The 121,896-nt window shown below is 49.3% G+C and overlaps 1 protein-coding gene across 3 annotated transcripts; it reads left to right on the forward strand.

Moving 5' to 3' along the window:
• The first annotated feature begins 36,913 nt into the window (after positions 1 to 36,913).
• Positions 36,914 to 121,624, forward strand: GDPD4 (glycerophosphodiester phosphodiesterase domain containing 4). 3 transcript variants are annotated; one of them, XM_054015807.1, is made up of 16 exons: positions 36,914 to 36,983; positions 68,654 to 68,873; positions 71,881 to 71,984; positions 75,855 to 75,948; positions 83,792 to 83,851; positions 86,108 to 86,206; positions 89,523 to 89,616; positions 101,516 to 101,661; positions 102,700 to 102,782; positions 104,693 to 104,843; positions 105,478 to 105,699; positions 107,471 to 107,628; positions 111,885 to 112,032; positions 114,133 to 114,215; positions 117,036 to 117,118; positions 121,032 to 121,624. In XM_054015807.1, exons 2-16 carry the CDS (start codon positions 68,691 to 68,693, stop codon positions 121,061 to 121,063), a joined length of 1,740 nt encoding a protein of 579 aa, XP_053871782.1. In that variant the 5' UTR covers positions 36,914 to 36,983; positions 68,654 to 68,690; the 3' UTR covers positions 121,064 to 121,624. The 3 variants fall into 3 exon arrangements, with proteins under 3 accessions (XP_053871782.1, XP_053871783.1, XP_053871784.1); XM_054015808.1 differs by having other exon boundaries at positions 68,665 to 68,873; XM_054015809.1 differs by lacking the exons at positions 36,914 to 36,983; positions 71,881 to 71,984 and having other exon boundaries at positions 68,676 to 68,873.
• The last annotated feature ends 272 nt before the right edge of the window (positions 121,625 to 121,896 follow it).

Below are 121,896 nucleotides of genomic sequence, written 5' to 3' on the forward strand. Positions count from 1 at the left end.
GATTTAGACTGAGCTGGATGAGCAAGCATCTCAGAGGGGTCATTAAGAAAAAACAGGAAGCGTACAGGGAGTGGAAGAGGGGGGGGGATCAGCAAAGAAACCTACCTTATTGAGGTCAGAGCATGTAGAGATGGAGTGAGAAAAGCCAAAAGCCGAGTAGAGTTGGACCTTGTGAGGGGAATTAAAACCAATAGTAAGAGCTTTTATAGCCATATAAATAGGAAGAAAACAAAGAAAGAAGAAGTGGGACCGCTTAAGAATGTAGATGGAGTGGAGATTAAGGATAATCTAGGCATGGCACAATATCTAAATGAAGATTTTGCATCGGTATTAATGAGGCTAATGAAAGGCTGAGGAATAGTAGAAGCGAGACGGATGGGAATAAAGGAGTGGGGATTGACATTACCGTATCCGAGGTAGAAGCCAAACTCGAACAGTTTAACGGGACTAAATCGGGCGGACCGGATGATCTTCATCCGAGAATATTAAAAGAACTGGCACGGGAAATTGTAAGCCCGTTAGCGATAATTTTTAATGAATCCATAAACTCGGGGGTGGTACCGTTTGACTGGAGAATAGCTAATGTGGTTCCTATTTTCAAGAAGGGGAAAAAAGTGACCCGGGTAACTACAGGCCGGTTAGTCTAACATCTGTAATATGCAAGGTCTTGGAAAACATTTTGAAGGAGAAAGTAGTTAAGGACCTTGAGGTCAATGCCAATTGGGACAAATTACAACACGGTTTTACGAAAGGTAGATCGTGCCAACCAACCTGATCTCCTTCTTTGAGAAAGTAACAGATTTTTTAGATAAAGGAAATGCGGTGGATCTAATATACCTCGATTTCAGTAAAGCGTTTGATACGGTACCGCATGAGGAATTATTGGTTAAATTGGAAAAGATGGGGATCGATATGAAAATCCATAGGTGGATAAGGAACTGGTTAAAGGGGAGACTGCAGCGGGTCATACTAAAAGATGAACTGTCAGGTTGGAGGGAGGTTACCAGTGGAGTTCCTCAAGGTTCGGTTTTGGGTCCGATTTTATTTAATCTATTCATTACTGACCTCGGAACCAAATGTAGGAGTGGGCTGATAAAGTTTGCGGATGACACAAAGTTGGGACGTATTGCCAATTCGGAGAAGGATCGGGATATCCCCCAGGGAGATTTGGATGACCTTGTAAACTGGACTAATAGTAATAAGATGAAATTTAATAGTGAGAAGTGTAAGGTTATGCATTTAGGGATAACTAACAAGAATTTTAGTTATAATCTGGGGACGCATCAGTTGGCTGTAACGCATTAGAGGAGAAGGACCTCGGAGTCCTGGTTGATCGCAGGATGACTATGAGTCGGCAATGTGACGTGGCCGTGAAAAAAGCTAATGCGGTCTTGGGATGCATTAGGCGAGGTATTTCTAGTAGGGATAAAGAGGTGCTGGTTCCATTATACAAGGCACTGGTGAGACCTCATTTGGAGTACTGTGTGCAGTTCTGGTCTCCCATGTTTAAAAAGGATGAAATCAAACTGGAACGGGTACAGAGAAGGGCCACTAGGATGATCCGAGGAATGGAAAATCTGCCGTATGAAAGGAGACTCGAGGAGCTAGGTCTGTTTACCTTAACCAAAAGAAGGCTGAGGGGGGATATGATTGCTCTCTTTAAATACCAGGGAGGGAGAGGAATTATTTCAGCTCAGTACTAATGTGGACACTAGAACTAATGGATATAAACTGGCCGTCTGGAAGTTTAGGCTTGAAATTAGACGACAGTTTCTAACCATCAGAGGGGTGAAGTTTTGGAACAGCCTTTCAAGGGAAATAGTGGGGGCGAAAGACCTCTCTGGCTTTAAGATTAAGCTTGATAAGTTTATGGAAGGGATGGTTTGATGGGATACAGTGATTTTAGTCAATAGGTCAATAAAAATGTCAATGATGGGATATTAAAAGTTACTACAGAGAACTTTTCCAGGCGGTCTGGCTAGAGAATCTTGCCCGCATGCTCGGGGTTCAGCTGATGGCCATATTTGGGGTTGGGAAGGAATTTTCCTCCAGGGTAGATTGGCAGAGGCCCTGGAGGTTTTTCGCCTTCCTCCGCAGCATGGGGCAGGGGTCGCTTGCTGGAGGATTCTCAGCGACTTGAAGTCTTTAAATAATGATTTGGGGAGTTCAACAGCTAAGTCAAGGGAGAGAATTCTTCCAGGAGTGGGTGGGTCAGGTTTTGTGGCCCGCATCATGTGGGAGGTCAGACTAGATGATCATAATGGTCCTTTCTGACCTTAGAGTCTATGAGTCTATGAGATCTCCCTCACTGCCCAGCACCCCCCAACAGGCCCCCACTGCCTAGCACCCCAAAACACACAAACCTCCCCCACTGCCCAGCGCCCTCCACACCCTCACAGCCCAGCACCCCCCGCAAACCTCCCAGACACTCACTCCACCACACCCTTCCCCCTTCCCTGGCCGCATTCACCAGCCCTGCTGGGAGGTCTCTGGCTCCTAGGGTGAGAGCGGCAAGGGGAGTCTCCAGTGGTGAGCGGGAGCCGGTTCGCGGGAACCGGTTGTTAAATTTAGAAGCCCTTTTAGAACCAGTTGTCCTGCGCGGGACCGGTTCTAAAAGGGCTTCTAAATTTAACAACCGGTAAGTTGAAGTGACCAGGACCGTAGCTCGGGGGGAGCAGAGGGAGCGGCCGTTCCCCCTGAGCACATTATCCAAAAGTGGTGCCTTAGTAACCGACCCCATGGGTGCTCCAGCTCTCCGCCCCGCTCCCCGGCCCCAGCTCACCTCCGCTCCGCCTCTGGACACTCCACCCCGCTTCTCCACCCCCCCGCTTCCCGCGAATCAGCTGTTCGCGCGGGAAGCCTGGGAGGGCAGAGAAGCAAGCGGCGGCTTCGTGCTCAAGCCCAGGGAGGCGGAGACGGAGCGGAGGTGAGCTGGGGTGGGGGGAGCCGTCTGTGCCACAGCAGGTAACCTGGGGGGAGGGGCGCGCAGGAGAACCGCTCCCCACCCCAGCTCACCTCAGCTCTGCCTCCCTGGGCCTGAGCACGAAGCCGCCGCTTGCTTTTCAGCCCTCCCAGACTTCCTGCACGAACAGCTGATTGGCGGGAAGTGGGAGGGCTGCAAGCTCAGACTGACCCGGTGCTCCAGGCACTGCGCAGTGGCAGCGTGGCCCGGCTCCAGCCGAGCGGCGCGGCTGTAGCGCCGCCACCCACCTCCAGGCAGCGCGGTAAGGGAGCAGGGAGGGGTGCTGGATAGAGGGCAGGGGAATTCAGGGGGGTGGTGGGAGGCTGGATAGGGGTCGGGGCAGTCAGATGGCAGGGAACAGGGAGATTGAATGGGGGCAAGGGTCCCGGGGGGCAGTCAGGAAAGAGCAGGGGTTGGATGGGGCGGTGGGAGGCAGTCAGGGACAGGGGTTCCAAGGGTGGTCAGGGGACAGGGAGAAGGGGTGGTTGAATGGGGAATCAGGAGAGGAGTTGGATGGGGCGGCGGAGGGCAGTCAGGGGACAGGGAAGGGGGTGGATGGGGCAGGGGACCCGGGGGGGGCATCAAGGAACGCATGGGGTTGGATGGGGCAGGAGTCCCAGGGGCGGGGAGTAGGCCAAAAAGCGCTCAGGACGGGGGCGGTGGCTGAGCCCTGTGTCCCGCTGGGGTGGATGGAGTGAGGGCTCCGTGCCCGTGTCCCGCTTGGGGCAGTGGGGAGGGGCAGCGGCGAGGGGCAGCAGCGCGCGCGGGCTCAGTGTCCTACTTGGGGCGGGGGGAGTTGAGGCGCAGCGGCAGCGCGCGAGGGCTCCATCCCCTTCTCCCGCATTGCTGGCTCCTGTCGGCGGGCAGGCACGCCACCAGGAGCTGCCCCAGGAAGCGCCGTGTAATAGGTCCGTGCCGGGTCTCAACCCTCCTGGGTGGGAGGGGAGCCACACCGACTCACTACTGCTGGAAGTAAACAGCCAGTTAGTTTAGAAGCTCTGGTCCTCCGGTGCAGGGGAGGAGCAAAACCGACAGCTAGCTCAGGGCTCAGGCCCTCAGACAGGGGCTGAGCAGGCGACCGTGAGTTCAGGGCTTAGGCCCGCTGGTGCAGGGGCTGAGCAGACAACAGTTAATTTAAGGCTCAGGCCCTCCGGTGCAGGGGCTGAGCCGACAACAGTTAGTTCGGGGCTCAGGCCCTCTGGTGCAGGGGCTGAGCTGACAACAGTTAATTTAAGGCTCAGGCCCTCTGGAGCAGGGGCTAAGCCGACAACAGTTAGTTCGGGGCTCAGGCCCTCTGGTGCAGGGGCTGAGCTGACAACAGTTAATTTAAGGCTCAGGCCCTCTGGAGCAGGGGCTGAGCCGACAACAGTTAGTTCGGGGCTCAGGCCGTCTGGTGCAGGGGCTAAGCCGACAACAGTTAGTTCGGGGCTCAGGCCTTCCGGTGCAGGGGCTGAGCCGACAACAGTTAGTTCGGGGCTCAGGCCTTCCGGTGCAGGGGCTGAGCCGACAACAGTTAGTTCGGGGCTCAGGCCCTCCGGTGCAGGGGCTGAGCTGACAACAGTTAATTTAAGGCTCAGGCCCTCTGGTGCAGGGGCTGAGCCGACAACAGTTAGTTCGGGGCTCAGGCCCTCCGGTGCAGGGGCTGAGCTGACAACAGTTAATTTAAGGCTCAGGCATTCTGGTGCAGGGGCTGAGCCGACAACAGTTAGTTCGGGGCTCAGGCCCTCCGGTGCAGGGGCTGAGCTGACAACAGTTAGTTCGGGGCTCAGGCCCTCTGGTGCAGGGGCTGAGCTGACAACAGTTAATTTAAGGCTCAGGCCCTCTGTTGCAGGGGCTGAGCCGACAACAGTTAGTTCGGGGCTCAGGCCCTCTGGTGCAGGGGCTGAGCTGACAACAGTTAATTTAAGGCTCAGGCCCTCTGGTGCAGGGGCTGAGCCGACAACAGTTAGTTCGGGGCTCAGGCCCTCTGGTGCAGGGGATGAGCCGACAACAGTTAGTTCGGAGCTCAGGCCCTCTGGTGCAGGGGCTGAGCTGACAACAGTTAATTTAAGGCTCAGGCATTCTGGTGCAGGGGCTGAGCCGACAACAGTTAGTTCGGGGCTCAGACCCTCCGGTGCAGGGGCTGAGCCGACAACAGTTAGTTTGGGGCTCAGGCCCTCCGGTGCAGGGGCTGAGCCGACAACAGTTAGTTTGGGGCTCAGGCCCTCTGGTGCAGGGGCTGAGCTGACAACAGTTAATTTAAGGCTCAGGCCCTCTGGAGCAGGGGCTGAGCCGACAACAGTTAGTTCGGGGCTCAGGCCGTCTGGTGCAGGGGCTAAGCCGACAACAGTTAGTTCGGGGCTCAGGCCTTCCGGTGCAGGGGCTGAGCCGACAACAGTTAGTTCGGGGCTCAAGCCCTCCGGTGCAGGGGCTGAGCCGACAACAGTTAGTTCGGGGCTCAGGCCCTCCGGTGCAGGGGCTGAGCTGACAACCGTTAGTTCGGGGCTCAGGCCCTCTGGTGCAGGGGCTGAGCTGACAACAGTTAATTTAAGGCTCAGGCCCTCTGGTGCAGGGGCTGAGCCGACAACAGTTAGTTCGGGGCTCAGGCCCTCTGGTGCAGGGGCTGAGCTGACAACAGTTAATTTAAGGCTCAGGCATTCTGGTGCAGGGGCTGAGCCGACAACAGTTAGTTCGGGGCTCAGACCCTCCGGTGCAGGGGCTGAGCCGACAACAGTTAGTTCGGGGCTCAGGCCCTTGGTGCAGGGGCTGAGCTGACAACAGTTAGTTCGGGGCTCAGGCCCTCTGGTGCAGGGGCTGAGCTGACAACAGTTAATTTAAGGCTCAGGCATTCTGGTGCAGGGGCTGAGCCGACAACAGTTAGTTCGGGGCTCAGGCCCTCTGGTGCAGGGGCTGACCTGACAACAGTTAATTTAAGGCTCAGGCCCTCTGGTGCAGGGGCTGAGCCGACAACAGTTAGTTCGAGGCTCAGGCCGTCTGGTGCAGGGGCTGAGCCGACAACAGTTAGTTCGGGGCTCAGGCCCTCCGGTGCAGGGGCTGAGCCGACAACAGTTAGTTTGGGGCTCAGGCCCTCTGGTGCAGGGGCTGAGCTGACAACAGTTAATTTAAGGCTCAGGCCCTCTGGAGCAGGGGCTGAGCCGACAACAGTTAGTTCGGGGCTCAGGCCGTCCGGTGCAGGGGCTGAGCTGACAACAGTTAGTTCGGGGCTCAGGCCCTCCGGTGCAGGGGCTGAGCCGACAACAGTTAGTTCGGGGCTCAGGCCCTCTGGTGCAGGGGCTGAGCTGACAACAGTTAGTTCGGGGCTCAGGCCCTCCGGTGCAGGGGCTGAGCCGACAACAGTTAGTTCAGTGCTCAGGCCCTCTGGTGCAGGGGCTGAGCTGACAACAGTTAGTTCGGGGCTCAGGCCCTCTGGTGCAGGGGCTGAGCTGACAACAGTTAATTTAAGGCTCAGGCCCTCCGGTGCAGGGGCTGAGCAGACAACAGTTAGGGAGCCCAGGCCCTGGATCAGGGCGGGCCACACACAGTTATAGCTCAGGCCCTTAGGTGCAGGGCTGAGCAAGCAAACAGTTAAGGTACGCCTAGGCTCCTACAGCCGAGCGTTAGGTGAGGGGGAAGCCTGCCATCCGTGAGCGGGGGTGGCAGGGGGGAATGCAGGCCCACTCACTCCACTGCGTTCCAGCCCGGGGCCCTAGCAGCGGTTACTACCGCTGCTGGTCAGTGGGGTATCCTCACCGAAACACACTGACATTGGCTCACATTCGTCTGCAGCCTGACCGGGGTCGGCTACCCCCGGGCTACTTCCAGGTTCCCCCTCAGGGCCTACCTCGCTCGTGGCACTGGGCCCGGGCCAGTCCACCTGCATGGGCTCCTCTTGGCCAGGGCTTGGTGGCAGGTCCGGCAGCTCCGCAGGGAAATCAGGCCAATTGCACTCGGGCGGCTCCTCCGGGTAGCAGCAGGGGCGGAGGGGTTCTGGTGCGGTCTCGCCTTCAGGGTTAGTGTGGGGGGGTTCCAAGGGTTCCTCCCAACGACGGGAGCGGACGGGCTCCGGCGGCTCCTCCTCGTAGCGGGCCCGGGGCAGCTCCGGCCAGTCAGGGTACTGTCCTCGGGCCTCGGAGGGCTCCTGGCCGCACATCTGCTTCCTGCAGTGGCTGGCGGCTGACTGAGCTCTGGTGGCCGGCCTTTATACTTCCTGTCCCGCCCCTTGACTTCCGGGGGGCGGGAACAGGCGGCGGTGGCTCCACCCACTCCGGTGCCTGCAAGGGTGCTCCCTCTTCTGGGCAGGAGGGGAGCCACACCGACTCACTACACGCCGCCACGCCAGCCTCGGGACTTTGTGTGCGTGGGGTTTAGAATCCCCCTGCGGGCCACACAGTGGGCCCCCACGGGCCGTATGTTGTGCAGGCCTGGTCTTGTGGCATACTCTCCACATGTCCTCTGAAAAGCATAAGACGCCATCTGCGGACAATGGCCCCAGTAGTCTGTAGACCGGAGCGACCATAAACATCTGCTTTACAAATGAAGTCGTTCCACTCTATGCCCAATATACAACGTTGGCATTTTATGTGGAAAGCCTCCAGCTTTGCCCACTATGAGTGGCGCAGTCCCAATGTTTCACAACCGTACAGCAGTACAGAGAGGATACAGCTCGATTAGATCCTGAATTTGGTTGTCGTGCCGAGATGATGTTGATTTCATATTCATTGTAAACGACCCAGGACAGAGGCTGCAATGCCGCACTCAGGCACCTAAATAAATGGCCTGACTTTTCTCAAATGCTGAATACCAAGAACTTCTCACTCGAATCTGCCGAAGCCGTGGCTGTTCAGCTCCTCTGAAAATGAATCCACTCGTTTAGATGCCTGAATATGAATGTTAGTGCCAGACTTTGGACAGTGACATAAGAAGATATTGGCCTGAGCCTATGCATGGACTCTTATCCTACAATCCAGCCCCTCAACAGATACATCCCAGCTTCTGACTGTGAGCCATTCAGCTACAATGGGGAGGCCTAGATGCTGTAAGTGAATTAACATGTAATGATAGATAGACAGATAGATAGATAGTATAAGCTATTCTTTCTACCATCTGCCGTAACGGATTTGCTCTGTAGAGCTTGCTGTCCCTGTTACTCATGGGTATTTATGTTCCAGAGCCCCACATGAGAGAGGGAAGGATTTCAGGCCCAAGGCCCAAGTGGGGCAGGAAGAAGCACACGCTCACCTCAGTTGCCTTCTTTGCTGAGGTAAGTTTTGTTGACTTGTTGAACTGAGATTGCAGAGCGTTGCTCAGTCCCATATTCTCACAACTGGCAGCGCCCCATATGTATGTCTGGGGCACCTTGCATCCTCATTTCTTGACCTGTAAGTGGGGTGGCCTGGGGTTTATGTAAAAGGCAGGGATTGTGTTGAAACCATAATCATCCAGATACTTCTGAGGAAATCCCTCTGGAACAGTGGAAATAGCGTAGCATTCGGCCATCAGTCCCTCGGTAATTTCCCAGATTGTGACTGAGTTTGATTTCCCGTGAGACGTCTTGAAAACTGCTCTCTTTGTTGAGAGGCTGAAGCTCTGAAAGTTCGCCCTGGAGAATGTAAGCATTGACAGGAGAGCCGTTGTGTTGATTCCCTAGGGTGCACTGTCGAGCACGCTGGCAGACAGACCCAGATCAGAAGGCCTGGACTTGGTACGTGAACGTAAGTAATATCCTTAGGTTAGTGCAGTGAGGAAGCAGAGGTCCCAGGATGTGGGTCAAGGAGATGGCAATGGGGACGCAGAGGCCTGTCATGGCAGCCAATGGGATCTAATTTGTACTGTGTGCTTTGGTCACCCACTGTGTGATGATCCTCTTCTGTAATGGGCGCCATCGGCCTGTTGTAATGGCTCCAACACCACCCTCCTCCCAGCCTCAGGAGAGGGAGGTGTTCCCAAGGGAGAGGGGGCATGGCTGCGGCATCCCCGAGGCTTCTCTGCTTTATGCTGGGGGCTGGCCCAGTGGCCAGATGGCCTCCAAGTTGGTGGGGGTGGCTCACAAAAGCGGCTTTCAGGCACATTCCCACGCAGCTGCCAGGATCTGCACTGAGCCTAGGATCTGCAGAACCATATCACAGGCTGGGCCTCAAGGCTGGGAGGTTGGCAGATGCTGCACTGAGCAGCAGAGTTACTCTGTATCCTGAGTCAGGAAGCTTTTCTGCTGCTTCGCTGATCAGAGGATCCTGGTAGTTAAATGAGGCAGGAAGATACACCTGGTTAATGCAAAGACACAGATGGAGCCCTGGAAGCCTGTATTTCCTGGTGTTTAGTCAAAGAAGATCAGGCCTGGGCAATATGACTTGACAGTCCTCAGCAAGGACTCATCAGAGAGACCCTCAGATGTAAAGAGGGAGGAGGTGAGGGATATTGGGTACAAACTCCCCAGATCCAGTTCCTTAGTCTGGGATCTGAGTGAGGGTGAGACCAGCCCGTCAGTCAAAGGAAATAGTGGACAGTGAGATGGTTATAGGCTAAGCCTAGAGACGCAGGAATGAGTCCAACCCCTCTTTGTTCAAGGTGGCCTGATCCAAACAAAGCTCACAGAAGTCAGTCTCTCTGTTGTCTTTAATGGGCTTTGGCCCAGGCCCATGGAGAAGAGAATGTGTTCTTTGAGCCCTACAAAGGACAGAGCAGAGACCATTTCCATCATTAATAGTGTGATGATTGAGCTGGAATAAAGCTAATCCAGGGTTCCCCTTTCTCTGCTGTTGCTAAACTTCTTTTTTCCTTGTTGATCCCCCAACACACGAACTGCTGGGCACCGCCAAAGTCCACAAAGAGGAGAAAAGAGGGAGGAGCAGCATCCGCCTGCTAAAATTCATGGCTGAGGACCGACCAAGTAACCTTTGACCCTGGCTAGCTCATTATGCGTTCCACAGGGGACCCTTACTACATAACAGTACAGTGATTGGCCAGCCCCAGGCTGGCAGGATAAACCCAGAGCACAGCAACCTCTGTCCTCATGGCTGAAATGGGCTAGTGCCACTAGACTGGGCCATGCCTCCTTCACCTCTATTACTCAGCAGTAAGGGTGTGAATCACAGCAAGGAGATCAAAGCTCTGTAGAGCTAGAGACAAGCTCTCTCCTCGCCACCTTTCATATGGCAATTCTCACCCCTCCCCCACCCCCACCCTCCCACACACACACACCCACACACACACATTTACAGAGGAGACTCTAGACAAAATACAGCAAAGGGCAAAATAACTGGTCCCTGGACTGTGCGAGGAGAGTTATGGGCACGGAGTGAGGGAGCTGATGGCAAGGGGAAGGCTCCGGGTGAGTGTGGTCCCGGTAATCAGCGAGCCTACGGGAGTTATTCACATTCTCAGGAGGCCAGGACAATTGCTTAAAACTAAGACAGGAAAGCTGGAGGCAAGACCACGTTAACCATGAAAGCAGCCTGTCGGTTTGTCTGGGACGGGGACAGTCCAGCTCGCAGCGTAGTTCTCCTACAGTCGCTCTGGACTGACTCTGGCTCTTGTCCCCACTGAGTCTCCCACCCCAGCCACCATGCGCACATGAGCCCAGGGCGATTCTGAGGAGACCCCTATTTTCTGAACAACGGCTTCAGGAAGGACCTGGCTGGCTGGGAAAGCGCAGAGCACTACAGAGCCGGCTGGGCCCTTCATGTTTTTCAGCCTGTCAGCATATTGGATTCAGACTAATTCTCAGGCTGAACTCTATTTAGAACAGGTACCTTTGTTCCTTCCTGCGCTAACGTCACTCCGCTTTGGGGGAGAATAAGGACAAAGGCCTATTAGAGATCTGTAGAAAGCCGATCTGGGAGACAGATTCTTCCACAGCTGCTACTGTGAGATTCTGACAGCTTCCTCTGAACCATCGGGTGCTGGCTGCTGTCAGAGATGGGGTCCTGGACTGGATGGAACTCAAGTTTTGATTCAGTCTGCTAATGCCTATAGCGAGTCCTTCACTAGTCAGTACCAGACGCCAAGAACCAGCTCCTCAGATGGTGGCAATGGAGCTCTGCAAATTCCCACCAGCTGAGGATCTCTAGCCCTACAGCATCAGTGACTCAGGACACTGGAGTGTGTTGGACGAGGCTTTGAAATGATCATGGCAGTGAGAGATGAGCTCAGACTGGAAACCCCAAACCCAGCACTGGTGGACTTGGGGACGCTGAGATCTGGATCCGGAGCCAGAGCTGAATGATGTGGCTTGGGGCAGTCGCTGATTACAATAACCCCTGGTGTGTAGCTGGGCTGTGTGCACTGCACACTGGGCTCCCAACTGCAGGATTTGACTAGTAGCCTTTAAAAAAAAAAGTTTTGAGGTGCAGAAGGACAAGGAAAAATGTGACACCCTGTCCCAGACCCTGAGCTATTTCTGTGCTACAGGGGTCCCTTTACGAACACAGCAGCCATCTCCATACAGCAGCTAACAAAAAAAAAAAGCTTCCATGATCCTTAAATCCTGACCCTGTCCCTCTTCCATCCTGCACTGGCCTTTACTACACAAAGGCCTTGTCTACACTTACGTCAGCACGTAGGGTGCGTGTAGCTACACGTGAAAGGCTGTGGTAGGGAGGGCAGCCAGGCTCAGCTTGGGGAGCTGCCGGTGCCGTTCCGCACTGCCTCCCCCCACCAGAGCCTTTCCCCACTGGAATCTTTCACTGCCGTGGGGAAAGGCTCTGGCAGCAGGGAAGGGGCAGGACTCTACCCTACTAAATATAGCAGCGTAGACTGGGGAGGCCCTGAATGGGCATGTAGGGTGCATAGCCATAGGGTTCAAGCGTCCCTTTACTTGCCTTAGCCAGGCCTCACCATCTACACTGCTGTTACACCCGTGCTAGCAGGGTCGAAATAGCCCCAAGTGTAGACCTACCCAAAGCAACCACCTCTGTTCCTGGAGTCCTACTTGATTGCGCTTGAAGAGGCTTGGGGATTGCAAAGGAAAGCAGGGTCCAAGTTAACACCCTAGCCCAGCAGGAGCCCTTCTGGTGGGAATTCGTCCGGGGCTCACTGCAAGGAAACAGTTCCCCCTTAGTTAGGACTTTGTATTGTTCTTCCAAAAAAGTAAGGCAGAAACTAGTCATGTAAGCCACTCACCACAGGGTGGCGCTGATGCTCTGCCTCCCCTACGTTTTTCTCCTCTTAGGTCCCTTTGCAGCGAATCAGATTATGTCCGGTCTCTGTGCCCATTGAAAGAAGAACAGGAGTACTTGTGGCACCTTAGAGACTAACAAATTTATTAGAGCATAAGCTTTCGTGGACTACAGCCCACTTCTTCGGATGCATATAGAATGTTCCATTCTATATGCATCCGAAGAAGTGGGCTGTAGTCCACGAAAGCTTATGCTCTAATAAATTTGTTAGTCTCTAAGGTGCCACAAGTACTCCTGTTCTTCTTTTTGCGGATACAGACTAACACGGCTGTTACTCTGAAACTTGTGCCCATTGATGCAGTCTGAGTAGCAGGACCCCTTCAACGCCACGGTGACATGGGCTGTTATGTGTTTGAATGATTAATCCTTCCTCTTCCTATTCCAGGCCAGAAGGGCTGAGGTGCTGTTTCCCGAGGAGCTGTTCCAGGACTAGCGAGGTAAGCACAGACACGGGCCGTGCACTACAGCTCTAGGTACACCCAGGAGCGCCGCCAGCGTTTTTGCCGCCCTTAGGTGGCGGAAGGTCCCGCCCCCGAAATGATGCCCCCGACAGGCGGCAGAAGGTCCTGTCCCCGAAATACCGACGACAACAGGGGCAGCCGAAGATCCGGCCGCCGCGGTTGCCGCCCCCCAAATGTTAGCGCCCAAAGCAACCACCTAGGTTGCCTAATAGGTTGTGCTGGCCCTGGGTACACCCCTGTAACCCTAGAGGGGCAGGAAACGTGGTCCTTTCCGGTGGAAACGATGGTTGCTTTAATATGAGTGTAGAGTGTTTAGATGCAAGCTGGATGGATAGAAACAGAGAGTTTGGAAAATCAATATGTAGCTTAAGATCATTGTTTTTACTGTGGTTTTTTTCCCCCCTCTGATAGGAGCCTTTCCAAGCATCACAGAAGGACGGGCCAGAGTTAACATGGCATCGAGTTGTTTGTTGCATAATAAAGCTGTTGCTGATTTCCAAGTGTGTGCGGCCAACTTTCCTCACTGTGCACTAGGCCGCGTGTAGCCATGTGACTGAGATGTCGGCCTTCTCTTTTCTGGGCACTGCACCTTTAATAGTAGAGGAATCTTGCTGGCTGCCAGCATCCTGTCTAGGGTTGCCAGGTGTCCGGTTTTCGACCGGAACACCCGCTCGAAAAGGGACCCTGGCGGCTCCGGTCAGCACTGCTGACTGGGCTGTCAAAAGTCCGGTTGGCGTGAGGCTGGCAGGCTCCCTACCTGGCTCCGCGCGTCTCCCCGCAAGCAGCGACATGTCCCTCGGCTCCTAGATGGAGGGACGGCCGCAGCCCCATGCACAGCCCCCACTCCGAGCGCTGGCTCCTCATCTCCCATTGCCTGGGAGCCGCGGCCAATGGGAGCTGCAGGGGTGGCACTTGAGGGTGGCGACAGCGTGCAGAGCTGCCTGACTGCGCCTCCGCCGAGGATCCAAGGGACATGTCGCCCTTTCCCTGGAACCAGCTGAGGTAAACACCACCCGGAGCCCGCACTCCAAAACCCCTCCTGCACCCCAACCCCCTGCCCCAGCTCTGAGCCCCCTCCTGCACCCAAGCTTGGGGATTGGTCCTGCTTTGAGCAGGGGGTTGGACTAGATTCCTCCTGAGGTCTCTTCCAACCCTGATATTCTATGACTCTATGATTCCCTCCCAGAGTCTGCACCCCATCCCCCCAACACCCCAACATCCTGCCCCACCCCAGAGCCCGCACTCCTAGCCGGAGCCCTCACCTCCCCCACCCCCGCATTCCAACTGCCTGCCCCAGCACTGAACCCCTTCCCCCACCCGTCATCCCCAGCCCCACCCCAGAGCCCACACCCCCAGCTGGACCCCTAACCTCCTCCCGCACCCCAACCCCCTGCCCCAGCCCTGAACCCCATCCCGCACCCAAACTCTTTTCTGAAACCCACGCCCCACCCCCCTGCCGCAACTTGGACCCCCCTCCTGCACTCCAAACTCCTCGTCACCAGCCCGGAGCCCACACCCCCAGCTGGAGCCCTCACCCTCAGACCCCAACCTCCTGCCCCAGCCTGGATCCACCTCCCACACCCTGAACCCCTCATTTCTGGCCCCAGTCCAGAACCTGCACCCCCACCCCAATGCCCATGTCCCCACCCACACCCCAAACCCCTGCCTCAGCCCAGACCCTTCCCACACTCCAAACCTCTCATCCCTGGCCCCACCCCAGAGCCCACACCCCCAGCCGAAGCCCTCACCCGCTCCCACTCCCCAACCACCTGCCCCAGCCCGGTGAAAATGAGGGAGTGGAGTGAGGGTGGGGGAGAGCGAGCGACAGAGGGTGGGGGCAATGGAGTGAGCGGGGGTGGGGCCTCGGAGACGGGGCGGGGCAGGGCCTCGGTGATGGGGTGGCAATGGAAGGGGCCTTGGAGAAGGGTTAGGGCAGGGGTGTTCAGTTTTGTGTGATTAGAAAGTCAGCAGCCCTAATGCTGACTTTTGGGGGCAGGGTGCAAAGCCGGGGGGCCTGCTGTAGTCTGATCAATGGCTGGAGTTCCAAGTGGTGCCTGTTGGCTCACAGTGGAGCAAGTTCAGCCTTTCCTTTCGAAAACTCAGCCAGGCATTTTGAAGGAGAATCTCAGCTTTCTTCTTCCTTTCTTTCAAGTGAGTCGCTGTAGATTTTATGGCTGTGGTAAATACTTGAAAATGTGAACTCCAAAGGCTCAAAAACCAGAGAGCAAATCATTTATTGATTTATTAACCTCATGATTTGGGGGACATGACATGATTTTTGAACATGGGGTGTTGGTGCTACTGCCTCTGTGTCTAATCCTTGGCAGAGGGAAAGGTACTTCCTCCTCGTGGGTTGCCAATTTAGGTTGGACGTATTCCTGAAGGTTTCATAACATGACATAATCCTTAATTAAAGATTAATCTTGAATTCATGGAGACACCAAGCCAATCCTGGAGGCTTGGCAACCCTACCTGCAGCACAAGCCGCCTTCTCTCAAGAAGAAACACCTACAAGCGACGTCCCCCAGCTCTACCCACTCTCTGTTTTCTTGCTCCATCTTATCATTCTGTCTTCATCACAAATCACCCTTTCCCCTGCCCTGTGGGTCATTCTATCTGTTCCTCTTCCTTGCCTGTCTCTCTCCCTCCATCTTTGTTCCTCGTTCTCTGGTCCCACCTGTTTCCTCCCTCCCTTGCTCTCTACCTCATCTTCTGCTTTGCCCACCCTTGATTAATCTCCTACCTTGAAATTTAGCCAGGAGAGTGGGGGTAACCCCCCAATTCTGGCAAAAAGTGGTGTGGGATCTTCAGCAACGACCCCTGATTAGGATCTCAGTTTTACGGCTCCTCCGGCAGGTGGTCCAGCAGCAGAGCGCCCCCTAGCCCCACTGGCTCAGTACTGACACAAAGGACCTCCAGCTCCTGCATTCCAAGCAGTGCAGGCTGGAAGATTCATAGTTGGCCAGGGGAAATCAGACCAAATCTGAGTGACATTTGATGAGGAGGTAAACAATCATGAGTTAAAAGGTCTTGCAAAAACAAATCCTCAGGTGCCCGCAGATGCTCCTACACATTGGCATTCTCTGACATCACGGTTGGAGCAGGCCATGAGGCTGTCACCTTTGGATCCGGGAAGTGATGCTGCTCTGTGCCTAGGCTCTGGTGTTTCCCCCAAGGAGAAGAGGGGGTATTCTCTCTCCTCTGGTTCCATGAAGAGGTCCCATAAAAACAATTGGGCTTGGAGAGATTCCTCCTCCGCTTCTCAGAGGTGTGCTGACCAGCACCGTACTCCTCCGGCACGCAGGATGGAGCAAGTCTGTCTAACCGCTTCCCGGTACTGTGCCGAGAGCAGCGAAAGCCCATATGGTTAACTCTGGTTGCGGCCATGGGATGTCCATTGAGTCCAGTGCAGACTGTCGCCAGACTGGCGACGTACCAGATGGCCTCAGACCTGCTTTGCCTCTCGGTCCTGGACTCTCCACTGCTTCCAGAGTGCTCTGGTGGCATGGCTTTTTCCACTTTATCCACCGTTGTGCCCTTGGCACCTTCTGGCTGTATCGCAGAGCTCGTGGGCTCATTGGCACCACAGGTTGCACTGCCTGGGCCTCAGACGGTGGAGTCGAGATGGACGCCAGGCCCAGCACCGGATGTCCCCTCGACGTTTGCCTCTTTCAACGCCATCGTTGTCTTGGCAGCAGACCCCTTCGTCCAGTTCAATACCACTCTTAGCCTTGGTACTGGTGCTTCTCCCAGTGAAGGGGTGGGAGTCTCTCTCATTTGGTACCACCAGTGCCTCGTTCCTCTTTGTCACCAATGCTGCCCCTGTACTGGGCTTTAGATGAGTCTATTTGCTTGTCCCATTGGGGCTGGCTCCGCCATTGTCCCCAGAGAACCTCCCAGGACTCCTCAAGAACGTGGGGGTCGTTCTCCCTGTCATCATTGGACAGGCGTCAGAAATCACCCTCGGATTGCCATTGGTACTAGGATTGGCATCTGTCCCGCAGTTGGGAGAGGGGCTCCTGGCCTTAGTGCCTACTGTTCACTAATCCCACCCCTACCTATTGTCACTGCACCTCAAGGATTGGCTCCTCTGTGGGTCTTGGGTCTAGAACAGGATTGTTCTCTTGCCATCAAGGCAGTACTGCTGAATAGCAGAAAACCCACCACCAGGAAACCTTACCTGCAGAAATGGAAGTGTTTCCAAATATGGTGCACTCCGTGCTCCGTATCTCCTGCTGAGTCTTCTCTCAGGCACATACTTGACTATCTGTTAAATCTGAAAACTCTGGGTTTGTCTCGGAGTTCTTTCAAGGCTCACCTCGCTGCTATTACAGCATGTGATTTGATTTTGACAAATAGGGAGGAACTGGTTGAGAATTTGAAAGTGGAAGGCAGCTTGGGTGAAAGTGATCATGAAATAGTAGAATTCATGATTCTAAGGAATGTTAGGAGGGAAAACAGCACCAAAAAAAAAAAATGGATTTCAAGAAAGCAGACTTCAGCAAACTCAGGGAGTTAGTACGTAAGATCCGATGGGAAGCAAGTCTAAGGGGAAAAACAGTTCAAGAGAGTTGGCAGTGTTTCAAAGAGACATTATTAAGGGCAGAAGAGCAAACTATCCCATTGCGTGGAAAGATAGGAAGTATGGTAAGAGACTACCCTGGCTTAACCAGGAGGTCTTCAATGATCTGAAACTCAAAAAAAGTCCTACTCTACTACTCTAAGGTGGTTGCATAACTGGATTGAGAACCATTCTCAGAGAGTAATCATCAGTGGTTCACAGTCATGCTGGAAGGGCATATCAAGTGGGGTACCACAGGGATCAGTTCTGTTCAATATCTTCATCAATGATTTAGATAATGGCATAGAGAGTACACTTATAAAGTTTGTGGACTATTCCAAGCTGGAAGGGGTTGCAAGTGCTTTGGAGGACAGGATTAAAATTCAAAATGATCTGGAGAAATGGTCTGAAGTAAATAGGATGAAATTCAATAAGGACAAATGCAAAATACTCCACTTAGAAAGGAACAATCAGTTGCACACATACAAAATGGGAAATGACTGCCTAGGAAGGAGTACTGCGGAAAGGGATCTGGGGGTCATAGTGGACCACAAGCTAAATATGAGTCAACAGTGTTGCAAAAAAAGCAAACATCATTCTGGGATGTATTGACAGGAATTGTAAGTGAGACATAAGAAGTAATTTTTCCACTTTACTCCATGCTGATTATACCTTAGCGGGAGTGTTGTGTCCAGTTCTGGGCGCCACCTTTCAGGAAAGATGTGGACAAATTGGAGAAAGCCTAGAGAAGAGCAACAAAAATTATTAAAGATCTAAAAGACATGACCTACGAGGGAAGATGGAAAAAATTGGGTTTGTTTAGTCTGGAGAAGAGAGAACCGAGAGTGGACATACGTTTTCAAGTACATAAAAGGTTGTTACAAGGAGGAGGGAGGTAAATTGTCCTTGTTAACCTCTGAGGATAGGACAAGAAGCAATGGGCTTAAATTGCAGCAAGGGCAGTTTAGGTTGGACATGAGGAAAAACTTCCTAACTGTCAGGGTGGTTAAACACTGAAATAAAAAGCACTGGAAAAATTACCCAGGATTGTTGTGGAATTTCCATCACTGGAGATTTTTCAGAACAGGTTAGACAAACATCTGTCAGGGATGGTCTAAATAATATTTAGTCCTGCCATGAGTGCAGGGGACTGGACTAGATGACCTCTTGAGGTCTCTGTGACGTTGTGCAGTCTATATGGTTTTATAAAAACATGATAATAAGTGAATATAATGTAACTGGGATAGTTTTAGAAAAATATGGTAAAAAGTGAATATAACGTAAATGGGATGTGCTTCATGCAAAAGGTCCCTTGTAAGGTATCATTACAAAGCTTATAATCTACTGAGTGTGATCATCCTATTTGTATAAATGTACCACTCTTGTATCTAAAACTAGAAATATAAAATATAACTCTGAGGGCCTATTGTAATTATGTAAAGTGTGGGCCATTAAGGATGGTTTGGAATCTTGATGACTCCCATTATCTGCAGATGGCTGTGTTTACCTGTGAGTCTTCCTGTATGTGTGTGTGCTGGCAAATGAGTAATGAAGTCTTGCAGTGACATGTGATCATGTCACCTGAACTGGAATCCATCTTTAACCTGGTGCTTTTCCAGTGAGGGGGGTGGAAACCCAGAGGGACAAAGGGTTCCCGCCTTATGCAAAAGATATATAAAGGGGTGGAAGAGAACAAAGGGGGGGAGGAGCCATCATGAAGAATCCCCTAGCTATCACCTGAGCTGCAACAAGAGCTGTACCAGGGGAAAGAATTGTGCCCAGGCCTGGAAGGTGTCCAGTCTGAGAAAAAACTTACTGAAGCATCTCTGAGGGTGAGATTATCTGTATTCAGTTTGATTAGGCATAGATTTGTGCATTTTATTTTATTTTACTTGGTGACTTACTTTGTTCTGTCTGTTACTACTTGGAACCACTTAAATCCTACTGTCTGTATTTAATAAAATCACTTTTTATTTAGTAATCTACTCAGAGTATGTATTAATACCTGGGGGAGCAAACAACTGTGCATATCTCTCTATCAGTGTTATAGAGGGCGAACAATGTATGAGTTTGCCCTGCATAAGCTTTATGCAGGGTAAAACGAATTTATCTGGGTTTAGACCCCATTGGGAGTTGGGCATCTGAGTGCTAAAGACAAGCACACTTCTGTGAGCTGTTTTCAGGTAAACTTGCAGCTTTGGGGCAAGTGATTCAGACCCTGGGTCTGTGTTGGGGCAGACGGGAGTGTGCTGGAGTCCTGAGCTGGCAGGGAAAACAGGAGCAGAGGTAGTCTTGGCACATCGGGTGGCAGCTACCAAGGGGGTTTCTGTGATCCAACCCTTCACAGTTTCTTCCAGGCCTCTGATTCTATGATTTCAGCCACCAGTTGGCAGATTCTCAGTTTTCAGACATCCTTCAACTGCAAGATTCCTTAAGGGTCCGGCTAACTTTGTTCCATCCAGTATGAGTGCCTATTCCTCCTTGGGACCTTAATTTATTGCTTAACTCCTTTAAAAACCCTCCTTTTGAACCCATGGGGACTTGTTTGTTTCTTCATTTGTCCTTCAAACTTATTCCTTATAGCTATCACCTCTGCCAGTAGGCTAGGGAAGCTTGGAGTTTGTATCACTGATCCACCATACACAGTTTTCTATCATGATAAGGAGACATTGCATCCCCATACTTGTTTCCTTCCTAAGGGGTCACCAGATTTCCACATCAACCAGGATATCCAGGAGCCGGTGTCTTACCCCGAACCTCACTCTTTGAGAGTAGAGGCCAGTCTTCATACCCAGGACGTGAGAAGAGCTCTGGACATCTACCTATATAGGACTAACCCTTCGGGGCTTCTCACAGATTCTCTCTCCTGCTGAGACAATGAAAGGTCACCTAGTTCCCACACAACAACTATCAAACCAGATTTCAGGTGACATTTTAGCATGTTACAAGTTTTCTGGGGTACATCCTCCCCTCCAACCCTGGTAACTGCTCACTCCACTAGGCTCAATCTACCTCAATAGCCCTACTTAGAAAGGTATCTGTCATGGACATTTGTAAATCCCACTTGGTCCTCTTCACGCACGTTTTCCCAATATCCTGCTGTGGTGCATGCTTCCCCAGCGAATGCGGACTGGGGCGAAGCTGTTCTCCAATCTGCACGGAGTCTGCCTCCTGAGCACCCTCCTCCATATTGAGATGCAGCTCTCCTGAAGTGGAGCCCTCAGAGGGACAATAACTCAAAGAAGACTTACCTTACCTGTCCAGTAACTGGAGTTCTTCAAGATGTTTTGTCCCGATGGATGTTCCACCACCCACCCTCCTTCCCCTGAGCTTCAGAGTCCTGGTGGGATTTGAGGTTGAGAAGGAACTGGAGCTGCAGTGGGTCAGCCCCTCCCTAGATCAGGGGTGGCCAACTAGTGGCTCCGGAGCCACAGGTGGCTCTTCTGAAGTTAATATGCGGCTCCTTGTATAGGCACTGACTCTGGGGCTGGAGCTACAGGCGCCAACTTTCCAATGTGCCGGAGGGTGCTCACTGCTCTGCCACAGGCCCTGCCCCCACTCTGCCCCCTCCAACCCCCTCCTCTGAGTCGGCCGTGCCCTCACTCCTCCTCCTCCTCCCCCCCCCGAGCCTCCTGCATGCCACAAAACTGCTGATCGGGAGGTGCAGGGAGGGAGGGGGAGGTGCTGATCGTCGGGGCTGCTGGTGGGCGGGAGGCGCTGAGAGCGGGGAGGAGGGAGCAGATGGGGGGCTGCTGACGTATTACTGTGGCTCTTTGGCAATGTCCATTGGTAAATTCTGGCCCCTTCTCAGGCTCAGGTTGGCCACCCCTGGGTTAGATGCTCTTGTACTACAGCCTGAGGAAATGTAGGGTGCAGGTGTGAACCCATGGGCAGTGCTGACAAAAATCTCTGGTCAAGAGTACATGGATGGACACAGCCTGAGATGGAACACCTCCAGGGACAAAACACCTTGAAGAACTCCAGCTACTGGTAAGTAACCTCTCCTCCTGCAATATTAATTCAGTGTCAGTAGATCATGCTGCAGAAAGCCCCAAACTTGCTTATTTTTTAAAGACTTTTATGATTGTCTGATCGTTTCTAATGCAAAAGGCTCCATCGATAAATGGCAACTTGTCGAACCAGGGTGGATATCTGAATTCTCTGATTTCAACTGCAAGCACAGGGGACATTTAAAGTGGTTTGTTGTTAAACCTCGCTGCCTTGTGTCTGAGATGTGAACTGGGGACACTGAGGGGTCCATGGCCAGTCAGCTGTGACACAAGGAATTGGGAAGTTGTGCCGCATAGCAACTAGATGCAGAAATCGCTGGGTGAGGTTCTCTGGCCTGTGTGGTGCAGGAGATCAGATTAAGAACATAAGAACTGCCGTACTGGGTCAGACCAAAGGTCCATCCAGCCCAGTATCCTGTCTTCCGACAGTGGCCAATGCCAGGTGCCCCAGAGGGAGTGAACCTAACAGGCAATGATCAAGTGATCTCTCTCCTGCCATCCATCTCCACCCTCTGACAAACAGAGGCTAGGGACACCATTCCTTACCCATCCTGGCTAATAGCCATTAATGGACTTAACCTCCATGAATTTATCCAATTCTCTTTTAAATGCTGTTATAGTCCTAGCCTTCACAACCTTCTCAGGTAAAGAGTTCCACAAGTTGACTGTGCACTGTGTGAAGAAGAACTTCCTTTTATTTGTTTTAAAGCTGCTGCCCATTAATTTCATTTGGTGGACCCTAGTTCTTATATTATGGGAACAAGTAAATAACTTTTCCTTATTCACTTTCCCCACATCACTCATGATTTTATATACCTCTATCATATCCCCCCTTAGTCTCCTCTTTTCCAAGCTGAAAAGTCCTAGCCTCTTCAATCTCTCCTCATATGGGACCCATTCCAACCCCCTCATCATTTTAGTTGCCCTTCTTTGAATCTTTTCTAATGCCAGTATATCTTTTTTGAGATGAGGAGGCCACATCTGTACGCAGTATTCAAGATGTGGGCGTACCATGGATTTATATAAGGGCAATAAGATATTCTCCGTCTTATTCTCTATCCCCTTTTTAATTATTCCTAACATCCTGTTTGCTTTTTTGACTGCCGCTGCACACTGCGTGGACGCCTTCAGAGAACTATCCACAATGACTTCAAGGTCTTTTTTCTGATTAGTTGTAGCTAAATTAGCCCCCATCATATTGTATGTATAGTTGGGGTTATTTTTCCCAATGTGCATTACTTTACATTTATCCATATTAAATTTCATTTGCCATTTTGTTGCCCAATCACTTAGTTTTGTGAGATCTTTTTGAAGTTCTTCAGTCTGCTTTGGTTTTAACTATCTTGAGCAGTTTAGTATCATCTGCAAACTTTGCCACCTCACTTTTTACCCCTTTCTCCAGATCATTTATGAATAAGTTGAATAGGATTGGTCCTAGGACTGACCCTTGGGGAACACCACTAGTTACCCCTCTCCATTCTGAAAATGTACCATTTATTCCTACGCTTTGTTCCCTGTCTTTTAACCAGTTCTCAATCCATGAAAGGATCTTCCCTCTTATCCCACGACAACTTAATTTATGTAAGAGCCTTTGGTGAGGGACCTTGTCAAAGGTTTTCTGGAAATCTAAGTATACTATGTCCACTGGATCCCCTTTGTCCATGTGTTTGTTGAACCCTTCAAAGAACTCTAATAGATTAGTAAGACACAATTTCCCTTTACAGAAACCATGTTGACTTTTGCCCAACAATTTATGTTCTTCTATGTGTCTGACAATTTTATTCTTTATAATTGTTTCAACTAATTTGCCTGGTACTGACGTTAGATTTACCGGTCTGTAATTGCCGGGATCACCTCAACAGCCCTTTTTAAATATTGGTGTTACATTAGCTATCTTCCAGTCATTGGGTACAGAAGCCGATTTAAAGGACAGGTTACAAACCATAGTTAGTAGTTCCGCAATTTCACATTTGAGTTCTTTCAGAACTCTTGGGTGAATGCCATCTGGTCCCAGTGACATGTTAATGTTAAGTTTATCAATTAATTCCAAAACCTCCTCTCGTGACACTTCAATCTGTGACAATTCCTCAGATTTGTCACCTACAAAAGCCAGCTCAGGTTTGGGAATCTCCCTAACATCCTCAGCTGTGAAGACTGAAGCAAAGAATTCATTTAGTTTCTCCGCCATGACTTTATTGTCTTTAAGCGCGCCTTTTGTATCTTGATCATCCAGGGGCCCCACTGGTTGTTTAGCAGGCTTCCTGCTTCTGATGTACTTAAAAAACATTTCATTATTACCTTTTGAGTTTTTGGCTAGCTGTTCTTCAAACTCCCTTTTTGGCTTTTCTTATTACATTTTTACACTTAATTGGGCAGTGTTTATGCGCCTTTCTATTTACCTCACTAGGATTGACTTCCACTTTTTAAAAGGAATCCAATGTGCGAGAACTGGTGACACTTTGGAGTTAAACTCCTGGGGATGTTGGGACCTGTCGAGGGTCTGAGTCACCCATTGTTACGACTGTGAATTAATGCGTTTGGAACTGTGCGTCAGCACGAGATGTAAATATGGCTCCGTGACAGATTCTCCATGGCCTGTCAAGTCTGGTATCTTGCCACAGGCAGCGCCCAATGCCTGACTCCCCACGATAATACATAATCCTGCATCTCACACTGTGCTAAGTGCATGGGGTCACTGTCTCCTGGTCAGACACAAACCTGGACTAAAATCCTTTAGCGCTGAAGGCTGAATTCCTGCGGTAAATACAGTGCAGCACTAGATGTTCCACATTAAGAGCATCGGGTGTGTGTAGACACCCAGTTTATGGCCTCATAAAGTCGAGGGCCAGATCCTCAGCTGGTGTAGATCAGCATAGTTCCATTGACATCAGTGGAGCTATGCTGACCTACACCAGCCAAGGTTTGGACCTGGCCCATAAAGTGAAGCAGGAAGGAAACTGGTCGTAGTGTTCGGTTTGTCTCCCTTTGGAAATGGTTTATGGGAGCATGTAGGTCATCAGGTGCTTCTCTCTCCAATATCAAATGAATTCGCTGATCTCTGCTCAGCAGATACAGAAAGCCCAGAGTAGCCTGTGCCCACAGTGTGTAATGGTGTTTAAGCAAGTCTACTCTAGGGTATCAGCCACTTCTCGCAGCCCTGCTGGAGCCAGTGAAAAGACCACAGTACAGGAGGCCTGGCGACAATGGTACGATGGGAAGAGAACAGGGTGTTTTTGGTTTGTTTGGTCACCCATTTAAATTAATTTCCTTCTCTCCACATTTTCAGGCCTCTTGACCTGGATGTCACTGCAGGAAACTTCTTGTGCTAAAGGTTCCCGTGCTGGCGATGCTCCGTGCCGCACCCCTTCCGAAGCTGCACGTGCCATCGTAGCAATTGGACAAAGAGCAGCAGGCACAAGCTGAACCTGGGAAAGGCAGCAGGGATGAAGCTAGAATGGCAGAAACACTTGGAGGTTCTTGCTGGAAGTGCTGGTTTTGCCCGGGGTCTGGGCGTGACTAACCACTCGCAAAAGGCAGCGAGAAGCTCACGGGCTTGCTGGATTTCTCACTGCTCCTGGGTGAATGTGCTGCATCACTGGCAAGAAATGCTTCTATCTTTGGCTGTCTGGAAACTGCTCTCTTCCCCTTCTGAAGGCCTTGGCCACCGAGAGCTCCATGTTCATCCCCTCCTGATCAGACTGCTGCAGTTGGCTCCCCCTTTGGATGAGCATGACCGCTACCCACGAGCTGAGATTAGCGTAGCACGCTGGAGCCTTCTAGTGCCTCACAGCTGGTGACACATGCTCTCCAAGCTCCGCTGGCCATCTGTTCCTTTCCAGATTTCAGTTTCGGTCCTAGTCCTGATCTACAAGGCACTTACTGGGCTGGGAGAAAGCTCCCTCGAAGACCATCTGTCCACCCAGGGCTGTCCAAGGCAGCAGCATTCAACAGGAACGTTTTGACTAAACTGGCCCAGGAGAAGACTCCTGGGGGCAGGAGGCAGGGCATTTTCTGCAGCCTGGCTCCCTTCGTGGGACACCATGTCAGTGGACACAGGACATCAAGGAGTCCAACCCTCACCATGTCTGGGTCTAAATGCAAGACAATCTCCCCCCCCCCCCCCCAAACTAGATAAGATGCTCTGATACCACTGTGATGGGCATGGTATGGAGTGTTCCAGGACCAGCCAGCAACTGGAGAGCCTGGAGATGAAGATAAAAGGCAAAAGGAAAGGAATATGGAAAGGTAAAAAGCACCTGCCCCTTAAACCTTGCACCTTGGGAACCAGGAGGCTGTGAGAGCACTTCACCCAGGGCACATTCAGTGCCACTGTTAATTGTTGTGTGGTGCTAAGATATACCACAGTGAGTAGTACATTAGATCTTTAAAAATGACATTTTAGTTCACAGAAAAGAGCTTGGTACATCCAGGAGCATTGTCCAAACTGTCTCTATTGGGCCAGCCTCATCCTTGGTGTGTCTCCCTGGACTTCAGGGGTGCAATACCCGGGATGAATGTGGCTTAGTGATTTCTCACTGACTTCCTCCTTGATGGCTGGTCTTTTCTGATGCACAATCCCATGTGGCTTTGCTTTTGTTTGCTTCTTTGGTCCTGTATCAGCATCAGTACAGCTGTTAGCACAGACCAGTTGATTATCGCTGTATGGTAAAAACGAAGGATCAAGCTATTTTTGTCTATTTTTTGCCTCTTTGATATATAAAGAGAGCCTGAAATGTGGCTTAATTTTCTTTCTTGTTTCTTTTAATTCTAGAAATATCAGGAATGGCAGGAGTGTTACAGAATCTGACTAAAGATCACAGTTCATCTAAGGCCAGAAGAGACCATTAGATCATCTAGTTTGACCTCCTATGTAACACCGGCTTGAGAGCTTCGTCCAGTGACTCCTCAGGCACAGTAATTCTGTTCAACTAAAGCCTATCTTCCAGAAAGGCCTCCAGCCTGGACCTCAGGATTTGCTTTCTTGTTACTTGTGCTGACACCCTACTAGCACAGTTGCCAACTTTCACATGGTAAATTAGCACCCTGACTTTCACAATAAGCCAAAAATCAAGCCAATCCCTAAGAACCCCAACACTCTGTGCCTAGATCTCCCCCGGCGTGCAGTCTGGGACTGTGGTGGGCCCGCTGTGCACCCCTGACTCTCTTCCCTCCTTGCCCCAGCTTGCCAGGAGCCGATCAAGAAAAAGAAGCAACAAGCTGCAAGCCAAACAAGCTACAAGCCAAAAATTAGCCAACAAGCAACTCACAAGCCAACAGGGTGCCCTTGTTGCCAAGAAGGCTAAAGGCATTTTGGGCTGTATAAGTAGGGGCATTGCCAGCAGATCGAGGGATGTGATCATTCCCCTCTATTCGGCATTAGTGAGGCCTCATCTGGAGTACTGTGTCCAGTTTTGGGCCCCACACTACAAGAAGGATGTGGAAAAATTGGAAAGAGTCCAGCGCAGGGCAACAAAAATGATTAGGGGGCTGGAGCACATGAGTTATGAGGAGAGGCTGAGGGAACTGGGATTGTTTAGTCTGCAGAAGAGAAGAATGGGGCGGGGATTTGATAGGTGCTTTCAACTACCTGAAAGGGGGTTCCAAAGAGGATGGATCTAGACTGTTCTCAGTGGTAGCAGATGACAACAAGGAGTAATGGTCTCAAGTTGCAGTGGGGGAGGTTTAGGTTGGATATTAGGAAATACTATTTCACTAGGAGGGTGGTGAAACACTGGAATGGGTTACCTAGGGAGGTGGTGGAATCTCCTTCCTTAAAGGTTTTTAAGGTCAGGCTTGACAAAGCCCTGGGTGGGATGATTTAGTTGAGGGTTGGTCCTGCTTTGAGCACGGGGTTGGACTAGATGACCTCCTGAGGTTCTTTCCAACCCTGATATTCTATGATTCTAAGCCAAAAACAAGCCCAATTTCTGCATCTTTTTTGCGGGTTTGGCATGTCTGCCTACTACTTCTCTACATGTCCAGAGAGCCTTCCAGGGTAGATAAGACCTGATTATCTTATTCATTTATTGGCCCTGTGCTTGCTACCTTTAAAAATTGAAGCTTACAAAACATACCTTCGTGACAGAGCAGTGGGATTTTTTTTAATGTATCCATTATAAGAATCCTGGGTTATTTCATACTATACTGTAACTAGGGCCAGATTAACCTTTTGTGGGCCCAGAGCCAAACATATTTGTGGGCCCCCATGGGGGTAATGGGGCCTGGTGTGGAGGGGCCGGTCGGGGCAATGGGGCACAGTATGGTGTGGGCAACCCGACTATGCCCAGCCCAGCACGAGGGCACTGTTTACAAACTGGCAGTCACCAGATGCACACTGGCCTGCCCAGCCCTGCGCTGCCTTTGGGGGCAGGCCTGCACTGCGTGCCACACCGTCCTCCCACCCAGCACCCCTAGACCTCTATGCCCAGTGCCCCCCAGACCTGCTATGCCCAGCGCTCCTCACCGAGACCCCCCACCACAACTGCACAGAGTCCTTCATACCACCACCCCCACCTACAGACCCCTATGGCCAGCGCACCCCTGCTGAAACCCCCCACAGACCCATATGCTCAGCACTCTCCTGTCCAGAGACCCCCCAAACTTCCTATATCCAGCACCCCAAAACACATAAACCTCCCCCACTGCCCAGCGCCTCCGACCCCTCACTGCCTAGTGCCCCCCACAGATCCCCTAGAGACCCACTCCCCAGTGCCCGACCCCCTGGCTGCACTAACCAGCCCCTCTGGGAGGTGACTGTGTCCGCTGGACTGTGCAGTGGCGAGCAGGACCTGCTTACTGGGAGCCATTCACACAGCAAGGCCTGGGCGCTGGACTGCCCCAGGCGAGGGGCCAGACCCAGTGTGAGGATGGGTTAGACGGCTCCGTAATGGGCCCATCCCAGTGTGGCCCAGTGCCATTGTAAACTGAGTGTAACAGTTTGAAAAGACAGTAAGTTGAATATGGTCAGTTAACTACTTGTCACAACTCTAGACAACTTGAAATAGCAACTGCACTATTGTTCTTTCAACTTCATAGTCTCTCTCTGAGCTCACATTTTCCAGCCATGTTTATATCCATTCTTCTTCGAGTGCTTGCTCATATCCATTCCATTAGGTGTGTGCGCGCCGCGTGCACGATCGTCGGAAGATTTTCTACCCTAGCAACACCGGAGGGTCGGCTGTGGAGCCCCCTAGAGTGGCGCCTTCATGGCGCTGAATATATACCCCAGCCGACCCGGCGCCCCCTCAGTTCCTTCTTACCGCCCCTGACGGTCGTTGGAACTGTGGAGCGCTGCTTAGCTGTTCTCCACTCTCCCTAGCTTAGTTTGTTGTATCACAGTTATAGTTATAGTTCTAGTGTTTATAGTTAAATAGTTAAATAGTTTAAAAGTTGTTCTAGTTGTTCTAAGTAGTTCAGGGGATTAAGGGGGTCGTCTCCCCCTTTCTCCCCCGGCCGCGGGGCCGGGCTCATGCCCAACGCTCCCGGCTTCAAGCAGTGCGCCTCCTGCGCTAAGCCTATGCCCACGAGCGACCCGCACGACTCCTGTCTGAAGTGCCTGGGAGAGTCCCATCAAACAGACAAGTGCAAGATCTGTAAGGCCTTCAGACCAAGGACCAAGAAGGAGCGGGACTTTCGGCTCCGGCAACTCCTGATGGAGGCGGCACTTAGTCCGGACGCTCCATCTACAAGTCAGGCCCCGGCACCTAGCACCTCGGTGCGCAGTGCCCCGGCGGCACCGGCTATGACGACCACGCGAGTGGCGTCAGACAAGCCTCCCCGGCACCGGACCTCGTCGGCACCGCAAGCAGTGCCTCGGCGCCGGTCATTATCCCCGGGGCATAAAAAAGCCCATAAGACGGGGACATCCGTGCCGAAGACGCCGGCTCCCCCAGTGCCGGGGGTAGAGCCGCGTCCGCCGGTGGAGCACCGGAAACAGGTGCCTCCAGCACCGTCGACTCCGGCGCCGAGGCCGTTGAGTCCGGTGCAGATAGCGTCTCCACCGAGACCGGCGGTGATACAGTGCCTCCCGTCGACTCCAGAGACCTTCGCGGCGGCGAGAGACTTAATAGCTCTCACGGAGCCGGCACCGCCTCAACCACCGGCACCGACTGCACCGTTGACTCGCCCGGTCCAGTCGAGGGGGAAACCTGCCTTGATGCGCCCTCCATCGCAAGGGCTGGAACCTCGGCACCGATCCAGGTCCCGAAGCAGGTCCCCACGCCGCTCGCAGTCCCGGCACCGAATATCGCCTCGGCACCGGTCGTACTCGCGGCCAAGATCTTCTTCGCGGCACCGCTCTACGTCTCGGCACCGCTATGATCGTCGGCACCGATCAACGTCGAGACGTAGTTCTCGGCACCGCTACGGTCGACGCTCGACGTCGAGAGGCCGCTCCCGGCACCGGGCATACTCCAGGTCCTCGTCGAGGTCCAGATCCGACTCCCGGCACCGACGAGGTCATCGGCACCGGTCGCGGTCCCGGCACCGATCGCCGGCACCGCGTAGAGATAGGTCATCTCCGGACCGGCACCGTGCGGCACCGCAGCCAATGGGAATCGTCTCGACGCTCTCGGCACCGCCGTGGCCATCGAGATCGGTGTCCCACTCCTCGGAGGACCTCTCGAGATCGGCATACCCCCCTCAGGGGCAAGCCGAGGAACAGGACTTGGGCCATTGGCAGGAGATGGCAGAGGACCATTCTCATGGCCCATCTCACTGGTCGTTTTGGACCCCGTGGGCGTACCATCAGGCGCAAGGGGCTCCAATTGCTTCGACCTCTCGCTCCGGTCACTCCATCAGAGGGGCCCCGGAGTCCACCATTTCTCGGCCTCCGCCAGGGGGCATGGAGGCTTCTGGGTCCGGACCACCTGACGCCCTGGACCCAGGCACAGGTGATGCTCCAGCCCAGGAACAGGGAGACCAGGACCAGCCCTTGGATCCTGTTCCACCGGAGGCATCTTCCTCTTCTTCTCCGGATGAGGCAGTGGCGGGCACATCGTGCACAGGCCCACCTCCAATAGATCTTCGGGCTCACCAGGATCTTCTGCGCAGGATGGCCCGTAACATGGACCTGCAGGCGGAGGAGATAGTGGAGGTGCACGACCCGATCGTGAATATCCTTGGAGCGGATGCCCCATCGAGGGTGGCGTTACCCCTGATCCGCACGATTCAAACGAATGCGGATACGATATGGCAAACTCCTGCCTCTATCCCACCCACAGCGAGAGGGGTGGAAAGGAAATACTTTGTCCCGTCTAAGGACTACGGGTACTTGTATACCCACCCCCAACCGTGTTCACTGGTGGTGGAATCAGTGAACGCACGAGAGCGCCACGGCCAGCAGGCTGCAGCGCCTAAATCAAAAGAGGCTAAGCGGCTCGATTTGTTTGGCCGTAAGGTTTACTCAGCCGGAGGGCTCCAACTTAGAGCGGCGAACCAACAGGCGCTACTGAGCCGCTACAATTTTAACTCCTGGAACTCTATGGGGAAGTTTAAGGAGTTGATTCCCCAGGAGTCCAGGGAAGAGTTTGGAGCCATGGTAGAGGAGGGCAAGAAGGTGGCTCGGACCTCCTTGCAGGCCTCCTTGGACATAGCAGACTCAGCTGCGAGGACCCTGGCTTCGGGTATCGCTATGCGCAGGATCTCCTGGCTTCAGGTTTCGGGTTTGCCTCCGGAGCTGCAGCAAACCCTACAGGATCTGCCCTTTGAGGGACATGGATTGTTCTCAGACAAGACGGACTCTCGCCTGCAGAGCCTCAAGGACTCGAGAACAATCATGCGCTCCCTGGGGATGCATGTTGTGGGCCCTCAGTGCAGACCATTTAGGCCGCAGCCTCAGCGCTTCTACCCCCCCCCGCCTCGTCAGAGACAAGACTCGGCCCGGAGGCGAGGGCGAGGTGGTAGGAGAAGATGGGCTGGCCCTCAACCCGGTCAGAACCAGGGGCCACCAAGACCACCTTCAGGTCCTAGACAGAACTTTTGAAGGTGCGGTCGAGGACGGCGCCCCAGTCATCCCCCAGGATCCAGCCCCCTCCTTTCAGGATCGTCTCTCCCACTTCCACCGCGCTTGGTCCCTTATAACTTCGGACTGTTGGGTCCTCCGCACGGTGGAGAGGGGATACGCTATCCAGTTTTCTTCTATCCCCCCCTCCCACCCCCCTTCCCCGTCCCTCTTCAGGGACCCTTCTCACGAGCAACTTCTTATACAGGAGGTTTCTACGCTCCTGGCCATGGGGGCCATAGAGGAGGTTCCGATAGAGTTAAGGGGCAGGGGATTTTATTCCCGTTACTTCCTGATCCCCAAGTCCAAAGGAGGTCTGTGGCCCATCTTGGACTTGCGCGGACTCAACAAATTCGTAGTAAAGTTGAAGTTCCGCATGGTCTCTTTGGGGGCCATTATCCCTTCCCTCGATCCTGGAGACTGGTTCGCCGCCCTCGACATGAAAGACGCATACTTTCACATCTCAATTTACCCACCTCACAGACGCTTCCTGCGATTCGTGGTAAACGCGGTGCACTACCAATTTGCAGTCCTTCCCTTCGGCCTATCCTCGGCCCCAAGAGTGTTCACGAAATGTATGGCTGTCGTGGCAGCGTACCTTCGTCGGCAAGGGATACAGGTGTTCCCGTACCTAGACGACTGGCTGGTACGCGGTCGCACCAAGGAGCAAGTTCAAGCTCACGTCCACATAATAGTGCACACATTCAACGAGTTGGGCATCCTACTCAACAAGGACAAATCCACTCTAGAACCTACCCAGAGAATAGAATTCATAGGCGCAGTTCTAGACTCCAGACGTGCACAAGCCATCCTGCCAGACAACCGATTTGGCACCATCACGAGCCTCATTCAAGGGCTCCAGGCGTTCCCAACTACCACGGTGAGGTCGTGCCTTACCCTGCTGGGTCACATGGCTTCCTGCACGTACGTAACCAGGCATGCCAAACTTCGGCTTCGCCCACTCCAGACCTGGGTGTCGTCAATATATCGACCACATCGGGACAGCCTGAACATGGTGGTCACGGTCCCGATCTCGGTCCTGACCTCCCTCACCTGGTGGCTAGATCACAATGTGGTCTGCGAGGGGATGCCATTTCACGCCCCACAACCCTCTCTGCACCTGGTCACAGACGCTTCATCTCTGGGTTGGGGCGCCCATCTCAACGAACACCATACCCAGGGCCTGTGGACTGCACCCCAGCTAGCCCTGCACATCAATGTTCGGGAACTGATGGCGGTACGCCTGGCGTGCCAGGCATTTCTCAACCTCCTACGTGGCCGATGTGTGTTAGTTCTCATCGACAACACCACGGCCATGTTTTACATCAACAAGCAAGGAGGAGCACGTTCGTCAATTCTATGCCAAGAGGCCATTCGCCTGTGGGACTTCTGCATCGCCCACTCAATCCATCTCACGGCATCGTTCCTCCCTGGAGTCCAGAACACTCTAGCGGACCGACTCAGCAGGTCCTTCCAGACGCACGAGTGGTCTATCCGTCCGGACATCATACATTCCATCTTCCAAAAGTGGGGGTTTCCCCAGATAGACCTGTTTGCATCTCGAGACAACAGGAAGTGCCACGTGTTCTGCTCCCTACAAGGTCGAGCTCCGGGCTCCCTCTCGGATGCGTTTCTCCTCCCCTGGAAAGACCACCTGTTTTATGCCTTCCCTCCGTTTCCTCTGGTCCACAAGGTACTGCTCAAATTGCGCAGAGACCAGGCACAGGTAATTCTGGTCGCTCCAGCGTGGCCGAGACAACATTGGTACACCACACTGTTGGAACTCTCGGTTCAGACACCGATCCCGCTTCCGTTGTGTCCGGATCTCATCTCTCAGGACCACGGCCGGCTGCGTCACCCCGACCTGCAATCACTCCACCTCACGGCGTGGCTGCTCCATGGTTCACCCAGGCAGAGCAGCAATGCTCGCACTCTGTCCAACAGATTCTGCTGAGCAGTAGGAAGCCCTCAACACGCACCACGTACCTGGCCAAGTGGAAGCGGTTCTCCTGTTGGTGCGAACAACGAGCCATGTCCCCGTTGCAGGCACCCATTCCTCTCATTTTGGAATATCTCCTCTCCCTAAAACAGCAGGGGTTGGCGATATCTTCAATTAGAGTTCACCTGGCCGCTATATCGGCCTTTCACCCAGGGGAACTCGCGTCCTCGGTATTCTCTAACCCGATGGTCGTTAGGTTCCTCAAGGGCTTAGACCGGATGTACCCACAACAACGTCAGCCCGTTCAGACGTGGGACCTCAACCTGGTTCTCTCCAAGCTCACAGGTCCTCCATTCGAGCCACTGGCCACCTGTTCACTTTTGTACCTATCCTGGAAGACAGCCTTCCTTGTAGCCATCACCTCAGCAAGGCGCGTTTCTGAACTCAGGGCGCTTACATCCGAGCCCCCTTATACAGTTTTCCATAAGGATAAAGTGCAGCTTCGTCCACATCCTGCCTTTCTCCCTAAGGTGGTTTCTCCTTTTCATATCAACCAGGACATCTTTCTCCCGGTCTTTCATCCCAAACCACATGCCACTCGTCAGGATCAACGTTTGCATTCCCTGGACGTACGAAGGGCCCTGGCCTTCTATATTGACCGCACAAAGCACTTTAGAAAGACGACGCAACTCTTTGTTGCAGTGGCCAACCGAATGAAAGGCTCACCGGTCTCCTCACAACGCCTATCCTCCTGGATTACGTCTTGCATCCGGACTTGCTATGACCTGGCAGGTGTCTCAGCACCGCACCTCACCGCTCACTCCACGAGGGCCCAGGCTTCCTCGACGGCTTTCCTGGCACAAGTTCCGATCCAGGACATTTGTAGAGCAGCGGTTTGGTCATCAGTCCACACATTTACAGCTCACTATGCACTAGTGCAGCAGTCCAGAGACGATGCTGCTTTCGGATCAGCGGTTTTGCACACAGCAATGTCTCACTCCGACCCCACCACCTAAGTTGGGCTTGGGAGTCACCTAATGGAATGGATATGAGCAAGCACTCGAAGAAGAAAAGACGGTTACTCACCGTTGTAACTGTTGTTCTTCGAGATGTGTTGCTCATATCCATTCCAAACCCGCCCCCCGTCCCCACTGTCGGAGTAGCCGGCAAGAAGGAACTGAGGGGGCGCCGGGTCGGCTGGGGTATATATTCAGCGCCATGAAGGCGCCACTCTAGGGGGCTCCACAGCCGACCCTCCGGTGTTGCTAGGGTAGAAAATCTTCCGACGATCGTGCACGCGGCGCGCACACACCTAATGGAATGGATATGAGCAACACATCTCGAAGAACAACAGTTACAACGGTGAGTAACCGTCTTTTTTCAGAGGTGAGACTTTAAAACAAGTGATGCTACTCAGATTCCATATGCAATTCCAAGCAATGACCATCGTCCCAAAATAGCTGTGTGTTCCAGCTAAAATCATTTTCAATAAAAGTACAGTTCAACAGACACTACAGGAATCCCCACAGTTATGTACTATTCTAAATCTAAAGGGAAACTCTGGTATCTTAGCAACCATTGCTGTGCTGTGAACAAATGCTACCTTTTTAATAGTACTACAGTTTACATTATCATCACTAGGTTTCAGAGTGAACACACAACTGAGATGAATGATGGCCGTTCAGCCCTTTCAGAATTACCATTTTAGTCTGGTATCAGAGGGGTAGCCGTGTTAGTCTGAATCTGTAAAAAGCAACAGAGGGTCCTGTGGCACCTTTGAGACTAACAGAAGTACTGGGAGCATAAGCTTTCGTGGGTAAGAACCTCACTTCTTCAGATGCAAGTATGGAGGGCCAAAGAGCTTGCATCTGAAGAAGTGAGGTTCTTACCCACGAAAGCTTAACCTCACTTCTTCAGATGCAAGTATGGAGGGCCAAAGAGCTTGCATCTGAAGAAGTGAGGTTCTTACCCACGAAAGCTTATGCTCCCAGTACTTCTGTTAGTCTCAAAGGTGCCACAGGACCCTCTGTTGCATTTTAGTCTGGAGACTACATCAGGTTGCATTTAGAACAGAGATGGGGAAACTACGGCCTGTGGGCCACATCCGGCCCATGGGACCGTCCTGCCTGGCCCCTGAGCTCCCGGCCAGGAAGGCTAGCCCCCAGCCCCTCCCCTGCTGTCCTCCCTCCCCCCCAGCCTCAGCTCGCCGCTCCATCAGCGCTCTTGCCTGCCACTTCTGCCAGGCAGCGCAGCAGCGTGGCTGGCTCTAGCCAGGCGGTGGGGCTGCGAGCTCCTGCTGCTCTGAGAGGCATGGTAAGGGGGCAGGGAGCGGGGGGTTGGATAAGGGGCAGGAGGTCCTGGGGGGGCAGTCAGGGGACAGGGAGCAGGGGACGGTTGGCTGGGGCGGAGGTTCTGGGGGAGCGGTCAGGGGACTGGGAACAGAGGGTTTGGATAGGTGTGGGAGTCCCGGGGGGCCTGTCAGGGGGCGGGGGTGTGGATAGGAGTCGGAGCAGTCAGGGGACAGGGAGAAAGGGGGGGTTGGATAGGGGGTGCGGTTCCAGGGGGTGGTTAGGGGCGGGGGTCCCGGGAGGGGGCGGTCAGTGGACAAAGAGCAGTGGGGGGTGGGTTGGATGGGTCAGAGGTTCTGAGGGGGGAAGTCAGGGAGCGGGAAGTGGGAGGATGGGGGCAGGGGCCAGGCTGTTTGGGGAGGCACAGCCTTCCCTACCCGGCCCTCCATACAGTTTCGCAACCCCAATGTGGCCCTCGGGCCAAAAAGTTTGCCCACCCCTGATTTAGAAGGTCTCCTTTGCAATCAGAAAGGGATAGCTTAACTTTTTTTTTTTTTTTTTTTTTTTTGAAACAGTGGAAGCTTAATTTCTGCAGATGCTGCTGGGTCCACAAGAAAGGTACATGCTCCCAGATTCCAACCCCCCCGCTTCCCCACCTTGTGTGGCTTGCTTTAGAGAGACTCTGTTCCAGCTCTGTAGAAGGAGAGGAGAAACCAATGTGTGTGACAACAAGGACAAGTACTGCACAATTAGTATTTCTAAAACAGAGCTCCAGGGCCAACAGGGTCAGATTGCCTTAGACTCTTGATTAGCCGTGGGCTGGCTGAGAGGAGGGGCTGGCGGACGCTGCATAGCCTTCTAGTCTGAGAACCTTTACAAGTGCCTGTCTCAAAGGCCATGGCAAATTCAAGCTCAAAAACTCATTGAGGGATACAAAATGCCAACACATAAACGTCTTTGTTTCTCTGACCCGTCCCTTGCCTCTTTCCAGACAAGGCCATTTGCTAATAGGATTTAGATATTAAAGCTGAAAACAATAAAAGTAATGCAAAATTCATGTTAAATTCTTGAAATCCGGTACAACGTATTCCTTCTTCAAGATTACAAAGAGGGGTCCAATTTGTCAGGAAATATTATTTTGTTGTTGTTGTTCTGAGTTTTTAAGATCAGCAGTGACGTCTCTTTCCCAAATCTTCTTTGGAATATTTTCTTTAGACCAAGGGCTTTCGATGGTTCCTTCTGTTAGCGCAGAATTTTAATACCAATCTTTTCGTGTGTTGTGTGGGCGTGTGTGGGGAGAGAAAAGACTCAAACTCAAATTTGGCTTCTCTTTCCCCTCCCTCTTCCCCCAGAGCCATATGGTTAGCAGCTGCCCACGTTGGATGATTTAGTATGATTATATTTTAATTTTCAGCCTTTGGATTGAATTGATTTAAGTCACCGATGGCAGAAGGCTCCTCCCACTGTGGGCAGGGCTCTCCATCAGCCTTTCTTTAATACTTTCGGAAATACTGTGGTGTCACTGTTCAGTTACAGGAGTGTGGCATGCAAAGGTCACAGCAATTCAAGGGAATCCGCAGAAGAAGATAACACATGGGTTTGAAGAAGAGGTAAGTTGGCTTGTTCCTTGTGGCTGTAAAGTTGCCGTCTTGCTTGATTAAATACATAGATCAATGCTCTTTCCTGTCTGCTTTATACTTGGAAGGGGGGAAATTTCCTTCTGATTTTTCCTTTACACTTTGAGTGCATTGGATGTGATCCGACAGCAAATGAGTGACCTGCCCCCTGCATGAATTGCAGAGAGAAACAATGCCTAGCAGAGCCAGAGAATGGAGGGAACCAGTGACAAAGCTTTCGCTAGAGGGTGAATGGATTATTTGAAAGCAGGGGGTTCTGTAAGGTCCTAAAGCAGCCCCAAACTGCCTTGTTGAAGTGAAAAGGACCTGTGCTTCGTAACAACCCCAGTCAGCTCCCTGGGTATGAGGCAGCCAAATTCTTCCCAACCTGTTGAGGATACAAAGGGGCATGGGAAAAAACTTAAGTGATGGGTGGATTGTATGATTCGGTTTGAGCGGGGGGTGATTGAGGGAAGGGAGTTGGTGGTGGAGCATTTATAATGCATTGGATAAAAGGCTGTTTCCATAGTAAAAAAGAAGCGGGGGGTGGGGGTAAGGAAAAGAAAAAGGGAAGGAGTCTTTCTATCAGCTTGCCCAGTGTGTGAGCAGAGAGGTTGATGGAGGAATAAATAATCCATGAAATATTAACATCCAGGAATAGGTGTAAATCCTCGTTCCTTATTTCTAAAAGCTGAAACTGACGTGGCATGGACTAGCGCAGTGTAACTTTCCCTACTGTGAATTTGTCTGCTCTGTGAGGTTTTGATGCAAAACTATTTCTTTTAAATGGATGTCTTTAAATGCATTGGGCCAAATTCTGCTCTGTTACGCAGGTGTAACTTTGTAGTAAGAAAGTCTTCAGTGGAGCTCCATCAGGTTTCCACCTGCTATAGCTGAGAACAGGATTCAGCCCCAGCTTTTGTTTGCTTCTTATTGTCTAACTAGGCAAACTTTCTTTGAAGGCATACATAAAATAAATACACCTCTATCCCGATATACCGCGACCCGATATAACATGAATTCTGATATAACGCGGTAAAGCAGCGCTCCGGGGAGGGGGGCTGTGCACTCCGGTGGCTCAAAGCAAGTTCGATATAACGCGGTTTCGCCCATAATGCGGTAAGATTTTTTGGCTCCCGAGGACAGCGTTATATCGCGGTAGAGGTGTATACGGAAACAAGTGAATTTCACTCCTGGCTAAGTATAGGGCCAGATCCTCGCTTCTAGAGATCGCTGATGCTCCACTGAAATCAAAGAAGCTATGCAGACTTCCACCAGCTGAGGATCCAGTATCTATCTGTATTTTTTGGCCATTCCTATTCTGTAGACTGAAAATTCACACTGTCATTTCTCCTGAATACAGTCCTATACACAAGGTGTAGGACACGCCAGGTGGGAAGGGAAGGGTAGAAGTGGAAGGAGGAAGAATGAATTTCCTATGTGGCTCAAAAATTTCTCAACCTGATTTTTCTTCAATAAAAAAATGCAGCTCCATCCAAATTGAAATAGTTCATGAAAACAGTTTGATTTTGACTGAATCTTTAACAAAAATGAAACAAACTCTTACTTTTTCAAATTTTTTCATCAAAAATTGAAATTGTATGTGAGGAAAATTAAAATGGTTTCATTTGAGATTTTTTTGTGGCAACATGATTGGATTTTTTTGGATCAACTCTGCAATTTCTTTATGCCAGATGTAAGGGCTTATTTACCTGGGATGCCTGGTTTCTAAATACATAGACAATAGAAGAAGCTCTCAGCCTCCAGCTACTTGAACTTCCCACATCTCTCTAGCAAAGGTATAAAGTTCAAAGGTCAGATGGGCTTTCATTGTCCTGTGTGGTGCAAGACTGTGCAAGGAATATCACACTTTACACGTGTCCCTGGGAGCTCCGTGCTGCTTGCGTGATTGAGATTTCACACAGGCATCAGCCTGTCTGGATCTCTCTGAGCTGTCAACTCTCCCGTTCCTTTCAAACTGCATCTTAAAATGGATTTTTTCTGCTTTACCTCAGCCTCTGAACATCTATCCCTGGGTTACTGCCGCTGTGACTGAGGGTTGGATCTCTGTTCTGTGCAAAGTCACAGTTGACAGGCTTTCTATATGTGCATGCCATAGCCCTGAGCCTCCTTCCACACTCCAAACACCTCATCCCCAGCCCCAGCCAGAGTCCTCACCCCCCCCACATCCCAATCACCTGCCCCAGCCCTGAGCCACCTCCCACACTCCAAACCCCTCAGCCCCAGCCCGAGCCATCACCTGAGCCACCTCCCACACCCCAAACCTCTTCCATAGCCCTGTGCCCCCTCCCACACCCCGAACTCCCCGGCCCCACCCTACATTAAACGTTTACTGTTCCCAGTCCATTTTCACATTATTTTAAATATATATATATCGGCTTACAAGGCGGGGGCGGGGACAGGACTTGGACCTGTTCTGACCACCACCAAAAATTATACAAACCTGCACCCATGAAAGTCGCACTTGGTACTGTAACGCCGTGCGAGCTGGGGAAAGACTGAAATGTGCCCTCATTGTAGTAGGCTCTGTCCCAGGGGCTCAGGAACAGGTTTCTAGGGGTCATGACCCTCCCCCCAAGCTTGATGGCTAGATGGTCGGGGGGTCCCAAAGCTTTTTTCAGTTGTGGCATAAGATCACAGTATGGAAAAGCCTGAGAGCTTGTGACCTGTGCAGACCTATGTGAGGACACGGCCGATGCCTCAAACAGCATTTGGTGACACCTTGTTTGCTGAGCCTTCTCCTCGGCAGCTCTTGCCAGCTAGAGTGGGATGCGGGTACCACCAGCCCTCACTGATTCTCCCTCCCCACTTTCCTATTGCAAAACGTTTGTGCTGACTCAGTTCAGAGCCCCTTTGACCATGAAACCAAGACATGCTAAATAATGAGATCCGCAGCTATAGATCGGCTCATCTGTAGTCCCAGTAAGGGATGTATAGCAAACTAAACTCCTCTTAGGAAGTGATCAAGCTGATTCTTTGGGCAGCGCATCTGGCTGCCTCTCAATGAGATCGTCTTGACATAGATGAATGAACTCAACCCTGTGATTCCATTGGGTGGAAGAATGGTCTTCTGGATGGGCCCTGGCTGGGGGAATAGGAATTCAGTTCCCAGCTCTGGCTGTGTGTGATCTCGGGCAAGTCACTCAGACTCTGTACCCGAGTTCCTCATCTCAGTAATGGGGTAACACTTGCTTTTCCCCAGCCTTTGTCTTGCCTAAGCCCCTGGGTGTCTTCAATCTCTCACTGGGTATGTCTACACTACCCGCCAGATTGGTGGGTAGCAATCGATCTATCGGGGATCGATTTATCTCGTGATAAATCGATTCCCGATCGCTGTCCCGTCAACTGCTGAACTCCAGCTCGGCGAGAGGCGGAAACAAAGTCGATGGGTGAGCGGCGGCCGTCGATCCCGCGCTGCGAGGACGTGAAGTAAGTGATTCTAGAACATAAGAACGGCTGTACTGGGTCAGACCAAAGGTCCATCTAGCCCAGTATCCTGTCTACTGACAGTGGCCAATGCCAGGTGCCCCAGAGGGAGTGAACCTAACAGGTAATGATCAAGTGATCTCTCTCCTGCCATCCATCTCCACCCTCTGACAAACAGAGGCTAGGGATACCATTCCTTACCCATCCTGGCAAATAGCCATTAATGGACTTAACCTACATGAATTTATCCAGGTCTCTTTTAAGTCTCTAAGTCGATCTAAGATACGTTGACTTCATGTACGCTATTCTTGTAGCTGAAGTTGCATATCTTAGATCGATCCCCCCCACCCCCCAGTGTAGACCAGGCCACTGTGTGTTTGTTCAGCGCCTAACACAGTGGAGCTCTGAGTACAGTTGTTCCTATCATCCAATAATAATAGGTGGAATAGTTATGGGCTTTTCAGCTTCCCTCAGAAGAATGTGTGATGGAGCATTATTCACTTATGTAATCAAGCAGCAACTTTAATCAGTAAATTTCCCTTGCAAACTCTCCAGCATTTCAGAAATAAAAGCCACTTTTATAAAAGGGGTAAAAAGTTGGCAGGAGCAATTTTTGGTTAAACCCCACTTATTTCTTACAATGCTCTCCATCCCGATTAACCTTTGCTCAATATTTCTTTTAATCGCGTCATGTCTTAAAATGGAAATTAAGCACTTTGACAAATGGCTGGAAGGGTTAGGTAGGGTCACTGTGGTGTTCACGTGAATACCTCTGGCTGTTCTGCTGAGAAGTTTCTTTCAAACTTTTTGAATGGGCAAGCCACATGCTGTACAGAGGACTCACATTGGTAGGACCAGCTCCTTCCCACCCGGCTCCAGCACCAACCCCTCCACAAACGCTCACCCTTGCAGCGCAACCAATGTCCAGCCTACGAATCCACCCCCCCTTTCATCTCACCCTATGTTGACCTAAATCTCAAAATCCTTTGCGGCTCTGTGGGATATGATGGGTTGTGGGACAACTTTTTGGCCATCCTGTGGTTTGTGGATTGAAAAAGGTGGGACCCACAGGCCTAACTCACCCAATAGGTCTCTTCCATCTGAATTTTATAATTCCTATGATCCCTTCATTCAACGTTCCACAGTGAATTCCAGGAGGCCTCCTTACCCTCTGCGCCACTGCAGGATGCTGTGGGCCTGCTGTTCCTTTCTTCAGTGGTGGAAGCACACTGCTGGCACAAAGTCTGTGCTAAATCAAGACCCTTGCTGTTTCCTGGGGCAGCCCCAAGGTGGAGGCTGGGGCCGGAGACAACTAAAAGTAGGCTGTATTAACTTTCATGGGGAATGTCCGCCATGCTGGTGGCAGGACAGTGCTCAGCCCTGCTCCATCCATGCTCTGCCCCTTCACTTATGTAGCCACCTCCTGGGGGGGTCTGGGGCTAGGGGCAGCTAGTGTCGCAGAGGTGGCTGAAGGGCGGGATCTGTATGTCGAAGGACCTCTGTGCATGGATCATTGGTGCAGGATCACACCCTATATTATCTCCATGCATGTGGGGGAAGAGATGTTCCTGATGACCTGGAATGAAGCGAACATTATGCCTACAGTTAGAAGGGATCCAGGGAGCCTCAGACCTGAAGGTGCCACAAGGATCAGGATTAAGAGAGAGTTGGTTTCTTTTCAGCAGCAGTGAGCTTAGCTACCGACTGCACGAGGTGGTGGTGAAATCCACTGACTCCAAACTCAAGAGTTGCACAACATTTTAGAAAGACTTGGCTGGACTAGGAACGTGGGTTTGTCAGCCAGAGGCTTACTCAGTGTAATAGATGGTAACAAATCTACATGCTCACATTCTACACATTAAACATGGATCAAAACAAGGAAGAAATGGGTTTGGAAGATAGAAATTGCCATTCTGGAGTTGGTCTGCACCCAAACTTGCATTGAAATAATACAAATCATCATTGTTTTTGTTATTGCAACACCTAGTCATGGAGCAGGACCCCCATTGCGCTCGGTGCTGTACGTGGCTGAACAAAAAGACAGTCCTAGCCCCACAGAGCTACCAGTGAGTTGTTTCGGGGCCAGACTGTATGTGGGCCTTCCCTTAGTTCAGAATCAAAGTGGCTAAATTCAATTTAGCACTAAAGTCAATCAACTTGAGCCATTTAAAGTCTGACAGAAGAGCATCCACACACACAGACTGGCATTGAAATATGCCTGTCATGAAGTGGGGGGAAGTCAGGGCCCTGCACCCCTCTTCCTGTGATTCACCGTGACTCTCAGCCAGCCACTAAAACAGAAGATTTATTAGATGACAGGAACACAGTCCCAAGCAGAGCGTGTAGGTACAAGGACCCCTCAGTTAAGTCCATCTGGGGGGTGGGGGGTTAGGGAGCTTAGACCCCAGCTTTGGGGTTCCCTGCATTTTACCACCCAGCCCAAGACTGAAAGCAAACCCCCCTCTAGCCATCTCTCTCTCCCTTCCCCCAGTTCCTCTACTCCCTTTGTCCAGTTTCCCGGGCAAAGGTGTCACCTGGCACCACCTTCTTCCTGGCTCAGGTTACAAACTCAGGTAACTCTCAAGTAAAATCATCCCCTGCTATCCCATCCCCAATGCAGACAGTCCCAGTAAAACTAGATGACATTGCCAGGTCAATCCGCCCTGCTCCCTACTGCATCACAATGCCATCTGGTTTAAGAAACAGATTCAGATAGATTAGTACAAATTTATGTATAGACTAGTCCAGTTAATCTCAGTTTGCGGTTTTGCTTATTTGCTAGGTAATCTGCGGTGATCTGTTTGCTATCACTTATAATCATTTTAAATCTACCTTTTGGAGTTAATAAACTTGCTTTTGTTTGGTCTTAAACCAGTGTGTGGAAATTATAACTTGGGGCAGAAAGCTGTTGCATATCTCTGCACTTTGAGGTTCGGGTGAACTTTCTGAGCTTATACTGTACGGTTCTCTGTGCAGCGCAAGATGGTATAATTTTGAGTTTACACTCCAGAATGGGGTGCTGCCTTAGGTACTGGGAGGTGCCTTAGCTGAGCCTTCCCATGCAGAGCTGATTTCAGCATGTGTGTGCGCTTGTAGCTGCGGCTGGGTGTGTCCCTACCTGTATGTGTGCAGGTGTGGGCCTGAGGGCCTGTCACAGCAGTACAATGTAAAGGGAGCCCAGGATGGTGGGCCAGGAGGGCTCAGTGGTACCCCAGTTCCAGGTGGCACCCCGGGGAGATCCTATCACAGACATATAATTAATCAGTCTTCACAAAGGAGGGTAAGTATCAGCCCCATTTTACCAATGGGGAAAATGAGGCAAAGAGGGGCAATGACTTGTCTAATGTCACCCAGCCGGGTAGGTGACAGAGCAGAGACTAGAACCTAGGTCTTCTGTCTTCCAAACTAGTGTCCTAACCACTGCCTCTCCGCCTCTTTTATCTAGAACTATTGTAAGGCAATTGTGTGCGCTCTATGTAAAAGAACGCTGGCATTTGATTTGGTCTAGTAGACGTTAAATATGAATTAATTAGGTTTCAGATTCTGAAAAATATAAACCCAGGTTTAGTGATGTGAAACTGGGCCAGCCTGGTGTACATTTTGATACTGTAGAGAACTTTGGGTAGGTAGAGAGTTTTTGATTCATGACACACACATGGAAAATGTGCCTTACTCCCCCCGTACTCGGCTAGATGGGCTGACACACTATGGCCATTCTTATGTTCTGATGTAATTGCACTGTAGTCTGTGGGCCTGATTCTGATTTCAGTTACAACCATCATACTCTAATCAAGTGGACCCACTCAAATTTTACCCCAGTGTAGCTGAGAGCAGAATCAGGCCCACAGAGTTCGGTGGGGCCACACCAAGGATGGATGTGGCCCATTGCCTATACCTGGCTGCTCTACAGCTGGTAATGGGTATAGCATCCCTAAAGCCCTCCTCCCAAGAGCAGCCCTACCTGTACCTGCTACGGTTTGATTGAGAGAGTCAGAATATGGGTCAGAATGATCAGAATCTACTGGTCAGGCAACCTCACTAATTAGCAAAACTAGTGTTCACGTGCCAGGATTTTCTCCTTATGTGTGTCTGTCTATCTAGCTAAGGTCCTGTTACCATACAGTATCTGAGCACCTCCCACTCTGTAATGGATTTCTCTTTAACATATTCACTGCTTGTCATTTTAATAGTGTGGCTCTGCCACTGGCCTGCTATGTGACCATGGGCATGTCACTTCTTCTCTTTGTGCCTCATTTTCTCCCTCTACAAAATGGGGTTAATGATACAGGCAGTGTCTGTACAGCGCTTTCACTCCTACAGGTGAAAAGCCCTATGTAGGAGTTAGGTGGTATTAGCCTCACAACACCCCGGTGAGGTAGGGACAGGCTGTATTCCTCCTTTTACAGGTTGGGATCTGAGGTGCAGCATAACTAAGTGACTTGCCCGAGGTCACACACAGTCTGTGGCAAAGCCAGGAACTAAACCCAGTTCTCCTAAGTCCCAGGCTAGTGCCCTAACTGCTGGACTATGCATTCTTGGTTCTGGAGGTAGGGGACCTGTCTCCCTTTAAGAGACTCTTTGGATTTTGGTGCCTCTGATCCTTCTTCAGACATTATTACAGGGGAGGCTTTCAAAACCATGAAGGGCAGTGAGGCACCGAACTCTCATTGAAAGTGAGTGAGGGTAAGCGGTTTAACTGCCCTTTGCGCCCTGGAAAATGTCTCCCCTCCCATATCCCAGTTGCTGCAGCACCACATGCGGTATTTACTCAATGAGTGACTAAATAACAGCACTACATTTGGGCTGGGGAGAGCTGTAGTATAAGTAGCCAGTGAGATGTTAAATTTAATTGTGAGGCTTCATCATATCATCCCAGATTCCCTCCTTATCAAGCATGTTATTAATGATCATTATTATTAAGGGTACAATTCTGTCATGGAGGTCAGAGGTTCCATGCAGGGGCGGCTCTAGGCACCAGCAAAGCAAGCACATGCTTGGGGGGGCCCATTTGCAGGGGCGGCAGGGATCCAGCATGGGAGCTGAGAACCAACAGGGGGCCCTGGGAGCTGTAGTTCCTTGGTTAGCTCCCTGCCTATAGAGCCAGCCCTGGAGCAGGGAAAGAACTACATTTCCCAGCATTCCCTCGGCCACTACCAACAGGAAAGGGGGAGGGAGTGAGATAGCTGAGACCTCATGTTGCAGCCTGCTGTGAATGGAGAGCTGCACTGTGAGTAGGGATACCATATTTTAACATTCAAAAAATAGGACACTCCACAGGGAGGGAGGGTAGCCCCACCCTGCCCCCATCCACTCCCTCCGACTGCCCCCCACAGAAACCCCAACCCATCCAACCCCCCTGCTCCCTGTCCCCTGATCACCCCCTCCCGGGACCCCTGCCCCAACTGCCCCCCAGGACCCCACCCCCTATCTAAGCCTCCCTTCTCCTTGTCCCCAAGTACCCCCTCCTGAGACCGCCCCAACTTCCCCCCAGGACCCCACCCCCTACCTGTCCCCTGACAAATCCCCGGGACTCCCATGCCTATCCAACCGCTGCCTGTCCCCTGACTGCCCCCCCAAACCTCTGACCCATCTAACCCCCCCCTTCTCCCTGCCCCTGAGTGCCCCCCCAACCTCCGCCCCATCCAACCCTCCAGCCCCCTTACCGTGCCACTCAGACCAGCATGTCTGGCTCCGCACAGCGGCAGACACACTGCTGCATACATGCTGCCGTGCTCCCCCGCGGAGCCACAGCTCCCCCCCAGCACCTGCCTTCCAGATTTGAACACCTCAAAATTCACCAGTGCTCAAGCTCAGTTTGGGCGGCTGTTACTTCATTTCTCCCAGATCAAATATACTGATCCACTGTAACTTGCTGTAGAAAAAGTAGGATAAAATTGAGCAAGAAATGCTTCCCAGTGGTTATTAGGACTGGAATTGCTATTTTCAACAGCCATTGCCTTTTTGTTTGTTTGTTTAAAAGGAAGACAGTGATATTGCATTGGCAAATTCCCCATAGAAAGAAAGAGTGGAACAAAAGAATAATAAAGGCACCTCAACTTTTCCTCATTTATGTAGGACAGTCTTATAATATGCATCCAGATATTCTCCAATCACACAAGCTGAAAATTGTTCCACTTTACTGCAGTTCTGTAACCATATGGGAACCAATCCTGTCTGTGTTCTGTGCACATCCAAAATTCCTGCTGAATGACCCGCCCTGGGAGCGAGTTACCAGTGACCCAGGGCTGCGGCGGAAGGAGGCTGCAGGGCGGGCGGGGCGGGGGGGAGAGAGAGCCCAGGGCTGGGTGGCAGGAGGTGTGTTTGTGGGGCAGTGGTGGGGAGGTAGGGGGGAGCTCAGAGCTGGGGCGGCAGGGTGTGTGTGTGGGGGAGAGCCCAGGGCTGGGGCGGCAGGGGGGTGCAGATGGGGGGGTGAGAGTCCAGGGCTGGGGCGGCAGGGGGGTGCGGCGAAGAGCCCAGGGCTGGGATGGGGGGGCAGCCAAAATTTTTTTTGCTTGGGGCGGCAAAAAACCTAGAGCTGGCCCTGGTTCCATGACTTTCTGGGATCTCCAGGACTACTTCTGGGGCAGGGCTTCAGCAGCTGTCAGCTCTGGGGCCACCAGAGCAGTGGACTGGGGCTGGAGCAAAAGCAGTCAGCCCCTGCCACAAGAGCAGTGGTGGGGATGGAGCAGCGCCTGCACTCAGCCCCGGGGCTGTCAGACCAGCAGTTGGGGTTGGGTCAACCCCCCTGGGGCTGGAGCAGTGGCGGTCAGCCCCTGTCAGTGCTCTGATTCTTTGGGTCCCGTCCCCCCCGCTCCCGGGAGTGGCTGGCTCACTACAAAAGCAATTTTCCCTCTCTTGGTATTGACACCCCCTCATCAATTATTGGGAGTGGACCACATCCACCCTGACTGAATTGGCCTTCAACACTGGGCCTCCACTTGTAAGGTAACTCCCTTCTCTTCATGTGCCAATATATATTTATGCCGGTTTCTGTAATTTTCACTCCATGCATCTGGAGAAGTGGGTTTTTTACTCACAAAAGCTTATGCCCAAATAAATCTGTTAGTCTTTAAGGTGCCACCGGACTCCTTGTTGTTTTTTCTGGATACAGACTAACACAGCTACCCCTCTGATATAAGACTCTCCTCATTGTGCTATCTGGATGCAGTTGTATAAAATCGGGTCTCTCAAAATACTACAAGAATTTGCCTTCCTCCCCTCCTAAAGCCAGGGAGCCCTAGCAGAGTGCGAGAGGAGGGGTGAGACAAATACAGAAGGGAGCTGCTCAGCAGTGTAGGAGTAGCAGGACATGCTGTGCTTTTGAGAGAGGCCAGCTGGCAGGGTCTTGCATGTTGTGAGAGGGGAGAGTGTCTTCAATCTGTCAGCGCCTGTCCTCGGTTCTCCCAGCTGGGAAGGACATGCCCAGCTCAGCCAGTGCAGGAGTTTAGACTGAAAAGACAATTGCACTTTGCTGCAGTCTGTGCCAAGTAAGTGCTGGGTGGCGCACGCGTATCAACTTTCTAATCAGGGTCGGTGACTTGGAGGTGGCTGAGGGCTCCTGGGCAATCCCCTGGGACGGTCCAGTGAAAGTGGCAGAGTCCTGGGATAGGGCAGCTGCCTCGGAGGGTTTCATTACAAGGAGAAGTTTGGAAAGTGACGTGACCAGGTGTGTGTTGCAAGCAGGTGCCTTTAACAAACAAACACAAAACATTGCTGGTTCATAGGACTGAACTGATCCTGAGTCTTAACCTGAGCCTTACACCAGGAAAGCCCAGATCTGTCTTTTATGGTGCAGTGCTCGTGTTCCCTTCTGTGTGATCTGTGAGAACAACATCCGTTCAACTGCACCAAAACAGCGCCTGTGTAATTGCTCTTTCTAGTTCACTTCCTCTCTTGCCTCCCCTGGCTTTTTTGCTGAACATTACCTGCTTCAGAAGTGGGCTGTAGTCCACGAAAGCTTATGCTCTAATAAATTTGTTAGTCTCTAAGGTGCCACAACTACTCCTGTTCTTATTACCTGCTTCAGTTTCCATGTTGCATTTTTGCATCAGACCATTCTGCAAAAACATTATTATATGAATTACCGCAGCATTTAGGAGTCCCAGTCATGGATCAGGGCTCCATTGTGCAAGGCACTGTACAGACACAGACCAAAGAAAGACAATTCTTGCCCTAAAGAAGTTATAATCTGTTATGTACATATACATCTCTATCTAAACAGACATAAGTTTAAAAATTCTTCAGAACCTTCTATACTAAAATGGGTCCTGTAGGTTTATCTTGCTGCATGATGTTCTGTGGAGATGACTTGGGAAGTCAAAATCCTATGTGCTCAATTATTTTTTTGATGTAAGAGTTTGGGGTTGCCCTCCTGTCCTCAGCCAAAATTTCCCTCACTGTTGTGCACCATAAGAACATAAGAACAGCTATACCGGGTCAGCCCAAAGGTCCTGACAGGGAACAAAGGGTAGGAATTAATGGTAAATTCTCAGACTGGAGAGGGGTAACTAGTGGTGTTCCCCAAGGGTCAGTCCTCAGACCGATCCTATTCAACTTATTCATAAACAATCTGGAGAAAGGGGTAAACAGTGAGGTGGCAAAGTTTGCAGATGATATTAAACTGCTCAAGATAGTTAAGACCAAAGCAGACTGTGAAGAACTTCAAAAAGATTTCACAAAACTAAGTGATTGGGCAACAAAATGGCAAATGAAATTTAATGTGGATAAATGTAAAGTAATGCACATTGGAAAAAATAACCCCAACTATACATACAATATGATGGGGGCTAATTTAGCTACAACAAGTCAGGAAAAAGATCTTGGAGTCATCGTGGATAGTTCTCTGAAAATGTCCACGCAGTGTGCAGAGGCGGTCAAAAAAGCAAACAGGATGTTAGGAATAATTAAAAAGGGGATAAAGAATAAGACTGAGAATATATGATTGCCCTTATATAAATCGATGGTACGCCCTTATCTCGAATACTGCGTATAGATGTGGTCTCCTCATCTCAAAAAAGATATACTGGCACTAGAAAAGGTTCAGAAAAGGGCAACTAAAATGATTAGGGGTTTGGAACGGGTCCCATATGAGGAGAGATTAAAGAGGCTAGGACTCTTCAGCTTGGAAAAGAGGAGACTAAGGGGGGATATGATAGAGGTATATAAAATCATGAGTGATGTGGAGAAAGTAGATAAGGAAAAGTTATTTACTTATTCCCATAATATAAGAACTAGGGGTCATCAAATGAAATTAATAGGCAGCAGGTTTAAAACAAATAAAAAGAAGTTCTTCTTCACGCAGTGCACAGTCAACTTGTGGAACTCCTTACCTGAGGAGGTTGTGAAGGCTGGGACTATAACAGAGTTTAAAAGAGAACTGGATAAATTCATGGTGGTTAAGTCCATTAATGGCTATTAGCCAGGATGGGTAAGGAATGGTGTCCCTAGCCTCTGTTCGTCAGAGGATGGAGATGGATGGCAGGAGAGAGATCACTTGATCATTGCCTGTTAGGTTCACTCCCTCTGGGGCACCTGGCATTGGCCACTGTCGGTAGACAGGATACTGGGCTGGATGGACCTTTGGTCTGACCCGGTACAGCCTTTCTTATGTTTGTTTATGTTCCATCTAGCCCAGCATCCTATCTTCCAACAGTGGCTAATGACAGGTGCCCCAGAGGGAATGAACAGAACAGGTAATCATCAAGTGATCCGTCCCCTGTTGCTCATTCCCAGCTTCTAGCAAATAGAGGCTAGGCACACCATCCCTGCCCATCCTGGCTAATAGCCATTGATGGACCTATCCTCCATGAATTTATCTAGTTCTTTTTTGACATTCCAAAGGGCACTGAGTCTGATTACGTAGTTCCTTCACCTTTGTTGTTGCCAGTAACGCTAGTGAATGGAAAGTGCCAATCACCTGTTAAGGTGCCTCTTGGAATCTTTAGGTTAGGAACATAATTTTTCATACATAGTATGAGTAGCCTGTGGAACTCATTGAAGCAAGACATCACTGAGGCCAAGAGCTTAGTAGGATTCCAAAGGGCACTAGGTATTGATCTGGATAATAAGAATATCCAGCGTTAGAAGAGTAGATTTTTATTAACAAATAAACCATGCTTTGGAAGGGCGATAAACCTTCATGTTTCAGGGATTAAGCCAACCTCTAACTATTAGGAGTTAGGAGGAAATTTCCCCTGAGATGGTAGGTTATCCCATAACTACCTTCTGTGGAGTTTTTGCACTTTCCTCTGTAGGCTCTAGTGGTGGCCACAGTTGGTGGTAGGACACTGGACCAGATGGACCTCGGGTCTAATCTGGTCTGGCAACTCCTATGTTCAAACAGAAATGATTGCATAGGAAAGTATCATCTTACATATGTGCAAGAACCATTCAGCTTCTCTATCTGGGTCTCATGGCCTTGCTCCTAAATTATGAGCCTTAATTTGTGTGCTGTAACTTTAGTCATATAAACCCATCAGGCAGTAGGCATTTACCTCAGTAAGAGAAAGGGAGACAGCCTTATGTTTGCTGAGCCTAAAATTGACCAAATCATTCCTATGGCTGTATAAAGTGCCATTCCCCAACTTAAAGTGCACAATATGAAATGGGCAGTTTATTAATAACTGGGTAAGAAAGTCTCTCAGGATTTTGTTCCTAATGTATCTAGGCACCATATTACATCTGGATCTGCTTCTGCATTCTGGGAGGATGAGGGTACAGGAAGCCATCATTTGGCTGCAAGCGTTGGATTGTGCAAGAGACAGTCTCTGTTAGAACAGCTGTCTGGACTTACTGGTGTGTCTGGTGAGCAGGGGCTCTGACAGAGGAATGCAGATGTAATGACTCTCCTGAATAGGTCACCTGTGGGGATCGAGCTCTGGATCTAAAAGCAAGAATTGCTACAGTTTTTACTAAAGAGTCAAGTCTATTAGTTTGGAGGTGGTGGCAAACAAACTTCTAAATGGGCCAGCCACTAGAGGGGGACAAAAACAAACACTGCCACAATGGATAACAGAGGGATGATAGGAGGCTTCATCTTTCCTACGAGTGGTGAAACACATGCTGCTGCTCATATTTCCCATGCCCCAAGGAGCAGCATGGCCAGCCCCTCCCAAAGAAGGTGATTGTCCTCTCCCATGACTCAAACTGGAGCTGGTCAACTGGGATCTGACAAATTCAAAATTTGGCAACTTTTAGCTTTGTGAATCATTTGCAAGCCAGTCCCCTCATTTGCAAAGGCTAGGCTGAGCGAACAAATGGCAGCCTATGGACTCTTCACAAACCATCCTATGTCGGTATTGGAGTGTCACCACTGAATATGTCTGTTTGACCATATCAGATTATTTCTTCATCATTTGATGATTCCTAGTTCTGTTCATTTCCTTTGGGGCACCTGGCATTGGCCACTGTCGGAAGACTGGACACTGGGCTAGATGGACCTTTGCTCTGAACCAGTATGACCGTTATTATGTTCTTATATTTGACCAAGATGGTCCAGCGTTTGGATGAGGTCAGCTCATGGATGAAGAACAGTTGGCTGAAGCTGAAACCAAGCATAACCGAGGTAATGCTGGTGGACAGAGGAAATGCCTTCTGAAGAGTTTGCAGCCCTGGAGCAGTCTTCCTTGGTTGAAGGTGCACACCCACAGTTGGTCAGTTCAAGCTGTAGGCTAGGAGTGTTCCTGGATTCCTTGCTGATGCTAAACTCTTGCATAGCAACATCCACCAGTAATGCTTTATACCATCTCCGGTTGGCTAGGAGACTCCATCACATCTTGGTCTCTCCTTATACACATGTTGGTCCCCCCTCTGGCCAATAGCAACACAATATACCTGGGCATGAAGCCATCAGCTGTTGGGGAAACTCCAACTAATACCTAACATTGTAGTGTGTCTCCTTAGCAACATGGTCTCCTGTGAGCACATCAAACCTGTCCTTCGCTCTCTATACCGGCTTCCCATAAAATATCAAGTGAAGTTCAAAAGAACTGTGTCCTTGTCTTCAAGTCGCTCAATGGCATGGGCTCCGGATATCTAAAAGATCAATTGAAGCTCCAGCATGAAGCCCACAGTTGACACTTTTGCTCCACTGGCACCACGGAACTCTTTAGAGTAAAGGCAAAACTCATCTATGCAAGAGACCGAGCGTTCTTATGGGCTGGACTGAGACTGTGGAATGAACTCCCCCAGGAACTAAAGACCAACCCAAACCTGACCACTTTCCACGCCTAGTACCAGACACTCATCTGTGACTTGCCTTCTCTAACATAAACACAGAGCAGCGTGTAAATTTATAAACCAAACCAAACCCACAACCCTACCAAACAAAACATTCCACTGCACAGGTAATTTTCCCCTGGCCAGAGGATGAGCAAAAGAATGACCACACGTGACAGATATTAGTCACTTAAGGCATGACTGGAAGGTGCTCAGAGCCTACGGTGATGAGGGTGATGTAAGAACTGAATAGAATAGAATAGAATAGAATAGAATAGAAAAGTTTCACAGCCTGCTTTCAACGGTTTGTGCACACAAAGGACTGGAATGCAATTGAATCAAACTGAAACCCTAGCACTTGTGAAAGTCTTAAAGCTAGTATTCAACCAGCTGTATTCAAAACAGTCATTTTGCCCTTAACATGCAGTGGGGGAAATGTATTCTAGCCACTTGACACTCTTTTGTAAACAGGATGATTTGTGCTTGTTTGTTGCCACACACAAGCTAAAAGCTTTTATGCACAATCTGCCTCAAACGCTTAGTGCATTGACCACTAATTATCCCCAACGAGCTTTCATTACTACCAACTACAGAGTGCTTTTGGAGGAGAAAATGGTCAATACGTTCTAATGATTATTATTAAATTAAGCTCCTGTAACCAATCTTACACTATGAGTCACTCTCATCAACAAGATAGGGAATAAATAATCCCTAAATATGAGTTCCCATTCAGAGAATTGCCTTACAGGAATGCAGAGCGGTTCTGAGCTGAATTACAGTAAATCATGAGGGTTTGGTTTTCTTGGAGGAATTACTTGTGGTTTGGCACAGTTTTGAACAGCTAGATCAGGAATATGGTCTGACACTAAAACACCGTTTTTACTGTGTATTCTTAAGGTTCAATTATGACTTCATTTTAATGTCCAGATCTCTTATACGGCTTTGAAAAAATGTTCTATCTTTAATGCTTAATACGAGAGTTAGTCAGGAAACGATTTATTTTCCTCAGATGAAAAGTAATATTTTTCATTTTTGTTGACTTTTTTGGTTTCATCAAAAGCAGAAAACCAAAAATTTATGGGTTAAAACATGCAAACAAAACATTGGATTTTGATTGCTGAAAACATGTTAATTCAGTTTGGAGGGTTTTGGTCAAAAGCTGGACGTTTTTGGTGAAAATGGGAATTTTTTTTGCAAACCAATGTTGTTTAATGAAAGATTTGTTTGGTCAGAAACATTTTGCCTCCTCCTCTCCCCAAATAAATAAATAAAAGCAGCCAGCTGTATCTAACTGGGGGGAAATGTGATTGGAAATGGTCCTGCATGCAACCTACCCAGAAAGGATGTTTCTGGAGACACAAGTTCTGTCAGCAGCAATACCACCCATCTGCTCACTCTTCCACTGCACATCAGAGGGTGGCAGAATCTGCCCAGCTCTGTACTGTGGAAAAGGTTCCCCCATCAAGCACTTCTTCTCCCAGTGAGGCATAATTCTGTCCTAACTCAGTTTTCAGAATGGAGAGTGGTAAATAGCATGTCCCTCAGGGATCTATACTGGGATCAGTCCTATTCAACATATTCATAACTGATCTGGAAAAAGGCATAAGCAGTGAGGTGGCAAAATTTGCAGATGATACAAAACTACTCAAGATAGTTAAGTCCCAGGCAGACTGTGAAGAGCTACAAAAGGATCTCTCAAAACTGGGTGACTGGGCAACAAAGTGGCAGATGAAATTCAATGTCGATAAATGCAAAGTAATACACATTGGAAAACATAATCCCAGCTATACATATAAAACGACGGGGTCTAAATTAGCTGTTATCACTCAAGAAAGAGATCTTGGAGTCATTGTGGATAGTGCTCTGAAAACATTCACTCAATGTGCAGCAGCAGTCAAAAAAGCTAACAGAATGTTGGGAATCGTTAAGAAAGGGATGGATAATAAGACAGAAGATATCATATTTCCTCTATATAAATCCATGGTACACCCACATCTAGAATACTGCGTGCAGATGTGGTTGCCACATCTCAAAAAAAGATATATATTGGAATTGGAAAAGGTTCAGAAAAGGGCAACAAAAATGATTAGGGGCATGGAAACGGCTGCCATATGAGGAACGATTAATGAGACTGTGACTTTTCAGCTTGGAAAAGAGACGACTAATGTGGGATATGATAGAGGTCTATAAAATCATGACTGGTGTGGAGAAAGTAAATAAGGAAGTGTTATTTATTCCTTCTCATAACACAAGAACTAGGTATCACCAAATGAAATTAATGGGCAGTAGGTTTAAAACAAACAAAAGGAAGTATTTCTTCAACCTGTGGAATTCATTGTCAGAGGATGTTGTGAAGGCCAAGACTATAACAGTATTCAAAAAAAGAACTAGATAAGTTCATGGAGGATAGGTCCATCAAAGGCTATTAGCTAGGATGGGCAAGGAAGGTGTCCCTAGCCTCTGTTTGCCAGAAGCTGGGAAAGGGTGACAGGGGATGGTCATCCTATTTACTTCAGATTATTTATCCAGTTTGTCCAGATCATTTTGAATTTTAATCCTATCCTCCAAACCACTTGCGACCCCTCCCAGCTTGGTATCATCCGCAAACTTTATAAGTGTATTCTCTATGCCATTATCTAAATCATTGATGAAGATATTGAACAGACACAGACCCAGAACTGATCCCTGCGAGACGCCGCTCGTTATGCCCTTCCAGCTTGACTGTGAACCATTGATAACTACTCTCTGGGAACGGTTTTCCAACCAGTTTTGCACCCACATTATAATAGCTCCATCTAGGATGCATTTCCCTAGTTTGTTTATGAGAAAGTCACGTGAGACAGTATCAAAAGCTTTACTAAAGTCAAGATATACCACGTCTACCACTTCACCCCTATCCACAAGGCTTGTTACCCTATCAAAGAAAGCTATTAGGTTGGTTTGACATGATTCGTTCTTGACAAATCTATGCTGTTACTTATCACCTTATTATCATCTAGATGTTTGCAAATTGATTCTTAATTATTTGCTCCATTATCTTTCCAGGTACAGAAGTTAAGCTGAATGGTCTGTAATTCCCTGGGTTGTCCTTATTTCCCTTTTTATAGATGTGCACTCTTTTTGCCCTTTTTCAGTCTTCTGGAATCTCTCCCGTCTTCATGACGTTTCAAAGATAATCGCTAATGGCTCAGATATCTCCTCAGTCAGCTCCTTGAGTATTCTAGGGTGCATTTCATCAGGTCCTGGTGACTTGAAGACATCTAATTTTTCTAAGTAATTTTAACTTGTTCTTTCCCTATTTTAGCCTCTGATCCTACCTCATTTTCACAGACATTCACTATGTTAGATGTCCAATCACCCACCAACTTCTTGGTGAAAACTGAAACAAAGAAGTCATTAATTACCTCTGCCATTTCCACATTTTCTGTTATTAACACCTCTCCCCCCCCATTGAGTAACGGGCCTACCCTGTCCTTGGTGTTCCTCTTGCTTCTAATGTATTTGTAGAATGTTTTCTTGTTACCTTTTATGCCTCTAGCTAGTTTGATCTTGTTTTGTGCCTTGGCCTTTCTAATTTTGTCCCTACATACTTGTGTTATTTGTTTATATTCATTCTTTGTAATATGATCTACTTTCCACTTTTTGTAGGACTGTTTTTTGTTTTTTAGATCATTGAAGATCTCCTGGTTAAGCCAGGGTGGTCTCTTTCCATACTTCCTATCTTTCCACGCAGTGCGATAGTTTGCTCTTGTGCCCTTAATAATGTGTCTGTATAATAATAATAATCCATCTGTCTGTCTCCATCCATTTTCTTATAGTGAGGCCCATAGCCATGTATTAGAGTACCACTTTCCTCTAAGCCCTCTTGGAAATGAGGCAGGTTGGTTGTACAGTCAGAGCAGGCAGTTCTGGGTTCTCTTTCTATCTCATGCCCAAATAAATCTGTTAAGTCTCTAAGGTGCTACCAGACTCCTTGTTGGTTTCCTATCTCTGTGTCAGGCTTCCTGTGTCCCCTTGGGCCAGGTGCTTAGGCCAAGATTTTTAAACCTGGGCATCTAAAGTTAAGCATCTCAGATCCAGCCAAATAAGTGGCCTGATTTTTCCGAGGTGCTGAGAGCACTCCCAGCTCCGAGTGACTCAGATCTGTTATTGTCTAACATCCAACACCATGGCCATGTGTACTGTGTAGGCATGTTAGTAATGGCTGAAAAAGCCATGCCAACCCACCTACCAAATGTTGTAGCATGTGTGTGTAGGGGCTGTGTGGAATGTGGGATGGGTAGGGTTGGAAGCCCTGGTAATAAAGCAGTCAGCACTCCTTTAACCCAATAACTGAATTCTGCCCTCATTTATACCCCTTCGACCCCATAAAGCTTGATGGGCCCTAAAGCACATACTGTATTAAAAAAAAGGAGGCAGGTTTTTCTTGTAAACATTCAAATGGTCTCCTGTTCATAGTAAAGTCTACCTTTGGCCTGTGTGGCTTAATGGATGTCTTTCGTTTCCCTCATCAGGACTATTTGTCTCGCTTTTTATCCCCTCACTCAAACAGTGGGAAACCAACAGTCCTGTTAAAAGGCCCGTAATTAAAGAGAAGCTCACCTGGGAATGGATCACTTGATGATTACCTCTTCTGTTCCTTCCCTCGGGGGTCCCTGGCATTGGCCACTGTTGGAAGACAGGATACTGGGCTAGATGGACCATTGGTCTGACCCAGTATGGCCGTTCTTATGCTCACATGTGAGCAAACAAAGTCTTTCCGTGCTAGGAAGAAGATTGGACTCCAGAAGTGTGTGTTGCCTCTTTTACGCCTCGATTTACTGAATATTCCTAAACGTTGCTCCCCTCTTGGCCACGTGGCCTCATGTTGTTGTCCCAGCGAAGGGGTTCAGATTGTTCTGGCTCCCATGTGGACCATTCTCTCACAGTTTCGATGTACCCTTCACTAGTGGAGAGGGGCTTGAACAGCAATTCCCCTCTCCTCCCCCCCCCCCATTAAACTTTAGGAAATTTCTGACTCAGATATGCATCTGGACCCAAGTTTTGCGAGTTGGGCCTTCCTCTGTTCCCTTGTGATGGCTGAACTGCTCTGAATCCTAGTTCGCACTTCCTTTAGTTTAGGCCCTTTATTTGCCGTGCTATTCCATGGGCCACCTGTATAAATGTACAGGTCCAGCATCTGTGATCGCTTCTCTGCTAGGCTCAGTTGCTTCTGAATTCAAATGCTCTGGAAGCCTGGGAAGCTTCTTGTGTAGTCAGGGCCCAGGAAGGAGGCTTTTGCAGCTTCCGAGCCAAAGCAAAGACGTGTGTGGGGAAGTGGTGGGAGATGTTGGGAGTTTGCAAGGGTGAAGCTATGGGGAAGGAGGGTTATGGGGAACTCTGCTGAGGGCAAAGGCGTCCATGGGAGCTTGCAGAAGCCTGATGAAGCATTGTAGGGAGCCTGCATATGAAGGGAATGTCAGTAGGAGATGTAATCACGGGGTTCATGGGAGTGTGGTGGAAGGATGGGTCTGAACTTAGGAGGTGAAGGGTAGGGAAATAGAGCCAAGGGCTTTGCCAGGGAGGCCACAGTGAAAATGAAAGGTTTGGAGAAGATCCTGTTGAGGATTCAAAAGTTCTGACACCTTCTTAACCCTAATGGAGCCTTTCAGGCTGCCCTGGAATTTGCTCCTCCCTTTCATAGGAGCAGTTACTGCAATTGTGGAGGGAGCTGGACTCTCCTTAGGAGACACTTTGCAGAACTGGGCCCATGCTTGAAGCTGCCCATTTATTTATTTTTCTAGCCCACCCTTAGCTCTTACCCCTTCATTTCTCTGCTTGCATTTTCAAGCTTAAGTGTCTAGTATTGTATATGCCAAGCTCCCTCCCTTTCCTTGTTCAACAGATGTCTGGAAGCCCACGTCTGCCATGAAGTATTCCAGCTCTGGTGCCCAAACTCCATTGTGTGCATGCTCTGCTTTCTGCCTTGTTTTTAACATGTGCCTTTGAACACTGAGTTAGGGACCCATTGACTGGTCCATACGGTTCACTCACTGTACAGTGCTGCGTACGCCCGTGGGGCTGTGTCATGTTACCCGTTTTGGTGGTCAGCCAATGTCCCAGGCCTTGCAGGGTTGTTTCTGCTTAGAAATGAGAAATTGATGCTGTGAGTCAGGTATATTTCTGGTGTAATCTTGCTTATTTACAGAAACGTACACACAGCCTTGTTTTCCTGAACACAGTAGAAACAAACTGAGGCAATTCCTGTGCTCAGAAATCCCCAAATCTGCCACTCCAGAGAGCCCTGTGCCCAAGAAGCTCTGTCTTTGTGCTTTCTCTCAGGATCATGTCCACAACTACTTCTCCTGGCTTTCTGCCTCCAACACACACAGGCTACAGCCAATATCCTAGTCCCTGTATTTTCCACCAGGGAAACCCCTTAGTTCTACATGGCTTACCTCTGTCCTGCCCAGCAGCCTAGTGCCTTGGGCAGCTTCAGCTGTTTTTACATAAAGGGACTTGATTGCACCTTCTTTTGAGACTGAAAGAGTGTGCTTGGCTCATCCATCGGCTTTAACAAGATCTATGGTTGTCTTTGGGTGCAAGACTCTGCTGATGGCAGCCATTAGCACCCCTCAGCATACTATTGTTATTGTTTATTATTTGTATTGTGGTAGGGGCAAGGAACCAGCTGAGAACGAGGCCCCACTGTGCACACTGTACAAGCACAGCGTGGTCGATAGTCCTAGCTCTGTAGTACAACCAGGAGGTGTGATTGCAGCATGTGTGGACATACCCCAGCTTTAATCTAGCTAGCTAAAAGCCAGACTGAGTAATGATAAAGCCCCCGTGTAAAGCTCTGCCCTATTGGGACCTAGGTACATACTCAGGAGACTAGCCAGTGCCATTGCCCATGCTGCCATGGATTCACTGCTATTGTTACTCATGCTAGCTTTGATCTAGCTAGTTCGTGTCTGACTGTGTGTGCTAATCATGCCTTCCACTTGCAATGTAGACATATCTCAACGGACAATATCAATATAATAAAGAATTGAGGCCTCCATGATACCAGTGCTGGCCCAGGTTTTTGCAGCTGATGCTTCATGCAGAGTTCTGGAGAAAGTTGTAATGGGAGGATTTTGCATGCGTGTAGACTAGACGCTGCAAGATCTGGCCATGACGGCAGTTAAAGTACTTTTACAGCAGTCTGCATTCATCGCCCCACTGTATTAATTCTTCAGATTGCTTTGTGAGTCACTGTACGATAGTCTCTCTATTAAAATACATTAAAAGAATAAATGTAACCATCTGTGATAGCAACTTAGGTAATGAAGAAATGCTGTTAGAATGAAAAGGTTGATCACTTTAATGGACAGAGCTGCCCTCAGGATTGCGAGGGATGCTTTGGAGTTCTGTACTGAAAGAAACTGTCCAGCTGGGTCAGTGGGTGGAGAAGGGGAGGAAATTGTGGCGGAATGCACGGCAGTTCTTCAGATGTGTCACGGAGGAGCCATTCTGGCTTCAGTCCTTACTGTCTTGTGGCACCCATGCAGTGGGCTAGAGGCTGATGTGACGCCAGCACTGTGAATTGCAAGACATTTTGCTCACTTCCATTTTTATTTTGATCAGTGGAGGCTTGGCCCTTTCTGTTATTAGTCAAAGAATAAGGTCTTGTAAGGGAGATGTGCCAACCTCTGTATTCTGTTCTGAGAGAGAAACCTCCCCCATCCATGCCCTCATATCTGCAGAGGACTGGAGAGAGATTGATCCCGCAAACTGACAGTAGCGCCATGGAACTGCAGTGCCCCAGTGTGGGTCCCAGGAGTGAACCCTCCTGCAGCACTTGTTTAAAGGTGAGGCATACAACTCTCTCATACCTGTCAGGTAATACAGGAAGAGTAGGTAGCAGGTGCCGTTGAAGGGGCGAAAGCAGGGTGTGGGGTGGGGACGGTAATGTTCTCCTTTCGTAACATGGTCCAGAGCAACATTTTACTTTGGCCAGTATTTTCCTATGTGGGTGTGTAATCGTGTGTGAGACTCACCCGGCAGAGCCTCCTGTTGGCATCCTGGAAATTAGCTCTTTTTCCAGCCTTGGAGCGCCTTCTGCAGGCCGAAGTCTTGCCACTCACTGCTTTGGCCCCCGTGTCCCTCCCAGACCCGGTGCCCCTTTCCTCAGGGTGCTGCCCCCCAGGCAGTACCCCCACTCTCTGGGTATCCCCACCCAGGGGAACCCCCACCCAGGGGAACCCCCACCCAGGGGAACCCCCACCCACTACCCCACCTTGCCTCAGTATATGGCTACTGCCAGCCCCATCTAGCCCCCCGCTCACTGGGGCGGACTGCAGTCTAATTGCCACTCGTCACAGGCAAGGGGGGTTTGGACCTGCTGCCTCTGCCTAGCCTTGGGCTGTCCCCTGCAACCCCAGTACCTGTTTGGCCTTATACTAGGCCGCAGCCTGCAGGGGTTTCCAGGCCGGAGCTCCCCAGCTCCCGTGGCCTTCCCCCAGCCCTGCTTCACTCCAGGTACCTTCTCTAGCTCCCCAGCAGCCAGGCCCATCTCCCTGTACAGCTAGAGGAGACTGTGTGTCTGCTCCTGGTCTTTATACGGCCAGCTGGGTCTGTTTGGGGCGTGGCCACAGCTGAGAGTGCCTCCCCAATCAGCCCAGCCAAAGGCTCCCAGCCCCAGCCCTCTCCAAGGGCTGGCTTTTAACCCTTTCAGGCCGGCAGCGGGTGAACACCCTGCTACAGGGTGCCTAACATTAGAAGTCTGAATTCCTATTTATGGAAGGCCCCAAAGTACTGGATGCCTGCAGCTAGTGTTGACTGGTATAAGTTACAGATGCTCAATGTGACGGGTTCGGTCACAGAGACCCCCTCGGGACTGTTACCTGATGTGCTGAGACTACCTCTGAGCCCGTTTTCCCTGCCAGCTTGGGACTTCAGAACCCTGTCTTGTTGATCCAGATACACTAACCTGCAGCAACACAGACCCACGGTCTGAACCATGCTACCAAAGCTACAGGCTTAACTGAAAACAGCTTAGCAGGTGCCCCTGTCTCCAGCACCCAGACAACCAGCTCCCAATGGGATCCAAACCCCAAATAAATCCGTTTTACTCTGTATAAAGCTTATACAGGGTAAACTCATAAATTGTCCACCCCCTATAACGCTGACAGAGAGAGATGCACAGCTGTTTGCTCCCCCAGGTATTAATCACTTACTCTGGGTTAATTAATAAACAAAAGTGATTTTACTAAGTATAAAAAGTAGGATTTAAGTGGTTCCAAGTAATAACAGACAGAACAAAGTAAGTTACCAAGGAAAATAAAACAAAGCACGCAAGTCTAAGCCTAATACATTAAGAAACTGAATACAGGTAAATCTCACCCTCAGAGATGTTCCAATAAGCTTCTTTCACAGACTGGACTCCTTCTTAGTCTGGGCCCAATCCTTTCCCCTGGTACAATCCTTGTTAGTTCCAGCTCAGGTGGTAACTAGGGGATTTCTTCATGACTGGCCGCCCCCTTTGTTCTGTTCCACCTCCTTTTATATCTTTGGAACAAGGCGGGAATCCTTTCTCTCTCTCTCTGGGTTCCCACCACTCCTTCTAAATGGAAAAGCACCAGGTTAAAGATGGATTCCAGTTCAGGTGACATGATCACATGTCACTGTAAGACATCAGTCTTCATTCTTCCAGAGCTGGTCTGCAGGAAGTTTTGCAAGTAAACAGAGACATTCACAACCAATTGTCCTAGTTAATGGGAGCCATCAAGATTCCAAGCCAACATTAATGGCCCACACTTTGCAAAATTACAATAGGACTTCAGAGTAATACTTCATATATCTAGTTTTAGATACAAGAATGATACATACATACAAATAGGATGAACACACTCAGTAGATTATAAGCTTTGTAATACCTTACAAGAGACCTTTTGCATAAAGCATATTCCAGGTACATCATATTCACACTTATAAACATATTTTTATAAAGCATTCTGGAGTGCAACATCACACTCAGCACTTCTGAAAATCAGGCCACCCCAGTGGGGATTTCCATAAGCTCTCAGTGGTGTCTGAACTTTGCTCCCACTGAAGTCAGCAGTGAGAATATTTTCATTTAGGTGCCTACTTTAATCAGCCCAGTTTGTGTTTTTATTTATTTGCCTCACTTTTCAAAGGATGTTTTTTTTGGTCCTGATTCAGGAAAACTCTTAAACATATGCTTCACTTTAGACACATGCATAGTCCCACTGACTTCAATTGGGACTATACAGGTGATTAACTTTAAGCATGTGCTTAACGCAGAGGTAGTCAATTATTTTTTGTCAAGGTCCAAATGTCTTGGGCAAGATCCAGACTTCAGAGAAAATAATAATAAAAAATAACAATAATGAGAATAATAAGTAAATAAAAAGATTTCTGGGTCCGTTCAAAAGCATCAGGCGATCCAGATTTGGCCCCTGCTCCACCTATTGACTACCCCTGGCTTAAGGACTTTGCTGAATCAAGGGCCTAGAGCAGTGTTTCTCAACCTTTTTATACCAGGGACCGGCTTGCTGCCTTCCTAAACTGTGTCAGGGAGATCTCAGGGACCAGCATTGGTCCACAGACCAGTCGTTGAGAAACACTGGCCTAGCATATAAACAGATTGCTGGTGAGGAATTGTGGAGGATTCCCTTGCCCCAATGTAATAATATTCTGTAGCCTTACACTGCTAACAGATGAAGTTGAGACTTTCCCCTCCAATTTCTCTGAGGTAATTGGTATACAGCCATGGTAGGCTTTAGGGCTAGAAAGAAAAATGACTTCTGTTGTGATAAATGGGCCTACAAGTTTATCCTAACTGGGAGCTCAATGGTAAAAAATACATGAAAGTTCATGAGCTGTCACAATAACCTGTAATAACAAATGTCATTGGGAAAAGGAACGAAAGGGAGATAGACTGAACTAGTCTAAACAAATAGGCTACTGATACAAGTCAAGGACTGTGTTAAGATCATGCCTGGTAAACCACTTTCTTTGTGGGTCCTAAAAGTATGAGACTTTGAGGGGGAAATATGGAAGAACAGATTGCACCTACTGGAGCAAGCTTCATGGCTGCCACCCCCACCCTCTCCTGGGATCCCAGCCCTTCTTCCTCCTAATCCGGGGGCCTGTCCTGACCAGATCAGGCCAGAGAGAGAGAGAGACTCAGGTGACATCGGCATCCCTACCAGCTCCAGCAGAATCCCAACCACCAACTGGGATGAAATGGGATCAGAGTTAACAGAAGCAATAACAGCAGCTCCAGCTCATCTCAACCAACTTCTCTTTGCCTCAAAAGGACAGTTATTGCCATGTTGATACCCTCTGAGACTGTCCAACAAGGAGGTTTTTCCTCCTATAAACTCTCTCCAGCTAAAGAAAGAGGGAAGAAGGGATAGTGTTAAAATGGAAGCCTAATTCCATACTTCATGTTCCAAATGTTTTAACTATTTTTTCCTTCTTTTCTTTATCTTTAATAAAAGGTTAAAAGGATGTTGAAGAGTGTATTTGCCGTGATACTAAGCAGGCTGCCGTCTCCGCATATCCAACCCCAAACCTTGCTTAACACTGTTTAAAGGTTATGTTAACACTGTTAGCCCATTGAGTGCATCTAAATTAATCACACCAGATACTGACAGTCTCTGTCTGATAAAACTAATTCTAGGATTGTAACAGGTGACTAAACAAACAGGGGTGGCGGACAGGTAACAATAAATACAAATACGTTTGCTTAACTTATAGTCTTGTAGGTCATAATAGTTGCAGGTGGTCACCAATCTAACCAATGTCTAATTTGACCAGTGTTAGAGATGCAACAAATCCCATTCACAAAGGCCGCACAACTTCATCTCATCAGTAACACCAAAAATCTGGAGGGATTTATGTGGGTTTCTTGATTCTTAATGGTCAATCTGGTGCAAGTTAGCATATATCCATTGACTTCAGTCGAGCTATGCCAATTTATGCCAGCTGATATATTAGCTGCCGGGTTTTATTGCCCCTTTAGAATTTACTGGCCCTTTAAGATAAGCTGATCTAATGCTTGATGACATTCCTGGAACCAAGGCTGGAAAGTTCTGTGTCCGTTGGGCGACAGCCACTGGGAAGCGAGAAGCAGGAAAGCAGGTCTCTGAGTAGAAAAAGAGAAGGGACAGGGCAAACAGAGACAAGGGCTGGGGGACAGTTCAGTGTGAAAAGATTATAGAGACCCGGGAGAGAGTTAATAACAAGCTGGTTTCAATACCGGGCAAAGAAAAGCACAGTCAGTCTGGAAAAATGAAGCTAAGGGATCTGGGGACAAATGGTCTGAAATACAGACAGTACATGGGAAGGAGAAACCCAAACAGCAGTAAGGTTGACACCTAGGGGCAATAGCGGCTGGCAGCAATGTGACGTGAGGTGGATGTGAAATGGCGAATGAAATGTTGACTTTTCTACACAAGTTACAAAATGCAGAGCTAAGTGAAAGTGCCTCTTGTATGTTCCGTTCACTTCTGCTCACCCCACGCCACTAGGGGGAGTTCAATTTTAATTTTGCTAAAAAAATTATTAGCGGGTTGGGGATGGGGTTTTGGAAATGATTTATAACGAAAAACTAAGACTCCAGTTCATCAGGGCATTTTTGAAGTTAAGCGTCTGCTTAGTGCTTTGCTGAACTGAGGCCCAGACTAATTCTTCCCTTACTCCCAAGGGCGTTGGAAGAGTAAATTCATTCATGTTTGTGAGATGCTCAGATACTGTGGTGATGGAACCAGATAAGCACCTCGATACATGGTAAAGGCCTGATTCTGCATTCCTGGTACATGTCAAACTTCCAAAGTCACTGGCGTTGGGTGCACATGGAGTGCAGGTTCTGCCCTATGGGATACCCGTACTTGTAGATTTGGGAGCTCTAAGACTGCTCTGGGAATGCATGAAGTAAAAATGGCCCAAATCCTGAGGTCCCTATTAGGCAAATTCCCATTTTTGTCTAAATGCCTGATCCTGCTTGCATCGACCCCAATGGCAAAGCTTCTGTTGCCCTCAGTAGTGGAGGATCAAACCCCAAGTAAGGACTGAATAAAAACTGAGGAATAACCGGGTCCCAAATATCCAAGAACAGGAGCTGACTCATTAATGGAAAGATGCAAAATACGTAAGCTATGCAAATAGAATAAAAGCATTAGATCTGCTGTAACTCTCCTGGACAGAGGTAATGCTCAGACTGATTGGTAATCCATACAGCACGTTTCTGACATTATATAAATAATGACATCGAGTTCTGCAATTTTATTGTGATTCTTGTGATATTTGGTGTCTCTCTTAAAGCTGCAAGCCTTGGAGGCAAGTGATTGACTTAGAATCTCAGTTTTATCAAAGAAAAAGTGACGTTTCTAGCTCTTCTGTTTGCAGAGAAAAGCTTTGAAAATATGACCTGAATGTAATCTAACATCTTAAAAACTGAGATGACAAAAAAAAAAATACAGCTCTTATTTTTTTAAGCTATTTCATGGTATTATGAGATTTGACCCATGATTTTTGAACACTTGGTGTTGGCAATGCTGTAGTGATACTGTGTTAATCTTTTTCATATATAGATTTGCATGAACCACACACAGCCATAATTCAATCTCATTTGCATCACCACAGAGGAGAGAATTTCACACAGAACATATTAGATAGAGTTTGGTAACTAATTTGACCAATTTCACCTCCTCTTCTGTTGGCAAATTGTCTATGAATGGCTCAGAAGATTTTTTGAATGTATCCATTGTTTCAAATGATTTATCAAATAACTTCAAATAAAAAAAATAAACTCTTGCTCTGTAGGTCATTCACAAGCAATTCATTGTGTGGAAATATGCATAAGGATGGAAAGTGTGAACTGCACATTTCTATTTTTAACTATTATTGTATTTTATAAATTAGGTAAAGAAAGCAGAGCCCTGTGCGACTTACTAAACCTTGCAGGAGACATTCCTGATTTCAGATCCAAACAGGTAACATGTATCAAGTGACACACTATCACTTCCCAAGCTCTCCAAGATAACAAAATCGCTTTTGCCAACTAACTCAGTGCTCATAAGAGGCTTTTTTTAATGGTGCTTCTGTTTTCGCCCATGGGAGGTGATTTTTTTTTTCTACTTCTTGCACCATAATCTCACTACTTTTTTCTCAGGTGAATTACTTTTTCACTAGCTCACACTGTTGTGCCACTTGCACTGTCTGTTCCAAAGTGAGCTCACATGTTAGTTATAATTTTTTTGAAAGTTTTGTGTTTAAAACCTAATTACTAAATCATCTCCTATGTAGTCCTCTTTACTGCAACTAAAGGTCCAGTCCACACTTAAAAGTGGTACCAATATAACTGGTTGTGGGGGAGGGGGAGCAGTGATTTTGTTTTTTACTGATATAATGATAGTGGTACAACTTCTGGCCTGGTTATAGTTGTACCTGTATAAAGGTGTCTTATACAGGTACAGTGTTTCCCCTTTTTGACCCGAGTGGCTAGTCAAAATTTGGGGCCCTCTGTGTGAACCAGTAGGGCGTAGACATTGGTAATAGGTATGTCTTTGATGCAGTTTTGTTTTTTTACAAAGAACGGTACAAAGTTCTGTATCTCTGAACACAGAGAGTCATATAGCAGGAAATACCTTTTGCTCACAAAACCAAGAGCACTCTTTAAAGCCTGAACCCTGTAGGCTATAGCTATTTGCTAGGTAAGGCATAGGCATAAGTTAAGGCAGTAAAGCAATGATCCTATAAGCCTACATCCTATAAGACATTTCCTTGGGCAGTTAGCATAAGGCTTTGAGGCCTATGAACCCTAGCATGAGTGAGTTACCCAGCAGTGACCCTGAGTTATTGAGGAACTGGGAATATTAAATTCAGGGGATTTTTGTATATGACTAGGTAACCACAGGAATATGAATGGATACCAGCTTTTGTATATTGTAGGATAAGAACATCCACAGATGCATAACCACAAACTTGCCTTGGCAACAAATTGATGTATATGACAATATGCTGAGATCATTAATAAACTAACCTATGGATAAGGTCACGCTAATAGTAGGACGGTGAGGAAACACAAATAAGGAAGCGGGGGAAAAACCCTGCTGAATATGCATTAGGTGTAGTGGTGTAAGTATAACATATTATAAAAGTTATTTGAGGAAGATAATGATTAACATTTCAGGTTGTTCTGCAAGGGATGGTGTGAGTATTTGGATGTTCAGATGTACGTTCTGTATTTTCTTTATCTACCTTGCTGGGTTAGAGTGTTGGTGACTGTTTTAATAAAACGGTTACAAAAACAGAAGGGCTCCTAAGAGTGGGTGTTGCAACTGTGCACACTGTGGTTCCCAACTGAACAGTAATTTTAATAACACTGGGCTGGATCTTTGGACAGGTACCTATCAAACCTCAGAGTGTTAACTGGGGATTCTTAAGTAATCAATATAATTAATACACAATCCATAGATCAGGCACCAGCCCCTATAGTGATAGGGATACAACTTTTATGTCTAGACAAGCCCAAGTCTCAAAGCTCTGCCGGTTCATAAAGACCACCATGCTTCTTGCTTGTCTCTGCATCCTTTGGTAAAAGCCCATCTTCTTTTGGGGGATGAAATACTCTCCAAGAATAATGTCATAGTTATTCTAATTTCTTTCCTCAGAAAGCACAAATTATTTTTAAATATTTTCAGCTTCATTGTCCATCGCATAAATTGCACTTTGCCACAATTGGAGCTGTCCTCCAGGCTTATCAAACTGAAAGTCTTTGTGGAGGGTTGAAATCTGTCTTGGCAGGCCAACGGAGGAGGCTGGCAGCTCATCCTTTGGAGGTTTCTTTTTCCATTCAGTTTTCTACATGCAGGAGAACAGATGACCTAATGGGATTACACAGTAGGTCTAACTCAGGGCAAAATCTGCTAGTCAGACAGGCTACATGAAATGTGTTGTCCAGGGAGGCAAGAGCATATATGGGACAAACGTCCCCTGACAATTTTCAGTTTCATTTCAGAGGGAAAATGAGATAAACCCCCTCAGATGGACAGCAGTTCCGTCAGTCTCAAGAAGCTCAAGTTTGGGAAGTTGAAGGTGGTGCGTCGGCACTTGCTGCAGCGGTATGAACATCAGCCCTTCGTCTCCTGCCTGGCGGGGCTCTACAGCTGCCGGTGGAAGCGATATCAGCGGAGAAGGACTGAGCCAGGACAATGCTGCTGCAAGATGGTATGGTTAGCATGTTGTTACTGTGAACTGTTAGTTACGGGACAAGTCCATCATCACACTTGTATTCGAAAGGTGCTATGGGCCAAACTCTGCCCTGATTTATGCCTCATGCAAACTTACTAGTATCTCTGGAGGATGTTAACAGAAGCTACTGAAGTTAGACATTTTAAAACCAGCAGGTCCACTTAACTTTCATCCAAGAGTTTTAAAAGAGCTGGCTGAGGAGCTCTCTGGACCATTAATGTTGATTTTTCAATAAGGCCTGGTCCCCACTCACCCCCCACTTCGGACTAAGGTACGCAAATTCAGCTACGTTAATAACGTAGCTGAATTCGAAGTACCTTAGTCCGAACTTACCGCGGGTCCAGACGTGGCAGGGAGGCTCCCCCATCGATGCCGCGTTCACTCCTCTCGCCAAGCTGGAGTACCGGCGTCGACGGCGAGCACTTCCGGGATCGATCCGGGATCAATTTATCGCATCTAAACCAGACGCGATAAATCGATCCCAGAACATCGATTGCCTGCCGCCGGACCCTCCGGTAAGTGTAGACGTGCCCTAAGTCTTGGAGCACTGAGGAAGTTCCAGAAGACTGGAAGAAACCTAATGTTGTGCCAATATTTTAAAAGGGTAAACAGGATGACCCAGGTAATTATAGGCCTGTCAGCCTGACATCGATTCCAGGCGAGATAATGGAGTGGCTGATACAGGACTCCGTTAATAAAGAATTAAAGGAGGATAATGTAATTCATGCAAATAAACATGGATTTATGGAAAATAGATCCTGTCAAACTAACTTGATATTTTTTTATGAGTTTACAAAGATTGGTAGAAAAAGTAATACTTAGATTTTTGTAAGGTATTTGACTTAGTACCATACAATATTTTAGTTAAAAGCTAGACCACTATAAAATTAACACGACACACATTACATGGATTAAAAGCTGGCTCATTGATAGTTCAATGTAAATAGGGAATTCCCCTATATTGCTCCAGGGGAGCCATAGGCCAAGACTCCCAGGGCGATGCTTTCCCTGACAGACGACCTCAGATATGCCTTTCCTCCCATCTGCCTACCACCAGAAGTTATATGGAAGATTCAACGTGACAGAGCCACCATCCTCCTCTTCACACCCTTGGCCCAGACAATTATGGTTCACAGAGCCCTGACGATGTCCATGTGCCCGCCTGTTAGGATCCATGCATTTCAGGATCTCTTAACTCAGGATGGGGGGAAAGTCAAGTACCCCAACCAGCATTCACTCCGCCTCGCAGCTTGGTGTTTGGATGGGTGTCAGAGGTAGAACGCTCATGCTTCACCCCTGTTCAGGAAATCCTGACCCCAGGCAGGAAGGATCCTACTAGAGTCTGCTAAATGGTGGTGATTTTTGGCCTGGACATGTTGCCACCAGCATTCACTTGATATTGTGGGTGTTCCAGTTATCCGAGACTATCTCCTCTTCTCAAAGACCTCAGGTTCAGCTGTCAGTTCACTGTGAGTACACCTAGCAGCGATTAGCGCCATCCTCCCCCCAAGTTCTATCTTTACACACCTGACCTTGATTCGATTTATGAAGATCTTGATCAGGACCTTCTCACTGGTCATTGGGGCAATGACTCAATGAGACCTTAACCTTATCCTCTCAACACGTGCAGGCCCGATCTTTGAATCTCTGGCCACATGTGCCATGACCCAACAGTACCCCGTGCCAACAAACACCAGAGCCTTTGGCCTTGGATTGTATTTTCTGTAAAAACCTCACTGTTCTGCTTCTGAGCTTATTCAGCCCAGGAGATAGTCATTAGTTTGTAAACAGGCAGCACCCTCATGATATCCTCAGAATAAAACTCAGCCCTTTACATCCCCCAAGTGCCCTGGGTGCATTAACTAACTAATTCTCACAGCCTGACCAGGGTAAGCAAGAATTAGCCCCAGTTTACAATTAGGAAAGGTGCCACACACAAGAAGGGTCAGTGAGCTGGGAGCCATGATGGCAGATATTCCTTATACAGTATTTCACAAGGAGAAGCCTTCTGTTAGGTTACACCCCAAATTCCTCCCCAAGATTGTGTCTGAGTTCCACATCAATTAATCAATACACTTACCTGTATTCTTCCCAGTGCCCCACACTTCTTCCGAGGAGAAGAGACTTCACTCCCTTCATGTCAGGCATGCCCTGGCATTCTACCTGCCGAGAACCAGACCCATTAGAAAATCTCCAAGGCTCTTTGTTGCTATGGCAGAAAGGGCGTGAGGAGAAGCCATATCCTCACAGAGGATTTCGAAGTGGGATTCAGGATACATCTTAGAATGCTACAAACTAGCCAAGCTTCCCCCTCCTGGGCGTATCACAGCTCACTCCATTCAGGCACAAGCGGCCTCCACGTTCTGCTGCAGGACATCTGCAGAGTAGTGACTTGGAGTTCTGTCCTTACTTTCACATCACACTACGCTCTGACTCTGGAGAAGGGACCATGTTTTGGTTCTGTGTTTGTACAGCGCCTAGCACAATGGAGTCCTGGTCCATGGCTGTGGCTCCTCAGTGCTACCGCAATACACATAAATAACAAATGCGACAACTGTAAAGAGTTACTTCATTTTTTTCTCATGCTGAGCGCCACTAGAACAGGCGATATAACTAAGAGTAATGGGATTGAATTAAGAAAAGGAAAATTTAAGCTAAAAATTAGGGTAAACTATAAATGGTGTGAGCAGGTAGATTGTGGGATCGTCTCCTACAGGAAGAGGTGGAGGCCTCCGTCACATGAGTGATCTAAAGCTCTGATAGAGAAAGCGTTGAAGAATAAATTGTAGGGAATGTTTCTCTGCCAGTACAGAATTGGACTAGGTGAACTAACAAGGTCCTTTCCATCTCTGACTTCTGTGATTCTGACACCAAGCCTCATGCATCTGGGATAAATTGAGGGTCAAAAATATGCCTGCAGTGTACGTTGTCCGTCGTTGTGTAAACCAGGCTTTAACCACCTGGCCTTTCTCTCCATTTCCAGTGGGAATGTGTGTTCTTCCCGTTTCTCGTTGGAGCATTCTGCCTCTCTTTGGTCTTTCTGTACATGTGGGGGGAAGCAAAGAATGACTACAATAACTTTGACTGGTAAGTACCACACTCTCCCTCCTCCCCCGCCCATTTGAAATTAGGTTGTCAATAGCCAGTTGTCTGCCTGGAGAGGAAGGAAGGGTAATGAGGTCGGGCAGCGTGTTCTAATATACTGAGCACGGGACTAAGCCAGAGTTCTTCTCTCAGCTCTGACAACACCCAGCTGTGCAAAGCTGGGTACATCGCGTTGGGCATGGTCCTGTGAGAAGCCCCCATTGCCTGTAAGGGGAACTGAGAATACTCAGCATCTCACAGGATTCAGAGTGGTAGCTGTGTTAGTCTGTATCAGCAAAAACAACGAGGAGTCCTCCTCTCACAGGAGATGCTCAGCATGTTAGATCCTTAATCAATCTGTGTGGCGCCTTTCCTAACTGGAAACTGGGGCTAATTCTTGCTTACCCTGGTCAGGCTGTGATGGTTAGTTAGTTAATGCACCCAGGGCACTTGGGAGATGTGAAGGGCTGAAATTTATTCTGAGGATATCATGAGGGTGCTGCCTGTTTACAAACTAATGACTGTCTCCTGGGCTGAATAAACTCAGAAGCAGAACAGTGAGGTTTTTACAGAAAATACAATCCAAGGCCAAAGGCTCTGGTGTTTGTTGCCATGGGGTACTGTTATCCCCGGGTTATAACAGGAAGTATCCTCAAGTTGTTGTTAGATGGAAATGCTTATTGAAATATCAAGGCCAACATTGTCATATCCAGATACCTAAAGTCAGGCTCTGAAATCCATCTAAATTTAAGAGGCTTGAATTTCACCAGAGCGGAGATGCTTTGGGAGGCTCGAGGTGTAAATATATATTTAGGAATCTGACTTTAGGCCCCCAAGGGTGAAAATCTTGGCCCTAAACTATCTGTGAAACGAAAGACAATACCTACAAAAGTCAAAATGGGCTGTCAGCAAACAAAGAAAACACTTTGGTCTGTCTTCCCTTCCTACGCTCATCCATTATCTCTCCTCTTCTCTTCACCTCCCCATTTTCCTCCCTCCCGCCACCTTCCCTTTCTCCCCACAGCTCAGTAAGGCTCTCGCCCCCTGAGTATCTATTATACCTTTTACTTACATGGCTTCAAAACTGAGTGGGGTGGGAAGGACTGGCATTACCCCAGAGTAGATTATCATTATTTGTATTACAGTAGCACCTAGAGCCCATAATCCAGGTCAAGCCCCCGTTGGGTTCAGTGCTGTACACACGCATAGTGAGAGACAGTCCCTGGCCCAAAGAGTTCACAATCTAAATAAACAAGACAGACAAAGAGTGGAAGAAAGGAAGGATTGCTATTTCCATTTTGAAGATGGGTGAACTGCGGCAAAGTGACTTGCCCAAGGTCACATGGAAAGTGTGTGGCAAAGCCTGGAACTGAATCTAGATATGAGACTCAGTCTAGTGCCTTAATCACAAGAGCATCCTTCCTTTCCAATATAAAGATGTTTGTAATTCAAGCATAACAATTGTTCTGGGGACATGTGCCCTGCCTGTCTCTAGGGAAAGGCACCATGGGAAGAGGGGAGGGATGAGGGCAGAAGGATAGCTCAGTGGTTTGAGCATTGGTCTGCTAAACCTAGGGTTGTGAGCAGGGCCGGCTCTGGCTTTTTTGCCGCCCCAGGCAAAAAAGCCACCGGCCGCCCCCCCCCCCCTCTGGGGGGGGGGAGGGGGAGGGCGGCGAGCCCCGGTGGGGGCTCCGCTCTCCCCCCGGCGGCCGGGGGGAGGGCGTGGGGGGGGGAGGGTGGCCGGAGCCCCGGGGGGAGGGCGGCGAGCCCCGGCGGGGGCTCCGCTCTCCCCCCGGCGGCTGGGGGGAGGGGGGCCGGAGCCCTGGAAGGAGGGCGGTGAGCCCCGGCGGGGGCTCCGCTCTCCCCCCGGCGGCCAGAGCACAGGGGGCAGGGCGGCGAGAGGGCGGCGAGCCCCAGCCAGGGCTCGCCACTCTCCCGCCGGGGGGGAGGGCGGCCAGAGCGCCGGGGGGAGGGCGGCGAGCCCGGCCGTGGCCCCGCTCTCCCCGGGGGCCGGAGCGCCGCGCCGCCCCCCTCCAGGTGCCGCCCCAAGCACAAGCTTGATGGGCTGGTGCCTGGAGCCGGCCCTGGTTGTGAGTTCAATCCTTGAGGGGGCCAATTAGGGATCTGGAACAAAATCAGTACTTGGTCTTGTTAGTGAAGGCAGGGGGCTGGACTTAATGACCTTTCAGGGTCCCTTCCTGTTCTATGAGATAGGTATATCTCCATATATATATATATAATGAAATGAACAAAAAGACTGTTTTTTTCCGTGCTTCTTCTCTTGGTTTTTTTTTGCTTCATCTAAAAAGGTCAAGCTGGGAAGGCAACTTTGTGTTTGTCAAACAGCTTCAATTTTGAATCCAGCAGAGCAGAAGGATTATCATAGCCAATTGGAGTTGAGCGATTTGCCTGTTCACAGCAAATTGAGAAATAATCAGCTGATGACTATGCAAATCCTTGCATTCTGAAATATGCATGAAGTGATCATGCAAATTAGACACCTAGAACCAATCAGAGTTCAGTGAACTCCAAGATTGGGAGGAAAACTGTAACATTGTTATTTATTTGGGTCACTAACTGTCTGTGCAGCACCCCTCTCCTAATCTTAATCTGGGCATTTACAGTATATTTGGCTCAACATTTTGGTCTCTGGGTGCTTTACGAGTTCTGAAAGTAAATAAAAAACCCCTGTGCCTTTCTCCACCCAGCCCCAAATTGGTGCATTTTTGGTTGTTTAAAGGGGTGGGAATGGAGTGGTTCATTGTGGAAAGGCACCATCTAGCCCAGCCAGAAGTATCATGTTTATGGACCAGTTGCAAAGAAAGCTGAATTCTGATATTGTGTTGTTGGGCCTTGTCTTAAAAAGCTAGTGGTAGAAACCAAGACTTCATATAAAGGTGAAAACGAGGAATTCCAAGGGACACATAAGGCGAGTAGTTTGTAAGGGATTGGCTAGTTAAGTAATGTCAAGATGAAGTGGGGTGCGGATGTGGCAGGGAAATAAGATATTACTCCAAATGATGTCATTAAATTCCAATATTGTGTAGCCTGTCAGGATTAGAAACACTTTGTTGGATCAATCCAATACTCTCAGGACCAGCAAGCTTGTCTGAGCGATGCTCTTGGACCAGTGCTCAGAAATACATTGTGCCAGCAATGCCCCTCTGCTATGTACATTGGCCAGACTGGACAATCACTACGCAAGAGGATAAATGGACACAAGTCAGATATCAGGAATGGCAATATACAAAAACCTGTAGGAGAACACTTCAACCTCCCTGGTCACACAATAGCAGATGTTAAGGTAGCCATCTTACAGCAAAAAAACCTTCAGGACCAGACTCCAAAGAGAAACTGCTGAGCTCCAGTTCATTTGCAAATTTGACACCATCAGATCAGGATTAAACAAAGACTGTGAATTGGCTATCCAACTACAGAAGCAGTTTTTCCTCCCTTGGTGTTCACAGCAACTGCTAGCAGAGCACCTCACCCTCCCTGATTGAACTAACCTCGTTATCTCCACACTGATTTATACCTGCCTCTGGAGATTTCCATTACTTGCGTCTGATGAAGTGGGTATTCACCCACAAAAGGTTATGCTCCAACACATCTGTTAGTCTTAAAGGTGCCACTGGACTCTCTGTTGCTTTTTACAGAAATACATTGTATCCCTACCTGGCCATTTGTGTTATGGTCACTCCAGTTTTATGAAGGTGGATTCCATTAGATGAACTTTCCTCCTAGTAGAAAATGCATAGCTGTATTCCTTCAGGAGGGGTGTGTGGGGGGATGGAAGGGAATTTATTACTTACATTTATTTAAATGTAACTCTTAATAATTGCAGACAGTTTACAAGATTTTATTGCATTTTAGGTACAACTATGGAAACGTAGGCCACTGGTTTCTCTGGTCTGTTCTTCTTCTGATTCTAGCTGCAGTCTTGTTTACCTACATCACACTGTTACTGGTAAGTAACATTATCTTTAAACAGTGCTGTTGCCTGATAGTGGGGTGACCGGATGTCCCGATTTTATAGGGACAGTCTCGATATTTGGGGCTTTTTCTTGCATAGGCTCCTATTACCCCCCCCCCCCATCCTGATTTTTCACACTTGCTATCTGGGCAAGTTATGGACCAAGCAAATGGTGTTTGCATCCCACATTTAGTCTCGGCTAAAGTTTGGGTTTGACAGCACAAAAGTATTAAAAACTGAGTCAAGCATCAATGGTAAAGAATCACAGAAAGAATCACTTTTCTTCTTCTAACCCTGAACAAGGACATTCATTAGAGTGCAGAAAGCATTATCTCTAAAACTGTTTTGCTTCTCTCTCTATTACTGTAGACCTTCTAATTAGAAACATACCCCGTCCCTCCCCTGCCTGGTTTCCTGCTACAGATTTAAACAAAAAGGGCGCACACCCTCACAAACAGCCCTCATGAAAATTATGCTCACAACTGCAAAAATCAGATGGGATCTTACCTTTCAAAAATCTCCTGAGATCCTAACTGATCTCCTGAGATTTTTGTCCGACAGTAGGTGGACATATTGCAAGAGGCACTGATCTTGCATGATTTCCACTGTTCACAGTGGTGGAACTGTTACAAGACTAGATGTTGTTGTCCTGAAATTTCTACCATCTTCTCTCCCCACCCCCCATTCCCACAAAACAAAGCAAAAACCTTAACAACAAAATGGATTCAGAAAATGGCCACCTTCTAGATCTAGAACTAAAACCCAAGAAACTGGTTTAGTCTCAGATATTTGACTCAGATCTGAGGTTACATCCGGGTCTCATCTATGCCACTAATGATCTACATTATTCTTATCTCTTCATTTCCTTGTGCTGGTCCTCATCTATTTGTGCATTCATCTGTTGTCCCTCTCCTCTTATACGGAGATTGTTAGCTGTTCAGGACAGGGAGCATACTTTGTTCTGTGTTTATACAGCGCCTAGCACAATGAAGTCCTGATTCACGACTGGGCTCTGGGCACTACTGTAGTACAAATAAATTATAACATTTTATTCTAACATTGTAAATAAAAAAAGGCAGCAAATAGGGGCCCTACTTGCCTGTGGCCTTTAGGTGCTACCACGACATAAATGGAAAACGGTAACCGCTCTCCTGCTTAGCAATGGTGCAAATATAAATACTTCATGAAGGTGATGTTGGTGCAACACATTGATGCCCTAGATCCTGAGGTCTATTACCTACAGAACAGATCCATCACAGGCATTGGTGGGTGAGAGCTTCACCCACCCCAACACACCACCATGCAAGAGGACGGATGGCCTGGTGGCTAGGGTACTAGCCTGGGGTTTAGAAAACCCAGGTTCAATTCCCTGCTTTGCTGCATACTTCCTGTGCAACCTTGGTCACGTCACTTAGTCTTTCTGTGTCTCAGTTCCTCACCTTAAAATGGGGATAATAGCACTGCCTTACCACACAGGGGACAAATACATTAAAGACTGTGAGGTGCTCAGATACTGTGGTGATGGGAGCTAGAGGGATACCTAACGTGTCTCTTCAGCTAGCTAGGTGCCAGTTAGTCCGGGACTGTATTGCTTTACAGAAGCCGCTGCAGAGTGTTTCTAATGGCACTTGCCCTACTTGCTGCAGAACTGTGTCTAATTTGGTGATATTGCTCCATGCATCTATGTGGAAGAGCGGTGGGTGCCGGGAGGCAATAAGCCCCGAAGTAAACAGGATTAGGATAAGAAGGAAACAAGAACACAGAAAGTAATCAAGGAAAAAAAACCCATACCACTGCTGCTTCGAAACACGCTGCCATTTCTGGTTGAGGGAAAGAAACAGCTCCCTGCACTTTACCGCTGCAATTCTGAAATCTGACTCCTTCTGTCAAGCACAGGATTGCTCCAGTTTAGTACTAACCAAGTGAACGCTTTTATTGCCACAGACATAACCGTCCAGAACTGCTTCAGTCAGAGCCCGCGATTAAAGCAGACCTTTTCTGCCCCCCGACCCCAAAGTATTTTTCTAAGGGCACAATGCAGCTGAACCGCTGCAGGGCATAGGTCACCGATACTGTTCATTGACTGACAAGCATCTCTGAGCGTGTGACAGCTCTAAAAGGTGAGACATGAATTCCCACGTTTTGGAAATAGATTGACTTGCAGTATCAAACCCTTAGGCCTGGCTACACAGGCTCTATACCAGTATGACTATATTGGTTAGGTGGGTGACTTTTTTTTTTACTACATCACTACAACCGCTAATGTGGACACAGTTGGATTAGCTTGGTTCTGGTCCACACCTAAAAATTAGATCAGCCGAGGCATGTTGCTCAGGGCTGTGAAAAACGTTGTGCCGTGAGCGCCATAGTTAGGTCAAACTAGCCGCCACTGTAGATGCAGGTAGGTCAACCTCTTGGAGAGGTGGATTGCCTACATGGATGGAAAAACCTCTTTTGTTGAAGTAGGAAGTGTCTACATTACAGCACTTCAGAGACACAGCTGCTGTGCTGTTGCTGTGCCGCTGTAGTGTAGACACGGCTAAGTGTACACTTACATTTTTTGTCTATGTCGCTATCTCCATTAGGAGTGTGAAAAATAACACCCCTAACAACAGAGCTGTGCTGGCAAAAACCCTAGTGAATATGCAGTTATACCAGCAAAAAGTCCTTTTGCCAATATAACTTACTGCGTTCAGGGAACTGTTTTAAGCAGGGTTCTCAAAGTCCTGGCCCACGGGCCATCTGCAGCCTGAGAACCTCCCCACTGCGGACGAGAGATGCAGGCAGACATGCTGCTGGCAATGTCTGCTGCAGGCGCCGCCCCCTGCAGCTCCCATTGGCTGGGGGAGAGGGACAGAGATACCATCACTAGTCGCCGGGTAGAGTCAGCCATGGAGGCAGCATCATTAGTTGCCAGGCAGAATCAGTCATGGAGGCAGCGTCACTTTTTTCCACAATGACTATAAACAAGTCAAAATACCGAACACAACTATCCGACGCACTGCAATCCCGAAGGTTTCAACTGCTCAGTCACTGAGGCCAAACATCAACAAACTGACAGAACTGAAGCGTTGCCCAGGTGTCTGGCAAACACTAAAACTCTCTGGCAGGTGAAGAATTGTATAAAGTTGTATGATAGTTTTATTATTTCTAAGAAGTTTGAAATAAAAAATACAATATAAACGTTTTCTTTTCTGAACACCATCTTCAGTGACATTATTGGCCCACTGGGAGGATTTGAGGACTGGCACTGGCCCTAAGGTAAATGGAGTTTGAGACACCTGTTTTTACGCATCACTGCAAAGTGGGGGTTGCCAGTATAGCTCTACACTAGCAAACCCTTTTAAGTGTAGACAAGGCCATTGGTATTGTTGCACCTTTTGACCCAAGTGGCTAGTCAAAGTTTGGGGCCCTATGGGTGTTCCAGGCGGGAGTAGAAATTGGAGGTAATCAGGTATGTTTTTGCAGTTTTGTTTAGATATGAAGAGTGTACAAAGTTCTGTATCACTGAACTCAGAAGGAATCAAACAGCAGGAAACAGCTCCTTTTGCTCACGGCACCTAGAGCACTCTTTTAGCCTGCACCCCTCACCCAAAAACCTCTTCCCAGGTTTCTTCCTGTGTCAGCCACCGGGCTTTCAGATGCTCCTTCAGGCTGTCTCTCTTTCCACTCTTTCTTGCCTGCTCTTTATGTTTTGCCCTCCCACCCACCCACACAAAACAATACTCACTAAAAACTTGTGGACTGGTTCGCACACCTTTTGTCTTAGGGAGGCTTATGCTTAATTGAAGTTCTGTTAACTGAAGGGTGAGTTCACACCTATCAACCTCCATCTCCTAAGAAGGTTTCACCCTAGAGGTGCCTTATAGCTAAGGCTTTGTCTACACTACACAGCTTTTAGCGACACGGCTGTGTCGACACAACCATGTTGCTAAAAGTCAGGCAGTATAAATGCTGTTTGTTGGCACTTTTGCGGCCAACATACTTCCACCCCCTACGAGCGGGGCTTGCATTGTTGACAGGAGAGCGCTCCTGCCGACAATGAGCCGTTTACACTGCCACTTGCTGCAGCAAAACTTTTGTCTTTCGGGGGGGGGGGGGGGGGGGGGGGCTTTTTTTAAGCACCTGTGAACGTCAAAAGTTTTGTCGTTCAATTGGCAGTGTAGACAAAGCCTTATTCTCCTTCTTATACAGGAATAGCTGTACCAAGTATAAGGCACCTCTATACTGATAAAAAGCAACAGAGAGTCCTGTGGCACCTTTAAGACTAACAGATGTATTGGAGCATAAGCTTTCATGGGTGAATGCCCACTTCGTCGGATGGGCATTCACCCATGAAAGCTTATGCTCCAATACATCTGTTAGTCTTAAAGGTGCCACAGGACCCTCTGTTGCTTTTTACAGATCCAGACTAACACGGCTACCCCTCTGATACTTACTGATATAACTGGATCCACATCAGGGAAGGTTTCCCCCTTTAACTATACCGATTTAGTTAAAATGGGACAACTTTCTGGTGTGGACAAGGCCTACAGTGTGTGCTGTGAGCCATTGCCAAGAGGCAACTCCTGGCCTTCAAAGTGGCCTGTGAAGGAAAATAAAATGGATTTGTGGCCACACTCTCTTTTTGGTTTTTTTGTTCTTTGAGGGGGTTTTTATTTTTATAGATGTAGTCTGAAGGGTTCCTTTCCACCTCAAAAAGTGTGAGGATGTTTTGGTGGTTGCAGCTTTTTTTTTAGCACCTCATGTCTAGTCTACCTGTTTTTCCAGGAAGAAATACTATGGAGGACTAGAAAACTAGCAGGATTATGTTATCAGAGCTACCCAGGAAGGTGAAGCCTGATTAAATGAAAGGGTTTTCTGCAAGAGTGTTTAACTTCTCCATTTGCTGTTTTTTTATTAATGCCTGTTTAACTCACATGCCTAACCAACAGTTGGAAGAAAATCTCTCTCTGTTAAAGATGGATAAGCTCCCACAGCCATTCAGTAGGTCTTCCAAGGCAGGGAAGATGTGACATGACATTTATCACATGTGTAAGGATTTCCAAGATTAAAAACTCAGAGAAAAATAATACTAAGAATTAATTCTATTAATTCTAGGTTTTCTTTAGAAAGCCTGAACATGTAAAAGAGAGAGCACAACACTGATATTTCCCTTTGCCAGATCAGCTTTAAGCAATGAAGCTCCCTTGCTGATGCAGCCTGTGTGTGTGCGTGCACGCGAGTGTGACTGGCCAAGATTTTGTCTTTTCTGTGTGAAGGGGGATTAATTAGAATGGCTTGAGACTTGGCTCAGGGCCTGGGGTCTCTGAAGCTGCAGGGCGACAAGAAGTGCCTTGCAGTACGTGTGCCTAAAAACAGGGCTGTTAAGCCACATTTTAACCCTCCAGAACAACGGAAAATACCAAACTCTCAGTTGTCCAGTTCTGAAGAGTTTGAGGAGACCTATAGGAGCACTGTGACAGGGAGGAAGAAGAGTATATGGATGGTCAGGGGAAGGGGCTTCATTGGGACTCTCAGCCAGAGCCAGTCCTGCCCTGCCTCCCCTGGCCAGGAATTCCCTTTTCTACCTGCCTGTCTAATATACACCCCTTCTGGGTGCCTGTCCATGGCGAAAGAAGCAACAGAGGCAGCGTGGGTGAGTGCAGCATCCAGGAGCAGAAGAGAATTGGTACAGCAATGTAGGGTCCAGTTCTGTCTTTGGGTCTGGGTCAAGAGGAAATGTGTGAGAGAACTAAAACAGTCCTCTGGCAAAGAACATGTGTTCCCATAAATCTGTATTCCTGACGGTATGGTCCTGTTCTTTCATCCAGAGATCTCCAGTGCAAGTAATCCAGCCTTTCAACACAACAGCCCTGAAGGGTAGTTTAATATATTATGCTTGATGGGCAAACTGATGCCCAGGGAAGTTAAATGACTTGCCCAAGGAGACACAGCAAGTCACTGGCAGAGTTGCTAGTAGGCCCCAGGAGTTCAAGCTCCTAATACTCTCTGTAATTAGTAGATAACATATACAGAACTATCCCTGTCTGTCTTACTCTGACACCTTACCCTTGTAAATATCTTCATTGCCATAATTGAGTGCTTGGTGAAAGGCAGTACATGATATTTTGCAGTAAACCAAGCTTGTTTCCCTACCTGGGTCTGGTCTACTTCTGAACCAACCTAGGTCAATGTGCTGATCAATGAAGAGAGAGAGATCTAATAGATTTCATAGCTGGGAAGGCCAGAAGAGACCATAATGATCATCTACTTTGACCGCCTGCATAACACTGGCTATAGACTTTCCATGCAGTGATTCCTGTGTCTAACCCAGCCACTGGTGGTTGAACTATAGAATATTGTTAAGAAAGATATCCAGCCATGACATAAAGACTCCAAGGGATGGAGAATTTACCACTCCATTTGGCAATCTTTTTCAATGGTTAATTGCCCCCAACTGATGGGGGGGTGGAGGGGTAGTGTCTTATTTTGACTTTGAACTATGCCAACTTGAACTTCCATGGTCTCTGTCATGGAAAAAGCTGTGAGATTTCTGTGGGAAGTGGTTTTGGCCAAGGTTCCTAGTAACGCCGCCATGTTGTCCATTTGTTCCCTATCATGTGATGCGCATGATTCCAGTAGGGAAGCAGATCAGCAAAGTTTCTGCCTTGATGTTCTACCTTGATGGCTTGTCCCATCCAAGAACTGAACACACTGAAGCCCTCGTTTGAGTGGAACAATTCTGTGTGACTGGTAGCCAGCTCTAGGTGCACTGGTTTTGTTTGGAAGTGTTTTGTCATCTCCCTGAATGACTAATCTCGACCACAGCGCCCCGGCCTTCTCCTCACTTATTCTGAATCACTGCTGCAAACTTTCTTCTTTCCACCAGTCCCCTCTCGCTGAGCAAAGCATCGCACAACAAAGCACTTACTGTCTGTGCAAAGATCCTCTCCATCGGTCCACTTCAGTGTAATTTTTCCAGACATCCATCAATTAATTCAACAGCCATCCGTTTCCCAGACCAATTTTCTCCTCCCTCCTCCCCGCCCCGAAAGTTGGATAGAGATGGTCTAATTATAGTATAATTCCAGACTTGGGTAGAAGAATAAAGGTCTTAGTGGTGCTAAGGGCAATAGATCATATTTTCCTATATCCAGTACAAACCTGATCAACCAAAGGGGTTTGAAGATGTAACCACATGCTAACGCAGTGTGGCTATTTGTCCTCCTCTGGTGGCTACACCACATGGAGAGGTTTATGATTCTTCTGCTGCCTCTAAGCTGGTGGACTGGGGCCTGTAGTTCAAACAGTGCTCAGATTTATGGATCTGCTGTGTCCGTGTGGGTTACTGAGACAACGGGAATCTCCAGAAGCTTGTGGGTTTGGATGAGTGGGTATGTAGAGGACAGTGCACATTTGCTACCAGGGAGCATGACTGACTTTTGGTTAATAGGGAGTGGTGGTCAGACAGATTCGGGCTGATTAGGGTCATATTGAACTGTGTACATCCCAAGTCCAAACTGACATAATGAGAAGAATGGGAAGAAAATAGTGTTATAATCATAGAATCATAGAATATCAGGGTTGGAAGGGACCTCAGGAAGTTATCTAGTCCAACCCCCTGCTCAAAGCAGGACCAATCCCCAACTAAATCATCCCAGCCAGGCTTTGTTGGTATAGCACATAGATGGTTTCTCCTTGTGCAATATCAGATTTGGGAATTTTCATTCAAAGTGACTTTTCTATGCAATATAATTCTACATCTGCCTACGCAGATCTCTGATCCTGAGGCCTGAAGTCACTGGGCAGTGTTTAACCATGTTATAATGTGATGGTTTTCCATTTGATTTCCCAGGTTCTAGCAGTGTGTTTGCTATCAGAAGGTCAGCAGTTGTACCTGCACTGGAGTCACAAGGTGGGATATTTGAGTCATTCCAGCAACTTTTGTAGCCACACTTTACAACAATTAAGGTCAATTATGGGATGGTTCTCTACCCAAAGACCAAAACACATTTTCAGTCTAACTTGACTATTCTCTTCAAGGCTAAGGAATTTAAACAACAAAAACAAAAGGAAAGGCTTCAGGAGAGAGCACAATGTATGCATCTCCTTTGTAACTGGCTGCAGTGACTCTGTAAACAAAATGGCTGACATCTCTGCAGACAGAAAGTGAGAATTAGTGCTCTTAATTCCAATTGATTTAGGAGTACATGTGGTAGGGAGCAGCATGAGGAAGTGTGTACTGCTGCTGATCATTTTTGCATGTGCTCCTGGGTAGACAGAGAATGTAATTCTCCAAGTCAGCCAATCGAACCCTAAAATTCACTGGTAAAATCACCCAGAGACCGAAAAAATCAGGATGGATTACAGGTGATATTAGCACCCCCTCATAATTTCAGTTTATGACATTGTGATGCCCTGAGCCAGCTAATAGCAGGTATGTCAACACTGCAATGTAAGCCCAGGGTTAGTAGAACTGGGGTTAGCCAACCCTGGGTTTGTTAACCTAGGGCAGGGGTAGGCAACCTATGGCACACGTGCCAAAGATGGCATGCGGGCTGATTTTCAGTGGCACTCACACTGCCCAGGTCATGGCCACCGGTCCGGAGGGCTCTGCATTTTAATTTAATTTTAAATGAAGCTTCTTAAACATTTTAAAAACCTTATTTACTTTACATACAACAATAGTTTAGTTATATATTATAGACTTATAGAAAGAGACCTTCTAAAAACGTTAAAATGTATTACTGGCACGGGAAACCTTAAATTAGAGTGAATAAATAAAGACTCGGCACACCACTTCTGAAAGGTTGCTGACTCCTGACCTAGGGCTTGAGAATCTACACTCATTTGTAACTCCAGGTTAGGAATTGTTGAACCCTGAGTTCCAGCCTGAGGCTCCAGCATGTTCACATTATGCAGGCCCAAGTCCAACCACCCATATCCCAGACTTCCTAGCACCATCCCCCAATGTGGCCGCTGTAGCCCTTTGACTAGCCACCAAACTTGACTGTCTGGAGAACAAAGAAAGTTGCCCGTGGGATTATGGGATACTTTGGGCAGATTCCCAGAGCAGACTCACAGTGGGGCTGCATCTATGCTGCAAAGCAATAGGGCTTGAACCCTGGCTACCAGCTTGAGTCAGGCTCGGACCCTCCGCCCCGTGGAGTCCTGGGACCTTAGGTCCAAACCCTGGGTTACTGTGATTGGTGTGTATACGGAAAGGGGGTTAGGCTTGAGCCAGAGTTTGAAGCCTGCATTTACATTGCAGCGCTGACATGCAGTAGGTGATTGACCTGAGCCATCCTTGGCCAAAATCGATAGCATAAGAATGGCCATACTGGGTCAGACCAATGGTCCATCTAGCCCGGTATTCTGTCTTCCAACAATAGCCAATGCCAGGTGCTTCAGAGGGAATGAACAGAACAGGCCAATTATCAAGTGATCCATCTCCTATCATCCAGTCCCAGCATCTGGCAGTCAGAGGCTTAGAGACACCCAGAACATGGGGTAGCATCCCTGACCAAAGAGATAACCTAGCCATTATTAACAACAGATCTGTCACTCAGTGTTTCTCCTTAGAGGTCTCTTTGCCTCTAAGAGTATGTCTACACTGAATTATAAACTCACGTCTGTGGAACCCACATTTGTGGACTTGGTGTTTCCAAGCCTATGCGTTAGCGTCCACACTGCATTGTAAACCTGGGTTTGCGATTGCTGGACTTGGGGGTCTGACAGCCATGCTAACATCCGTACTCCACCATGCAGACCTTCTGAGCTGTGTCCACACTGCAAAATGACAGGGCTTGGATCTGAGTCACAGAGGGACTCGGGCTTGGACCCTTCCTCCCCCAGCTGTGTATTAGGACCTGGGTCCTGAGTGCTGGCTGACCTGAGTCAGAAAGATTTGTGTATGAATGGTTGGGGTCCATTTGGGCTCAAACCTGAGTCTGAGGCCAGATTTACAATGTAGTGTAGACCTAACCTAATTCAACTAGGTCAGTTCAGATGATCAGGCTCATAAAGATAGAAAATACTCTATGCCTATGGAATCCAAGTCATCTTTATAACCCACATACAAGAGTAGCTAACCGTAGTGTACACAGAAATATGAATTGCAATTGTCATACGCTAATTCTGAAGCCAGGCAATATCCTATTTGTCTCTGCAGATTGGAACTTTTTTGGTATTGGGCTTCTCCATAGCTGCCATTAGTGTATTTTCTAAACTGTGGGGAGTTCGATGGAAAACTGTCCGCCTGTCATTTCAGGTAAGAGCATGGAAGCTCTACATAAAAAAAAAAAAAAAAGACAACTTGTTAACAAAAGCTTTAACTGGAAATAGATGGAAAATATGGAAACAGCTGATTTTTTTTCACATACAATTTTTCTGGCAGGGATGCGGTGTCATCAAAATCAAAATTTTCCATAAAATGTCCATTTTGACTACATATTTTTTTTCTGATTCGGGGGAATGGGGATGAAAAATTTTGTTTAGTTTCAGAATGTCAATCAGAAACTCCATTTTTCATTTTGAAATGCTGAATTGTTTCGATCAAAAGTATTTAAAAAAATTGTTTCCGTGTTTACAATTCAAACCTTTTAGAATTTTTTGTTGTGTGATATTTTTTATTTCCACTTTCTGTTCTGATTTGGATTGGAAACTAATTCTGAAATGTCAAAATTTCCTGTGATAGGAAAATAGCATTTACGAGCCAGTTCTAGAAAATATCTTCCATCGAATGTCCTTGGGTTCAGAAATAGGATTGGACTAAACTTGTTCAGAAAAAACGAGCCAGCATCCGCTGTTACCTATTTCTGGAATCAAACTTGAACTAAAATGTTATTTAAAAGTTTTTGTCAATGTTTATGCAATGATTCCTTCCACAAGCTGTCAGGAGAGTTTGAAACTAGTGCTGGAGACACCTCTACCGCTTCATCTAAAGGAGGAACTCCATTAGCTTTCATCCATAGTAGGCTGCTAGTTTGTATATGGATTAGCCAGTAGAGGGATGCAGATGGCCAGTTCTAGGGGCAGGCAAGCAGGGCCAGCACCATGGGTGCCAACTTCCAGGGAACGCTACCACACCGCTGTGCTGCTGGGCATTTTTGGCCAGCCTTTCTCTTCCCCTCTCCTCAACTGATTGGCTGACTGAGTTTTTCTTCCTTTTTTGGTTTTGGTTTTGGTTTTGCTTGGCTGCTGGACATGAGGAAGGTGTTAAAAACATTTTCTACCATGGCTGGTGTGACGGGTTGGATCACAGAAACCCCCTTGGGAGCTGCCACCCGATGTGCAAAGACTACCCCTGCTTCTGTTTTCCCTGCCAGCTCAGGACTCCAGCACCGTGTCTTGCTGAGCCAGACACTCCCGTCTGGCTCCAGACACAGACCCAGGGTCTGAATCGCTTGTCCCAAAGCTGCAAGTTTACCTGAAAACAGCTCACAGTAGTGTGCTTGTCTTTAGCACTCAGATGCCCAACTCCCAATGGGGTCTAAACCCAAATAAATCCGTTTTACCCTGTATAAAGCTTATGCAGGGCAAACTCATAAATTGTTCGCCCTCTATAACACTGATAGAGAGATATGCACAGTTGTTTGCTCCCCCAGGTATTAATACATACTCTGAGCATAAATTACTAACTAAAAAGTGATTTTATTAAATACAGACAGTAGGATTTAAGTGGTTCCAAGTAGTAACAGACAGAACAAAGTAAGTCACCAAGCAAAATAAAATAAAATGCGCAAATCTATGCCTAATCAAACTGAATACAGATAATTTCACCCTCAGAGATGCTTCAGTAAGTTTTTTCTCAGACTGGACACCTTCCAGGCCTGGGCACAATTCTTTCCCCTGGTACAGCTCTTGTTGCAGCTCAGGTGACAGCTAGGGGATTCTTCATGATGGCTCCTCTCCCCCTTGTTCTCTTCCACCCCTTTATATATCTTTTGCATAAGGCGGGAACCCTTTGTCCCTCTGGGTTTCCACCCCTCCTCACTGGAAAAGCACCAGGTTAAAGATGGATTCCAGTTCAGGTGACATGATCACATGTCACTGCAAGACTTCATTACTCTCTTGCCAGCACACACATATACAGGAAGACTCACAGGTAAATACAGCCATCTGCAGACAATGGGAGTCATCAAGATTCCAAACCATCCTTAATGGCCCACACTTGACATAATTACAATAGGCCCTCAGAGTTATGTTTTATATTTCTAGTTTTAGATACAAGAGTGGTACATTTCTACAAATAGGATGATCACACTCAGTAGATTATGAGCTTTGTAATGATACCTTACAAGAGACCTTTTGCATGAAGCATATCCCAGTTACATTATATTCACTTATATTTTTATAAAACCATATAGACTGCACAACGTCACAGCTGGCAAAATGGTTACGACTGCTTTGGTGCTTTTGTGGATGCAACATACAATCATGTTACATTTGGATAATGTTTTTTCCCTACCATATACCTTGGTAATTTCAGATTTCACTATGGGTCAGATTGTCTGCTACTCTAGTTTTTTGCTGGACTGACTCTCTTGACTTTAATGGAGTCATACCAGCATATAACTCAGTGGAAAATCTTGCCCAATATTTCCCATTGTGCCAAAAACCAGGATATTTCTTTCAGCTTTCCATCCCACTTTTGCACATTTATGATAAATTCAGAGAAGCATCTGAGCTTTTGAGTGCTTGTTTAACCTTTACAATCAAAGAAATCAATTACAATTGCTAGAGCTGTCCTTCAAAAACAGTAATCGGATAAATCAGTTATTTGGTGTTAGTAAAGCATGAAGAATATTCCCAAGGTTACAAATTTGAAGCTGAAACAAACAAATAAATAGAAATACAATTAGCTCTAAATACAATGGACCTAAACACTCTAGTCTGAGATCAAGTGCTTTGTTTAAATAAATAAGAGTAAATACTTCTTATGAAGTACATTATTAATTTGTGGAACTGGCTGTTGCAGAATATTAGTGAGGCTAATAAAGTAGTCTAGCGAGATTGGAAAAAGCATTAGACACATATTTGGAGTAATCAGCTGCTGCAGTTATACTAGCTAGTATGATAGTACAGTTGGATATTAAACGTTACCATTCAAGTGAGTCATCGTGCAATTAGTGGTGTGATCTTCATAACTGGTGATGTTCATAATGTAGTGTTGAAACTGACTCTAGCTGGAATGGCCTGACTGTCTGGTGGAAGACACTCAGGTACTACGGTGATGAGGGGCCATATAAGAACCAAGACTGAGAGAAGAAGTTGAGTTCAGGATGGTGCACTCAGCCCCTGGGGGAAAGGATGGTGCACTCAGCCTTGCATTGCTATCCTGCATCCTCTTTGGCTGACACAGGAGCAGGCTTGATGGACTCTTGAGGATCACGTCAGTGTACTTCAGCTGACCTACCACGAAGTTCTCAAAGGGCCCAAGCCAAGTGTAAGATTGGGGGAAAACTGCCTGTACCTCTAGCAGTATCCCTTGTGTGTGGTGCACTAGCTCAACTATGTCAGTATTAGGAGCGCTGTTTGTTTCCATAAATTGGCTTTTCACAGCAATCCTCTTGTCTCCCTTCCAGGTCACAGCTCCCTATCTCCACATAGGTGCAATAGCAGTCATGGTCCTTCTGTCTTGGCCAGTGGCTTTGCATGCCTTCCGAATGAATAAAAAAGGTACAGTTGTTCTGCTTTATGCTCTACAGGTGCAGCCTCCACCTGGAACCTCTGTGCTCTGCTTTGTGCAAATGGGAGAGATGGGGATATAGGCCAAGACTTTCAAAAATAGGTAACAATTTTGTGTGCCTCAATTTTTGTGTGCCTTGAGACACCCTAAAACAGACTGATTTTCAGAGTGCCCATAGCTCTTACATCAGTCTGTCAATATACTCTGTATCAAGGGGTGGACCCTTCCAGCAAGCACACTTAATGCACCAATGCTTGTTTGCCCAGTCATGCTGCCTCCCTTCCTTGCTTGAGGTTATGACAAAGAACTTTTGTCTGAGGGAGAAAATGAATGACAAGGAGCCCCAGCTCATAGACTTTAAGGTCAGAAGGGACCATTATGATCATCTGGTCTGACCCCCTGCATGCTGCAGGCCGCAAGACCCTTCCCTGGACTCTGCCGTTGAAGTCCCCAATCCTGTGTTTTAGTGACTTCAATCGGCTGAGACCCTCCTGCTAGTGATCCCTGCCCCATGCTGCGGAGGAAGGCGAAAAACCTCCAGAGGCTCAGCCAATCTACCCTGGAGGAAAATTCCTTCCCGACCCCAAATATGGCGATCAGTAATACCCCGAGCATATAGGCAAGAGTCTCTAGCCTGACCCTTGTTGGCCATTATGCTATTCATGTACCATTGCTTGGTTTTCCTTGGCTACTATGTTTTACCATTAAACCATTCCCTCCATAAACTTATCTAACTTAATCTTAAAACCAGACAGGTCCCTCGCCCCCACCGTTTCCCTCGGAAGGCCGTTCCAATATTTCACCCCTCTGACGGTCAGAAACCTTCGTCTAATTTCAAGCCTGAACTTCCCCCCGGCCAGTTTATATCCATTCGTTCTCGTGTCCACATTAGTACTAAGCTGGAATAATTCCTCTCCCTCCCTTGTATTAACCCCTCTGATATATTTGAAGATAGCAATCATATCCCCCCTCAGCCTTCGCTTTGTCAGACTAAACAACCCAAGCTCCTCTAGTCTCTTTTCATACGACAGGTTTTCCATTCCTCTGATCATCTTAGTCGCCCTTCTCTGCACCCGTTCCAGTTTGAGTTCATCTTTTTTAAACATGGGAGACCAGAACTGCACACAGTACTCCAAATGAGGTCTCACCTGTCCTTTCTGCCGACACCTGCGTCCTTGCTACATGGGGCTTCTAAACAGCCTAAGACACTGAGCCATGTGCACCAGTCAGAGCCCCACTGATTTTACTGCGGCCCTGCACTTCGGGGGGAGGGGAGGGATAGCTGTATCGGGGCTTAATGGGAGGGATTGTTATAGGAGCCCCTTGTTGCAACTTCAGCAGCTCATCACTATATACAAATATGCAATAGCAGTGGGGAACAGGACATGGGTCATATCCTCTGCCCCATTTGTGCTTGCTGAGATGTGTCTTCTGGAGGCTGCCCTAGGCAGGGGTCAGGGTAGAGTTCATGGCAGCACTAGTGCCAGGTATGGCAGCTCAGGCAGCCCACCTCTCCCCTTCTCCAGGGATATCCTAGGGAGAGCTTATTGAATTAAGTCTAAGTATCTTTGGTGTCCATTGTATGTAACGAATGGATTATGGATTATTGTGGGCCAGGATTGTACGTAACCTCTTGAGGGGGAAGGTGTGTCAGATGTGAGACCTGGGGGTTCAAACAACTGTACTGGATATGCCAGACAAGACTGGACCCTTGGAACAAAATGGGTTAAGTGTTTTTTCCTGGGGAATATCTAGGAGGAGGTGAATGCAAATTCCCCACCTCTTGGTAGGAACCGCTCCCCCTGCCTTTTGAAACTGTGCTCTGAGGAGTGAGCCACTGTCTGCTGATCACCTGTTACTTGAGGCCAACATCAAAGGCCCATGCTTTATAAAGGAAAGACTGAACTATTCACGGGGGTGCTACTTCTGAGCTAAGGCTGTTATCAACTTGAAACCTTACAAAAATACTTTGTGGGGTTTGAAGGACTGACTCCTGCCAAAGCCCATGGCTGGGGTTGGGGTGATCTCTGCTAAGTTTATTAGCATGCATGTTGGTTCTTGTATTGTTTTTAATGTTTTCTCTGCAATGCTTTCACCTTAAGAACAAATGTGCTTGCTTATAAAGAGCTGTGTGGTAACTTGCTGGCAATTACAGCTGTTCATAGTCTCTGGAGAGAAAGCAAAATGCAGACGTTGGCCTGTTTAGGCAGTCTGGCTTGCTGAGAATATCCCACTGTAGGCAGGGAACTGTGCAGCCTGGAAAACCCTGGTCAGGAGAGAGGTCTCCACCCAAGAGAAGTGATGGCTGAGGAGGCAGGAGACTAGGAGTGGGTGCCGTTGGTGGACTATGGAGGGGGAATACACGCGGGGTTGCCCTGAACAGCGACATTCATGGCAGCCCTAGTGCCAGGAGTGGCAGCTCAGGTAGTCCATTTCTCCCCCACATCCATCCTTCTTCAGGGACACACAAACACCAACACCTTAAAACACGCTTCTTCCTCAAAGCCGGTTAGCAAGTTAGAAGTTCCATAGATCTGAGCGAGTGGTGTCCAGCATGTCCGATCTGTCTTGTCTCCAGAGGATCGATTCCTTGGCGGCTGGGCTGTGTCTCTAGCTTGGACGGACGGCACTGAATACACTGAATACATGACAGGCTCTCAGCAAATAACAGCCTCGCTGTTTCTTGGGGCCTGAGGAGAGCCTTGCTCCTTACATAAGAAACACTGTGACTGACATCATAAGAAAACAAACTGCTCTGTTAGAAATAAGGTCATCCAGTCTGTCCCCTGTGTCTAATACTTATGATGCTGTAATATTTGCAACCCCCCCCCATGCCCGCCTTAACCCACAACAAAGGAATAATTGCATCTTTGAATTTTAAACCCCTCAGCAACAATGCTTTCTCTCTCTGCCATGGCTTTCCGCACTGTGACAAGCATTAAGGTCATAATTGCCCCTTTGTTTTGCAAATCGTTCATGCCTGAGTGGGTTTAGCACAAGCCCTGAAGTTCTCAGGCATGTACAGAAATGGGGCTAGAACTATAAGCCTGGCAGGAAAGGCTGCCAATCCGCTTCTGTGTTTGGCTCTTGCTTGCAATCCTGTCTCAAGCGGGTTCTTCTGAAAGCCTGTCCAATCACTCCATGTCATAGAAGGGTGTAGTAGTTCCGGGGTGGGGCTCGTCCCTTCCTGGGGCGCCTGGAAGCCAGGCCGCCCCGCTACAAAGCGAATAACAGTTCTGAGCTCAGGCCCTTTGGGCAGGGGCTGAGCACACAATTAACAGTTCTGAGCTCAGGCCCTTTGGGCAGGGGCTGAGCACACAATTAACAGTCCTGAGCTCAGGCCCTTTGTGCAGGGGCTGAGCACACAATTAACAGTCCTGAGCTCAGGCCCTTTGTGCAGGGGCTGAGCACACAATTAACAGTCCTGAGCTCAGGCCCTTTGTGCAGGGGCTGAGCACACAATTAACAGTCCTGAGCTCAGGCCCTTTGTGCAGGGGCTGAGCACACAATTAACAGTCCTGAGCTCAGGCCCTTGTGCAGGGGCTGAGCAGACAACAGTTCTGAGCTCAGGCCCTTATGCAGGGGCTGAGCAGACAATTAACAGTTCTGAGCTCAGGCCCTTTGTGCAGGGGCTGAGCAGACAATTAACAGTTCTGAGCTCAGGCCCTTTGTGCAGGGGCTGAGCAGACAATTAACAGTCCTGAGCTCAGGCCCTTGTGCAGGGGCTGAGCAGACAACAGTTCTGAGCTCAGGCCCTTATGCAGGGGCTGAGCAGACAATTAACAGTTCCGGCCCTGGGTCAGGGCGGGGCAGCAAACCAATAGTCAGTCAGAGGCCCAGGCCTTGTAGCAGGGGCTGGGTCAGTTTGGGTTAGCCCAGGCCCTAGGTCAGGGCAGGGCAGCCAACGGATAGTCTGTCACGGGCCCAGGCCCCTTGGACAAGGAGGAGGAGAGACTGCCACCCGGCGCGGGGTGGCAGGGGGGAACACAGGCCCGCCCACTCCACTGTGTTCCAGCCCGGGGCCCTATCCGCAGCAGTCCGTCTGCCGCGCAGTCAGTGGGGATCCTGACCGCAACACACTGACATGGGTTCGGGGTCTGCTATCCCCGGGCCACTTCCCATCTCCTCCTCCATGGGTACCTGCTCCTCCTGAGTTCCGTCTGCTGGGTCACAGATCATGGGCTCCGTCGGGCCCTCGGCGGGGGGAAGCTCAGACTGCTCCTCAGGGTACCGGGCTCTCGGCAGGCTCGGCCAGTCCTCCTCAGGGTACCGGGCTCTCGGCAGGCTCGGCCAGTCCTCCTCAGGGTACCGGGCTCTCGGCAGGCTCGGCCAGTCCTCCTCAGGGTACCGGGCTCTCGGCAGGCTCGGCCAGTCCTCCTCAGGGTACCGGGCTCTCGGCCGGCTCGGCCAGTCCTCCTCAGGATACCGGGCTCTCGGCCGGCTCGGCCAGTCCTCCTCAGGATACCGGGCTCTCGGCAGGCTCAGGTCCGCGGGAGCTCGGGCACCAGCGTCTGTCCTCTCCCGCTGCCGGCCAGCTACTGAGCGCTGGGGCCTGGCCTTTATACTTCCTGTCCCGCCCCTTGACTTCCGGGGGGCGGGGACAGGCCGCGGTGGCTCCGCCCACTCTGGCGGCTTTTCTGGCTCATCCCTTCCTGGGGCGCCTGGAAGCCAGGCCGCCCCGCTACACGGCCCCCCCCTCAAGGCTGGCTCCCGGGTACCGGGGCCAGACCCTTCCATACCTCCTAGGCGGGAAAGGAAGTCGGCGTTTGCGTGGTCCCTCCCAGCCCGATGGCGAACGGTGAAGGCATAAGGTTGCAGCGCTAAGTACCACCGCTGCAGCCGCATATTATGGTCCTTCATGCGGGCCAACCACTGGAGAGCAGAGTGGTCGGTGACCAAGATGAAAGGGGCTCCCAGGAGATAGTACCGCAGGGCGTCACAAGCCCACTTCGCGGCTAGGGCTTCCTTTTCCACCACGGCATAGTTCTTTTCTCGGGGGAAGAGCTTCCGACTGATGTAAAGGACCGGGTGCTCTTCGCCGCCAACCTCTTGGGAGAGGACCGCCCCGAGACCCACTTCCGAAGCGTCGGTTTGCAGGATGAAGGCCTGCTTGAAATCGGGGCTATATAAGACTGGCTCTTGACACAGGCTTGTCTTGAGGGCTTGAAAGGCTTCGTCACACTCACGGGTCCAGACCACTTGCCGGGGGCTTTCCTTCGTTAAGAGTCCCGTCAAGGGGGCTGCGATCGCCGCAAAGTGGGGAATGAAGCGTCGATAATACCCCGCTAGCCCCAGAAACTGGCGTACTTGCCGTTTCGTGGTGGGCGGGGGGCAGGTCGCAATGGCCTGCACCTTGTCCACCAGTGGTTTCACCTGGCCGTGCCCGATAGCGTACCCCAGATACTTAGTTTCTTGTCGGCCGATGCAACACTTCTTCGGGTTGGCCGTTAACCCGGCGGCCCGCAGGGACCTCAGGACGGCGGCGACCTGTTCCAGATGGTTTTCCCACTGCGGGCTGTAAATGACTACGTCGTCCAAATAGGCCGCCGCGTAGTCTTGGTGGGGGAGGAGGAGGCGGTCCATCAGGCGCTGAAACGTGGCCGGGGCTCCGTGGAGGCCGAAGGGCATTCGAGTAAACTGGTATAGGCCCGTAGGGGTGGCGAATGCAGTTTTCTCCCTTGAAGTAGGATCCAGGGGGATTTGCCAATACCCCTTGCTGAGGTCCAGGGTCGTGATGTAACGAGCTCCTCCTAACCGAGCCAACAGCTCGTCTATCTGGGGCATGGGGTAGGCATCGAACTTGGAGATGGCGTTCACACGTCTAAAGTCGATGCAGAACCGTTGGGAGCCGTCGGGCTTCGGTACCAATACGATGGGGCTTCGCCACTCGCTGTGCGAGGGTTCAATCACGCCCAGGTCCAGCATCGCCCGTACTTCCTCATTCACGGCGCCTCTCCGGTGATAAGGCAAGGGTCTGGTCGCGCCGCGAATCACCACCCCAGGCTCCGTTTGGATCCTATGGTACACCAGGGAGGTGGCTCCTGGTTGGGCAGTGAAGGTGTGACGGAATGCTCGTAGGAGGCACCGGGTTTGCTTGAGTTGTTCCTCCGTCAGGGTCTCCCCAAGTTGGGGTTCCTCAGGGTCCCGGGTATGGGCTACCTGGGGCCCTAGCTCGGGCTCTGGTGGGTAGGGGTTAATCAAAAGCGCTTCTCGTTCCCGCCAGGGCTTGAGCAGGTTGATGTGGTACTGCTGTATCCGCTTCTTTCGGTCGGGCTGGTCGATCTCATATGTAACCGGGCCCACTTTCCGGACCACCTCATATGGTCCTTGCCAGCGAGCCAGAACCTTCGACTCACTGGAGGGGAGAAGGAGTAATACCCGGTCTCCGGGTAAGAAGTCCCGTGCTTGGGCGTCCCGGTTGTAGGCCTGGGCTTGCGTCTCCTGGGCGGCTTTCAAATTCTCTTGGGCCCGGTCTCCCGCTTGCTTAAGACGCTCCTGGAGCTGGATCACGTACTTTAAGAGTCCCTGGGCCGGTGACGGGGTTTGCTCCCAAGTTTCCCTCACTAGGTCCAATAGGCCTCGCGGTCGACGGCCGTAGAGCAGCTCGAACGGCGAGAATTTCGTCGACGACTGGGGGACCTCTCGGACCGCTAGGAGCAAGGGTGGGAGTAGCTGGTCCCATCGGCGAAGGTCTTCCGGGGGGAACTTACGGAGCATGTCTTTTAAGGTCCGGTTAAACCTCTCGACCAGCCCATCCGTCTGGGGATGATAGACTGACGTTCGCAGTTGCTTGACCCCCAGAAGCTCACACACCTGGCGGAGCAACCGCGACGTAAAGTTTGTCCCTTGATCCGTGAGGATCTCGCGGGGTAGGCCGACACGGGCAAAAATCTTCACTAGCTCATCAGCGATGGTGCGGGCTGTAATGTTCCGGAGGGGAATTGCCTCGGGGAACCGGGTAGCATAGTCCAACATCACCAAGATGTATTGAAACCCTGCACTGCTTTTGGGAAGGGGCCCCACTAGGTCCATGGCCACGCGCTCGAAGGGTGTCTCAATCAGGGGCATCGGGATCAACGGGGCCTTGGGAGTCCGGGCCGGGGCAGCCAACTGGCAGCGCGGGCAGGAATTACAGTAGTTCTTCACCTCCTGGTACACCCCTGGCCAGAAGAAGCGTCCCAAAATCCGGGCCAGGGTTTTCTCGTGACCGAGGTGCCCAGCCGCGGGGACGTCATGGGCCAACTTCATGACGGACTGTCGATGAGGCCGGGGAACGAGGAGTTGGGTTCGGGTCTCCCCCGTGTGGGGGTCCCGCTCGACCCGATACAGGCGGTCTTGCCGCAACTCAAAGTGTGGCCACTGGGCCGCTCGACCGGGGTCGAGGATAGTCCCATTCGCCATGGCCAATTGTTCGTATACTCGCTGAAGAGTGGGGTCGGCCCGTTGGTCCCGGCAGAAGTCCATGGTGGCCGAGGAATCCGTCGCCGCCCCTCGGGAAGCATCCTCTGGTTCTCCGGCCGAGCTGGTTGGCTCGGGGGTTTCCCTTTCCTCTCCTTCACTCTCGGGGGTCTCCCCTTCTAGGGCGGGCATGGCCCGCGGGTCGTCTCCTGCGTGCCGGCGGAGGAGTGCTGGAAACTCCGGCCAGTCTCGGCCCAGGATCACGGGGTATGCCAGTCGTGGGGCCAGTCCCACCACCATTGATCGGGTGACCCCCTCGATCGTCAGCTGGGCCCGGGTACTCAGGTAGGGCCGTACGTCTCCATGGATGCACTGCAGGCGAATTTCACCCAATCGGGCGTCAGCCGGGGGACCGAAGCGTTGGCGGACTAGCGTCTGTCCGCAGCCCGAGTCGAGGAGGGCCACCGTCGGGTATCCTTCAAGGACCACCGGCACGGTGATCTTAGCCGCCTGGGAAGGACGGGCCCGAGCCTCCCCTGCACAGACCTGGCCAAAGGTACACTCCAGCCCTGGGCAATCCCGCTGGAGATGGCCGTACTCCCCGCAGGAGAAACAGGGCCCCGGGGTGGCCCGCCCCGTCCGGGGCCGGACGCCAGGGGGGGGTCCCGGCGGACTTCGGTGGTCTTTTTGCCCTATGGGGGTCGGGGTCCGAGCGGGTCGCCCGGGTGCCACCGGGGCCCGAGTCCCACCCTCGGCTCCCCGGGACGAAATCCGTGAATCTGCTCGAGCGGGTGTTCCTTTCTTCTCGGGGGTAGGGCGCTCCGCCCCGGGTGGGGGCCCTCTGAGTCCTGGGCCTATCGGCGTGTCAGCCGCGAGGAAGTCCTCCATTAGGGACACGGCGGCGGTCAGGGTCGCTGGTCGGTGCCGGAGGACCCAGGCCCGCCCCCGTGGTGGAAGAACATGGGTGAACTGCTCCAGCAGCACCTGTTCCATTACCTCCTCCGATGTTCGGTGCTCGGGTTGTAACCACCGCTTGCAGGTTTCCCGGAGTTCCTGAGCCACCTGCCGAGGTCGGGCCCCCGTGGGGTAGGTCAGACTCCTAAACCGCTGCCGGAAAGTCTCGGGGCTCACATCCAGGGCATCAAGAATGGCAGCCTTTACTTGGCTGTAGTCTTGGGCGGCTTCCACCGACAGGCCTCGGTAGACCATCTGCGCCGTCCCAGTCAGGTATGGGGCTAATATGGAAGCCCATAGCTCCGGGGCCCAACCGGCGACAACGGCCACCCGCTCGAAGGTGACGAGAAAGGCTTCGGGGTCATCGCCGGGCACCATTTTCGTCAGCCGGATCGGGGCGCTGGGCCGCGTAGTCCCGGCTGCGCCTCCAGGCTGGGCCAGCGTCGCTGCGAGTTGCTGGAGACATTCCCGCTGGAACTCCTGCTGCTGGGTGACCAGGTCTTGCACGAGCTGGTTCCGTTGAGTTCCAAGCTGCTCCATGAGCTGCTGCTGCTGTTGCAGCTGTGCGGCCTGCTGCTCCCTTTGCTGTTGCAGCTGGGCCGCCTGCTGCCGCTCCTGGGTTTCTGTCACCAGGGCCAAGAGCTGGGACAGATCCATGTCTCGGGAGGGGGATCTTTCTCCCCCGGCCCCTCTCTCCCCGGAGTCGAGGGTTCGCGCCCACATCCTGGGCGGAACTCCTGCCTGGCTCGCCACGTGTAGTAGTTCCGGGGTGGGGCTCGTCCCTTCCTGGGGCGCCTGGAAGCCAGGCCGCCCCGCTACAAAGCGAATAACAGTTCTGAGCTCAGGCCCTTTGGGCAGGGGCTGAGCACACAATTAACAGTTCTGAGCTCAGGCCCTTTGTGCAGGGGCTGAGCACACAATTAACAGTCCTGAGCTCAGGCCCTTTGTGCAGGGGCTGAGCACACAATTAACAGTCCTGAGCTCAGGCCCTTTGTGCAGGGGCTGAGCACACAATTAACAGTCCTGAGCTCAGGCCCTTTGTGCAGGGGCTGAGCACACAATTAACAGTCCTGAGCTCAGGCCCTTTGTGCAGGGGCTGAGCACACAATTAACAGTCCTGAGCTCAGGCCCTTGTGCAGGGGCTGAGCAGACAACAGTTCTGAGCTCAGGCACTTATGCAGGGGCTGAGCAGACAATTAACAGTTCTGAGCTCAGGCCCTTTGTGCAGGGGCTGAGCAGACAACAGTTCTGAGCTCAGGCCCTTATGCAGGGGCTGAGCAGACAATTAACAGTTCCGGCCCTGGGTCAGGGCGGGGCAGCAAACCAATAGTCAGTCAGAGGCCCAGGCCTTGTAGCAGGGGCTGGGTCAGTTTGGGTTAGCCCAGGCCCTAGGTCAGGGCAGGGCAGCCAACGGATAGTCTGTCACGGGCCCAGGCCCCTTGGACAAGGAGGAGGAGAGACTGCCACCCGGCGCGGGGTGGCAGGGGGGAACACAGGCCCGCCCACTCCACTGTGTTCCAGCCCGGGGCCCTATCCGCAGCAGTCCATCTGCCGCGCAGTCAGTGGGGATCCTGACCGCAACACACTGACATGGGTTCGGGGTCTGCTATCCCCGGGCCACTTCCCATCTCCTCCTCCATGGGTACCTGCTCCTCCTGAGTTCCGTCTGCTGGGTCACAGATCATGGGCTCCTCCGGGCCCTCGGCGGGGGGAAGCTCAGACTGCTCCTCAGGATACCGGGCTCTCGGCAGGCTCGGCCAGTCCTCCTCAGGGTACCGGGCTCTCGGCAGGCTCGGCCAGTCCTCCTCAGGGTACCGGGCTCTCGGCAGGCTCGGCCAGTCCTCCTCAGGATACCGGGCTCTCGGCAGGCTCAGGTCCGCGGGAGCTCGGGCACCAGCGTCTGTCCTCTCCCGCTGCCGGCCAGCTACTGAGCGCTGGGGCCTGGCCTTTATACTTCCTGTCCCGCCCCTTGACTTCCGGGGGGCGGGGACAGGCCACGGTGGCTCCGCCCACTCTGGCGGCTTTTCTGGCTCATCCCTTCCTGGGGCGCCTGGAAGCCAGGCCGCCCCGCTACAAAGGGGCTTTCAGAAGAACCCGCCTGAGATGGAGCAAGTGACTGTAGTCCCTTGTGTAGCCCTTAGTATGGCAGGGAAGCTTGATGCGCTAGTGAGGAGACTTCCCCCCCACTCTATTGGAATGTTCCAAGGACTGATGTGCAGCTCAGAGAAGTGTTGTCTAGGAGTGTAAAGGCAGGCCCAGGTGTCAATAACTCCTGAGTATGAATCCTGGCCCTGGCACACTCTCTTTCTCCCTGACTCATCTTCCTCTCCTGCAAAACGGTTACACTTATTTGCCTCCTTGCCAGGGATGTTGTGAGTATTACTCAGCGACAGTATCCAAAGCAAATGCAGATGTTGAACATTCACACTGGAGCCCCTGATCTTTGCAGCTCTCACCTGTGCAATTCAGTTTGACACCCACATACCTCAGAGTAGATGTTAATTTGTATCTAAAGTGCTGTACTCCTGGTCCACCTCTCCCGACTCTACTTCTCTGCAATAAGGACCTCAGCTGATGGGAGACCATGTGGAACACAGACATGGTTGGCTTGAATGTAGCTTCCACTGCACTGTAGGGATTTCAGTCAGTATGGTGCCTTTGTGGGAATCCCCACAGGGCACATCCAAAGCGGTCTCACTGTGACAGCATGCCTGGGGTGGGGAATGGGATGCTCTCCAAAGTAGTGTACCTAACGGGAAGCTTAGTCCATAGGCAATAACTTCTCAGAGGCGCTATTTTCTTATCTTTAGTGAAAATCCCCAAATAGTTGCACACTGAGGTGCTCAGGTGCCATGGTGATGGGCCACATCTAGATGTGTGGATAGGCAGACTTCTGAACTACACAGCCTGAGGAAAACCATGGAGCTGAGATCCATAGCAGGCCAATCTACCTAGATAAAAATGAATCCTGCTGTGGAAAACCATTGTTAAGGAGCTGAATTCAAAGGGATGCGTTCGCCCCCCTAGGATGCACAAAGAGAGTTGTGCAGAGAAAGCTCCTCACTGCATCATCCTGCTTTTGAGTGTAAATGAAACTTTTAAATGCCTCTTAGCATATCATCCACCTAACAACGAATAATATTTCGCCTTTACTGCAAACAGCATTGACCATCTCAGACTCTTTCCTGTGAAGCCAAGTAAATCTCATTACATCCATATTTACAGATAGTGAAACTGAGGCACAGACTGTGACTTCCTGAAGGTGCCACAGCAAGTTAGGAGACAAACCAAAAATATGACCCAGCAGGGCTGGATCCCAGTTATCTGCTCTGACCACTAGACAGACTGGCACAGGGCATAGTTTGGAGAGAGGCATGGGGTACAGAAAAGGGGATTGACTGATGGGAAGGATTTAGTGTTTCAGGACACCAGACTTGGCCCAAGAGGCAAACAGCTCTGATATAAGTTAAGCCCTGGGGCAAACTCCTAAGTTATCAAATGAATTAACTCTAGCCTTCCTCTTCTGCATTCTTTCAGTGATTCAGGCAATAATTATTGGTCCATACCTGGCTATCCTTGTCCTTCTTTTCTTGATACCTCTGGGGATGTACTCTCCCTGCATCAGAGAGGTGGGAACTCTGGGGCCCAAACCAGCCCTCATTGGACACAGAGGAGCACCAATGGTAGGTCTGGGGGAAGATGTTTGGTATCATTCTTTCATGATCTGTATTTCAGATTCCCCACCCTCACCCCAAGAGCTATGCAGTCAGCCTCTGACGGCATCAAGGGACTCTATTTTGGTTTGGATTTACATGCAGAAAAAGTTCTCATGATTTCATTACCAAGCACCATCAGTGCACCAGAGTTTTCCAATGATTTAGGGTAAAAAAAACCACAGGCATTGTGGGTAGTGTGGAAGTGAGCGAAGGAGACAAGGGGAACAGTTCAGAGTAACTCTTGGGCAAAGTACTATCCCTGGATAGTTCACAGCACAAGAACGAGGCAGAAGCTGGAAGACCGTTTAAGGTGATGATGAGAAGCTTAAACATTGTGTGGAAGAAGATAAGAAGCCAGTGAAGTAGGTGGAGGAAGGCAGAGATGTGGTGCAAAGATGATTTTGGTGGCCATGTGTTGGGTGGCTGAGTGGTAGGCCCGGGAGGTGCAGGTTATTGTAGTCAAGGCTTGAGATAACTAGAGGGCAGACTGTCATCCTGGTGGTTGGAGCTGAGAGGAAGGAAGGCATTTAAAAGAAGCACCATGATTTGGTGAGAACCTGGATTTGTGATGAAATAGCCTAAGCTGACCTCTAGGCTGCAAGCCTGTATAATGGGAAGAGTGGGGATACTGTCAACAGCAACAGAGAAAGAGGAAGGGTCAGAGGTGAAGTCAAACTCTGCCTTGGATGTACTGATTTAAGGAGGGATGTAAATTGAACAAAGCCTCCTACTCTGTTATCTATTGACTGAAGAGCTTGATGGTTTGGGCCTTGCCCTGCCCTGCCCTCCAGGAGATTTGTAAATGATGCTGGATGCGCCTAGAGTCCTGATGGGACTTAAAGGCATGAAGCAAGTAAAACAGATTTTCAGCTGTTGGACAAAGTGACCTTTACTGGCTATCACAGTGGGGCGAAGCAGCAGGGATGGTTATCAAGAAACTGAAAGTATACTTGGGAGTCATCTGGCGCTTGTCGAAACTGGCATTCCTTTATGTCATCTTCCTAGCTGGCTCCAGAAAACACGGAGATGTCATTTCAGAAGACAATTGAACACGGTGGGGATGGTCTTGAGACAGACGTCACAATTAGGTAAGGGGGAAGCACCGTGTCTCAGTGTGCAACTTCCTCTGGCTAAGATTTCACTTTGATATGACACAGATATGGGCAATCAACGCTTGACGGGCTACGTCCAATCCTTTATCAACTAGCGTTTGACACAATTGCATGTCGGGCCTGTCGCCACTGTCACACTGGGACTTTGGTATTGATTTATTATTATTTGTATTATGTAGTGCCTAAGAGCCCTCGTCATGGACCAGAAGCCCATTGTGATAGGCACTGTGCAAAAATACAGAACAAAGAGATGGTCCCTGCCCTAAAGAGCTTACAATCTAAGCATAAGACAGCAGATACAGACAATAATTACTTTATCGTGCATCTGAGTATGTTTGACACATTACAGAAAACACATAGAAGACAGATCTCTATCCTACTGATCTTACAAACCTCAGTGGGATTTGGATGAGGCTCAGAGAGCACAGCCAGGTTGCTTGCAATTATAAAGGCATGCGAGAGCATTGTGTTACTGCCAGGGTCTTGATATGGCATTCCGAGCTGGAATCATTGCCCTTATACTGTTGGGTAGGGTGATCGGCTTTTCGGTGTTTATGTAGCATTGTGGAAGGTATGAATATAGGCCCCAAAATCAGCAAAGCACTGAAACACGAGCCCAAGTGCTTAGCTGAGTCAGGGCTTTGCAAAGGGTAAAATTCAGCTCTCACTTACACCACTGTAAATCCAGCATTGCGCCACTGAAATTGACTGAACTACCCCAGTGGGAGCTAGAACAGAACCTGGCACATGGTCATTGCTGTATTTCTTCTTGAGATGTCAGATCTAAGTATTGTTATTTCCGTTTTACAGATGGGGAAACTGAGGCACAGGGAGATGTGACCTCTCCAAGGTTACCTCGCAGGCCAGTGGCAGAGCTGGGAATAGAACCTAGGTTTCCTGACTCCCAGGGTATGTCTACACTGCAATCAGAGGTATGGCTGAAACATCTAGAACTACCTGAGCTTGCTTTAATCTAGCTAGTTTGAATAACAATAGTATTGAAGCCACGGCAGTAGGGGCAGCTGCATGGGTTAGCCACACAAGTATTTACCCAGGGTCCCACATGGGCTTGTGTAGCCCATGCTGCTGTGGCTTCACTGCTGTTGTTTGACCTAGCCAGATCAAAGCTAGCTTGGGTATGTCTACACATGCTACATTCTCACCCCTGATTGCAGTGTAGACATAGTGTAGTCTAGTGTCCTGTCCCACGCGACTGCCTATGGGATAATGCATTCTACTCTAGGTGTCGTTTTCCAGAGGGTGTCCTTTTATTAATGTCCTTCATGTATAATTAGGGCCCTACCAAATTCACGGTCCATTTTGGTCAATTGCACAGTCAAAGCCTTTTAAAAATCATAAATTTCATGATTTCAGCTATTTAAATCTGAAATTTCACTGTGTTGTAATTGTAGGGGTCCTGATCCAAAAAGGAGTTGTGTGGGGGAGTCACAAGGTTATTTTAGGGGGCAGTTGTGGTATTGCTATCCTTACTTCTGCAGTGCTGCTGGCAGTGGTGCTGCCTTCAGAGCTGGGCGCCCAGCCAACATCTGCCACTCTCTAGCTGCCCAGCTCTGAAGGCAGTGTAGAAGTTAGGGTGGCAATACTGTAACGCCTCTAAAATAATCTTGCGATCCCCCTGCAACTCCCTTTTGGATCAGGACCCCCAATTTGAGAAATGCTGGTCTCCCCTGTGAAATCTGTATAGTATAGGGTAAAAGCACACAAAAGATCAGATTTCATGGGGCAAGACCAGATTTCACGGTCTGTGACGCGTTTTTCATGGCTGTGAATTTGGTAGGGCCCTACGTATAATTTTGGCCTTGCTGTACCCTGCTTGTGTTTTGAATGTTGTCCGTGTTGTGAAGAGCCCTCTCCTTTTATCGTAGCTATGATGGGATTCCCTTCCTGATGCATGACAGCAACTTACGGAGGACAACAAACATCCGGGAGGTCTTTCCCAGTAACTCCACTCAGAACGCTGCATTGTTTTCCTGGGATGCCCTAGAACAGCTGAACGCAGGAAAGTGGTTCCTCAAGGTAAGATTGTTCAGAGGTCTTTCTTAAAGTGCCTACTTGAAGGGATATGTATGTGCTATAGCCCTGATCCAAAACCCACAGAAGTCAATGGGAGTCTTGGGATCAGTCCCAATAATTATGCAGAAGGCAGTAACAGAGAAGTGTATTTTTGTTTACTAGTTTATGTAACTGTGGTTCTTTATCAGGCTTAGCAATTGCATAGCAGAGATGGAGGAAAGAAGATCTAAGCTATTCATTCAAGGCACAGACACAACCCCTAGGGGGGCAGGGGAGGGGAGAAAGTCCACCCACTTTTTATGTCCTGATGATTTACTCCTTAGTGCAACTGCAGAATGAATCCCTTCTCAAACCCAGTCCAGCTTTTTTTAATGTGGCTGCAAGACTGATATACAGAGTCAAAGAACCAGGGTTAAAATGTAATTATGGGTTAAGGGAGGGAACATGGAGACTCATATGTTTATACCAGCGACCTATAGGAGATGAAAACTAGAGGAGGAAAAAAGAAAAATGAACTCTTTTATCCCACTGAGTGCCGACGTTAGCCTAGTTCCCCCTTAGAGAAACCGGAACTGTTTGTATGCAGCTAACTCAGCCTGACTTTTATTTATTTCCTTGTGTATTTATTTATTTTTAGGACACACCATTTTCATGCATGGGCTCACTGTCAAGTGCAGATCAAAAACTGGCAATGAATCAGTCAATTTACAAGCTAAGTAATTTCTTGAGACTTGCAGACAGTGCGAATAAACTTGTGATATTTGATCTCTACCGCCCTCCAGAGAAACATCCTTACAGGAACACCTGGATCAATACAACACTGGAAGTGATCCGTGACTCAGGGATTAACCCTCATCTGGTATGGGGCTGTTACTCCTCCCTCGCCTCTTTGTTGTGGTTTTTAGAATCGAGGTTTTGGGCCAGATCCTCATAAATCAGCATCGTTCCACTGACTTCACCAACAAAAGTCTTAGCTCATTAAATTTTATTCTCCCGCTGGTGACTAGTTGACTCGGGGGCCAGTCCAGCACAATTACAAAAATGCATTTCCCCAAGGCCATATTGTAACACCCTTCCCTATGCTGGATAGTTACATCTCAAATCATCCCACTGATTTTAATGAGATTGCTCGTGGGGGAAGGTGTGAGTAGGGTCCTGCAGTCGAGTCCCATGCTAGCTATACAATTTAAGATAAGTGTTGAGTTGGAATGAATGGTTGCCAATTGCTTTGAGATCCCTCAGTAAAAGGCTCTGTACCAAAGGCCAGATCCTCAGCTGGTGTAAACTGGTGTAGCTCCATTTACACCAGTTGAGGATCTGGCCCCATGATTGCAGAGTAGCGTTGCCATTGTAGCAGTGGGTCTCCTTAAATGTTGCTCCTCATCTTTTCTTGATTATTTCTATTACCATTGCACCTAGGAACCCCCAGGCAGTCTCAGGCTTCCATGACGCATGTTCATGTAAAACAATCAGAAAGGGCGACCCTGGGATTTAGATTGCGCCTCTCTGCCCCTCCCAAAACGATCTCAGTAGTTGGGCCAGTTCCCAGCTGGTGCAGCTCACAATGGGTGTAGCTCTATGAGCTTCAATGGAGTGACGCCGATCTGTAATTCATCCTGGGTGCAGCTCCACTGGGGGAAGCTTTAGTGTGGATGGGGCCTTTGTGCTAAGCACTTTAATGACATGGTTACGAGTTGTGTTGCCATCACCTGTTGAGACTTATGGCTACAAAGTTTGTGTACACACGGCCCTGTGCCACCCCTCCCTGTCATTTTGGGATATGAATGACATGATGAATTAGCTAGCTGTTTACTGCTGCCTTCTACTGTATGGGGTTAGAACTCCCTGTGTGTCATAGGCCCTATAGTGCTAATGGAGATTCTCTGTGACCTCGTGTGATAAGGGACTGAGGATCCAGGTTCTATCCCTGCTTTTGCCATGTGCAGTTAGGTACGGCTGTGGTGTGCAGCAATAACAAGTGCAAACTTCCAAGGAGCCAAAGACATATTTCAATAGGTGTCCATCTCATCAGGCTGCATGGGGGCTAAACTCAATAGTTACCCATCTGAGCAGGCTGTGTGGGGGCTGAAGTGCACAGAGAGCTTTGGATGGAGGGTGCTACCAAGTATTCTGACAAATGTAGCTTCTGTTAATGATCAGTGTCTGAGGCTCCTGGGAGAGGTTAAAATCCCTGTAATGTTCATGGCTAGATGTGCACTGCTTTACTGCAGCAGGGGGATTCGGGTTCCTGCCTGACACCTGTGGTGATCATCCTCTGAGGTACTGCATTTAATTTCCCTTATTTTAGCAGGTATAAATACAAAGATTGGTCTGTAAAATTATCCCGTGCTTTTAAAGATCCAGATACAGTAACTGACTGACTGCCCTCCTGTAGCAAGGAGTTCCACAGGCCCATTGACAGAACAGTCTAAGTCATATTGCTGTAGTATTTGAGTGTGTGTTTTTATTTTAAATTTACCCACTGCAGAATCAGAGCTGACCTGCGTTTGAATGTACCTGGCATGTCATTGCATGATCCCCTCTTTCCTTGAATTATGGGACTATGTAGAAGACAAGGGGCTGTTCAGGAATATCCCTGTTAATTCACTAGCTGCTGTTGTTACTCACAGGTCCTGTGGCTGGACAACACTATGAGGTCCTTTGTTCAGTCTGTAGCTCCCGGGTTTCAGCACACCATGGCCAGTAAGGCCCCAGTTGATCAGCTATTGAGAGACAATGTTGTGAAGCTCAATCTAGTCTATTCTGCAATGTCCAGTGAAGATATCCGGTAGGTTGCTGTATACGCCTCATATAGGAGGCAAGACCCTTCAGTGGAATTGCAAAAAAACTGCACATGTAATTGCCAGTTTAGTACATGTGGTTATGTCTCCTCCTATAGTGATTGGCGAGGCTACTTCCAGGAGCACTGGAAGTTTCCGAGAAGTGGGGGGCCACCAGCACCTGGACTGTGGTCCCGCCCCCTGATTCACCCCTCCCCCTTTGAGGCCCTGCCTGCGCTCCACCCCTTCCCCCCCTCCCCTCCCCGTGGCCAAACCTGCACTCCTCCCCAAGGCCTTGGCCCACCCGGCCTCTTCCCCCGAGGCCCTGCCCCACTCTGCTGCTTCCCTCCAAGGCCCCGCCCTCGCTCCGCCTCTTCTCCTACAGCCCCACCCCTGCCACTTTTAAAAATGGAGGGCTATGCCCTCCCACTTTTTTCTTGCCTTAAGGGCGAGTGACATGGGGAGGAGGTGGAGCGGCACAAGCGGCGGGCAGGGCCTTGGGGGAAGAACCAGAGTGGGGGCGGAAAGAGGCGGAGCAAGGGCGGGGCCTTGGGGCAGGGCATGGGTAGGGCCACGGGAGGAGGGATGGAGCACAGGCAGGGTCTCACGGGGGAGGGACGGGGCGGAGCGGGGGGGGCAGGGCCATGGGTCCGGGTGCCAGTGGCCTCCTCACTTCTAGGGAGCTTTCAGCTCTCCTGCTCCCAGGGCGCAAAGGTGGCAGGCCGGTGCACCTCCAAAAAGAGGTGACCCACATCTGACATTTGCCAGCCTCTTTTATTTTGGGGAGGCTTAGCCTCCTCAAATCTCTTAAACGTGCCGACCAGGAGCATTTGTACGTACCTGGTCATGATGTGGTGCATGTAAGTCCAACTGCCTCTGAAGCTGATGTCATAGTAGGTGACTTTTTGCTGAGATCCCGGTGAATCAGTGGTAGTAATGGAAGGAGAACCCAGGAGTCCTGACTCCCTGATTTTTCCATTGATTGCAACAGGTGGTGGATCATCCCCAAAATCAGAGTGCTGAATATGATGTAAATTGACACATAGCATTAGCAATTCAACTGCCTGCTGTCCTTTGATTTTATTTATGTGCACAGCAAAGCTCCATCCTGATTATACTAAAGTGCCTTGTTGAATCACAGCTTTGGCGCCGAATAGTTTTACCTTCATTTTCAGATCCCAAATCTATTGGACTTTTCCTCTGTACGTCAGAAACTGTGCTGCAGTTGTTCTAACAGTACTAAGATTCACCATGCAAATAACATGTAAAGGGGTGCCTTATTATAGAAAAGGAGAAACTGATATATATAGCCCTACTTCATTCACGATATTGCGGAAATTGTGGAACCTGCAATATTTGGCTTCCACCGCAATTTTGATTTTAATGAGCTTACTTTGCATAATCCAGAATTTTGCATACATTTTGAATATGCAGTTAGTACTGCTCTAACATTCAATGCCTGCAAAATGTAAAAGGCTAAAGTGACACGACTCGATTTCTACAGCAGTTGTTTTAAGACTTCTGAATTTTTTATTGTACCGGTCACTTTTGTTTTAATGACTGTAATAAAGCTGCAGCAAAATGTGTGGCTATCAAAAAATTAGCAGGCACAACATAATACTTGCGTGTGGATATCATTCCAGCAATTTTTTTCTTAAACAAATAGATCTACTCTGGCTTTTTCAAATTACCGCTATTAATAAAGGTCCATTAATACTTTTCTGTGATTTTCCACATCTTGTCTGAAACTCAGCTGCAAATATTTGAAGGTCATCCCATGATTCAAGTAGGGTCCTACTTACATATATATATATAAAATATCATAGTTGGCATGGCTAAATAATGAATTGGGAAGTGACCACTGCCCCCTAGTGGATTATTTATAGGACACATAACCCTCTAGAACAGTGGTTCCCAAATTTTAACAACCTGTCAACCCCTTTCACTAAAATGTCAAATCTCCCGAACCCCCTCCTAAAAATGAATATTTCCAGGGATTTTCTCCTTCACCAGAGTATAAATAATAAAAGTAGTGATCTTGGAAATATAAAATTTGTTTTTATGTCATGCTTATTACTATTTATCATTACAGTATTTGTATTACATTATGAAAATGGCAACTCTCTTCCAAGATCTCACTTTTGTAGCTTGTATCACTTTGAATAAGCCTGTTATAAGACAAGGCTCCTATGTTTCATCAAGAAGTATCAGATGTGAAACAGCATGAAGTTATTTAAGAAGCCAACTCAGAGTTCCTCCTACACAAGCATTCAGGTGTTGAGCAGTCCACGCAAAAACCCATGTTACAACAAAGCTTAAACTTGTTCTTGATAATAATTTTAAAAACAATACTAGCTGCCTATTTAATTTTAAAAACAGCAAAAAATATCCACCTTCCTTTCCATTTCTTATAAGGAGTCTTGAAGTTTAAATCTCCTCAGTGTGATAGATATGCTTGCTTTGATCTGGTTAGCTCTTGGAAGTCCAGGGGCTCCGGGCTGCTGGCAAAGTGCTGCTTGGGGTCCCTAGGGACTGCTCTGTCCGCCATTAGGGAATTTTTTCCTGAGAACCCCCTGTAACATTTTGCGAACCCCCAGGGGTTCACGAACCCCAGTTTGGGAACCACGGCTCTAGAACCAGGGGCAGGCAAACTTTTTGGCCTGAGGGCCGCATCCTGTTTCGTAAATTGTATGGAGGACTGGTTAGGGGAGAGGGTCGTGGCCCGGCCCCCACCTCCTATCTGCCCTCCCCCCCCGGGACTCCTGCCCCATCCAACCCCTCCTCTCTTTCCTGACTACCCCCGCCCCGGGACCCCTGCCCCCCGGACCGGCGCAACCCATTAGGCGACCTAGGTGGTCGCCTAGGGCGCTAACATTTGGGGGGCAGTGACCGCGGCGGCCGGATCTTCGGTATTTCGGGAGCGGGACCTTCCGCCACCTAGGGCAGCAAAAAATCTGGCAGCGCTCCTGCCTGCCCCATCCAACCATCCCTTCTCTTGTCCCTTGACTGCCCCCAGAACCCCTGCCCCTGACTACCCCCTGGCGCCCCATCCAACCTCCCCTCCTTCCTGACTCCCCACCCGGGACCCCCGCCTCCTGAGCACCACCCCGAACTCCCCTGCTCTCTATCCAACCCCCCCTGCTCCCTGCCCCCTTACCACACTGCTGTTGCCACTGCCACCACGCAGCTCAGAGCATCGGGTCGGGTCAGGCCGGGCTCTGCAGCTGTGTTGCCCCAGGAGCTCACAGTCCCGCCACCCAGAGCATTGCGCAGGCAATGGAGCAAGCGAGCTGAGACTGCGGGGGAGGGGAACAGCAGGGATGGGGCCGGGGGCTAGCCTCCCAGGCCTGGAGCTTGGGGGCTGGGCAGGATGGTCCTGCCGGCTGGATGTGGCACGCGGGCCGTAGTTTGCCCACCCCAGCTCTAGAACTGTACTACCACCGCTACAAGTTTACAATACTTTGAAAAGGTAAAATCTCAAAGGGAAAGGCTCACATTTCAGTCAGTAGTTTCTAGAATGGTTCTGTCTCGTGAAAAACTCAGCTCTGCTGTTCTGCTTTCTCTCTTCAGTTGTCAAAAAAGCAACAGTTTATTGCTTCGAGTTAGAAAAGGTTGAAGCACCTTCCAATAATGCTTGTTCCAAAATTTCAAGCAGAGTTACCAACAGTTTAGTGTTCCAATGTAGCGAGTTAAATTGTACAACAAATATTGACACTGACAATATATCTATTTAGAACAAGCACCATTTGCTTTAATAATCTAGAAAGAATGGTCATATTTTGTTAAGGTTCCATTTAGGAATGTGTTATAAGCATGTCGCAAACATGAGAACCAGGTGGTATAGATGGTTATAAGCCCATCAGTAGAAGGTGTTACAGATGGGTGTAAACTGAGCTTATAAGTGACTTGTTAGATTCTATAACAATTCATTAACTATTGATTAAAACAGCTAATCATTAACTCTTTATAAACTGAACTTTAATACAAAAACATGATCGAAAGAACCCTGTTTTTACATTGTTATTCAAATGTGACTGTCCCCAGAGGACCAAATGTTCCAGTTTGGCCAATCATAACTGACACCAGTCTTTTCATATAATCAGCTGGTTGGGCAACCTTGGCCCTGTCCACTCCGATGCTCTCGAACTCCCAAGGCAATCCCCCTCAACGGACTCCTAGCACTCCACTGAGACGGCCCAAAGGGAGGCTATTTGCCCTTAAAGTTGCTTTTTGGTTGAGGCAAACACGTCTTTGTATTTTAAAGGAAATACGCTCAGGCCAACATCACCACCAACCTCTACGTGATCAGTGAGCCATGGCTCTTCTCTTTGGCCTGGTGCGTCGGAGTGCACTCTGTGACCACCAATGCTGTACACTCTCTGAAGGACATCAACCGACCTCTCTTCCTCATGGTAAGGGGAAAAACCAGCCCTGCTCTCTGGGAGAGAGGGACCCAAAAGACTGGTCAGGGGCTGATGATGGTCATCTGTGCCTTTTATTATATGGAGAGATATCTATCTCATAGAACTGGAAGGGACCTTGAAAGGTCATGAAGTCCAGTCCAGTCCCCTGATTTCACAGCAGGACTAATTACTGTCCCTGACAGATTTTTGCCACAGATCCCTAAATGGCACCCTTGAGGATTAAACTGACAACCCTGGGTTCAGCAGGCTAATGCTCAAACCACTGAGCTATCCCTCCCCCTTTGTGGGACAGGTTCATCCCTGCTGTGGGGAAGAGGTGGAGGGGAGACCTCTGCCACCAGACACAAGCTAGGGCAATGTCCTAAGTGGCATCCCCTGTTTAAATGGCCCCTGTGGAGCTCGGCAGGAGTCCAGGTTTGCACCAGCCTTGTTCTCTCCCCATTCCTCTGAACTCGGAACACCTCTGCCCCTGGGGGGTGCTATGGTGGCAGTGCATAGGCCCCCCTGCACCAGTATTCCCTGAGGGAAAGGGTGAGGAATTAGCCCCTTCCCTGCCATCTCTTTGGACCAGCCACATTGGCACTAAGGGGCACCGAGGCACTGATGGTTCAGACCCAATGGCCACATTCTGGCTATTAATAGGAATAAAATTGAACGTACCCACTGGCAAAACATCCCCGGCGTGGCTGAAAAACGCAGCTGAGCCGAGGCCTGCAAGAGCTGAGAGACTCAGGCCTTGAGAAGAGGGAAAAGAAACCAATTTTAGAGAGCCCCTGCAGAGCTGGGGCTCCACCCACCTGAGGAGACATCCTCCTGCCTGCTGAGGGAGGTCTTCTGTCTAGAAGCCCCCTGGCCACGCTAGCGGTCTAGGCAGTGTGTCACTTCTTGCAGCACCCTAGCTTCTTGCTCGTGCATGATCTGGAGGCAGAGGCCTGAGGAAAAGGAGCATTATAATCACCTTACTTTGGTGGGAGAAGCTTGTGTTTTCCTCCAGCCACTCCAAGAAGCTGGTCTGACAGATCCATGGATCTCACCTTATTCATCCAGACCCCTCCGAATACCGTGTTGGGTGAAGGGGTCTCCTGTGCTGTTGGTCCCATCCATAACCTGCCCACCCTGAAGCTTCCTACGTTTTACATATAGCCACAGGACTTCTTTCAAGCTCACAAACTGGATATAATCCCAGATAGGCCAAACCTGCAAAGTTTAGACCCAAATTGGGACTTTCCCAATGGTCAGAGGCCTTCAGATTTAGGGATTTGGTTCAACCTGTTGCAGGGATATGGACAAAGTTCTCATCTGGATCCTCCTGGGATTCATATCCAGGGATTTGGGGTAGGCCTATTTCAGTGTTCCCCAAACATTTCAGGGTCGCATCCCCCCCCTTACCTCTGTGTGTGCCTCCCCCCAGCCCCTCCCAAGCTGGGGTTAAGAGTGGGGCCACGTCTCACAGGGCGGGGGGAGGGGGAATGTGGACAGGGGTAAGGGGGCCTAGGGTGGGGTTGGGGCTGGGAGCGAGGCCTGGAACGGAGCTGCAGGCAGGCCCATGGCTGGGTGTGGAGCCACGCTGAGGCTGGGGACAGAGCCAGGCATGGGGCTGGGAGTCTGGGCCGTGTCCTGGGCCCTGCCACAACCCCCCAAATGTTCCTCTGTGGCCTCCTAGGGGACTGTTGAGTAGTCAGCAGGCCAGGATTTAGGCAGTGTCTGAATGGTGACATCGCAGGTTGTATTTTGTCTTGGAGCTGGACAGCCAGAGAACTACAGGCTCTGTCTGTGACTCGGTGTCCAGTCACCTCACTAAAGGATATTCATCCCAATTGAGTCCAGGCTCCTCTCCGCTGCCAGGAACATGGCAGGCCCCATCTCTGGGTACAATGATAACCACTAGGCCATCCAGACAGGAGGCAACACCAAGCAAGGTGGCTGCTCCTTTCAAAGGTCAGCAAACTCTAAACATCAGCAGGAAGGTGTCATACAAGGGTCAGTCAGGTTAATCATCCAAATTGCATACAAAAAAATCAGATGTTTGCAAGTATTACTTAGACTAAACTCTTGCTACTGGACACGTTCTCTGTTGTTCTCTTCCAGACTCCAAAGGAGTACAGAATAATGTGGCTTCTCACAGATGCAGTCGCAGCCCTGCTCATCTCACTCATATTTGCTCTGCATTGGTAAATATCCTGCTGCTAAAATCTCTGGGGATGTTGATGGCCGCAAACCTCTTAGGGATGGGTTAAACCTGATGATACAAAGGGCCTGTCAACACTACAAAGTTAAGGCGACACCAGGCAGTTTACGTCGACCTAACTATGAGGTGTACACACTGCCATGCCACCACCCCCCCCCCGCTTTAACTCGCCTGCTACTCCGACCTAACAAAACCATTTTGATGAGAGGCATTACGCTTAGGGTGACATATTTAGCGCGACGCAGTGTCAATGTAAACACTGCCTTGCTTACGTCGGCCTCCAGGAGGGATCCCACAATGCCCACCGTGACCGCTCTGGGCACCGTTTTGAACTCCGCTGCCCTGCACCCAGGTACACAGGTGAACACCCCTCCCCTGTTAACGTCCCGGGACGTTTTGAAATTGCTTTTCCTGTTTGCGCCAGTGCAGAGCTCATATAGCAGCTGCCCAGCTGAGCAAGCCGGCTCTCCACAGCAAAGACGCGCCTGCCTGGAGTACATGGGAGATGGTGGCTCTCCTGGGTCTCCGGGGAGAGGAGGTTGTGCAGGTACAACTCCTCTCCAGCCTCAGGAATTTGCTTGGGGCATGGAGGCGAAGGACTATGATAGCAACACGTAAAAATCAAAGAGCTGCGGCAGGCATAGCAAGGCAAGGGAGGCAAATAGTTGCTATGGTGCGGATCCACAGGCATGCAGCTTTACAAGGAGGGGGCTGGCATCAGGTTGGTATTATATGGGTGGGAGGCTGGTGGGGAGAGCATTCAGGGTGGGGGTCTGGGAGCTTAGCCTCAGGCTATGAGAAAAGACGGCGTGATTTTAAGAAAGAATGAAAAGAAACAGAATTAAAACGTTCTCTGGACAAGTGAAAACCAATACCACTGGCATTCACTTTTTCACAGAGATGTAAACTGTGTAGGGTTAAATTACTGACGGAGGGTGGGAAATTGATACCGTTTTTGTACACCCACTGTAGTTTATTCATTAAAGAAAAGAGATTTACTTCTCCTGAGGAACGGGAAGTGAGGTTTTTATGCATCCGAAGAAGTGAGGTTTTTACTCACGAAAGCTTATGCCCAAATAAATCTGTTAGTCTTTAAGGTGCCACCAGATTCTTTGTTGTTTCTCCTGAGGAAGGTTTTTGTGTTCAAACAAAACCTAGTTTTCAAGACACCTTTACTTTAGTAAATTCCCTGCCCTCCCTGTCCCCCATTCCATGTATCTTCTGGGGCCGCAGCAGTACCATAGGCACTCCACCCGTGCGGGAGAGTAAACACAATGACAGCCACGCACACACACCCAGCTGTGAGAGCCTCATGGGTGTAATGTGCTTGTGAATTCCCTGTTCCTTCCCCTTTAACGATACTTTCCCCTGCATGTATGACGTTTCCCTCAGCATTACACAGGGGTATGTTTGCATGGGTGTGGAATAAAAATCTACTTATGGAAACGGAATTTATCTTTATTATTCTCCATTACTGACAATAGTAATAGGTGCATGTGCATTGCAAGGTTCATAGCACGGTGCTAGGGTGACCAGATGTCCTGATTTTATAGGGACAGTCCAGATTTTTGGGTCTTTTTCTTATATAGGCTTCTATTACCCCCCAACCCCGTCCTGATTTTTCACACTTGCTATCTGGTCGCCCTACACGGTGCAAACAAACAATGCTAGGCTCAGCACACTACAGCTACACACACTACTTTGGCTCTGTGTTAAAGGTCAAGATCTCCCTCAGAAGAATAGCTCCCCTGCCCCCCGACGCCTCTTAGAGCTTTCTGTTCATAACGCACAGCTCAATACTGAAGAGCAGTGCAGGATCCAGGCTTTCTGACAGAGGTGGCTGGCTCGTAGGTGACCAGAGCAGTTGAAACGCCGCTGGAAACCTACAAGGATGCCCAAGGAATGATGGGATTGAGAAACTTGCATCATGTGATGCTGAACTTGCCCCCATGAGGCATTGCAAACCCTTCCCAAAGCACCCTGTGACTAGTTGCACAGTGGGATAGCTACCCATGGTGCACTGCTCTGTGTCAATGCAAGCGCTGCTACTGTGGATGGGCTCCGCCGACACAAGGAGCATAGTGTGGCCATGCAACAGCAGCTTAATTACAGCGGTGGCTGTACGTCGCCATAATGCAACGTAACTTTGTAGTGTAGACATAGCTTAATTCTGCCTGGTCCCCATGGAGGGGAGTGAACTAGCTGACCTGTCCAATCCAAAACAGGCCTTTAATTAGCAGTATCCCCTCCTTTTCACCCAATAGCCTGGCTTTCCCCTTCACGTTTCTTAACCCAGCTCTTCCTTTTCATGCCAATGCCAAACTGCTTGGTCCCTTCATGGGGACCATGCGCCCCCACCACTTTGGTGAGTGAATGGCTCCATCCCCCATCCCGGCCTCCAGCTCTTCCTCCTCCTTGCCCCCTACCCCTTGCTTGTCTGCTGTCCAGCCCAGCTTGTCACATTGCTCTGAATGTCGATGGTAAGCTCTGCAGGGCAGGGGCTGTGCTTTTGCTCATTTCCTGTAACACTCACACCCTTCTGGGGGTTCAGCGGACAGCAGTAATGAATAGATCTCACTGCAGCTGGCAGCTGGAGGGACCCACACAGCCCTGCTAACATTCAGGTGACAGCCGGCGTTTAACAGCCCGGGACAGTCTTGGACTTAGGCTTCTAAGTCACCTCAGCACTTTTGAAAAATGTGACCGTGTTTGTATCCTGTTAGCACCGCAGTGGGCTCAGTGCACCAGCTGCCTGACCCAGTCTTTGAGCCCATTGCTTCATCGCTGGTTTAACTCTTTCCAGGTGGAGAGAGAAGGGCTTCTCCTGTTGTTCAGATGACAGCGGCGTAGTGCTCGAGAATGGTACATACAACAAATTCCGAACTGGTGAGTCCGGCACTTGCGGGGGTTGTGGCTCCAGCACTCTGTACCGAGTCCAGCATGGAAACGGGATTGGGGCTTGTCTAGATGAAAGATTAGTGCGTGGCCAGCTGGGGTGTAAATCTACACTGTCCTAGACTGCCGCATGCTGACTGTCCACATGTACTCTGCTGCCATTCGCTAAACACTCCCATTGCCCTCCTCCTGCTTCAAAGCAGAGTAGATCAAAGCACACTAGGGACCATTGTGAGTGGGACAGTGCACAGCAGGCTAGTACGCTGTGGATTTATTGCACAGCAAACCGGGGGTATAACTATTCTCTAGACAAGCCCTTACTCTCTTCGTTCACTTACACCTTAACACTGGGCATGCCCATGGTTACAAAGCACTACAACAGTCTATAGCAACGGCTCAAACAGCAATAAGTCACCAGAACCAGATGGTATTCACCCAGGAGGTCTGAAGGAACTCGAATATGAAATTGCAGAATTACTAACTGTAGTCTGTAACCTATCATTTAAATCAGCTTCTGTACAAAATGACTGGAGGATAGCTAATGTGATGCCAATTTTTAAAAAGGGCTCCAGAGGTGATCCCGGCAGGCTGGTAAGCCTGACTTCAGTACCAGGCAAATTGGTTGAAACTATAATAAAGAACAAAATTGTCAGACACATAGATGAACATAATTTGTTGGGGAAGAATCAACATGATTTTTGTAAAGGGAAATCATGCCTCACCAATCTACTAGAATTCTTTGAGGAGGTGAACAAGCATGTGGACAAGGGGGATCCAGTGGATATAGTGTACTTAGATTTTCAGAAAGCCTTTGACAAGGTCCCTCACCAAAGGCTCTTAAGCAAAGTAAGCTGTCATGGGATAAGAGGGAAGGTCCTCTCATGGATTGGTAACTGGTTAAAAGATAGGAAACAAAGGGTAGGAATAAATGGTCAGTTTTCAGAATGGAGAGAGGTAAATAGTGGTGTCCCCCAGGGGTCTGTACTGGGACCAGTCCTATTCAACATACTCATAAATGATCTGGAAAAAGGGGTAAATAGTGAGGTGGCAAAATTTGCAGATAATGTAAAACTACGCAAGATAGTTAAGTCCCAGGCAGACTGAGAAGAGCTACAAAAGGATCTCTCAAAACTGGGTGATTGGGCAACAAAGTGGCAGATGAAATTCAATGTTGATAAATGCAAAGTAATGCACATTGGAAAACATAATCCCAGCTATACATATAAAATGACGGGGTCTAAATTAGCTGTTACCACTCAAGAAAGAGAGCTTGGAGTCATTGTGGATAGTTCTCTGAAAACATCCACACAATGTGCAGTGGCAGTCAAAAAAAACAAACAGAATGTCGGGAATCATTAAGAAAGGGATGGATAATAAGACAGAAAATGTCATATTGTCTCTATATAAATCCAGGGTATGCCCACATCTTGAAAACTGGGTGCAGATCTGATTGCCCCATCTTAAAAAAAAAAAAAAAAAAAAAAGGATATATTGGAATTGGAAAAGGTACAGAAAAAGGCAAAAAAATGATTAGGGGTATGGAACAGCTGCCGTATGAGGAGAGATTAATAAGACTGGGACTTTTCAGCTTGGAAAAGAGACGACTAAGGGGGGGATATAAAATCATGACTGGTGTAGAGAAAGTAAATAAGGAAGTGTTGTTTACTCCTTCTCATAACACGAGAACTAGGTATCACCAAATGAAATTAATAGACAGCAGGTTTAAAACAAACAAAACGAAGTATTTTCTCAAACAATGCACAATCAACCCGTGGAACTCTTTGCCAGAGGATGTTGTGAAGGCCAAGACTATAACAGGGTTCAAAAAAGAACTAGATAAATTCTTGGAAGATAGGTCCATCACTGGCTATTAGCCAAGATGGGCTAGGATGGTGTCCCTAGCCTCTGTTTGCCAGAAGCTGGGAATGAGCAGCTGGGAGTGGATCACTTGATGATTACCTGTTCTGTTCATTCGCTCTGGGACACCTGGCATTGGCCACTGTCGGCAGACAGGATACTGGGCTAGGTGGACCTTTGGTCTGACCCAATATGGCCGTTCTTATGTTCTCAAAGCACAGCCTCTTACAGTGTCCATGAGCTCTATAGAGTACTCTAATATTTTGCGTATGCAGCATGCACCCTGGTTAGTCTGTTCCATAATTTTGCCTGTGACCCAGACTTACAGTGTAACTGGGTTGGTGGTTCAATGAGAACAGCGCTCAGGCAGTACAGTCATGTTGGATTTAAGTATTCTGTATAAAGCAAACAGTGATGATGCAACATTAAGGCCATGACTTTCAATGCATAGGGGTCAGGAAATGGGAAAAGTTTTGGTTAGCTCATCCACACTGCACCTACTGTACTCTACTAGTTAGAGCTGCATCTAACTCGATACACCAAAAAGCACCTAATTCAGTGCCCATTTACACCAATGTTATTGCACTGTAACGCCTGTGAAGTGAAAACCTGACGTTAACTGAGAGCAGGAGCAGGCCGAGTGCATGCCATGTGGCTGTGCTAACATTACAGCTTGGTGAAACGTTAGGGTTACCATATTTCAGCAAGCAAAAAAGAGGACGGGAGGAGCCCCGCCCTAGCCCCGCCCCTGCCCCTCCCACTTCCCGCCCCCCCTGAACCCTCAACCCTCCCCCCGTTCCTTGTCCCCTGACTGCCCCCTCCTGGGACCCCTGCCCCTAACTGCCCCCCAGGACTCCACTCCCCATCTAAGCCTCCCTGCCTCTTGTCCCCTGACTGCCCCAACCCTTATCCACACCCCCACCCCCAGACAGACCCCTGGGACTCCCACGCCCCATCCAACCACTCCCCACCCCCTGACAGCCCCCCCCCAGAACTCCCAACCCATCTAAACCCCTCTGCTCCCTGTCCCCTGACTGCTCCGATCCCTCTCCGCACTCCTGCCCCCTGACAGCTCCCCCCAGAACTCCCAGCCCCCCCCCGCTCCTTGTCCCCTGACTGCCCCCTCCTGGGACCCCTACTCCTAACTGCCCTCCAGAACCCCACCCCCTACCTAAGCCTCCCTGTTCCTTGTCCCCTAACTGCCCCCTCCTAAGACCCCCCCCAACTGCCCCCCAGGACCCTACCCCCTACCTGTACCCTGACTGCCCAAAACTTTCTCCACTCCCCCCAAAAAGCCCCCCCCCGTTTCTTGACTGCCCCCTCCATAACCTCCCTGCCCCTTCTCCTGCCCCCTGGCCCCCTTACCCTGCTGCTCAGAACAGGGTGTTGGGCTCTGTGCGAGCCCGACACGTGGCTGCGCTCCCCAGCACAACAAAACCCGGTCCCTGGCCTTGCACAGTGCTGCCGGAGCCGGGCTGCAGGGGAGAGCTGCCGGCTCAGAATGCAGGGCGGATCCGGCTCCTCTACAGCTGCTCCAGAGTCCAGCCCGGGACTTTCCTGCAGCCCTCCCAGCTGCTCGCTCTGCTCTGCCGGGGGAGGGGGGAAATCCCGGACATTGTGAGTGCTTTACAAATTCCCCCCGGACGCTATTTTTAGCACAAAAAGGAGGACATGTCCGGGTAAATCCGGACGAATGGTAACCCTAGAAACGTCCACAGCTCAGCTGAATGCCCCAGACTGCCAGGAGCTTGGGATGGGAGAAGCTGGGCGTTGTAAGGTCGCAGCCAAACCAGCAAACTTTTGACACCTCAAACTAGCAGGGTTTTTTGCAGCCTCATTTGTCTTTCGAGCCCTGAAATGAAAACAAAATGGCGAGGGCTTGAAAACCTGGGTACAACTAACTGACTAAAATAATCCCCTGGGACACGCAAAAGAAAACATTGAGTCGTTTTCAAGGCCCACTGCTGATTGACATGGGACCAGTAAACAAGCCACCCACCCATGTCCGCGGGCAGTTTCTGTGGTTCAACAAGTCTCCTCTTTTCAGAGCTCAATGATCTGCCGACTGTCGTGGTCTGAGAGAGCAAGGCCAGCGGCGTGGTGCTGACTTCCTACTTGTCACCCGGAGAACAGGGAGCTATGGCACCGTACAGACACTGAATTGGGATCAAGCCGGAGAAGCCAAGTGCCGCTGTGCTGTTAGCTGAGCTGGCTCAGTAGGGAGGCCTGTTGGTCAGGGCACTGCTTGTACATGACTATGGCAGTGGAGTTCGGATGAGCCTGAAGGACCTTTTAGCTCTGTGATCCCACGCAGAGGGCAGCTAGTCTCTGGGACTCAGCTTGATGGCTACGAAGTGCCCCTCCCTTCAGAAATGCCTAAGACTCCTTCCATAGGCCTCTCCCCAGGAGGCTCCAGGGCCTGCTTGGGACGGTGGCTGGATGGGCGAGCAGCTGTAGCGGCCGGCTGTCAACAGATATGAGGAAGGACCCTCCCAGCGGAACTGAGTCTGTCTCTGTGCGATCGCTGGCCTTTAACACTGGGAGAGTCACCTGGAAATGCACCTTTTAATAAGTGGATTTGAAGCTGCTGTTGGTTTAAGTATTTTTGTATGGAGGAAATAAAACCCACCTGCGGAGAGAGCATCGGTCGGGCTCAGTGAGTTCACAGGGAAGGGAAGGGAAGGGAAGGGAGGGTTGGGAGGACAGTGTGTCGAAAAGGGCAAGTCTTGCCCCCTTCTCAGCAGTGAGGGAGGCCTGGATACAAGGGTACCACATGAGGGATGGGGGCAGAACTTTGCTCCTTACATAAGGAACACTGTGGCTGGGTGGGGGAATAACGGGCCTGACCCAAAGTCCATTGGAGTCAATGGGACGCTTGCTGGTGATCTCACGGGGCTCTGGCTCAGCCCCAG

This window comes from Malaclemys terrapin, chromosome 1 (genome assembly GCF_027887155.1).
Source record: "Malaclemys terrapin pileata isolate rMalTer1 chromosome 1, rMalTer1.hap1, whole genome shotgun sequence".
Classification (NCBI taxonomy): domain Eukaryota; kingdom Metazoa; phylum Chordata; order Testudines; family Emydidae; genus Malaclemys; species Malaclemys terrapin.

Excerpts from the sequence above, each read along its gene's own strand:
- GDPD4 (XM_054015807.1), top strand. The coding sequence starts at position 68,691 with ATGGACAGCAGTTCCGTCAGTCTCAAGAAGCTCAAGTTTGGGAAGTTG. Across the intron at positions 83,852-86,107 it reads ACCTGCACTGGAGTCACAAG|ATTGGAACTTTTTTGGTATT; the intron begins GTGGGATATTTG and ends TTGTCTCTGCAG. Across the intron at positions 104,844-105,477 it reads CAGGAAAGTGGTTCCTCAAG|GACACACCATTTTCATGCAT; the intron begins GTAAGATTGTTC and ends ATTTATTTTTAG.